The following is a 144179-nucleotide window of genomic DNA, read 5'->3' as shown; positions in this document are numbered from 1 at the left end:
AAAAATGTGCATAAGCTAATAGAGAAAGAAGTGTTGTAATTAATATAGTTTCTGATTGGTTATTTCGAGTCTGAGTGACTGGGAACAAACAAGCAGCTTCTTCCAAAAGATCTGAATAAGGATGACAACAGTAGCCATGCTAACATGAAAAGATTTCACTCTGGTCCTAACTCCACACAAATTTTTTATAGGCACTGAAATAATGCTGAAAGCTGGAAAGAAATATTCTTCTTCCAAAAAGCTCTTTTTGGAGAGAGTTTCCAAATGAATTTTTTAATCAAAGAAAAATAATTATCAGCATGTTAATTAGCTTCATAATAATAAGTTTTCATTATTTAAATTTATCCAAAGACAGGTTTCATATTTTTATATCTAACCATACACTTACTTTTATGTTAATATCTATGCTATTTCAATGTAGAAAGTTACAACATTTTTTTTTGCTTTTTGAAGTATTTTTTTCAAAAAAGTATTTATTTGGTAGATATGAAGTTATAGATTCATTAACACAAACAATGTGCGACTATTTTATATACATTACTGGCATTTAAAATGACTTTAGACACCATGATTTTTATCAAAAGAACTAGAAAATGTAATGGTAAAAATAATATGACTTTGTGTTTTAAGAATTAGAGATCTGATTTTATCTATATTCTTGGTCTTTTTCCTTTGTCTTGAAATTTTTCTAGAAATAGGAATAACAAAGTCAAACATACTTATATTATAAGTATGAAGTGTCTCTTCTGCAATGTATATCCTACCAAAGAAGCATCCTTCAACTTCCTTGATTTTTATTTCGTGTCTTGTTTAGGAAGTGGGAATAGTGTAAATTACTAAAACTGTATGAGGGCTCAGGGACTAATAGCACTTGCTTCTCTTGCAGAGGACCCAGGTTTTATACCCAGCACCCATATGGTGGTTAACAACCATATGTAAGTCAAGTTCCAGGGCATCTGAGACCCTCTGTGTTCTTGTTGGGAACAATGTGCACATGTTTGATCTGAATACATAGTGTATGCAAGCACCAGTAAACATGAAATAAACATAAATAAGTATTTTTAAAAGAAATGAAACCATGCACATTGTATTTGAAAGAAAATGGTTGTTCTATTCAGCAAAAGGGAAGATTCTTTCTAGGGAAAGAACTCTGAATAAGCCTTTTATTTTCTCTTAATTTTCTTCAGTTGACGAAAAACCTCAAACCTGAATTGCAAACGTGTGCCAGATATTTCTACTGTCTCTTTAGTTTCTCTCTGTCTCTCTCTCTCTCTGTGTCTCTCTTTCTCTGTGTCTCTCTTTCTCTCTCTCCGTCTCTGTGTGTCTGTGTGTGTGTGTTTGTACATAAGCATTCCTCGGTAAGCTTTCCTGAGACACTCAATTTGACAATCTGTTTTCAAAAATACCATAACATTAGCTAATCTGCATCTTCTTCTGGTCTCTGCAGAAAGTAAGAGTATCTGATAAATACCCTCCACTCTTCAGTAAGCACAGACACTGTGAAGTTACAACTTTTATAAAAGTTACCTATCTCTTTCATAACATTCAATTTCTCTTTTGTAATATTTTCCTATGGCTTCTCGGTGTACGATATCTGGTACCACCTCTAACATTTCAGTGTTGCAAGGAGGGCTGCTTGTTGTTACCTTGTCACCCAGCTAGCTTAGACCTGAAATAATCATATAGAAACTGCATTAATAAAATCAGTGCTGGGCCCATTATCTCTAGCTTCTTATTGGATAACTCTTACATATTAATTTAACCTATTTCTATTAATCTTTATATCGCCACATGGCAGTGGCTTACCAGCAATGTTCCAGCATGTCTATATCTGGAAAGGGGGAAATTGTGTGGGAGTTCCTTCTGTCTGTGTGTTGCATTTATTGGTTAATGTATAAATCTTTTGTGCCTATAGCAGGGAAAAAATAATGAGGTGGGGAAAGGTAGGCTATATGATGGGAGAAGGAAGGCAGAGTCAGAGGGATGCCATGAAGCCACTGGAAATAGACATGCTGAAACTTTGTTGGTAGGCCACGACATCGTGGTAATATATAGGTCAAGAAAATTGGGTTAAATTAATAACTAAGAGTGATCAATAAGAAGCTAGAGTTAATGGGCCAAGAAGTGATTTAATTAATACACTTTTTGTGTGATTATTTCTGGTATAGATGGCTGGGACCCAACAAAAAGCTCTGCCTTTCAGCAAATTGGTGTCAATGCGGTGGACTAAAATCTAGGTAAAATGTGAGAAAGCTTGAAAAGGAATTCTAGACACAAAAATGCAGAGTTGAACACAGCTTGTTGCTGTTTGCTGGCAGTGTGCTGCAGCTCCCTTAAGAGAGGTTTTTCTGATTCATTTGCGACCATTTTGAAATGCCAGCTTTCTGGCCTTACTTCCAGTACGACCTCTGGCTCTTTTGGGAGACAGAACATTTGGATGGGGTTTGTGAAAAGACTGCTGCAACTTGCTTAATGTCAGCATGGACTGGCTGTATGCCTGACAATGGGTCTGTGGGCATGGCTCTCAGAGGCAGCAAAAAAGCTCTGCCATGCTGGACTGTGTCAAGCAAATAGGAAGTTCCATATACATCATAGTAATTGTGCAGCTTGAATTTTAGCCTGGACATAGAAGTAGGTAGTACCATATATACCATAGGAATCACGCAATTTAAGTTATAAGAAGTGCTTAGCAATTTGATGAGCACTCTTGGACAGTAATGAATTATAGATACAAAAAAAGGACAGATTCAGAAATAAAAATTATCGAAATGGGTCACAGTGTTCAATAAATGCATGTAGCCTTGGGAGAGGAAAAGAAAAGATTATAGAAAGTTGTAAAATAAGGAAATCATATAAAAAACAAAGTCTTTAAAGAGACAGAGTATAGACAATCATAGAATAAAAGGAGTAAAGAAAACATAAGACACGTAATGATAATGGAAAATTCACAGAGTCTGGATTATGTATATTATTGTGTTTTCTTTGAGTTTTTTTTTACTATAGAGCTAAGTACAGAGAGACATTTCATTGTATAGGCTGCTATGTAAACCAGCATGTGTATTATAAAGGTATCATGACTTCCAAATTTGCATTTAAGAATGTGTTGCTTTGGAAAAGAGGTTCTTCTCTTGTTTCCACAGAGGTTGATAACCTGTGGATTTCTTCCAAACTAGTGTGGTTGATGGACCAAGACCCCATAAAAGATTTCCTTGAACACCCGTCAAAAATTATTTAGTCCAATCAACAGTAGGAAGCAGTTTGGGAAAAACCTACACTCAAATTTCTAATTTATTTATAAATGTCTCTCTATATTTAAAAGGGGATATTTAATAGAGATTTGCATTGGTATGGATCTTGTTTTATTGATTCAGATCTAAGGTCAATTGCATTATGTGTATATTTCTGCTCTTGATTAAGGCATTGTGATTGTTCATTGAAAATTTAATGTATGAGTAAGAAATATAAGTTACTTGATAGTCATCTATAATAGTCAAGTTTATAGTCATGTTAGGTATATATATTTCATTTAGGTATTCTTCAAATCTTTCAGAGACATGTATAATATGGCATTTAAATGTTTTTAAAAAGTAAGGACTTTTCATGACAATGAGACACATCTACACCTCGCAGCACAAGCTACTTCAAGAGGAACATGGGCATCAAAGTGGTTCCTTATGAAGTGCGTCAGTCATCTGGGCAAGAAACTGCTCTTCATGGCCATATAAACAGACATATAGGACCTGCAGAGAAATGACTCATGAACTTGACTAAACGTGAGATGGTTCTTCAAAGTTCCTGCTCCATGAAAGAGTCTGTTAGACGTTCTACAGGACACAGAAGAACGTTACTGGCAAAGTGACAATATAGGCAGAAGTATTTTTAAGATTTCCTGCTTCATGAAAACAGTCTGCTGGATATTATGGGCCTGTAGGCCGAAGATGCCCCAACAATACAGAAGAACCTTGGGTGACTATCCAGGCAATGAGATGTCCCTTTCAATTCTACAGTTTTAGAAATTGCTTACATAGTGCCTCCTGTTTACTTATATAATATCATATCCTTCTGGAGACTTTGATGAAGCTGAAGAATTTATACTTATAGTTTTCCTTAGTTATGATAAAAGATAAAATAGATATAAAAATTGTAACTATAATTCTTACTTGAGAACTGTTTTATTGAATGTAATTTTACTATGTTAAAGCCTTCCTTTTTTCTAAACAGAAAAGGGGAAATGGTTGGAGACAGGGTCACTTTTTTCTATCTCGGTCACCCAGCTATCTTACACCTGAAACAATCACAGGGACACTGTATTCATCAAATTAATGATTGGCCCATTAGCTCTAATTTCTAATAGGCTAATTCATACATCTTAATTTAACCCATTTCTTTAATCTGTGTGTTTCCACGTGACTGTGGCTTACTGGGAAGATTCTAACCAGCATTCATCTCAGGCAGGAGATCATGACATCTGCCACTTTGCCCTTCTTCCCAACATTTAGTTCTGTCTTCTCTGCCTACCTAAGATCTGCCCTATTAGGCCAAGAAGTTTCTTTATTGATTAACCAATGAAGCAACACAGAAACACAAGGACCTCCTACACCACTATAATTTTTTCTTGATAACTAGTGTATTAAATGTAATTTTACTATGTTAAAACTTTCCTTTTTGTTTAAACAGAAAATGGAAAATGGTGTTGGAGGTCCTTATGTCTGTGTGTTGCTTTTATTGGTTAATAACTAAAGAACTGGCTTGGCTTATAGCATGGGAGGAAGGAGGCAGAGTCAGAGAAATGATAGGAGCTGACTCTGGAGACAGATGTGCTGAAACTTTGCCTGTAAGCCACTGCTGAGTTGTGATACACAGATTAATAGAAATGGTTTAAATTAAGATGTTAGAGTTAGCCAATAAAATGCTAGAAACAATGGGCCAAGAAGTGATTTAATTAATATAGTTTCTGTGTGATTATTTCTGGTCTGGGTGGTAAAGAACAAATAAATGGCTATTCTATCCAACATTTCCTTTCACGTCACTTATTGGCTATTTAAGTTTTATACTATCTTTAAAACTCTGACCAATTACTTTACTAAAAGAATTTAAAATTAAAATCGTCCAGAGCAGGTAGCATATGTCTGTGGAACATGCTGTTTGGAGGATTAAGTTGTAGAATTACACATTTAGGAAAAGTATGATTTACATAGAAAAGAAATATAAAGCACAACATGGAAATAAATAGTAATAACAAAAAGAGAAAAAAAACTTATGACACTAAATCATACCCTAATTTCTACCTTCCATTATTTTTGCATTTAGGATAATTTTTTTAATTTAATATTTTATTTCAAAATTATTAGGATAATAATTTTACCATTATTTTTGGGCCTTCAGTAAGAATCATAATTAATGATAAACAAATAACATATATATTTTAGAAGATTATACTCACAAAGGATTATCTATGACGGCCTCCAGGGCACTGAGTAAATCTGACCTTGTCATTGTTCTGAAATCTAACGAAACAGCTGCTCCTTTGGCTACCATGTAGGCAATGTTATCATGCTGCTCTCCAAACAAAGGAATGCCAATCATAGGGATTCCAAAATGGATCGCCTCATAGATTCCATTGGCTCCACCATGAGTTACAAAGGCTTTGGTTTTTGGATGACCTAGAATAACATGAATTCAGGTTGACATTAATTAGCAGTCTTAGACATGAAATGAGGAATGTGCACTATCAGAAACTGAATGGAGACTTTCTACATAAAAATTAATTTTACTTAATTCACTTTATTAATTTAGTTTATCACATAACGTCTGTTTCCCCTCACTTCTCATCCCATGAATACCTATGTGAAGATTCTAATACTCATAACCTTGGTGAAATGTTTTTTTTCTCTCAGAGTGAAAAGAAACTAAATTTCCAGAGAGATATTTTGCAGAATTGCTTTGGATTTGAGAGTTGAAATATGAAGTTCTAATTTCCAGTTGAACACATGAGGTATATGGTAGTTAAGAGAAATTGAGTATTAAAAACAACTAACTGCATACCAGAACTTGTTATCTTATATAAATAATACATTCACAAAGTATCATATAAAGGATTTTGAAGTCAACTAGGAGAGTTTTGTTCTGAGAGTCTTACCTAGAAGGTCATTCTGGGGGAGCCATTTGTAAACTCTGGTATTGGATCCTAAGGTGTCTGGTGTTTTGCCCTCAAATCTCCAAAGAACCTGTCAAAGATTAGATCATCTTTATTGCTGGAACCAAATTTAGCATTATAAAGACTAGATAAATTATATTTAGGAATATAAATATATATAATGTGCATGTATGTATGTAACAGCATTCATAAAAATGATACTATGAATTTGAAAGAGAGCTTGCAGAATGGATATGAGAGGGTTTAGAGGAATAACAAAAAGGGAGAAATGATGTAATTGTATTATAATTTCAAAAATAGAAACTGTTAAAAATAGATCTTTATATGTTTAAATATAACATAGGTAAATACCTCCCTTAGGAGGGATGAAGACATCAGAAAGGGTAAATTTTGAGACCTCTAGACATACTGAGAAGAAGATAGTGCCAGCAGATACATTCAGGCAAGGTGAACATATTCATCATTTTTCTAATCAGAGATGTTTAGACAAATGAGATAGCTAGTGATGCACAAAATATTTAATATACTCCCACAGTGATATAATTCAATTTCAGAGAAGGGTGGTACATTATTAATAACTCATTATTTATATGAATATATTTTGACAGTTCTAATAGTCTACCTTTAACACTATTATATTTTAAATGCTTTTGGGGGTTTACTTTTATTCACCCGTTCTATGGTATTTTCATTGAATTTCAAGTTTTTAATCTTTTATTACTGATTCGTGACAAATATTCCTGATCCAAAATTCTCTCTGGTCTGAAGTTCTTCGAAACAATGCCATTGTGTTGACTAATAGATATATGGAATCATCTGGCCAATCCAGGGAATAATTTTGCATAGTGTAGTTTTGTAAAGGATCCAGGAATGGAGTCACATGAACAGATTCTGAGTGCTTAAGAACAACTCTAAGAAAACAAGACATCAGTTTCTTCAAAATGCTAGATTGTTTTGATAAGTGTGTTTCACCCTCCTTCCAGGTATAACAGATATGAGTGGATCTATTTCAGGTTAACCACTACTGCTTGCTATTGTCATCCAGATAAAGTTTAAACTGCCCTTTGTGCGTTTCTGTTGTTTTTTGATAGAAAACGGCCCCCTAAGAGAGTAGCAATATCAGGAGGTGTGGCCTTGCTGGAGAAAGTTTGTCACTGTGGGGTGGGCATTGAGGTTTCTTTGCCCCAAGCTTAATTCAGTGTGACTTTCAGTCAAATTTACAATCAGAATTGCTATTAAAAAATTTTGAGTTTTGAAAATGAAAGGACTAGGAAGAGTTACAAGGCATTATGGAAGCTATATCCCCATGTGGACAAGAATATAAACATGAGTTGGGTTTTTCATAAGAGTCAAAATTATATAAAATCTAGTGACCCTGTCTGGTCTGTTTCTGAAGAAAAGATATGGGCTCTTCACAAGGTTGACAGAGAACAGTGGGGAATAGGCATATAGAGACCTCGTTTTCTCCCTGAAATTCTCCTGGTTTTATAATTAAAAAATAATCAGGCAAATAGATATGATTGAATGACTTGTGAAATGTAATTGCCACCATGTGGCCAATGGGAGCTTTACAGTCTGATTTATCTAGATAGTTATTGTTAAAGATTGCCGTTTAATAGTTTTGCATTTAAAAGATTGCTTTTATACTATACATATACATTCTGATAATAAGGTACATTTTGGTTTTCCTCTGCCTTCATTCAATCATAAGAAGCTTAACTCTGATATCTGTAATTTATTCATTTCAAAGCATGACATAATTCCCTATTATGTGTCTATTCTATGCAGAAAAGGTTTTAGAGCCTGTGAGGGAGGCTTTCCTCAGGCTTCTGTTTGTTAAATTCAAACCTTGGACTTTCTTTTTTCTGCAAGATGTAGCATGTTCAGCTCCAGCATCGTATTTGCCTGCATGGTACCATAATTCCTTTCATGATGATAATGGTTAAATGACCTACAAAATTTAAGTGTATTTTTTTTATTACAGATGTCATGATCATGATGTCTCTTCAGAGCAATGAAAACCTAAGTAAGACTCTATGGAAAAACTTTTTTTTTTTGTTACACATGGCTTTTAGTACTGACCGTATATAACTTCAACTCATGTGATTTTGCTCATATGACCCTTTTAACCCTCAGACTGTACATTGTCTGATTCTGTGCTTAGAGTTAACTGTTGCTTATGATTATTACCCCAAGTTTCCAGGAGACAGTGCTTTAGATGAAGAAGTATCTGGCAGAGTCTGAATGAATATTGGAAAGGCATATAAATAAGGGGAATAAATCCACATTCAATTTGGGTCGCCTAGGAATTGATTTAAACTATTATAAAATACTAAATGAAGATAAGGAGGTTATTCATCATGAGGAAGAAATGACTAATTCCTTGCATGAATATAAACTGGATGACAACAACTTAAAATTAGGAAAGAAAGAAAATCTAGGAAAATTTCCCAGTGTAGGTAAAATCAAAGGAAATACAGCACCACTGTTAATTATGCAGGTGATGGCTCCCTCAGCTCAATTTTTGGAGTCTCCTTAAATAATGTTTTTTGTAGTGCCTAAAGGCATCCCTGAAGCACAAGGTAAGGAATCTGATAATCAACCTAATCTTGCATTCTTTCTAATTATTGACGAGGATTTCAGAGGGCTTATAAAACAGCTAGACAAGGTAGGGCATGAAAGAAAAAGGAATTAATTTACCAATTCCTCCCTGGCCTCATGAGATCAGCTTTGTGTTTCACTGAAAATTTAACAAAATAGAAGTGTTTAGCATGGGTTAGACATGGATAAAATGGTAGATTTTAAGAAGGCTTGTGCTTTCTCTGGATCTACTGTTCCATGTAGTTATGAATCTTTTTGGTTGGAACAATAATGAGCAATGGTTGATGTATGACTTTTATATACTTGCTAAAATGGTGTTTAGCCCTTTCAAACTTCTTCAGTGACAAGTGTGGTTTGCAGAGAAAGCCCCTAAATTATTATAGCGCTAGGACTGAGGTAATCCCAAATATCACATATGAAATGCTGACAGAGAGTGGTAGATTGGTATCAATAGATTATCAACTGCTTAATATACTTTTGACAGCTCTCTCCTTTTGGGAGCAGTGAGACCTCAGATCCTGAATTTCTTGTAATCCCCTGATGTGAGTGCCTGCAGCTGCCCTGAGCACGAGACCTTCAGGAGTTCCTGATGGCAGGAAAATGGTTTCTGGTGGGTTTGGCTGAGGCATGGCTATCTCTATATAATCTGCCCCTGAACACAATAAAGAGGGCATTCTTGGGGAATTCAAGGATGACCCATGTCTCTGTCTCTCTGTCTGTGTGGGTTTGTGTATTTTAACCTCCAGCTTCCTTGCCCGAAGCTTGCCAAGTGGGTAATAGTGCACAGAGCACAGACAAAGGGGCTCGGTGCACGGAATTCGAGGTCTCCACCGAGATATCGGCACTCTCCCACATAAGGGATGTAGCTATGGCTTCCTGGATTTAGCTGATATGGAATATGACTTCAGGTCTAGGAAAGTAGTAAAAATACAAAGTCCCTCTGTGCCTTATCGCTGATTTCATAGAGAAACTTAAAGATGCTTTGGAAAATCAAGAAGAAGACATTATTATTAAAACACTTAGCTTTTGAAAATGTTGATAAAGATTGCCAAGGATTAATCATGCCTCAAAGAAAAATAGAAAATATTCTGGATTTTCCGAAGTTAATTAACTTCAGAATGTAGGGATCTACAAACAAAGAGCAAAATTAGCTGGTATAAAAATCTATGCATTACAAAAATAGATGTTAGCAAAGTGGCCACTTGAAGAAGCAATGTAAATTTCCCCTAAAATTGTATGTTCAGATTCAATGAGTTCCAGGTTATATGCAAGTAAGGAAAACATTGGGTTAAGAAATGTTGAACCAAATTTGATAATGATGGGAATACATTGCCTGGAAACAAAACAATACCAGCTAATAGTAGGAAAATATGTTTAGAGGTCCCCTATGGGACCCACAAAATTAGAGGCTTTTAAGGAAAAATGACAACATTGATGCCAGACTTCAGATTATAATCAAACTAGTCTTTCATTTCAAGATGTCATTCAAGAAATTGCTGCTATTGGTAGTCCTTGCCATTAAGTACTGCCGTTTCCTTTCTTCAACGTCCTTTAAGGTAACACACAGAATATTGGGGACTTATACTGCCTCAAAGAGTTAGACTTTTATTGGGTTGCAGTAGTTTATCCATAATGAAATCATAGTTCACACAGAAATCACTGATGAAGATTTAACAGGGGAAATTACAGTCACGAATACAGTGCCTACTAATTGGTCGTTTAAGCAGAAGGAAAATTGCAATTATTACTATTTTCTATATAGTCTTTCACAAAGGAACATGCTATGTGAGCAAGGACTCAAGACAAGTAAGACTATGTAGATTTAAGAACCTTACTAAAGGAAAATGATAAGCCATCATTAGACTTAAAAGTAAAGGGAAAAATGTTTACAGTATTATTTAGTTATGATGAGACTGATATTTCTATTATAACCATAGAATAATGGCCACCTGGATGGCTTGTTATGGGGGGTAAATTCAACCCTAATAGGGTTGGGAACTATGAGTTCTAAAAGACTAAACAAAATGCTACAAAATGACAAGACATAATGGAAATACTCCAGCACTGTGTTACTCGTATTCTGATTAATTTTGTTAAAGAGGTTTTCTACAAGAGACTCATGCAGAGATCTCTATTCCCACATCTAATGATATCCTTTCTCCACAATCAAAATTCTAATGGAAGTTTGGGTTGTCAAAAATGAAAAAGACTAGGAAAACAGATGCCCGAGATTAATGGGCCCATATTCCCAAGTATAATGTGTCATAAGTATGACTTAGTATTTCATAGGAGTCAAAATTATATAAAAATCACTAGGAAAAGATATAGGATCTTCAGAAGATCATAAGAGAGCAGTGAAAAACGGCACATAGAGTCCCTCATTTCTCCCTGGAATTCTCCTGGTTTTGTATTTAAAAATAATCTACTAAATGAAGATGGTTGATTGACTTATGAAATGTTAATGCCACCATGTGGCCAATGGGAGCTTTACAGCATCGTTTAACTAAAGACAGCTATTGTTGGCCTTCACTAATTTTGTATTTGTAAAAAATAGTTTTTACTATACTTATTCATCCCCATAATAAGGTACATTTTGTTTTCTGTTTCTTCATTCAACCATAAAGGATCTCAGTTTTGATATTAATGGATTGTATTAATCCAAGACATGACAAAATAACCTATTATGTGTTAATACTATGCGACAAATGATTTAGACCCTGTGAGGAAGGCCTTCGCTTGGGTGGGCTTAGATTTGTTAAGTTCAAACTTTGGACAAAATGCTATGATGCTTATTTAATATGGCAAAGTTGACCTGGCTGCCTGGTTTTCCCTTCATCCTTCAGTCCTTACCTGTGGGACCCTCCTGGTTAATATGCCCTGAGTGGTAACGGAAGAATTATAATCTTTGATTTTAAATTAAAAGAGGCATTTGTATATTGTGTAGTGTCATAGACACAAGCTCCCTACTTCTTCCATGTGTCTTAGGACTTTCATTCTGACTTATTAAGAGCAGAGTGGAGAGCATCTTTTATGATGCAGACATCACTGTGAGGGAAGCACCCGTCTCTACGTTTTTCTTAGAGATTTCTCTGACAAATACTGGTAGGCCAAGCAAAAAATAGATTTTTTTCTTTTATTGCATTTTCTTTCAATTAGCCAAACATGTACTTTGATTGACAGTTGGTGAGCCTAGGCTCTTCTCCTATAATGGTCCTTTCAACTGAGAACTGAAGAGGCCTACTTCAAAATTAGGATGCTGAGTCATGCTGCATTTCAAGCTTTTTCAACACTTGCTTACTATTATTCTGATAGAAATAGTAAATACAAATTAACTCACCCCTGAAAATCTAATGTATGCAGGGACTTTAAGTAATCAACAAATAGAACACGTAACTCTGAAGAATTTGGCTATGTCTACGTAGACTTGATAGCAATGTCTTCATCATGCCAGCATTTCAGAATGTTCCCACATTGATCACTGTGTTTATATACAAGTCACTCTCAGTCAAAAACACCTTCCGCACCATTGAAGCATCTGTTGTGAATATCTGTTTGGCTAAGGGAAAGTAAAGCTTTCTTGAAACTTTACTTTTCATGCCATCATTTCTATAATCAGACCTTCCAAGGACGTTCACAGAGTTAGTATATAGTCACCTCCCATGAACTGCTTTCCCTCACCTTTTGTGGAATCTGGGCAAGGGCCCATGCGATTGCATTGGCTTTGTCTTCTGACATGTTGCTGACCATTGACCCCAGAGAAAACACCACGACACCATGCTCTCCAGAGGTCTGGACAAAGTCTTCCATTTCCTGTGAAGAGAATTTGCTTCCTGACAAAATACAGTTGTAGAATAATCACTTATGAAAGAACTAAGAGAATAAACATTGAAGTGTTTATAGGAATATTTAGTATAGTGGTGTTAAAACATACAGAAGACCAACATGACAATATCAAAGATTTTGAACTTCACAGTCATCCACCCAAAACTGTCCAACAGATGTTCTAAATATTTTCCCCTGGTAAAACTAAAACTCAGGAGAGTAAGCATATTCTATAAGCATTCAAAAATTGTTGCTTCATTTACACAGTTTCTACTTACAGAAATGGCTGTTATTTTTTCCCTTGCTATTTTCTTTTTCTCCTATGATGGCTGATTTATTATTATTAACTACTGTTTGATGAAATTATATTTATGTTATAGTATGTACATTGAGGTATTTTTCACAAACTTCTTACTATGGTCAATAAAATGTTTTGATTCTTTGTGAAACAATCAGAACTGCACGATAAAGTAGAAGGTGTTGTGGGTATTTTTGCTTTTTGTCTCTCCCCGACTCACGCACGGCTAGGATAGCCCCAGAATAATTACACAGAGACTTTATTCTTTTAAACACTGCCTGGCCCATTAGTTTCAGCCTCTTATTGGCTAATTCTCACATCTTGATTAACACATTTCTAATAATCTGTGTAGCACAACGAGGTGGTGGCTTAACGGGAAAGATTCTGCATGTCTGACCTGGCAGCTGGCTCCATGGTGGCTGCATCACTGACTTCTTTCTCACAGCATTGTGTTCTGTCTACTCTGCCTATCTAAGCTGCTGTCCTATCAAAAGCCAAGGCAGTTTCTTTATTAACCAATGAAAGTAACACATAGACAAATGATCCTCCTCCATCATGATAAACATATAGTATATAATAATTTTCTGATATTGTGTATGAATAGGGTATCTTCAAAGTTATCCTCCAAAATTTACTGGTTGGAGATAAACTATGTCTGTTCTGTTTGTTCAGATATCAAACAATCCCTTAGGATATATGTTAATCATAACTTTTGGTCATGAGCAGTTTATGATTGATGAATTTAAATAACTTAATTTCTCTGTCTTTTGTCATGTGTTTATATGTGTGTGTGCTTGTTTGCACATGTTTGATTTTACATACTTCTTTATACATGTATGTGTGTGTGCATGTGTGTGTGTGTTTCCATATATATTTATGTGTACTTATGTATCTCTGTCCGTGTGTGTGTTTATATGTGTGGATAGGTATGTGTGTGTGTCAGGTTGCTGGGGAGATTCCTGGCCTTTGTTTAGCACATAGATGCCAAAAGTTAAATTTTGATGTCTTCTTCTACCAGTCTTCAATATAGATTTTGACACTGTCTCACATGGAACACAAATCCTACCATTTTTTTTTTTTAGCAGACTACTGGCCTGCAAGCTCCCAGTATCAACCTGTTTCTACAACCTCAGTGCTAATGCCATTGCACTGTGCTGGGACAACCAGCTTTTTACCTGGGTGTTGTGATTCAAACATATATCATTATAATTGCTTGGTAAGGACTTTACCCAATCGATAACCACCTAAGTACATTAACTGACATAATTTAATTCACTGATAAGAATATTTCCCAGGTCTATCACAATCTTTCCTGAGTTTATTCACCTCCTACTTAGCAGGATGTTTAAGTCCACTTCCTATATATCTCTTTCCCTGGTAGAAAAATCTAATGAAGGCTGTAGAATCATGTTCACCAGAAAGGAAATCAAATGAAAAAGATATCTAAATAATGTATTTACCTTCGGCAAGGGTTTAGCAGGCTTGCAGTGGAGACCTCCTACATAGTCAACATTTGGTAAGGTTGGCCGAGGAAACTCCAAGTCCCAGTAGGATCTAATGAGCCACATTTCTGCTTTACCTATTGTCTCAGTTAAGGTAGTGGGCCTTCCTAGACGGAGAAATGAGCAAGTCAGAAGGAGAAGAGTTGAATGATTGTCATTTGAATATAAAATATATTTCCTCAAAGGATGGAAGAATATATGCTTGATATGGAACATGTGCAATTAAAAACAGTGTTTATTGATATGTAACATAATTTTCAGTGTAATGATTTGTTTCTCATATAATACACATAAATGTCAGTTTGGGTTTTTTTAAGCAAACTGTAAAAATTAACTAATGTTTCTACATTAACTTGAAATAGCTATTGTAATACCCACTTGGCCACTATTTAAAGAGCACACATTTTACTCCTCTCTACATCTTTAAAAGGAACAGTGCAAATATAAACACACATTCTAGGTCTAAAAGTCACATCACACCATGTACCATGGCCAGGCATCCCCTTGGTCCTTGTAGTTTGTAGCTAGTCCTTCTTCCTTGTTTTGCTAAAGAGGCTGTAAGTTTATGAATGGTTGAATTTCTGGTGAGTGCTTCTACCTTTGTTTCATATTAAGACATTTAATAATACTTATCTTACAAAAACTATCACAATACTTTCAGAAATTATGAGAACAGAAATTTTGGCCAGTCTTAACTCTGAAATATTTTTAAGAGGAACAAAAAATAGGACTTCAAAAAATACAGACGTTATCTGTGAGTATTAATGCTTCCATAGTGTTTAAACATGGATGTTAGGAAAGTACAGAATAAAAATGTATGGTCGAAAAATGTGTTGGTCGAAAACCCAGGTCCACTTTTAAGCCTGTGAACTAACATAGTATCTTTCAAGAGTAAAGAAATTCTTTAGGAAATACAGGAAAATATTTTAAAATTTATATTTTTTATTGAGTATATACTAAGTTTATTCAGTAATCGGCAGATACCATAAAAGGGCAGCAGTTTCTCTGAAGTGGAACATACAGGCAGATTTGAAACACTGGACCTGGTTGGGTGCTAGGAGTAGAACTCAGATACTCAAAATGAACAGAAAAAAAATCCCTTAACCTTTTGGTTTTATTTTCAGACCCCAAAGTTTCATTTTAAATAAAGATAGTTGCCTATGCAAGAGAAAATAATTTCTTCAATGTTCTATGCATATTGAAACTGTAAAACATTTCATTTCTTAATATACATTAATTATGATTTGGTTAACTAGCTAGTGACTTATTAGAATAGATTAAAAATTACAGCAAAATGAGTAAAGAACCACTTTAAAAAGTTGACTTGCTTCTCTTTGTGGCTCTGTATCTCAGGAGAATATCCTGTATCAGGTCTGGTATCTGCTTCTCTTTCACCAATAATATGAGCCTTTACAGTGAGTTTGTTAGCTAATATCATATTACATTTGATCACCTATAAAATGCAGCTGCATTTTGCAGTTCTTGTACATGACTATAGATTTAAATACTTGTGAAATTAAGGTCATTGAGTTACTGAGAAGAAACATAACTTACCCAATGTTTCACTGTAAAACTGACTCCATTTCTTCTCGTTAAATGTCTCCAACCAAAAGTCAAAATAAAACACACACATCATATTTTTTACCCTCTCCATGAATGTCATTTGACCACCTAGTCCCGACAGAATTATAGGTACATAAGAGGGAGGCACTAAAAATTTCCCACTGTACTTTTCCATTGTATATCCAGGAGAGAAGCGAAGACTGTACAGAAAAGGGATCTGGAGAAGTTCAGCTATCAACTCTCCACAGGGAGCAGCGGGATCTGAGAAAAGGACATCAAACTTAGATCTGCGTAGTTTTGTCATAAGTTGTTTGTTTGAAACGGTGTCTCTGCAAAGACTCAGATAGCTATCAGAGTATTCATTAAGCACATTTTGTAGCAGAGGAGAGAAGGATAAACACAAATCTCTTGGTATCTCATAAGTAGACACATCCACAAGCATTGTGAAAACCTTGTCCAGATCATCTTTACTGATAGACGTAGAAAAACTCTCAAACTTCAGGCCAGGTGATTTTTGGGGATCAAGAAAGATGGAAGCTGAAGGTCTCAGAACTGTTACTTCATGACCCCTCTGTACAAGTTCATCCAGTATTGTTTTCAGATTCATCCAGTGACTGTATTCCATTGGCCATACCAACACCTTTCCACAGCTCCCAGATCTGAAGTAGCAACTCATCTGCAGAAGCAGCAGAACAGACATCCACTTCACAGTCATCTTGGGACATCAAAGTCTTCTGTTCACAGTGTGTCCCGTGTCATTGCTTAACCTTATATCTAACAAGAAAAAGCCTTTAGTTAAAATATAACCGGAGTTGATTAAGGCAGACACACTAAATGACCACTCTGAACTTCTGATCTAATAGAGATAGTAAAAGCAAATATTAAATATTCATATTTGCATGTCAATGTTTAATGACAAATGTTTTGTAATAAAGCAAATTCAAGAGTCCATGACCTGTTTGCATAACTGTTCTGTTTCTAAGATATTTGAAAGTACTGCAGTAAAAAACAATGACTTTTCGAATTTTGCATGCAAATGAATGGAAATAGAAAACACTATACTAAGTGAGGTAACCCAGACCCAAAAAGATGAACATGGGATGTACTCACTCATAATTGGTTTCTAGCCATAAATAAGGGTCACGGAGTCTACAATTGGTGAACCAAAGAAGCTAAGTAAGAAGGTGAACCCAAGGAAAAATATATAGTTATCCTCTTGGCTATGGGAAGTAGACAAAATTGCCGGGGAGAAAATTGGGATCTTGGGGGTGGGGTGGGATGAGGGTAAGGGGAGATGGGGAGAGAAAAGGGAGAAGGGGAGGATGGGGGAAACTTGGTGAAAAAGGATGATTGGGATAAAGGAAGGTTGGGTAGGAGAGCAGGGAAGCAAAATTCTTAGTTAAGGGAACCACCTTAGGGTTGGCAAGAGACTTGACCCTAGAGTGGCTCCCAGGAGCCCAAGGCGATGTCCCCAGTTAGTTCCTTGGGCAGCTGAGGATAGGGAACCTGAAACGACCCTATCCTATAGCAATACTGACGAATATCTTGCATATCACCATAGAACCTTCATCTGGTGATGGATGGAGATAGAGACAGAGACCCACACTGGAGCACTGGACTGAGCTCCCAAGGTCCCAATGAGGTGCACAAGGAGGGAGAACATGAGCAAAGAAGTCAGAATTGACAGAGTAGGCTGAGTGATATTATCTGCTAAGGCAGTCAGTTGGTTCATCTTAATTGTCCACAGGCCTTTCATAAGCCCGAGAAGTAGTTGAATAGCTTGTTATCAGAATCTAGTCCACAAAGGCTCTAAAAAGTAAATAAGTACGTGCATCTACATTCCTTCCCCTCCAGGAAGCACTACCACCATTCCTGAGGTCATCAATATCTGTAAGATTGCACATACCGGACTCTCTGAACATAGCGGACAATGAGGACTACTGAGAACTCAAGAACAATGGCAATGGGTTTCTGATCCTACTGCACGCACTGGCTTTGTGGGAGCCTAGGCAGTTTGGATGCTCAACTTACTAGACCTGGATGGAGGTGGGGGTTCCTTGGACTTCCCACAGGACAGGGAACCCTGATTGCTTTTCGGGCTGGGGGGGAGACTTAATTGGGGGAGGGGGAGGGAAATGGGAGGCGGTGGCGGGGAAGAGACAGAAATCTTTAATAAATAAATAAATTAAAAAAAAAAAAAAAGATTGCACATGCAGATTCTGGTAACTGTCATGTGATTTTAGTTTTTGGATGACCTAGGATCAGAAGAACAACAGAAAACATACTAGTTAGAGATTTTAAATATAGGTGCAAATCTGTAATCAAGTGATCAAAGCATCAGGGTATTTTAAATATTAAATATTAAATTGAATTATTTAAATTGTTTTAAAGCCTCCCAGCAATAATCATCCAAGACCAAAGTAGTGTACTTGAGAGAGCTGCACCTTCTGTTTTCATTTAAAGGTGATGCTAGGATTTACAGGAGAATTATTTGAGTGGTGGATTAATGACAGATGTGGCATGTGATGACGCTGGAACAATGAGAAGGGGTTTTCAATTGAACACATAGAGTACATTGTGGATGGAAGAAACTGAATATCTAAGAATATCATATGTTTGTTTTAATTATCAAGTTAAAGATAGTGCCATCCATTTCTATCCTGCTTATTTTTTTCCCATTACCCTCTTTCCAAAATAACAAATGGAACCAAAGTCACGCGAGGAATCTGTATAGAAACACTGTCATATAGGCTTGCTTATTAGTACATGCACACTCATGCATACTCATGTGTCCAGTAAGTTGGAAGAGGTTTTCGCAAATGTAGTAATGTTGTTAGCATCAGGAATCCTAGACTGTTATCAAAATATTAAGTGCAGGAATGGAAAACTTCACTTTTAGTTGTTGGTTTGCTGTGGGTGTGGTGCCATTAACTCTTCTGAAACAATATAGACTCTAATCATTTTTCTTGATTGCTTCCCAGAACTTGAAGATAAGATGTCTGAAGACATACATTTCAGATTAGGGCCTGGAGCAATTCAGAAGCAATTGGTCTGGAATCTTCCTCTCTGAGGACTTTCATAGTATTGGAAGAGGCTACACAAAATCTCTAGGGAGAAATGTAATCAATATTCTTATTAACTGTCAGACCTATGGCTTATAACAATGACTGGCATGGCAAGATATCCATAATAGCAAAATTGTGACACTTTTATCTTAGGTGTAATCAAGATAAATCTAAGTCTAATTGGATTTGAGGCCAACTGAGAGGTAAGAAATTCATGTGTGGTACTGTAAAGTGAGTCAGCTGCCCAGGACTGGAGAAATCACAGACCCCAGAAGTAGCGCCTCCTACTGCTGTTTTCGAAAACAAGTATAATTTCCAAATTATTTACTAGCTTATAATCACAGGTGACTGTAGCTCTCACAACTCATCAAAATGTTTTATTGCAGCAAGTGGAGAATATTGCAAAGATCCACAGCTGGTCAAAAAGAACGAGAATAAATGATCATTGGATGCCCAAGGCCAATAAGTACACTTAGAGCAGCACAACTTCTAAATCAAAGGCTATGGAAACATTTTGGAAAATATAGCAGAAGAGCATAAGAGCCAGGGGACCAGCATGCTTGATGGACAATGGTGCTTTATATATTTTATAGGGATCTTGCATCCAAGAAATCTCACCAGTGCTCCAGTGTGAGCACTGGACTGAGCTCCCAAGGTCCCAATGAGGAGCAGAAGGAGGGAGAACATGAGCAAAGAAGTCGGGACCACGAGGGGTGCACCCACCCACTGAGACAGTGGAGCTGATCTACTGGGAGCTCACCAAGGCCAGCTGGACTATTACCAAAAAAAGCATGGGATAAAACTGAACTCTCTGATCATGACGAACAATGAGGGCTGATGAGACGCCAAGGACAATGGCACGCAGTTTTGATCCTACGCAATGTGCTGGCTTGGTGGGAGCCTAGCCAGTCTGGATGTTCACCTTCCTAGATATGGACGGAGGGGGAGGACCTAGGACTTACCACAGGGCAGGGAACCCTGACTGCTCTTTGGACTGGAGAGAGAGGGGGAGAGGAGTGGGGGGAAGGGGAGAGGGGTGGGAGGAGGGGGAGAAGAGTGGGAGGAGAGGGAGAAGAGTGGGAGGAGGGGGAGGGAAAGGGGAGGCTGGGAGGAGGTGGAAATTTGTTTTTTTTTTCTTTATTCTTCTTTTATCAATAAAAAAATGTTAAAAAAAAAAAGAAATCTCACCAATAGGATTGCCTAAAGAAGACCAGTGTAATGACAGCACCATTTGTCCTGTCATCATAGATGGGGAAATTTCAGAGTCCTCTTCCTATCGGGAAAACTGTGAACAATCAATGGCTGCACAATGGGAGTGCCGGGTTTCTGATCTATTATCCCATCCTCCATTGTCAGCCCTAAACATGTGTATTTAACAAGCAACAAAAATTGGACTCAGTGGGAATGTGATATATATGGTAGAGGGCAAAGCAGGAGGTGAAGGAAGAAGAAAGGAGCCTATAAATGATAAAAATATAAGGCCTGCGTATGGTTTCCTCAAAAATGAAGTATTTCACAAAGGAAAATGATAAATAACACATGTACTAAGTCTGACACAAGTCTTTTTATGGCATTTAGGACAACCAGGACAACCTGAGTATTGTGCTAAGACAACCATGACAATCAGAGTGCTGTATTGATCCAGGAATACAATTATAGTGCTGTATTGTTGATGGGAGGTGGTGGCACATACCTTTAATTTCAGCATTTGGGAGGCAGAGGAAGGCAGATCTTTGTGAGTTTGGGTCCAGCCTGGTCTACAAGTGCTACTTCCAGGACTGTCTCCAAAGTTACAGAGAAACCCGGTTGTGAAAAAACAACGAGATGCTGTATTGTTGTATGGTAAACAGTGTGAACTTTTTGTAATGGGCAATATGTCATTGATCATTAATGTTTCTTAGTGGTTTTTAAAAACTTCTGCTTTAGAAAAGGGAACAGGTATAAAATTGAATCTCTAAAAATCGAGGTAAGAACACAATGCTTCCCATAATAGGCAGACACTTTTACAATGCACACTTTGTTCCTGGAATACAAAATTACAATGCCAGCTCATATTTCATTCTCTTTCAAGCAAAAAAAAAATATTTAAAAATTGGCTTAATTTTTGACTTTTCTAAAACAAAATAATTGGCTTCCTATCACTCTTAGCTTGTTACTCATGCTTCAGTTTCCCAGTGTCTCACCCAGAAGGTCCTTTTGGAAGACCCTGGTATTGGGACCTAAAGTATCTGGTTTCATATCCTTAAATCTCTAAAACACCTGTTAGAGGTTAGGCAATAATTTGTATCAGATTTCAAAACTTAAAATCTAGTATTGTACAAATTAGACAATGCATAGCTAAATGCCATTTGATTCCCCAGTGTGTCTACCAGGTAAAGAGACATTAGACCATAAGAACTATCAAAACATAAGACAGAGTATGGCAACACCACCTATGACTTTCTTTATATTTAATCAAGTTATTGTGATTTTTTGTGCAGTTATGTGCAAACACGAGTTAATGAAACATGAATATATTTAAGAAAAGTTTATATGTTCATAAGTTATCTGCAAGGAAGAATGATTACACTTCATGTGTATTTACCATAATACTTCTAATTTTCCATTCTTAATTTCATGCCAATTTAAAATAACCTCATATCTAGGTTAAAATTATATAATTCTTGGTTTATGTATGTGCAGTAGTCCTGTTGACTGCAAGATGCAGGACTCTCAGTTACTTCTCTAGCATGTTTGACTGCATGCCAACTTGTCACACCATTATGTTGATGAACTGAACCACTAAACTGAAAATGAGTGCTTTTCTTTATAAGAGTTGCCGTGGTCACCTTGTCTCCTCACAACAATAGAAATAACAATAGGTTAAGACTGATTCTGAACACATTTTTAGGAGTTATTAGCTTATCATATTAAAGATTTGCCTTTGAAAATCCACTCAACTGCATATTCTCACTTGAGTTCTTGTTCAATATCATCATCTTGGAACTCTACCTAGGAAGGTTCCTGTGAAGCAGTTGACTAACTATATCAGCAGCTTACTTCATTCAATCTTACAATAAGCCAATGTGCTCTGCCACCTCCAGACTGCCATAGGAAGTAAAACTTTGTAACTCAATTGGCTCAAACTGTAGCGATCCTTCAGGAAATAAATGAGTATGACTTTTTCTTCCACTGGTATCAATTTTAAGTTTCTGCATACTTATATACAGACTGATGAAGAAATATGATAGCCTCAACAGCAATAAAATTGTCAGGAATCCTGGCATGAGGGTCTTTTCTTAAAAAAGTCCAAAGGAGCAGAAGGTAGTCCCATCCACCCATTATTTTTCCTAGGTTGCTGTCTCAAATGCTAGCCTGATTGTTTTGACCTCTGTTGAAACTCTTACATTCCTATGAAGCACTCAGCTAGTTTTACTCATTTGGACCCCAAAGAGGTTGAATTGTTCATAATCAGAAACACTTCCTAATGACATGAGAAATAAAGGGTTAGTGTCCATAAATTTACATCTCCAGGAAGCAGAAGGACTACTCACTGATGAGAATGTTTCCACCTTTAAAAAATTGTTACAGACCTTGGATTCTGACTGGAAGCACTCTGGGCCCAAAGGCGTGACTTCACTCATGGGCAATAAACCATCACCCTATATTGCTAGCTGACAATATACAAGGCCCATCATGTGTTATCAGTACAAAGCTCCAATCAATACTTATTCAGGCAGATAATAAATGTTTAAGACTATGGGGGCTGAGAAATGCAGGATCATGTCCTACATTGTCTGGCAGTCAGCGAATCTGAGAGACTAACTGTCAATCTGCACCTCCAGACACAGGATGTTGTCGCCTGGCCTCTTTTGAAGTTGGGTAACTCTGTGGTCAGGCTATGCTAATACGAATCTGCTCCTTCCATTTTAACTATGAGGACACCCAGGAAAGAGGTTTTATTCCGCCTCTTTACCAAGTGGACTTGAGTAAAACATGACTTAAGTCACCTAGCTACCTAGGCAACAAATTTTTAATGAAGTAATACCTGCTCCCCTGCTTTACCTTCATATCAAAGCTGTTGGGAAAATAAACGCGGGTGATTTCTGGATCTGAATAATCACTGAAATTCCCTCCTGGTGCTGTCATGTGAGTTTTGTCTTCCCTTTTCCCACACGTCTACCCTGGAAAGAAGTGGTTTTTGTTAGGGTAGTCCCCTACATAAAACCAAGATAACACGGTGCAACTTGTATTAGAATGCTTATTTATTTTCATCCTACAAATTTTATTTGTGAAATTTGAGAGAAAATGCTATAAAATTTTTCTTTGGCAGTCTATTTTTGACACACTGCTCCTTGTTTGGGTTATGGAGACCTATGGATGCTCTTTGAGAATGTAGTGAATTTATGATAAAAGACATGTGTGACTTAACAGGAGAAAACAGACTTCCAAAGATGGGCCTATATAAGGCTCATCTTCCTGCTTTTTTCCCATGACCATTGACCCTCCCAACCTTTCACTTGTCATTAGGTTTTAATGAGGGATAATTGTGATGCCTTCGTGTGGCAATTTTCTCTGAGATAAAATCTTTCATCTTTTAGGGAAGTTCCTTAAGATTCAGAATATCTTGAGAGAGAAAAAACATTCCATCCTACAGGAAAGCTCTCTAAGACTCAGGATGTTCCGAGGGATACTAAAACATCCTATCCTGTAAGACAGCTTCTTGAGTCTGGAAAGTTAACAACTCAAAAAATTTCAGGAACTCTCTGAGACCAAGTAGATTCACTTGACCCTCTATAACATCTTATAAGCAGTAACAATTGTTATGATATCCTCTCTTACAAGATGAATAACCTGAAGGAGGAAGAGACAATCCAAGCTGTCTGGAAGAGTTTCGGGACAACTGAGCAGCTTTGTAGAGACATTTTCTAACCTGTCAAGCTGCCTTCTATTTGTGCAGTGAGCTCTAGTTTTCAAGATTACATGAGACTGATGATAGGGACTTAACTTGTAGTTGAAAGAGAACAACCACAAAATTGTTCTAGCATAATTAAAATCTTGACAAAAGTATTAAAATACCTACATAGGAGACATATTAATATATGGATACATTAACATATCTAATACGAGCCTATTAGAAAAAGCCACAAAAGAGCGACTGTTCAAAGGATTATTCCTGATATCAAAGATATGTTATAATAAAGAGTTACAGGATGAGACTAGAATACACAAACAGATATAAAATATTTGAAGTTAAATTTCATTTAAGAGTGGCAAATACATTACTCATTTAAAACAAGGAGTTATTTTAAATTTTATTAGTATTCAGAGACATGTTCTCAAGCTCATCCCTATAGCAACTGAGAAAATAATAGAGTTATTTAAATTGTTCTTCAATAAAATTATTTTCACGTTTGGACTAGCTCTTGTGATCTAGCTGCTCCCACTCCCCCTATCAGACAACAGAACTTCCTTGTAGTCTGTAATTGACAAGGATGTTTATGTTTCTGGCCAGTAGTTTTCCCAGAAGCAGTAGAGGTATAAAAGGCTTTAGCTGAGTCAAAATAAAGCTTGCTGTTCTACCACCTGGAAAGGAGCCTTCTTGTCTCAATCCCAGCACCCCCACCATTCTCGGCATCCAGGCTGTGCTTGTGGCAAGGCAACTAGCAAACTCTATTCAAACTGATAATGCACCTCACCTTCCTTTTCTTCCTCCTTCTCCTCTTCTGTACCTCTCCCTTTGAGACAGTATCCCATGTACCCCATCCGAGCTAACCTTATAAACCTTATAAACTTTAAGTGTAAGCATTTGTCTTCCCTTGATGAAACTGAATCATTTTATTGAGGACCCTGCTGGGCTCTGAGGTCTATCGGCCATTGTTAATAAAGTTTTTTGCCTGAAGGATGGTTCAACTTTGAAACTTCTCTTCAACCCATCTTCTCCAGTTCCTCTAGTTATGTAGACATCTGACTTTAAAATTCTGTTTTTCTTGACTATTTCAACCATGTACTGGGCTAATTTGAAAAGGAAACTACTTTCAGTTTTATTTTTTGCTTCTAAAGTCACAAAATGGTGACTTGCAAATAACTTGGAATATGCTGTATAGTAGAAATTTTACTTGATATGAAAAGTGAAAGGATGAACTATGTCCTTTTGTTTTTTGAGGCAAGTGTTTCCTGTGTATCTTTGGAGTCTGGCCTGGAACTTGTTCTGTAGATCAAGCTGTCTGCAAATGTAAAGAGATCTGATTACCTCTGCCTCCCGATTGCTGACATTTAAGTCATGCACGACCACTGCCCTGCATTAAAAGGAATTCTTAATATTGTTGAGAGACCCTATTGCAGTCAGTTAAAGTTTAAATTGTTTCTTTACTCTTCATTAGAGTGTCATTTTATTTCTGCCAATTTTATTTATTTATTTTTTCAATTAATTAATTAATTTATTTGTTTATTATGTATGCAATATTCTGTCTGTGTGTATGTCCGCAGGCCAGAAGAGGGCACCAGACCCCATTATAGATGGTTGTGAGCCACCATGTGGATGCTGGGAATTGAACTCAGGACCTTTGGAAGAGCAGGCAATGCTCTTAACCACTAAGCCATCTCTCCAGCCCCTACTGTGTCATTTTCAACGGACATGTGAGGGTACATAATCACATGAAGACCTAAACCAAGAAGGTTTAAAACAGGATAGTGATCCACATTGTTCTCCTCATTGCTCTGATCCAAGACAACCTGCATTGCAGATTAAAACAAAATAGCCAAATCCATTGGTTAAGGAGTTTCCATAGAAGCCTCATTATATTTCTGTCTCATAGGCCTCATTATAACCATTCCCAATGTACGACCCAAAGAGCAAACTGTACCACGCAGCCTCTGTTAAGTGTCCCTCTCCTCTGACTCTTCCATACTGCACAGGTCACATATTAATAAATCTATTAGCACAAAAACTCCTTCTCATAAACATTGAGGAGTAGATACATCCCTTTGCCTGGTGGGACTGAATCATCTCACTGAAGAGCCCCAACTGTTTTCTGATACTCAACTGTCTGCCAGTTTTTAAGCTCTTGCTGAAGATTATTCAACTTTGGACCTTCTCTTGAATTTCTGTTTTCCCGATCCCTCCATAATAATCTTCAAGACCTAATTGAGCTTCTTGAAGAGGTGTATAAGAGAACCCATCTATCCTGTGTGGCAGCTCGTATCAACCCTTTAGGTCAGAAAATGAAGCTAGGATTATGCAGCACATACAGAAATTGGGTCAGATAATAAACAATTGACATTAGTATTATTTCTTTGATATATATTGTTTACCTTAATTTGTGAATATATTTTGTAAGCTGACAGTCTACAAAAGATCTTACTACAAAGGAATGAAGCCCATTTATTTTTTTATTGAAAAAAAATTTCTGCCTCCTTGCAGCCTCCCATTACCCTCCCCCTCCTGCCACTCCTCTCCCCATCCCCCCACTCCTCTCCCCCTCCCTCTCCAGAGTGAAGAGCAGTCAGGGTTCCCTGCCCTGTGGAAAGTCAAAAGTCCTCCCCCCTCCATCCTGGTCTAGGAAGGTGAACATCCAAACTGGCTAGGCTCCCACAAAGCCATTGGGAGCTCACCAAGGCCAGCTGGACTGTGACTGAAAAAGAATAGGATAAAACCGGACTCTCTGAATATGGTGGACAATGAGGGCTGCTGAGAAGCCAAGGACAATGGCACTGGGTTTTGATCCTACTTCATGTTCTGAAGCTCATTTTTTTTTTTAGTATATATCATGTTCTACAGAGAAGAAAAATGTTACCCTTCCTTTTATTCTATTTCTCATAGCCAACATTGACAGATTTCTGGACTCAGTGTTTAGATATATGGACAAATGTTGCTGTCAGCCTTAATCAGAGAATGCCTCTTTGCAATGAACAACTGTAAATGAAGCATGTCTGCTCAATATGCTGAGAATAAGTGGCACCTGAATGTTCAGCTCAAGACAGTGGATTTATCCAAGCATTTCTGTGGCTGAAGCAATATCACAGAAGAGAAAATCCAAATACTGTGACCATATACATAGGGAGGAAGGCTATAAAATTGCCTCTGGCCCTAACTCAGGGTGCGTAGTCATTACCTCTCAGCAGCTGCAACTGCCTGCAGTAAGCCAGTGCAAGATTTATCTGGTGAACAGAAAGAAGAAAATGACTTTTAACAAACAACAAAGCCAAAGCAACAGTATTCCTACCTCAATTATCCTGATCTAGAAAGTGTTTGGAAGCTTGACTACTAAGCTATTTTAGATCCTGTCAAATAACAGTCAATATTTTCTATTGTATGTGAATCTTTTTCCCACTACCTTGAAACTCTAGCATGTCATTTCCAAGAAAAGAGTTTACTCTTTCATGCCATTGGGTCATAAACTAAAATGCATTCATTCAGACTTTGAAAATTTGCCACAGTTAACAGTCACACCATGTTTAAAAGACCAAAGTTCAAAATGTCTTATGATACTAAAAGTGATCATTTTTTTTCTGTAAGCGTGTATAAAATCAAAGCCAGGTTACAGAATTCTGTCATTCAATGCCTCATGATAAATACTTCCAATTCAAAGCATAGAACTTGAAATTCAAAGCATGAAATTATTGGGCCTGAGCAGAATTTCCACTTATCAAGGAAAACAACAACTTCTGTGGTACCATGTCTTGCAATTTGGCTTGTGATGTAGTCATATGGACTTCAAAGAGATTGGGTAGTCTCTTCACTTTTATTTGGTCATCTGCAACATATAAACCATATGCAACAGCACTGCTACCTTCTAATTTTAATGTTTTGAAATGAAAATGTTTTCCTCTTTTTCTTCCCTTCAACTTCTTCTCTGTAGCCTTTCATTGCTTTCTTTCTCTCTCTCTCTCTCTCTCTCTCTCTCTCTCTCTCTCTCTCTCTCTCTCACACACACACACACACACACACATGCAAGCAGAAACATGCACACAATACACAATAAACAAAAAGAAACAAAGACATTATATACATATGTATATATATATATATTTACATAAATATATAAACACAACCTGTTAATTCCATATAATGTTTGTTGTATGTATTTTATTTCAGTCCATCCCACCTGGAATTTGATGAACAATATGGGGACTGTTCCTTAGGAAAAACTATTTCTCCTACTCTGAGTATTTCTTAGTTGTCTCCAGTTCTTTGTCTAGGATTAGGACCATATTCACTTTCTCCCTTTTGTGTTAGTATGTCTATTAGTCTATTTCTTATTCAGGTCATGTTTAGGCAGCCATGTTGATGAGACTTCATGCATGTGACTTCACTGACATTTCTGGAAGAGAGAATCTCGCACAAGACTTCCTGTTTCTCTGACTCTTAAAATTTTTCTACCCCTTTCTATGTTGTTCCGTGGCCTTAAGCATAGGTGCTGTGTTATAGATATGTAAGTTGGAGCAGGGCACCAGACAATAATGTGTGCTCTGTATTTGATTGGTTGTCATTTTCTGTATAGGCTCCATCTGTTGTACATAGAGATTCAGTTTCTTTTTTATGATGGTGAACACTGCTCTTATCTGTAGGTATAAGAATTAATATTTATAATATAGCTGGAAATTTATGCTGGTTTAGCAAAGTTCATTGTAAGTTTTCCTGGAAGATCAATAATATCACCAGCTCCAGATAGTTAGCTAGATTTTCAGTACTGGGCATAATTTTCCTCCAGTTAAGTGGGTCTTAAATTCAATTATCAAGCTTTTTGTTACCACCAGAATAGGGAGCCACAGTCGTACTCTTAGGTCTAATATGCCAGGCTGGCTATTGTTATAATTCAAAGTCATCATAGCTGGGTAGGACCATTGGTGTCTTCTCCATACCTTGCAAGGTATCTGCTGCTAGCAGGAAAGCTAGTCTTCAGGAAAGTCTTTCAGGTCAGATTGAGCTCAGCTTCTATGGATCCTTTGTCTTAAGTGCAAGGTGTCTTCTGCAATAAGAAATTATTATCCACCTATGGGGAGCAACCAAAATCAATAGCAACAATCTTTAATGTTTTGAGAGTCTTTTGACAACCCTAAGCAACAACTCCAAATGTGACTTCTCATGCAATTTATGACAGTTTTTTTCCCCCAGTCTAGGGTTCTTGCAGGAATTTTTGCAATCTAGGTAGGAAAATTACATAAAAACTGTACATGTATATGCATATGCAGACTTATATGTACTATTTGTATCTTTAGGTAAACATATCCTTACTATTATTTTACTCTCTCCATTTCTCTCTCTTTCTTTCTCTCTCTCGCCTTCAGAAAAGATACAAAGAGTTATTTTAATCTTTCTGAATTAATGAATATTTGTTTTGTGTTTAAGTGTGTTGTCTTTCTTAGAGTAGTTTCCATGGGATGCTCATTTGAATTTTTTTGTGTGTTTCAGGATTATTCTCCAGATATCTCTGAATCCCAAATAATGTATGACGTCATTTTCTTCTGATGTTTCTTCTGCTTAATTTTTGTACAGATAACCAGTCTTTTGCAGAAAGCTGATGACTTAAATCAGCTATTATTAATGTCTTGATGTTAATCTATTTCATTAAATCCAGTGTATATTTTTAATGAAATTGGCACCAGAATTTGGTGAATGTGTGTCTAAGATAGTAATGTTTCCTTTGTTAATTGTTCTTTTTATTAGAATGACTTGTGTGTGTGTGTGTGTGTGATTTCTTCTTGCAGCTTTTAATACCCTTTGTTTCTTTTGTATACTTACATACTCCGTGTTTTATTGTGATAATGCTGTCGGAGTTTTTTTCTTGATGTTATATGTTTTGTGTTGTATGTGCTTCTTCTGTCTATATGGGTGCACCTTTTCTAAGGGGAAATTTTCTTGTTGAAGATATGATCTATGCCATTGATTTGGGATTCTTCTTCCTCAATTATTCCCATAATTCAAAAGATTTGTCTTTCCCTGGTTTGCCACTTAACTTTCATGTTCTTTGCTTTGATTTCAAACTTTACTGTTCTCTGCCTAGGACCTCTAATTTATATTTAAGTCCAGATATTTCATCTGTTGTTGCCTGACTCATTATACTTGTCAGATTTTTTTCCTTTGAATTTTCTAGTTGGCTTCTTGAGATTTTCAGTTTCTTCTCATTTCTCCTTGAGTTCCTTTTAATTTTTCTATCTCTTTCTTTAATTATACCCTCACATTCGTGTTTATCTTCATCATTTCTATCAGTTATTTGTTATTTCTTAGTTATAATCAGATGTTTCTTCTATTTAATTTCATTTTCTTTACATTCATTCAGATGTTTCTTTAGTCTCTGTTCCACTCCTTGAATTATTGGATGAATTTTAAGATGGTTATTTTAAATTCTGTATGCTATTTATGTAATTCTCACTGGAGAACATTTTTATATTTCTGAAGGAGTGGCAGGTTTGTTGCCTAGGGACTTCTTTTGTGAGTTCTATGTCTAATGTGGCCACAGAGTCTGAGACAGACTACAGTATGTTACATTGTGGAGTGGGCGTGAGCATTGGATATAGCTTAAATGGAATGAAGTCCAGTGGACATGGAAGGATGGGTGCTGTGTAAATTCTGTCTTGTGATCAATATTTGGAGTTTAGAGATAGGTTTGAAGGTTTAAGAGGGAACTTGGAGGGAAGGGTCAGACAGACTCACCAAGCTGTACCCCAAAACAGGATGTGCAGACCCAGATGGGGCTAAGGGATTGGATGTGGCAATTGTGTGTGGAAGAAAGATGATGTGGGTCTTGGGTAAAGCCTGGAGACTGAGAGTATGGTAAGCAGGGCTGTCTAGACAAGTTCAGGGCACTGGATGGAGAACCTGGGTTAGATAGGTGGTGCATTGAGAGAAGATCTGGTAAACTTCCAGAGTTAGATTCTGTCACAACATGCATGGCCTGGATGGGTAGAGAGATTATGTACAAAGTACATAAGGACCTTTATGCTCTCTGTACTATACTCTTTACATGTAGATATTACCAGAGAATGTTCCATGGTCCTGGCATCTCCAATAGCCTGGTATCTGCATTCCAACTAAGGCTTCACCTTAATAACTTTATGCAATAGCCTCTCATGACATCCTAGCTTAGGTTCATATGCTACTACTGATATCTTTTCTAAGGCTTCTAAGTTCAGAAATGTCTTCATGTCTACAGTCCCACCTCTCTTCACAGAAAACAAACTGCTCCCACTTCCCTTTCTGTCTCACCTCTCCACCACATATTTGCTTATCATAATGCTGCATGCCCTGAATAATGGCGAGGCCACTCCTTAGTTTTTAAATTTTCATTTTTGTTTGTTTTTTGTTTGATGAAGAAGAGGGTTTATTTCATGCCATAACTCCCTGTCCATTGCTGAGGAAATATAGGCCAGAGGTTCAAGGAAAAACTCAGGATGCAGGACTAAAACAGATACCATAGGGAATATGCTTACTAGGTTGTTCCTTATCATTTGCTCAGCTTTTTTTCATTATGTCTTTTATTTTGTGAGATTATAATATAATTGCATTATTTCTCCCTTCCCCTCTAATGAAGATATGCCTTGATAGAGTGATCAGTGAATATTCAGAAGGCCGTTCATAAACTAGAAAAATGCTGAAATGGTGTTCATGTTCATTCTCAATGAGCTCTACTCTCTCTTCATTTTCTTTCCCGTCGTTACAAACTCTCGATAAATGAATAAGAAGGATTTTATGGCAAGGAAAGCTATGGCTGCCGCACAGGCCAGTAGGAATCCAATCACATCCAGAGAGTGGTACTGGTACCAGGTGAGGTTGTGTGCAAGTGGCCTCAGGTGCTTGGCCCCTTTGTGACGCATGACAAACTCAATCCAGAAGATGACTCTGTCCATCGGTTTCATGGGCTGGTCATGGTGAATGGTTGACAACCACATTGCATTCTTTTTATAGCTGTCAGAAGGAAAACAGACATTAACTTACAGAAATAAAAAATGCACATGTGTAAACTTTTGTGTAAACATTAAAGTTAGTCACACCATATAGAATGAAAATATATTTTGTTTCATGCGCATGACAAGGAAGATCTTCAGGGACATGTCTGAGTTCCCTGAGAATGCGAGATTAAACATTTAAAAAAATAATAAAGATCAAATATCCCTAAAGTAGAGTTTAGAGATAGCTAAGTATTAAATAAAAAATAAATCAAAATGAGATATTATTTGAGTATATAAAGCTTCAGTTACCCATAAGCAATTATTAGTAAAGTTTGTGTGCAAAATGTTTACTAATGTCAGGATGTATAAGTAGAACGCAAATCACTTGAGTCTCATAGTGGTGCATATCTATGTAAATTTGATAAAGATTGAAAAGAGATTTTTATGGTACATCTATCAATGATTAGTAGTTTTAATTACAAATGTGTCCTGGTACTTATTAATTAACTCTAATAGCTTCTTCTCATTGTTTTTACATTTTTCTAATTAAGGTCATCAAATATTTCATAAAATTAATATGAAAAATAATTTTCTTCTGTGTTACTCTATTGAATTTTTTATTACTTTTATGATTCTTATTGTAAAGTATAATCACAATAAATTTTTGCTATTGCTTTTAAATATGTGTGTGAGGGAGTATGTGTGTAAAGTGTGTAAACTGTGTGTGTATATGTTTGTGTGTGTGTGTGTGTGTTTGTGTGTTATGAGAGCTGCTGTAGTTAGAGTTACAGATGTTTGTAACCAACTGATGTAAGTGTTGGGAACAGAACTCTGGTCCTCTGCTAGGGTAGACCTTTGCTTATCTACAAAGCCGTCTTTCAAGCCTAATATTTGCTCTTACTGTTGATATTCATTTTCTGTTAGCATTGTAATTTTAGAAGTATGAGTTGTAAAAATTTCACACTGAAGATCAAACACAAGGTGTACTCGATTATAATGCTGAAATAATTATTGATGAGCATATAAAGAAGACGGTTATAAAGACAAGTCATAACTCTGATGTCAGTTCAAAGAAGGAAAAGTAGCAATTTTAATAATGGTAACTTAGTGTCTTTTTATTTATAAAGCAAAATGAGAGAATTATGTATTTGCTCTCATTAAATAATCATCATTTCTTAGTATACATGTTATATTTATTTAAAATTTCATTTGTAACTTATCTGGTTATGAAATGGGAACAGTGGAAGCTCTTTAGAAAAGGGTGAGGAATGTTATTGCAAAAGAAGGGCTAAGAGTAATAAAGTACCAATAAAAATATCAGAAAAAGCCACGAAGAATTTTACTATTAATAATGTAATCAAATCTCCCATAACACATACAATTTAATGTATAAATATATACATATATAATTTTAATGATCTTTTCCTCTTCTGGACTGATGGTGCTTCATCGAAGAGTCAAAGAGCACCCTACACTAACCTCAATGCCAAACACAAAAATCCTTTTTAAGAGGTTGGCCAAGTCTTTCAAACAAACTCCCTAAACAAAGACCCTATTGATGTTGCAAAGGTGGAAGGTAAGTTTCTATTTTTAATGAGCATTCAATTCGGAAGCAGAGCCCAGAGACCTCTCTGCTGTAGCTGACATGACATCCCTCTACCCGAAAACTAGCTTTTGTGGTATAAAACAGAAGAGAGGATTGAAAGATTTTAAAAGCCAGAGGGAACTGCTGTGAAGTTGTTTCTTTGAAACTACACTCATAAAGTCTCAACAACATGAGTACCTAAACAAGATCTGAATAATGATGACACCTATAGTCATCTTTAAGAACATACATCCGTAACAAAATCAGAATAAGTATGAAACCTAAACTCATTCTCAAAAACATAGGTCCCTAACAAAATCTGAATAAGTATGACATCTATAGTTGTTCTCAAAAACATAGGACCCTAACAAAATCTGAATAAGTAGAACATCTATAGTTGTTCTCAACCAAATAAGTCCCTAAAGAAGTATTTTATGTGGATCTTTTTGTGTAAACGTTAAATATAATTACATAGTATTATCACAGTAATTTGTGTGAATAAGATCGCTTAATAAAGAAGTGACTTGGGTCCAAGACAGGACTGAACAGAGCCAGGCAGGTAAAACTAAGCTGAATTCTGGGAGAAAGAAGGTGGAGTAAGAGAGAAGTTATGCAGCTCCTGGAGGAGATAGTTAGCAGGCGTTTACTGGTAGGCTATAACCACATGGCAATACACAGATTAACAGAAATGTGTTAATTTAAGTTTCAAGAATAACAAAAAATGTGCATAAGCTAATAGAGAAAGAAGTGTTGTAATTAATATAGTTTCTGATTGGTTATTTCGAGTCTGAGTGACTGGGAACAAACAAGCAGCTTCTTCCAAAAGATCTGAATAAGGATGACACCAGTAGCCATGCTAACATGAAAAGAGGTAGATTTCTCTCTGGTCCTAACGCCACAGAAATTTTTTATAGGCACCGAAGTAATGCTGAAAGTTGGAAAGAAATATTCTTCTTCCAAAAAGCTCTTTTTGGAGAGAGTTTCCAAATGAATTTTTTAATCAAAGAAAAATAATTATCAGCATGTTAATTAGCTTCATAATAATAAGTTTTCATTATTTAAATTTATCCAAAGACAGGTTTCATGTTTTTATATCTAACCATACACTTACTTTTATGTTAATATCTATGCTATTTCAATGTAGAAAGTTACAACATTTTTTTTTGCTTTTTGAAGTATCTTTTTAAAAAGTATTTATTTGGTAGATATGAAGTTATAGATTCATTAACACCAACAATGTGCGACTATTTTATATACATTACTGGCATTTAAAATGACTTTAGACACCATGATTTTTATCAAAAAAACTAGAAAATGTAATGGTAAAAATAATATGACTTTGTGTTTTAAGAATTAGAGATCTGATTTTATCTATATTCTTGGTCTTTTTCCTTTGTCTTGAAATTTTTCTAGAAATAGGAATAACAAAGTCAAACATACTTATATTATAAGTATGAAGTGTCTCTTCTGCAATGTATATCCTACCATAGAAGCATCCTTCAACTTCCTTGATTTTTATTTCGTGTCTTGTTTAGGAAGTGGGAATAGTGTAAATTACTAAAACTGTATGAGGGCTCAGGGACTAATAGCACTTGCTTCTCTTGCAGAGGACCCAGGTTTTATACCCAGCACCCATATGGTGGTTACGTCCATATGTAAGTCAAGTTCCAGGGCATCTGAGACCCTCTGTGTTCTTGTTGGGAACAATGTGCACATGTTTGATCTGAATACATAGTGTAGGCAAGCACCAGTAAACATGAAATAAACATAAATAAGTATTTTTAAAAGAAATGAAACCATGCACATTGTATTTGAAAGAAAATGGTTGTTCTATTCAGCAAAAGGGAAGATTCTAGGGAAAGAACTCTGAATAAGCCTTTTATTTTCTCTTAATTTTCTTCAGTTGACGAAAAACCTCAAACCTGAATTGCAAACGTGTGCCAGATATTTCTACTGTCTCTGGAGTTTCTCTCTGTCTCTCTCTCTCTGTGTGTCTCTCTTTCTCTCTGTCTCTCTTTCTCTCTCTCCGTCTCTGTGTATCTGTGTGTGTGTGTTTGTACACAAGCATTCCTCGGTAAGCTTTCCTGAGACACTCAATTTGACAATCTGTTTTCAAAAATACCATAACATTAGCTAATCTGCATCTTCTTCTGGTCTCTGCAGAAAGTAAGAGTATCTGATAAATACCCTCCACCCTTCAGTAAGCACAGACACTGTGAAGTTACAACTTTTATAAAAGTTACCTATCTCTTTCATAACATTCAATTTCTCTTTTGTAGTATTTTCCTATGGCTTCTCGGTGTACGATATCTGGTACCACCTCTAACATTTCAGTGTTGCAAGGAGGGCTGCTTGTTGTTACCTTGTCACCCAGCTAGCTTAGACCTGAAATAATCATATAGAAACTGCATTAATAAAATCAGTGCTGGGCCCATTATCTCTAGCTTCTTATTGGATAACTCTTACATATTAATTTAACCTATTTCTATTAATCTTTATATCGCCACATGGCAGTGGCTTACCAGCAATGTTCCAGCATGTCTATATCTGGAAAGGGGGAAATTGTGTGGGAGTTCCTTCTGTCTGTGTGTTGCATTTATTGGTTAATGTATAAATCTTTTGTGCCTATAGCAGGGAAAAAATAATGAGGTGGGGAAAGGTAGGCTATATGATGGGAGAAGGAAGGCAGAGTCAGAGGGATGCCATGAAGCCACTGGAAATAGACATGCTGAAACTTTGTTGGTAGGCCACGACATCGTGGTAATATATAGGTCAAGAAAATTGGGTTAAATTAATAACTAAGAGTGATCAATAAGAAGCTAGAGTTAATGGGCCAAGAAGTGATTTAATTAATACACTTTTTGTGTGATTATTTCTGGTATAGATGGCTGGGACCCAACAAAAAGCTCTGCCTTTCAGCAAATTGGTGTCAATGCGGTGGACTAAAATCTAGGTAAAATGTGAGAAAGCTTGAAAAGGAATTCTAGACACAAAAATGCAGAGTTGAACACAGCTTGTTGCTGTTTGCTGGCAGTGTGCTGCAGCTCCCTTAAATGAGGTTTTTCTGATTCATTTGCGACCATTTTGAAATGCCAGCTTTCTGGCCTTACTTCCAGTACGACCTCTGGCTCTTTTGGGAGACAGAACATTTGGATGGGGTTTGTGAAAAGACTGCTGCAACTTGCTTAATGTCAGCATGGACTGGCTGTATGCCTGACAATGGGTCTGTGGGCATGGCTCTCAGAGGCAGCAAAAAAGCTCTGCCATGCTGGACTGTGTCAAGCAAATAGGAAGTTCCATATACATCATAGTAATTGTGCAGCTTGAATTTTAGCCTGCACATAGAAGTAGGTAGTACCATATATACCATAGGAATCACGCAATTTAAGTTATAAGAAGTGCTTAGCAATTTGATGAGCACTCTTGGACAGTAATGAATTATAGATACAAAAAAAGGACAGATTCAGAAATAAAAATTATCGAAATGGGTCACAGTGTTCAATAAATGCATATAGCCTTGGGAGAGGAAAAGAAAAGATTATAGAAAGTTGTAAAATAAGGAAATCATATAAAAAACAAAGTCTTCAAAGAGACAGAGTATAGACAATCATAGAATAAAAGGAGTAAAGAAAACATAAGACACGTAATGATAATGGAAAATTCACAGAGTCTGGATTATGTATATTATTGTGTTTTCTTTGAGTTTTTTTTTTTACTATAAAGAGCTAAGTACAGAGAGACATTTCATTGTATAGGCTGCTATGTAAACCAGCATGTGTATTATAAAGGTATCATGACTTCCAAATTTGCGTTTAAGAATGTGTTGCTTTGGAAAAGAGGTTCTTCTCTTGTTTCCACAGAGGTTGATAACCTGTGGATTTCTTCCAAACTAGTGTGGTTGATGGACCAAGACCCCATAAATGATTTCCTTGAACACTCGTCAAAAATTATTTAGTCCAATAAACAGTAGGAAGCAGTTTGGGAAAAACCTACACTCAAATTTCTAATTTATTTATAAATGTCTCTCTATATTTAAAAGGGGATATTTAATAGAGATTTGCATTGGTATGGATCTTGTTTTATTGATTCAAATCTAAGGTAAATTGCATTATGTGTATATTTCTGCTCTTGATTAAGGCATTGTGATTGTTGTTCATTGAAAATTTAATGTATGAGTAAGAAATATAAGTTACTTGATAGTCATCTATAATAGTCAAGTTTATAGTCATGTTAGGTACATATATTTCATTTAGGTATTCTTCAAATCTTTCAGAGACATGTATAATATGGCATTTAAATGTTTTTAAAAAGTAAGGACTTTTCATGACAATGAGACACATCTACACCTCGCAGCACAAGCTACTTCAAGAGGAACACGGGCATCAAAGAGGTTCCTTATGAAGTGTGTCAGTCATTTGGGCAAGAAACTGCTCTTCATGGCCATATAAACAGACATATGGGACCTGCAGAGAAATGACTCATGAACTTGACTAAACGTGAGATGGTTCTTCAAAGTTCCTGCTCCATGAAAGAGTCTGTTAGACGTTCTACAGGACACAGAAGAACGTTACTGGCAAAGTGACAATATAGGCAGAAGTATTTTTAAGATTTCCTGCTTCATGAAAACAGTCTGCTGGATATTATGGGCCTGTAGGCCGAAGATGCCCCAACAATACAGAAGAACCTTGGGTGACTATCCAGGCAATGAGATGTCCCTTTCAATTCTACAGTTTTAGAAATTGCTTACATAGTGCCTCCTGTTTACTTATATAATATCATATCCTTCTGGAGACTTTGATGAAGCTGAAGAATTTATACTTATAGTTTTCCTTAGTTATGATAAAAGATAAAGTAGATATAAAAATTGTAACTATAATTCTTACTTGAGAACTGTTTTATTGAATGTAATTTTACTATGTTAAAGCCTTCCTTTTTTCTAAACAGAAAAGGGGAAAAGGTTGGAGACAGGGTCACTTTTTTCTATCTCGGTCACCCAGCTATCTTACACCTGAAACAATCACAGGGACACTGTATTCATCAAATTAATGATTGGCCCATTAGCTCTAATTTCTAATAGGCTAATTCATACATCTTAATTTAACCCATTTCTTTAATCTGTGTGTTTCCACGTGACTGTGGCTTACTGGGAAGATTCTAACCAGCATTCATCTCAGGCAGGAGATCATGACATCTGCCACTTTGCCCTTCTTCCCAACATTTAGTTCTGTCTTCTCTGCCTACCTAAGATCTGCCCTATTAGGCCAAGAAGTTTCTTTATTGATTAACCAATGAAGCAACACAGAAACACAAGGACCTCCTACACCACTATAATTTTTTCTTGATAACTAGTGTCTTAAATGTAATTTTACTATGTTAAAACTTTTCTTTTTGTTTAAACAGAAAATGGAAAATGGTGTTGGAGGTCCTTATGTCTGTGTGTTGCTTTTATTGGTTAATAACTAAAGAACTGGCTTGGCTTATAGCATGGGAGGAAGGAGGCAGAGTCAGAGAAATGATAGGAGCTGACTCTGGAGACAGATGTGCTGAAACTTTGCCTGTAAGCCACTGCTGAGTTGTGATACACAGATTAATAGAAATGGGTTAAATTAAGATGTTAGAGTTAGCCAATAAAATGCTAGAAACAATGGGCCAAGAAGTGATTTAATTAATATAGTTTCTGTGTGATTATTTCTGGTCTGGGTGGTAAAGAACAAATAAATGGCTATTCTATCCAACATTTGCTTTCACGTCACTTATTGGCTATTTAAGTTTTATACTATCCTTAAAACTCTGACCAATTACTTTACTAAAAGAATTTAAAATTAAAATCGTCCAGAGCAGGTAGCATATGTCTGTGGAACAAGCTGTTTGGAGGATTAAGTTGTAGAATTACACATTTAGGAAAAGTATGATTTACATAGAAAAGAAATATAAAGCACAACATGGAAATAAATAGTAATAACAAAAAGAGAAAAAAAAACTTATGACACTAAATCATACCCTAATTTTTTTTCCTTCCATTATTTTTGCCTTTAGGATAATTTTTTTAATTTAATATTTTATTTCAAAATTATTAGGATAATAATTTTACCATTATTTTTGGGCCTTCAGTAAGAATCATAATTAATGATAAACAAATAACATATATATTTTAAAAGATTATACTCACAAAGGATTATCTATGACGGCCTCCAGGGCACTGAGTAAATCTGACCTTGTCATTGTTCTGAAATCTAACGAAACAGCTGCTCCTTTGGCTACCATGTAGGCAATGTTATCATGCTGCTCTCCAAACAAAGGAATGCCAATCATAGGGATTCCAAAATGGATCGCCTCATAGATTCCATTGGCTCCACCATGAGTTACAAAGGCTTTGGTTTTTGGATGACCTAGAATAACATGAATTCAGGTTGACATTAATTAGCAGTCTTAGACATGAAATGAGGAATGTGCACTATCAGAAACTGAATGGAGACTTTCTACATAGAAATTAATTTTACTTAATTCACTTTATTAATTTAGTTTATCACATAACGTCTGTTTCCCCTCACGTCTCATCCCATGAATACCTATGTGAAGATTCTAATACTCATAACATTGGTGAAATGTTTTTTTTTCTCTCAGAGTGAAAAGAAACTAAATTTCCAGAGAGATATTTTGCAGAATTGCTTTGGATTTGAGAGTTGAAATATGAAGTTCTAATTTCCAGTTGAACACATGAGGTATATGGTAGTTAAGAGAAATTGAGTATTAAAAACAACTAACTGCATACCAGAACTTGTTATCTTATATAAATAATACATTCACAAAGTATCATATAAAGGATTTTGAAGTCAACTAGGAGAGTTTTGTTCTGAGAGTCTTACCTAGAAGGTCATTCTGGGGGAGCCATTTGTAAACTCTGGTATTGGATCCTAAGGTGTCTGGTGTTTTGCCCTCAAATCTCCAAAGAACCTGTCAAAGATTAGATCATCTTTATTGCTGGAACCAAATTTAGCATTATAAAGACTAGATAAATTATATTTAGGAATATAAATATATATAATGTGCATGTATGTATGTAACAGCATTCATAAAAATGATACTATGAATTTGAAAGAGAGCTTGCAGAATGGATATGAGAGGGTTTAGAGGAATAACAAAAAGGGAGAAATGATGTAATTGTATTATAATTTCAAAAATAGAAACTGTTAAAAATAGATCTTTATATGTTTAAATATAACATAGGTAAATACCTCCCTTAGGAGGGATGAAGACATCAGAAAGGGTAAATTTTGAGACCTCTAGACATACTGAGAAGAAGATAGTGCCAGCAGATACATTCAGGCAAGGTGAACATAATCATCATTTTTCTAATCAGAGATGTTTAGACAAATGAGATAGCTAGTGATGCACAAAATATTTAATATACTCCCACAGTGATATAATTCAATTTCAGAGAAGGGTGGTACATTATTAATAACTCATTATTTATATGAATATATTTTGACAGTTCTAATAGTCTACCTTTAACACTATTATATTTTAAATGCTTTTGGGGGTTTACTTTTATTCACCCGTTCTATGGTATTTTCATTGAATTTCAAGTTTTTAATCTTTTATTACTGATTCGTGACAAATATTCCTGATCCAAAATTCTCTCTGGTCTGAAGTTCTTCGAAACAATGCCATTGTGTTGACCAATAGATATATGGAATCATCTGGCCAATCCAGGGAATAATTTTGCATAGTGTAGTTTTGGAACATGATCCAGGAATGGAGTCACATGAACAAATTCTGAGTGCTTAAGAACAACTCTAAGAAAACAAGACATCAGTTTCTTCAAAATGCTAGATTGTTTTGATAAGTGTGTTTCACCCTCCTTCCAGGTATAACAGATATGAGTGGATCTATTTCAGGTTAACCACTACTGCTTGCTATTGTCATCCAGATAAAGTTTAAACTGCCCTTTGTGCGTTTCTGTTGTTTTTTGATAGAAAACGTCCCCCTAAGAGAGTAGCAATATCAGGAGGTGTGGTCTTGCTGGAGAAAGTTTGTCACTGTGGGGTGGGCATTGAGGTTTCTTTGCCCCAAGCTTAATTCAGTGTGACTTTCAGTCAAATTTACAATCAGAATTGCTATTAAAAAATTTTGAGTTTTGAAAATGAAAGGACTAGGAAGAGTTACAAGGCATTATGGAAGCTATATCCCCATGTGGACAAGAATATAAACATGAGTTGGGTTTTTCATAAGAGTCAAAATTATATAAAATCTAGTGACCCTGTCTGGTCTGTTTCTGAAGAAAAGATATGGGCTCTTCACAAGGTTGACAGAGAACAGTGGAGAATAGGCACATAGAGACCTCGTTTTCTCCCTGAAATTCTCCTGGTTTTATAATTAAAAAATAATCAGGCAAATAGATATGATTGAATGACTTGTGAAATGTAATTGCCACCATGTGGCCAATGGGAGCTTTACAGTCTGATTTATCTAGATAGTTATTGTTAAAGATTGCCGTTTAATAGTTTTGCATTTAAAAGATTGCTTTTATACTATACATATACATTCTGATAATAAGGTACATTTTGGTTTTCCTCTGCCTTCATTCAATCATAAGAAGCTTAACTCTGATATCTGTAATTTATTCATTTCAAAGCATGACATAATTCCCTATTATGTGTCTATTCTATGCAGAAAAGGTTTTAGAGCCTGTGAGGGAGGCTTTCCTCAGGCTTCTGCTTGTTAAATTCAAACCTTGGACTTTCTTTTTTCTGCAAGACGTAGCATGTTCAGCTCCAGCATCGTATTTGCCTGCATGGTACCATAATTACTTTCATGATGATAATGGTTAAATGACCTACAATATTTAAGTGTATTTTTTTTATTACAGATGTCATGATCATGATGTCTCTTCAGAGCAATGAAAACCTAAGTAAGACTCTATGGAAAAACTTTTTTTTTTTTGTTACACATGGCTTTTAGTACTGACCGTATATAACTTCAACTCATGTGATTTTGCTCATATGACCCTTTTAACCCTCAGACTGTACATTGTCTGATTCTCTGCTTAGAGTTAACTGTTGCTTATGATTATTACCCCAAGTTTCCAGGAGACAGTGCTTTAGATGAAGAAGTATCTGGCAGAGTCTGAATGAATATTGGAAAGGCATATAAATAAGGGGAATAAATCCCCATTCAATTTGGGTCGCCTAGGAATTGATTTAAACTATTATAAAATACTAAATGAAGATAAGGAGGTTATTCATCATGAGGAAGAAATGATTAATTCCTTGCATGAATATAAACTGGATGACAACAACTTAAAATTAGGAAAGAAAGAAAATCTAGGAAAATTTCCCAGTGTAGGTAACATCAAAGGAAATACAGCACCACTGTTAATTATGCAGGTGATGGCTCCCTCAGCTCAATTTTTGGAGTCTCCTTAAATAATGTTTCTTGTAGTGCCTAAAGGCATCCCTGAAGCACAAGGTAAGGAATCTGATAATCAACCTAATCTTGCATTCTTTCTAATTATTGATGAGGATTTTAGAGGGCTTATAAAAAAGCTAGACAAGGCAGGGCATGAAAGAAAAAGGAATTAATTTACCAATTCCTCCCTGGCCTCATGAGATCAGCTTTGTGTTTCACTGAAAATTCAACAAAATAGAAGTGTTTAGCATGGGTTAGACATGGATAAAATGGAAGATTTTAAGAAGGCTTGTGCTTTCTCTGGATCTACTGTTCCATGTAGTTATGAATCTTTTTGGTTGGAACAATAATGAGCAATGGTTGATGTATGACTTTTATATACTTGCTAAAATGGTTTTTAGCCCTTTCAAACTTCTTCAGTGACAAGTGTGGTTTGCAGAGAAAGCCCCTAAATTATTATATCGCTAGGACTGAGGTAATCCCAAATATCACATATGAAATGCTGACAGAGAGTGGTAGATTGGTATCAATAGATTATCAACTGCTTAATATACTTTTGACAGCTCTCTCCTTTTGGGAGCAGTGAGACCTCAGATCCTGAATTTCTTGTAATCCCCTGATGTGAGTGCCTGCAGCTGCCCTGAGCACAAGACCTTCAGGAGTTCCTGATGGCTGGAGAATGGTTTCTGGTGGGTTTGGCTGAGGCATGGCTATCTGTATATAATCTGCCCATGAACACAATAAAGGGGGCATTCTTGAGGAATTCAAGGATGACCCATGTCTCTGTCTCTCTGTCTGTGTGGGTTTGTGTATTTTAACCTCCAGCTTCCTTGCCCGAAGCTTGCCAAGTGGGTAACAGCGCACAGAGCACAGACAAAGGGGCTCGGTGCACGGAATTCGAGGTCTCCACCGAGATATCGGCACTCTCCCACATAAGGGATGTAGCTATGGCTTCCTGGATTTAGCTGATATGGAATATGACTTCAGGTCTAGGAAAGTAGTAAAAATACAAAGTCCCTCTGTGCCTTATGGCTGATTTCATAGAGAAACTTAAAGATGCTTTGGAAAATCAAGAAGAAGACATTATTATTAAAACACTTAGCTTTTGAAAATGTTGATAAAGATTGCCAAGGATTAATCATGCCTCAAAGAAAAATAGAAAATATTCTGGATTTTCCGAAGTTAATTAACTTCAGAATGTAGGGATCTACAAACAAAGAGCAAAATTAGCTGGTATAAAAATCTATGCATTACAAAAATAGATGTTAGCAAAGTGGCCACTTGAAGAAGCAATGTAAATTTCCCCTAAAATTGTATGTTCAGATTCAATGAGTTCCAGGTTATATGCAAGTAAGGAAAACATTGGGTTAAGAAATGTTGAACCAAATTTGATAATGATGGGAATACATTGCCTGGAAACAAAACAATACCAGCTAATAGTAGGAAAATATGTTTAGAGGTCCCCTATGGGACCCACAAAATTAGAGGCTTTTAAGGAAAAATGACAACATTGATGCCAGACTTCAGATTATAATCAAACTAGTCTTTCATTTCAAGATGTCATTCAAGAAATTGCTGCTATTGGTAGTCCTTGCCATTAAGTACTGCCGTTTCCTTTCTTCAACGTCCTTTAAGGTAACACACAGAATATTGGGGACTTATACTGCCTCAAAGAGTTAGACTTTTATTGGGTTGCAGTAGTTTATCCATAATGAAATCATAGTTCACACAGAAATCACTGATGAAGATTTAACAGGGGAAATTACAGTCACGAATACAGTGCCTACTAATTGGTCGTTTAAGCAGAAGGAAAATTGCAATTATTACTATTTTCTATATAGTCTTTCACAAATGAACATGGTATGTGAGCAAGGACTCAAGACAAGTAAGACTATGTAGATTTAAGAACCTTACTAAAGGAAAATGATAAGCCATCATTAGACTTAAAAGTAAAGGGAAAAATGTTTACAGTATTATTTAGTTATGATGAGACTGATATTTCTATTATAACCATAGAATAATGGCCACCTGGATGGCTTGTTATGGGGGGTAAATTCAACCCTAATAGGGTTGGGAACTATGAGTTCTAAAAGACTAAACAAAATGCTACAAAATGACAAGACATAATGGAAATACTCCAGCACTGTGTTACTCGTATTCTGATTAATTTTGTTAAAGAGGCTTTCTACAAGAGACTCATGCAGAGATCTCTATTCCCACATCTAATGATACCCTTTCTCCACAATCAAAATTCTAATGGAAGTTTGGGTTGTCAAAAATGAAAAGGACTAGGAAAACAGATGCCCGAGATTAATGGGCCCATATTCCCAAGTATAATGTGTCATAAGTATGACTTAGTATTTCATAGGAGTCAAAATTATATAAAAATCACTAGGAAAAGATATAGGATCTTCAGAAGATCATAAGAGAGCAGTGAAAAACGGCACATAGAGTCCCTCATTTCTCCCTGGAATTCTCCTGGTTTTGTATTTAAAAATAATCTACTAAATGAAGATGGTTGATTGACTTATGAAATGTTAATGCCACCATGTGGCCAATGGGAGCTTTACAGCATCGTTTAACTAAAGACAGCTATTGTTGGCCTTCACTAATTTTGTATTTGTAAAAAATAGTTTTTACTATACTTATTCATCCCCATAATAAGGTACATTTTGTTTTCTGTTTCTTCATTCAACCATAAAGGATCTCAGTTTTGATATTAATGGATTGTATTAATCCAAGACATGACAAAATCCCCTATTATGTGTTAATACTATGCGACAAATGATTTAGACCCTGTGAGGAAGGCCTTTGCTTGGGTGGGCTTAGATTTGTTAGGTTCAAACTTTGGACAAAATGCTATGATGCTTATTTAATATGGCAAAGTTGACCTGGCTGCCTGGTTTTCCCTTCATCCTTCAGTCCTTACCTGTGGGACCCTCCTGGTTAATATGCCCTGAGTGGTAACGGAAGAATTATAATCTTTGATTTTAAATTAAAAGAGGCATTTGTATATTGGGTAGTGTCATAGACACAAGCTCCCTACTTCTTCCATGTGTCTTAGGACTTTCATTCTGACTTATTAAGAGCAGAGTGGAGAGCATCTTTTATGATGCAGACATCACTGTGAGGGAAGCACCCGTCTCTACGTTTTCCTTAGAGATTTCTCCGACAAATACTGGTAGGCCAACCAAAAAATAGATTTTTTTCTTTTATTGCATTTTCTTTCAATTAGCCAAACATGTACTTTGATTGACAGTTGGTGAGCCTAGGCTCCTCTCCTATAATGGTCCTTTCAACTGAGAACTGAAGAGGCCTACTTCAAAATTAGGATGCTGAGTCATGCTGCATTTCAAGCTTTTTCAACACTTGCTTACTGTTATTCTGATAGAAATAGTAAATACAAATTAACTCACCCCTGAAAATCTAATGTATGCAGGGACTTTAAGTAATCAACAAATAGATCAAGTGACTCTGAAGAATTTGGCTATGTCTACGTAGACTTGATAGCAATGTCATCATCATGCCAGCATTTAAGAATGTTCCCACATTGATCACTGTGTTTATATCAAGTCACTCTCATTCAAAAACACCTTCTGCACCATTGAAGCATCTGTTGTGAATATCTGTTTGGCTAAGGGAAAGTAAAGCTTTCTTAAAACTTTACCTTTCATGCCATCATTTCTATAATCAGACCTTCCAAGGACGTTCACAGAGTTAGTATACAGTCACCTCCCATGAACTGCTTTCCCTCACCTTTTGTGGAATCTGGGCAAGGGCCCATGCGATGGCATTGGCTTTGTCTTCTGACATGTTGCTGACCATTGACCCCAGAGAAAACACCACGACACCATGCTCTCCAGAGGTCTGGACAAAGTCTTCCATTTCCTGTGAAGAGAATTTGCTTCCTGACAAAATACAGTTGTAGAATAATCACTTATGAAAGAACTAAGAGAATAAATATTGAAGTGTTTATAGGAATATTTAGTATAGTGGTGTTAAAACATACAGAAGACCAACATGACAATATCAAAGATTTTGAACTTCACAGTCATCCACCCAAACTATAATCACACACTGTCCAACAGATATTCTAAATATTTTCCCCTGGTAAAACTAAAACTCAGGAGAGTAAGCATATTCTATAAGCATTCAAAAATTGTTGCTTCATTTACACAGTTTCTGCTTACAGAAATGGTTGTTATTTTTTCCCTTGCTATTTTCTTTTTCTCCTATGATGGCTGATTTATTATTATTAACTACTGTTTGATGAAATTATATTTATGTTATAGTATGTACATTGAGGTATTTTTCACAAACTTCTTACTATGGTCAATAAAATGTTTTGATTCTTTGTGAAACAATCAGAACTGCACGATAAAGTAGAAGGTGTTGTGGGTATTTTTGCTTTTTGTCTCTCCCCGACTCACGCACGGCTAGGATAGCCCCAGAATAATTACACAGAGACTTTATTCTTTTAAACACTGCCTGGCCCATTAGTTTCAGCCTCTTATTGGCTAATTCTCACATCTTGATTAACACATTTCTAATAATCTGTGTAGCACAACGAGGTGGTGGCTTAACGGGAAAGATTCTGCATGTCTGACCTGGCAGCTGGCTCCATGGTGGCTGCATCACTGACTTCTTTCTCACAGCATTGTGTTCTGTCTACTCTGCCTATCTAAGCTGCTGTCCTATCAAAAGCCAAGGCAGTTTCTTTATTAACCAATGAAAGTAACACATAGACAAATGATCCTCCTCCATCATGATAAACATATAGTATATAATAATTTTCTGATATTGTGTATGAATAGGGTATCTTCAAAGTTATCCTCCAAAATTTACTGGTTGGAGATAAACTATGTCTGTTCTGTTTGTTCAGATATCAAACAATCCCTTAGGATATATGTTAATCATAACTTTTGGTCATGAGCAGTTTATGATTGATGAATTTAAATAACTTAATTTCTCTGTCTTTTGTCATGTGTTTATATGTGTGTGTGCTTGTTTGCACATGTTTGATTTTACATACTTCTTTATACATGTATGTGTGTGTGCATGTGTGTGTGTGTTTCCATATATATTTATGTGTACTTATGTATCTCTGTCCGTGTGTGTGTTTATATGTGTGGATAGGTATGTGTGTGTGTCAGGTTGCTGGGGAGATTCCTGGCCTTTGTTTAGCACATAGATGCCAAAAGTTAAATTTTGATGTCTTCTTCTACCAGTCTTCAATATAGATTTTGACACTGTCTCACATGGAACACAAATCCTACCATTTTTTTTTTTTAGCAGACTACTGGCCTGCAAGCTCCCAGTATCAACCTGTTTCTACAACCTCAGTGCTAATGCCATTGCACTGTGCTGGGACAACCAGCTTTTTACCTGGGTGTTGTGATTCAAACATATATCATTATAATTGCTTGGTAAGGACTTTACCCAATCGATAACCACCTAAGTACATTAACTGACATAATTTAATTCACTGATAAGAATATTTCCCAGGTCTATCACAATCTTTCCTGAGTTTATTCACCTCCTACTTAGCAGGATGTTTAAGTCCACTTCCTATATATCTCTTTCCCTGGTAGAAAAATCTAATGAAGGCTGTAGAATCATGTTCACCAGAAAGGAAATCAAATGAAAAAGATATCTAAATAATGTATTTACCTTCGGCAAGGGTTTAGCAGGCTTGCAGTGGAGACCTCCTACATAGTCAACATTTGGTAAGGTTGGCCGAGGAAACTCCAAGTCCCAGTAGGATCTAATGAGCCACATTTCTGCTTTACCTATTGTCTCAGTTAAGGTAGTGGGCCTTCCTAGAAGGAGAAATGAGCAAGTGAGTAGGAGAATAGTTGAATGATTGTCATTTGAATATAAAATATATTTCCTTAAATGATGTAAGAATATATGCTTGATATGGAACTTGTGCAATTAAAAACAGTGTTTATTGATATGTAACATAATTTTCAGTGTAATGATTTGTTTCTCATATAATACACATAAATGTCAATTTGGGTTTTTTTTTAAGCAAACTGTAAAAATTAACTAATGTTTCTAAATTAACTTGAAATAGTTATTGTAATACCCACTTGGCCACTATTTAAAGAGCACACATTTTACTCCTCTACATCTTTAAAAGGAACAGTGCAAATATAAACACACATTCTAGGTCTAAAAGTCACATCACACCATGTACCATGGCCAGGCCTCCCCTTGGTCCTTGTAGTTTGTAGCTAGTCCTTTTTCCTTGTTTTGCTAAAGAGGCTGTAAATTTATGAATGGTTGAATTTCTGGTTAGTGCTTCTACCTTTGTTTCATATTAAGACATTTAATAATACTTAACTTACAAAAACTATCACAATATTTTCAGTAATTATGAGAACAGAAATTTTGGCCAGTCTTACCTTTGAAATATTTTTTAAGAGGAATAAAAAACAGGACTTCAAAAAATACAGACCTTTTCTGTGAGTATTCATGCTTCCATAGTGTTTAACATGGATGTTAGGAAAGTACACAATAAAAATGTATGGTGTTGGTAGAAAACCCAGGTCCACTTTTAAGCCTGTGAACTAATATAGTATCTTTCAAGAGTAAAGAAATTCTTTAGGAAATACAGGAAAATATTTTAAAATTTATATTTTTTATTGAATATATACTAAGTTTATTCAGTAATCGGCAGATACCATAAAAGGGCAGCAGTTCCTATGAAGTGGAACATACAGGCAGATTTGAAACACTGGACCTGGTTGGGTGCTAGGAGTAGAACTCAGATACTCAAAATGAACAGAAAAAATCCCTTAACCTTTTGGTTTTATTTTCAGACCCCAAAGTTTTTTTTTAAATAAAAATAGTTGCCTATGCAAGAGATAATAATTTCTTCAATGTTCTATACATATTGAAACTGTAAAACATTTCATTTCTTAATATACATTAATTATGATTTGGTTAACTAGCCAGTGACTTATTAGAATAGATTAAAAATTACAGCAAAATGAGTAAAGAAACACTTTAAAAAGTTGACTTGCTTTTCTTTGTGGCTCTGTATCTCAGCAGAATATCCTGTATCAGGTCTGGTATCTGCTTCTCTTTCACCAATAATATGAGCCTTTACAGTGAGTTTGTTAGCTAATATCATATTACATTTGATCACCTATAAAATGTAGCTGCATTTTGCAGTTCTTGTACATGACTATAGATTTAAATACTTGTGAAATTAAGGTCATTGAGCTACTGAGAAGAAACATAACTTACCCAATGTTTCACTGTAAAACTGACTCCATTTCTTCTCATTAAATGTCTCCAACCAAAAGTCAAAATAAAACACACACATCATATTTTTTACCCTCTCCATGAATGTCATTTGACCACCTAGTCCCGACAGAATTATAGGTACATAAGAGGGAGGCACTAAAAATTTCCCACTGTACTTTTCCATTGTATATCCAGGAGAGAAGCGAAGACTGTACAGAAAAGGGATCTGGAGAAGTTCAGCTATCAACTCTCCACAGGGAGCAGCGGGATCTGAGAAAAGGACATCAAACTTAGATCTGCGTAGTTTTGTCATAAGTTGTTTGTTTGAAACGGTGTCTCTGCAAAGACTCAGATAGCTATCAGAGTATTCATTAAGCACATTTTGTAGCAGAGGAGAGAAGGATAAACACAAATCTCTTGGTATCTCATAAGTAGACACATCCACAAGCATTGAGAAAACCTTGTCCAGATCATCTTTACTGATAGACGTAGAAAAACTCTCAAACTTCAGGCCAGGTGATTTTTGGGGATCAAGAAAGATGGAAGCTGAAGGTCTCAGAACTGTTACTTCATGACCCCTCTGTACAAGTTCATCCAGTATTGTTTTTAGATTCATCCAGTGACTGTATTCCATTGGCCATACCAACACCTTTCCACAGCTCCCAGATCTGAAGTAGCAACTCAACTGCAGGAGCAGCAGAACAGACATCCACTTCACAGTCATCTTGGGACATCAAAGTCTTCTGTTCACAGTGTGTCCCGTGTCATTGCTTAACCTTATATCTAACAAGAAAAAGCCTTGAGTTAAAATATAACCGGAGTTGATTAAGGCAGACGCACTAAATGACCACTCTGAACTTCTGATCTAATAGAGATAGTAAAAGCAAATATTAAATATTCATATATGCATGTCAATGTTTAATGACAAATGTTTTGTAATAAAGCAAATTCAAGAGTCCATGACCTGTTTGCATAACTGTTCTGTTTCTAAGATATTTGAAAGTACTGCAGTAAAAAACAATGACTTTTCAAATTTTGCATGCAAATGGATAGAAATAGAAAACACTATACTAAGTGAGGTAACCCAGACCCAAAAAGATGAACATGGGATGTACTCACTCATAATTGGTTTCTAGCCATAAATAAGGGTCACGGAGTCTACAATTGGTGAACCAAAGAAGCTAAGTAAGAAGGTGAACCCAAGGAAAAATATATAGTTATCCTCTTGGCTATGGGAAGTAGACAAAATTGCCGGGGAGAAAATTGGGATCTTGGGGGTGGGGTGGGATGAGGGTAAGGGGAGATGGGGAGAGAAAAGGGAGAAGGGGAGGATGGGGGGAACTTGGTGAAAAAGGATGATTGGGATAAAGGAAGGTTGGATAGGAGATCAGGGAAGCAAAATTCTTAGTTAAGGGAACCACCTTAGGGTTGGCAAGAGACTTGACCCTAGAGTGGCTCCCAGGAGCCCAAGGTGATGTCCCCAGTTAGTTCCTTGGGCAGCTGAGGATAGGGAACCTGAAATGACCCTATCCTCTAGCAATACTGACAAATATCTTGCATATCACCATAGAACCTTCATCTGGTGATGGATGGAGATAGAGACAGAGACCCACACTGGAGCACTGGACTGAGCTCCCAAGGTCCCAATGAAAAGCACAAGGAGGGAGAACATGAGCAAAGAAGTCAGGACCACGAGGGGTGCACCCACCCACTGAGACAGTGGGGCTGATCTATTGGGAGCTCACCAAGGCCAGCTGGACTGTGATTGAAAAAGCATGGGATAAAACCGGACTCTCTGAACATGGCGAACAATGAGGGCTGATGAGAAGCCAAGGACAATGGCATGGGGTTTTGATCCTACTTAATGTGCTGGCTTTGTGGGAGCCTAGCCAGTTTGGATGTTCACCTTCCTAGATATGGACGGAGGGGGGGGGGGGAAGAAATTGGACTTTCCACAGGGCAGGGAACCCTGACTGCTCTTTGGACTGGAGAGGGAGGGGGAGAGGAGTAGTGGGAGGGGAAGAAGGATGGGAGGAGGGGGAGGGAAATGGGAGGCTGGGAGGAGGTGTGAACTTGTTTTTTTTTTCTTTTCTCAATAAAAAAAAAAAGAAAAAAAAGAACATTGGTTAGCGAGAGGTTAGTCAGAATTTTCTTCACAACAAAGAAGCCAATACAAGTACTTGGACAGCTTATAAATATTTTTTGATATCATTTAAGGAAAAATTTTTAAAGAATGTTGATAAACATATTCACATGCATTTAATTTTTTAAATAGCTCGGTAGTGCACCTAACAAACTCTACTGACCGGAGCCCTGGGAAGCAGATAGACAAGACCCTCCTCCTACACATGTCCCTAGGAAAATAGAAGATTAGCAAATGAGTTGTTAGACTCAGAATTGACAGAGTAACCTGAGTGATATTATCTGCTAAGGCAGTCAGTTGGTTCATCTTAATTGTCCACAGGCCTTTCATAAGCACGAGAAGTAGTTGAATAGCTTGTTATCAGAATCTAGTCCACAAAGGCTCTAAAATGTAGATAAGTACATGCATCTACATTCCTTCCTCTCAAGGAAGCACTATGACCACCATTCCTGAGGTCATCAATATCTGTAAGATTTCACATGCAGATTCTGGAAACTGTCATGTGATTTTAGTTTTTGGATGACCTAGAATCAGAAGAACAATAGCAGACATACTAATTAGAGATTTTAAATATAGGTACAAATCTGTAATCAAGTGATCAAAGCATCAGGGTATTTTAAATATTAAATATTAAATTGAATTATTTAAATTGTTTTAAAGCCTCCCAGCAATAATCATCCAAGACCAAAGTAGTGTACCTGAGAGAGCTGCACCTTCTGTTTTCATTTAAAGGTGATGCTAGGAATTACAGGAGAATTATTTGAGTGGTGGATGAATGACAGATGTGGCATGTGATGACGCTGGGACAATGAGAAGGGGTTTTCAATTGAACACATAGAGTACATTGTGGATGGAAGAAACTGAATATCTAAGAATATCATATGTTTGTTTTAATTATCAAGTTAAAGATAGTGCCATCCATTACTTTCCTACTTTTTTTTCCCATTACCCTCTTTCCAAAATAACAAATGGAACCAAAGTCACTCGAGGAATCTGTATAGAAACACTGTCATATAGGATTGCTTATTAGTACATGCACACTCATGCATACTCATGTGTCCAGTAAGTTGGAAGAGGTTTTCGCAAATGTAGTAATGTTGTTAGCATCAGGAATCCTAGACTGTTATCAAAATATTAAGTGCAGGAATGGAAAACTTCACTTTTAGTTGTTGGTTTGCTGTGGGTGTGGTGCCATTAACTCTTCTCAAACAATATAGACTCTAATCATTTTTCTTGATTGCTTCCCAGAACTTGAAGATAAGGTGTCTGAAGACATACATTTCAGATTAGGGCCTGGAGCAATTCAGAAGCAATTGGTCTGGAATCTTCCTCTCTGAGGACTTTCATAGTATTGGAAGAGGCTACACAAAATCTCTAGGGAGAAATGTAATCAATATTCCTATTAACTGTCAGACCTATGGCTTATTTTTTTTTTGTTTTTTGTTTTTTTTTTAAGTCTGTTAGTATTTTATTTTTATTTTTTTTAATTTATTTATTTATTAAAGATTTCTGTCTCTTCCCCGCCACCGCCTCCCATTTCCCTCCCCCTCCCCCAATTAAGTCTCCCCCCAGCCCGAAAAGCAATCAGGGTTCCCTGTCCTGTGGGAAGTCCAAGGAACCCCCACCTCCATCCAGGTCTAGTAAGTTGAGCATCCAACCTGCCTAGGCTCCCACAAAGCCAGTGCGTGCAGTAGGATCAGAAACCCATTGCCATTGTTCTTGAGTTCTCAGTAGTCCTCATTGTCCGCTATGTTCAGAGAGTCCGGTTTTATCCCAGGCTTTTCCAGACCCAGGCCAGCTGGCCTTGGTGAGTTCCCAATAGAACATTCCCCATTGTCTCAGTGTGTGGGTGCACCCCTCGCGGTCCTGAGTTCCATGCTCGTGCTCTCTCTCCTTCTGCTCCTGATTTGGACCTTGAGATTTCAGTCCTGTACTCCAATTTGGGTCTCTGTCTCTGTCTCCTTTCATCGCTTGCTGAAGGTTAATATTCAGGAGGATGCCTATATGTTTTTCTTTGGGTTCTCCTTATTTAGCTTCTCTAGGATCACTAATTATAATCTCAATGTCCTTGGTTTATAGCTAGAAACCAAATATGAGTGAGTACATCCCATGTTCCTCTTTTTGGGTCTGGCTTACCTCACTCAGGATAGTGTTTTCTATTTCCATCCATTTGTATGCAAAATTCAAGAAGTCCTTGTTTTTTATTGCTGAGTAGTACTCTAATATGTATAAATTCCATACTTTCTTCATCCATTCTTCCATTGAAGGGCATCTAGGTTGTTTCCAGGTTCTGGCTATCACAAACAATGCTGCTATGAACATTGTAGAGCATATACTTTTGTTGTATGATAAGGCCTCTCTTGGGTATATTCCCAAGAGTGGTATTGCTGGGTCCAGGGGTAAGTTGATCCCGAATTTCCTGAGAAACCGCCATACTGCCTTCCAAAGTGGTTGCACAAGTTTGCATTCCCACCAGCAATGGATGAGTGTACCCCTTTCTCCACAACCTCTCCAACAAAGGCTATCATTGGTATTTTTGATTTTAGCCATTCTGACAGGTGTAAGATGGTATCTTAAAGTTGTCTTGATTTGCATTTCCCTGATTGCTAAGGAAGTTGAGCATGACCTTAAGAGAGCATTGCCTGCTCTTCCAAAGGTCCTGAGTTCAATTCCCAGCAACCACATGGTGGCTCACAACCATCTGTAAAGAGGTCTGGCGCCCTCTTCTGGCCTTCAGGCACACAGACAGGATATTGTATACATAATAAATAAATAAATAAATAAATATTTAAAAAAATAAAATTGAATTTTCAGTTACTTTTTGCCGGTTGTGGTGGCGCACGCCGGTAGGATTTGCTGAAGGAGGCAGAGGCAGGAGGATCACGAGTTCGAGGCCAGCCTAGACCTATGGCTTATAACAATGACTGGCATGGCAAGATATCCATAATAGCAAAATTGTGACACTTTTATCTTAGGTGTAATCAAGATAAATCTAAGTCTAATTGGATTTGAGGCCAACTGAGAGGTAAGAAATTCATGTGTGGTACTGTAAAGTGAGTCAGCTGCCCAGGACTGGAGAAAAAAAACAGACCCCAGAAGTAGCGCCTCCTACTGCTGTTTTCGAAAACAAGTATAATTTCTAAATTATTTACTAGCTTATAATCACAGGTGACTGTAGCTCTCACAACTCATCAAAATGTTTTATTGCAGCAAGTGGAGAATATTGCAAAGATCCACAGCTTGTCAAAAAGAACGAGAATAAATGATCATTGGAGGCCCAAGGCCAATAAGTAGACTTAGAGCAGCACAACTTCTAAATCAAAGGCTATGGATACATTTTGGAAAATATATCAGAGGAGCATAAGAGCCAGGGGACCAGCATGCTTGATGGACAATGGTGCTTTATATATTTTATAGGGATCTTGCATCCATGAAATCTCACCAATAGGATTGCCTAAATAAGACCAGTGTAATGACAGCACCATTTGTCCTGTCATCATAGATGGGAAAATTTCAGAGTCCTCTTCCTATCGAGAAAACTGTGAACAATCAATGGCTATCACAATGGGAGTGCCAGGTTTCTCCAGGAAGACCTTTCTGATCTATTATCCAATCCTCCATTGTCAGCCCTAAACATGTGTATTTAACAAACAACAAAAATTGGACTCAGTGGGAATGTGATATATATGGTAGAGGGCAAAGCAGGAGGTGAAGGAAGAAGAAAGGAGCCTGTAAATGATGAAAATATAAGGCCTGCATATGGTTTCCTCAAAAATGAAGTATTTCAGAAAGGAAAATGATAAATAACACATGTACTAAGTCTGACACAAGTCTTTTTATGACATTTAGGACAACCAGGACAACCTGAGTATTGTGCTAAGACAACCATGACAATCAGAGTGCTGTATTGATCCAGGAATACAATTATAGTGCTGTATTGTTGATGGGAGGTGGTGGCACATACCTTTAATTTCAGCATTTGGGAGGCAGAGGCAGGCAGATCTTTGTGAGTTTGGGTCCAGCCTGGTCTACAAGCGCTACTTCCAGGACTGTCTCCAAAGTTACAGAGAAACCCGGTTGTGAAAAAACAACGAGATGCTGTATTGTTGTATGATAAACAGTGTGAACTTTTTTTAATGGGCAATATGTCATTGATCATTAATGTTTCTTAGTGGTTTTTAAAAACTTCTGCTTTAGAAAAGGGAACAGGTATAAAATTGAATCTCTAAAAATCGAGGTAAGAACACATGCTTCCCATAATAGGTAGATACTTTTACAATGCACACTTTGTTCCTGGAATACAAAATTACAATGCCAGCTCATATTTCATTCTCTTTCAAGCAAAAAAAAATATTTAAAAATTGGCTTTATTTTTGACTTTTCTAAAATGAAATAATTGCCTTCCTATCACTCTTACCTTGTTACTCATGCTTCAGTTTCCCAGTGTCTTACCCAGAAGGTCCTTTTGGAAGACCCTGGTATTGGGACCTAAAATATTTGGTTTCATATCCTTAAATCTCTAAAACACCTGTTAGAGGTTAGACAATAATTTGTATCAGATTTCAAAACTTAAAATCTAATATTGTACAAATTAGACAATGCATAGCTAAATGCCATTTGATTCCCCAGTGTGGAAACCAGGTAAAGAGACATTAGACCATAAGAACTATCAAAACATAAGGCAGAGTATGGCAACACCACCTATGACTTTCTTTATATTTAATCAGGTCTAATGTCATTGTGATTAATTATGTGCAGTTATGTGCATACATGAGAGAGTTAATGAAACATGAATATATTAAAGAAAAGTTTATATGTTCATAAGTCATCTGCAAGGAAGAATGATTACACTTCATGTGTATTTAACATAATACTTCTAATTTTCCATTCTTAATATCATGACAATTTAAAATAACCTCATATCTAGGATAATATGATATAATTCTTGGTTTATGTATGTGCAGTAGTCTTGTTGACTGCAAGATGCAGGACTCTCAGTTACTTCTCTAGCATGTTTGACTGCATGCCAACTTGTCACACCGTTATGTTGATGAACTGAACCACTAAACTGAAAATGAGTGTTTTTCTTTATAAGAGTTGCCATGGTCATGGTGTCTCCTCACAATAATAGCAATAACAATAGGTTAAGACGGATTCTGAACCCATTTTTAGGAGTTATTAGCTTATCACATTAAAGATTTGCCTTTGAAAATCCACTCAACTGCATATTCTCACTTGAGTTCCTGTTCAATATCATCATCTTGGAACTCTACCTAGGAAGGTTCCTGTGAAGTAGTTGGCTAAGTATATCAGCAGCTTACTTCATTCATTCTTACAATAAGCCAATGTTTTCTATTTCTATCCATTTGCATACAAAATTCGAGAAGTCATTGTTTTTTACCGCAGCGTAGTACTCTAATGTGTAGATATTCCATACTTTCTTCATCCATTCTTTTTTTGAGGTTCATCTAGGTGTTTCCAGGTTCTGGCTATTACAAATAATACTGCTATGAACATGGTTGAACAAATGCTATTGTCATATGATAGGGCATCTCTTGGGTATATTCCCAGGAGTGGTATTGCTGGGTCCAGGCGTAGGTTGATCCCGAATTTCCTGAGAAACCGAAACACTGATTTCCAAAACACTATTCTGAGTGAGAACCTTCATCTGGTGATGGATGGAGATAGAGACAGAGACCCACACTGGAGCACTGGACTGAGCTGCCAAGGTTCCAATGAGGAGCAGAAGGAGGGAGAACATGAGCAAAGAAGTCGGGACCATGAGGGGTACACCCACGCACTGAGACAGTGGAGGTGATCTGCTGGGAGCTCACCAAGGCCAGCTGGACTGTGACTGAAAAAGCATGGGTTAAAACTGGACTCTGAACATGGCGAATAATAAGGGCTGATGAGAAGCCAAGGACAATGGCATGGGGTTTTGATCCTACTTAATGTGCTAGCTTTGTGGGAGCCTAGCCAGTTTAGATGTTCACCTTCCTAGATATGGACAGAGACGGGAGGACCTAGGACGTACGACAGGGCAGGGAACCCTGACTGCACTTTGGACTGGAGAGGGAGGGGGAGAGGAATGGGAGGAGGGGGAGAAGGGTGGGAGGAGGGGGAGAAGGGTGGGAGGAGGGGGAGGGAAACTGGAGGCTGGGAGGAGGTGGAAACTTGTTTTTTTTTCTTCCTTCTCTCAATTAAAAAAAAAAAAGAAAAAGAAAAAAAAAAACAAACAATAAGCCAATGTGCTCTGCCACCTCCAGACTGCCATAGGAAGTAAAACTTTGTAACCCAATTGGCTCAAACTGTAGCGATCCTTCAGGAAATAAATGAGTAAATGACATTTTCTTCCACTGGTATCAATTTTAAGTTTCTGCATACTTATATGCAGACTGATGAAGAAATACGATAGCCTCAACAGCAATAAAATTGTCAGGAATCCTGGCATGAGGGTCTTTTCTTAAAATAGTTCAAAGATCAGAAGGTAGTCCCATCCACCCATTATTTTTCCTAGGTTGCTGTCTCAAATGCTAGCCTGATTGTTTTGACCTCTGTTGAAACTCTTACATTCCTATGAAGCACTCAGCTAGTTTTACTCATTTGGACCCCAATGAGGTTGAATAGTTCATATTCAGAAACACTTCCTAATGACATGAGAAATAAAGTGTTAGTGTCCATAAATTTACATCTCCAGGAAGCAGAAGGACTACTCACTGATGAGAATGTATCCACCTTTAAAAAACTGATACAGACCTTGGATTCTGACTGGAAGCACTCTGGGCCCAAAGGCGTGACTTCACTCATGAGCAATAAACCATCACCCTATATTGCTAGCTGACAATATATAAGGCCCATCATGTGTTATCAGTACAAAGCTCCAATCAATACTTATTCAGGCAGATAATAAATGTTTAAGACTATGGGGGCTGAGAAATGCAGGATCATGTCCTACATTGTCTGGCAGTCAGCGAATCTGAGAGACTAACTGTCAATCTGCACCTCCAGACACAGGATGTTGTCGCCTGGCCTCTTTTGAAGTTGGGTAACTCTGTGGTCAGGCTATGCTAATACGAATCTGCTCCTTCCATTTTAACTATGAGGACACCCAGGAAAGAGGTTTTATTCCTCCTCTTTACCAAGTGGACTTGAGTAAAACATGACTTAAGTCACCTAGCTACCTAGGCAACAGATTTTTAACGAAGTAATACCTGCTCCCCTGCTTTACCTTCATATCAAAGCTGTTGGGAAAATAAACGAGGGTGATTTCTGGAACTGAATAATCACTGAAATTCCCTCCTGGTGCTGTCATGTGAGTTTTGTCTTCCCTTTTCCCACACGTCTACCCTGGAAAGAAGTGGTTTTTGTTAGGGTAGTCCCCTACATAAAACCAAGATAACAAGGTGCAACTTGTATTAGAATGCTTATTTATTTTCATCCTACAAATTTTATTTATGAAATTTGAGAGAAAATGCTATAAATTTTTTCTTTGGCAGTCTATTTTTGACACACTGCTCCTTGTTTGGGTTATGGAGACCTATGGATACTCTTTGAGAATGTAGTGAATTTATGATAAAAGACATGTGTGACGTAACAGGAGAAAACAGACTTCCAAAGATGGGCCTATATAAGGCTCATCTTCCTGCTTTTTTCCCATGACCATTGACCCTCCCAACCTTTCACTTGTCATTAGGTTTTAATGAGGGATAGTTGTGATGCCTTCGTGTGGCAATTTTCTCTGAGATAAAATCTTTCATCTTTTAGGGAAGTTCCTTAAGATTCAGAATATCTTGAGAGAGTAAAAACATTCCATCCTACAGGAAAGCTCTCTAAGACTCAGGATGTTCGAGGGATACTAAAACATTCTCCTGTAAGACTGCTTCTTGAGTCTGGAAAGTACAACTCAAAAAATTTCAGGAACTCTCTGAGACCAAGTAGATTCACTTGACCCTCTATAACATCTTATAAGCAGTAACAATTGTTATGATATCCTCTCTTACAAGATGAATAACCTGAAGGAAGAAGAGACAATCCAAGCTGTCTGGAAGAGTTTCGGGACAACTGAGCAACTTTATAGAGACATTTTCTAACCTGTCAAGCTGCCTTCTATTTGTGCAGTGAGCTCTAGTTTTCAAGATTACATAGACTGATGATAGGGACTTTAACTTGTAGTTGAAACAGAACAACCACAAAATTGTTCTAGCATAGTAAAATCTTGACAAAAGTATTAAAATACCTACATAGGAGACATATTAATATATGGATACATTAACATATCTAATATGGGCCTATTAGAAAAAGCCACAAAGGATCGACTGTTCAAAGGATTATGCCTGATATCAAAGATATGTGATAATAAAGAGTTACAGGATGAGACTAGAATGCACAAACAGATATAAAATATTTGAAATTTAAGAGTGGCAAATAAATTACTCATTTAAAACAAGGAGTTATTTTAAATTTTATTAGTATTCAGAGACATGTTCTCAAGCTCATCCCTATAGCAACTGAGAAAATAATAGAGTTATTTAAATTGTTCTTCAATAAAATTATTTTCACGTTTGGACTAGCTCTTGTGATCTAGCTGCTCCCACTCCCCCTATCAGACAACAGAACTTCCTTGTAGTCTGTAATTGACAAGGATGTTTATGTTTCTGGCCAGTAGTTTTCTCAGAAGTAGTAGAGGTATAAAAGGCTTTAGCTGAGTCAAAATAAAGCTTGCTGTTCTACCACCTGAAAAGGAGCCTTCTTGTCTCAATCCCAGCACCCCCACCATTCTCGGCATCCAGGCTGTGCTTGTGGCAAGGCAACTAGCAAACTCTATTCAAACTGATAATGCACCTCACCTTCCTTTTCTTCCTCCTTCTCCTCTTCTGTACCTCTCCCTTTGAGACAGTATCCCATGTACCCCATCCGAGCTAACCTTATAAACCTTATAAACTTTAAGTGTAAGCATTTGTCTTCCCTTGATGAAACTGAATCATTTTATTGAGGACCCTGCTGGGCTCTGAGGTCCATCGGCCATTGTTAATAAAGTTTTTTGCCTGAAGGATGGTTCAACTTTGAAACTTCTCTTCAACCCATCTTCTCCAGTTCCTCTAGTTATGTAGACATCTGACTTTAAAATTCTGTTTTTCTTGACTATATCAACCATGTACTGGGCTAATTTGAAAAGGAAACTACTTTCAGTTTTATTTTTTGCTTCTAAAGTCACAAAATGGTGAATGAAGCGTTGCAAATAACTTGGAATATGCTGTATAGTAGAAATTTTACTTGATATGAAAAGTGAAAAGATGAACTATGTCCTTTTGTTTTTTGAGGCAAGTGTTTCCTGTGTATCTTTGGAGTCTGGCCTGGAACTTGTTCTGTAGACCAAGCTGTCTGCAAATGTAAAGAGATCTGATTACCTCTGCCTCCCGATTGCTGACATTTAAGTCATGCACGACCACTGCCCTGCATTAAAAGGAATTCTTAATATTGTTGAGAGACCCTATTGCAGTCAGTTAAAGTTTAAATTGTTTCTTTACTCTTAATTAGAGTGTCATTTTATTTCTGCCAATTTTATTTATTTATTTTTTTAATTAATTAATTAATTTATTTGTTTATTATGTATGCAATATTCTGTCTGTGTGTATGTCTGCAGGCCAGAAGAGGGCACCAGACCCCATTATAGATGGTTGTGATCCACCATGTGGATGCTGGGAATTGAACTCAGGACCTTTGGAAGAGCAGGCAATGCTCTTAACCACTAAGCCATCTCTCCAGCCCCTAGAGTGTCATTTTCAACGGACATGTGAGGGTACATAATCACATGAAGACCTAAACCAAGAAGGTTTAAAACAGGATAGTGATCCACATTGTTCTCCTCATTGCTCAGATCCAAGACAACCTGCATTGCAGATTAAAACAAAATAGCCAAATCCATTTGTTGAAGGAGTTTCCATAGAAGCCTCATTATATTTCTGTCTCATAGGCCTCACTATAACCATTCCCAATGTACGACCCAAAGAGCAAACTGCCACGCAGCCTCCGTTAAGTGTCCCTCTCCGCTGACTCTTCCATACTGCACAGGTCACATATTAATAAATCTGTTAGCACAAAAACTCCTTCTCATAAACATTGAGGAGTAGATACATCCCTTTGCCTGGTGGGACTGAATCATCTCACTGAAGAGCCCCAATTGTTTTCTGATATTCAACTGTCTACCAGTTTTAAAGCTCTTGCTGAAGATTATTCAACTTTGGACCTTCTCTTGAATTTCTGTTTTCCCGATCCCTCCATAATAATCTTCAAGACCTAATTGAGCTTCTTGAAGTAGTGTATAAGAGAACCCATCTATCCCATGTGGCAGCTCGTATCAACCCTTTAGGTCAGAAAATGAAGCTAGGATTATGCAGCACATACAGAAATTGGGTCTGATAATAAACAATTGACATTAGTATTATTTCTTTGATATATATTGTATACCTTAATTTGTGAATATATTTTGTAAGCTGACAGTCTACAAAAGATCTTACTACAAAGGAATGAAGCCCATTTACTTTTTTATTGAAAAAAAATTTCTGCCTCCTCCCAGCCTCCCATTACCCTCCCCCTCCTTCCACTCCTCTCCCCGTCCCCCCACTCCTCTTCCCCTCCCTCTCTAGTCTGAAGAGCAGTCAGGGTTCCCTGCCAAGTGGAAAGTCCAAAGTCCTCCCCCCTCCATCCTGGTCTAGGAAGGTGAACATCCAAACTGGCTAGGCTCCCACAAAGCCATTGGGAACTCACCAAGGCCAGCTGGACTGTGACTGAAAAAGCATGGGATAAAACCGGACTCTCTGAATATGGTGGACAATGAGGGCTGCTGAGAAGCCAAGTGCGGCGGACTTCTTTGCCGGTGACGGAAGAACGACCACCACAGCAGGATTCCACTCAGATCACGCTTTACTGGAGTGCCCTTGATTGATGGGGGCAAGGAACAAGGGGGCAGGAAAATGAGGGACAGGGAGCAAAGGGGCAGGGAGCACTGGGGAGAGGCAGCAGGAAGCGAAGGGGAGAGACAGTAGGAAGCGAAGGGGAGCAGGAAGCGAAGGGGAGCAGGAAGCAAAGGGAAGGGGCACACTTAGGCAGCCGCTTAAATAGGGAATTGGCACAGGGGTCTCCCTGTGATTGGCTGCCACCAACAGCTGACACCAGACCGCACTGGGATAGGCTCAAGAATCTACATCCACCACGCATGCTGGAAGCGGGGAGCGCAGCTCTCAAAGCCATAGCCAAATATGGAGTTGTTTGTAACAAACAAGACAGGATGTCGGCACCATCTTGTAATGGCGATCCTGTCCGGCTCACTACAGCCAAGGACAATGGCACTGGGTTTTGATCCTACTTCATGTTCTGAAGCTCATTTTTTTTTTTTTTAGCATATATCATGTTCTACAGAGAAGAAAAATGTTACCCTTCCTTTTATTCTATTTCTCATAGCCAACATTGACAGATTTATGGACTCAGTGTTTACATATATGGACAATGTTGCTGTCAGCCTTAATCAGAGAAGGCCTCTTTGCAATGAACAACTGTAAATGAAGCATGTCTGCTCAATATGCTGAGAATGAGTGGCACCTGAATGTTCAGCTCAAGACAGTGGATTTATCCAACCATTTCTGTGGCTGAAGTAATATCATAGAAGAGAAAATCCAAATACTGTGACCATATACATAGGGAGGAAGGCTATAAAATTGCCTCTGGCCCTAACTCAGCCTGCGTAATCATTACGTCTCAGCAGCTGCAACTGCCTGCAGTAAGCCAGTGCAAGATTTATCTGGTGAACAGAAAGAAGAAAATGACTTTTAACAAACAACAAAGCCAAAGCAACAGTATTCCTACCTCAATTATCCTGATCTAGAAAGTGTTTGGAAGCTTGACTACTAAGCTATTTTAGATCCTGTCAAATAACAGTCAATATTTTCTATTGTATGTGAATCTTTTTCCCACTACCTTGAAACTCTAGCATGTCATTTCCAAGAAAAGAGTTTACTCTTTCATGCCATTGGGTCATAAACTAAAATGCATTCATTCAGATTTTGAAAATTTGCCACAGTTAACAATCGCACCATGTTTAAAAGACCAAAGTTCAAAATGTCTTATGATACTAAAAGTGATCATTTTTTTCTGTAAGCTTGTATAAAATCAAAGCCAGGTTACAAAATTCTGTCAATCAATGCCTCATGATAAATACTTCCAATTCAAAGCATAGAACTTGGAGTACAGCATGAAATTATTGGGCCTGAGCAGGATTTCCACTTAGCAAGGAAAACACCAACTTCTGTGGTACCATGTCTTGCAATTTGGCTTGTGATGTAGTCATATGGGCTTCAAAGAGATTGGGTAGTCTCTTCACTTTTATTTGGTCATCTGCAACATATAAACCATATGCAACAGCACTGCTACCTTCTAATTTTAAAGTTTTGAAATGAAAATGTGTTCCTCTTTTTCTTCCCTGAAACTTCTTCTCTGTAGCCTTTCCTTGCTCTCTCTCTCTGTGTCTCTGTGTCTCTGTGTCTCTGTGTCTCTCTCTCTCTCTCTCTCTCTCTCTCTCTCACACACACACACACACACACAGATACACATACACATGCACATACACACATGCAAGCAGAAACATGCACACAATACACAAAAAGAAACAAAGACATTATATATATTAATGTATATATATATATATATATTTACCTAAATATATAAATACAACCTGCTAATTCCATATAATGTTTGTTGTATGTATTTTATTTCAGTCCGTCCCACCGGCAATTTGATGAACAATATGGGGACTGTTCCTTAGGAAAAACTACTTCTCCTACTCTGAGTATTTCTTAGTTGTCTCCAGTTCTTTGTCTAGGATTAGGACCATATTCACTTTCTCCCTTTTGTGTTAGTATGTCTATTAGTCTATTTCTTATTCAGGTCATGTTTAGGCAGCCATGTTGATGAGACTTCATGCATGTGACTTCACTGACATTTCTGGAAGAGAGAATCTCGCACAAGACTTCCTGTTTCTCTGACTCTTAAAATTTTTCTACCCCTTTCTATGTTGTTCCATTGCCTTAATAATAGGTGCTGTGTTATAGATATGTAAGTTGGAGCAGGGCACCAGACAATAATGTGTGCTCTGTATTTGATTGGTTGTCATTTTCTGTATAGGCTCCATCTGTTGTACATAGAGATTCAGTTTCTTTTTTATGATGGTGAACACTGCTCTTATCTGTAGGTATAAGAATTAATATTTATAATATAGCTGGAAATTATGCTGGTTTAGCAAAGTTCATTGTAAGTTTTCCTGGAAGATCAATAATATCACCAGCTCCAGATAGTTAGCTAGATTTTCAGTACTAGGCATAATTTTCCTCCAGTTAAGTGGGTCTTAAATTCAATTATCAAGCTTTCTGTTACCACCAGAATAGGGAGCCACAGTCGTACTCTTAGGTCTATTATGCCAAGCTGGCTATTGTTATAATTCAAAGTCATCATAGCTGGGTAGGACCATTGGTGTCTTCTCTATACCTTGCAAGGTATCTGCTGCTAGCAGGAAAGCTAGTCTTCAGGAAAGTCTTTCAGGTCAGATTGAGCTCAGCTTCTATGGATCCTTTGTCTTAAGCGCAAGGTGTCTTCTGCAATAAGAACTTATTATCCACCTATAAGGAGCAACCAAAATCAATAGCAACAATCTTTAATGTTTTGAGAGTCTTTTGACAACCCTAAGCAACAACTCCAAATGTGACTTCTCATGCAATTTATGACAGTTTTTTTCCCCCAGTCTAGGGTTCTTGCAGGAATTTTGCAATCTAGGTAGGAAAATTACATAAAAACTGTACATGTATATGCATATGCAGACTTATATGTACTATTTGTATCTTTAGGTAAACATATCCTTACTATTATTTTACTCTCTCCATTTCTCTCTCTTTCTTTCTCTCTCTCACCTTCAGAAAAGATACAAAGAGTTATTTTAATCTTTCTGAATTAATGAATATTTATTTTGTGTTTAAGTGTGTTGTCGTTCTTAGAGTAGTTACCATGGGATGCTCATTTGAATTTTTTTGTGTGTTTCGGGATTATTCTCCAGATATCTCTGAATCGCATTAATGTATGACGTCATTTTCTTCTGATGTTTCTTCTGCTTAATTTTTGTACCGATAACCAGTCTTTTGCAGAAAGCTGATGACTTAAATCAGCTATTATTAATGTCTTGATGTTAATCTATTTCATTAAATCCAGTGTATATTGTTAATGAAATTAGTACCAGAATTTGGTGAATGTGTGTCTAAGATAGTAATGTTTCCTTTGTTAATTGTTCTTTTTATTAGAATGACTTGTGTGTGTGTTTTCTTCTTGCAGCTTTTAATACCCTTTGTTTCTTTTGTATACTTACATACTCCGTGTTTTATTGTGATAATGCTGTCGGAGTTTTTTTCTTGATGTTATATGTTTTGTGTTGTATGTGCTTCTTCTGTCTATATGGGTGCACCTTTTCTAAGGGGAAATTTTCTTGTTGAAGATATGACCTATGCCATTGATTTGGGATTCTTCTTCCTCAATTATTCCCATAATTCAAAAGATTTGTCTTTCCCTGGTTTGCCACTTAACTTTCATGTTCCTTTTCTTTGATTTCAAACTTTACTGTTCTCTGCCTAGGACCTCTAATTTATATTTAAGTCCAGATATTTCATCTGTTGTTGCCTGACTCATTATACTTGTCAGATTTTTTTCCTTTGAATTTTCTAGTTGGCTTCTTGAGATTTTCAGTTTCTTCTCATTTCAGCCTGAGTTCCTTTTAATTTTTCTATCTCTTTCTTTAATCATACTGTCAAATTCGTGGTTATCTTCATCATTTCCATCAGTTTTATGTTTGTTATTTCTTAGTTATAATCAGATGTTTCTTATATTTAATTTCATTTTCTTTACATTCATTCAGATGTTTCTTTGGTCTCTGTTCCACTCCTTGAATTATTGGATGAATTTTAAGATGGTTTTTTTAAATTCTGTATGCTATTTATGTAATTCTCACTGGAGAACATTTTTATATTTCTGAAGGAGTGGCAGGTTTGTTGCCTAGGGACTTCTTTTGTGAGTTCTATGTCTAATGTGGCCACAGAGTCTGAGACAGTCTACAGTATGTTACATTGTGGAGTGGGCGTGAGCATTGGATATAGCTTACATGGAATGAAGTCCAGTGGACATGGAAGGATGGGTGCTGTGTAAATTCTGTCTTGTGATCAATATTTGGAGTTTAGAGATAGGTCTGGTGGTTTAAGAGGGAACTTGGAGGGAAGGGTCAGACAGACTCACCAAGCTGTACCCAAAACAGGATGTGCAGACCCAGATGGGGCTAGGGGATTGGATGTGGCAATTGTGTGTGGAAGAAAGATGATGTGGGTCTTGGGTAAAGCCTGGAGACTGAGAGTATGCTAAGCAGGGCTGTCTAGACAAGTTCAGGGCACTGGATGGAGAACCTGGGTTAGACAGGTGGTGCATTGAAGAAGATCTGGTAAACTTCCAGAGTTAGATTCTGTCACAACATGCATGGCCTGGATGGGTAGAGAGATTATGTACAAAGTACATTAGGACCTTTATGCTCTCTGTACTATACTCTTCACATGTAGATATTACCAGAGAATGTTCCATGGTCCTGGCATCTCCAATAGCCTGGTATCTGCATTCCAACTAAGTCTTCACCTTAATAACTTTATGCAATAGTCTCTCATGATATCCTAGCTTACGTTCATATGCTACTACTGATATCTTTTCTAAGGCTTCTAAGTTCAGAAATGTCTTCATGTCTACAGTCCCACCACTCTTCACAGAAAACAAACTGCTCCCACTTCCCTTTCTGTTTCACCTCTCCACCACATATTTGCTTATCATAATGCTGCATGCCCTGAATAATGGCGAGGCCACTCCTTAGTTTTTAAATTTTCATTTTTGTTTGTTTTTTGTTTGATGAAGAAGAGGGTTTATTTCATGTCATAGCTCCCTGTCCATTGCTGAGGAAATATAGGCCAGAGGTTCAAGGAAAAACTCTGGATGCAGGACTGAAACAGATACTATAGAGGAAATATGCTTACTAGGTTGTTCCTTATCATTTGCTCAGCTTTTTTTCATTATGTCTTTTATTTTGTGAGATTATAATATAATTGCATTATATCTCCCTTCCCCTCTAGTGAAGATATGCCTTGATAGAGTGATCAGTGAATGTTCAGAAGGCCGTTCATAAACTAGAAAAATGCTGAAATGGAGATCATGTGCATTCTCAATGAGCTCTACTCTTTCTTCATTTTCTTTCCCGTCGTTACAAACTTTCGATAAATGAATAAGAAGGATTTTATGGAAAGGAAAGCTATGGCTGCCACACAGGCCAGTAGGAATCCAATCACATCCAGAGAGTGGTACTGGTACCAGGTGAGGTTGTGTGCAAGTGGCCTCAGGTGCTTGGCCCCTTTGTGACGCATGACAAACTCAATCCAGAAGATGACTCTGTCCATCGGTTTCATGGGCTGGTCATGGTGAATGGTTGACAACCACATTGCATTCTTTTTATAGCTGTCAGAAGGAAAACAGACATTAACTTACAGAAATAAAAAATGCACATGTGTAAACTTTTGTGTAAACATTAAAGTTAGTCACACCATATAGAATGAAAATATATTTTGTTTCATGTGCATGACAAGGAAGATCTTCAGGGACATGTCTGAGTTCCTTGAGCATGCGAGATTAAACATTTAAAAAAATAATAAAGATCAAATATCCTTAAAGTAGAGTTTAGAGGTAGCTAAATATTAAATACAAAATAAATCAAAATAAGATATTATTTGAGTATATAAAGCTTCAGTTACCCATAATCAATTATTAGTAAATTTTGTGTGCAAAATGTTTACTAATGTCAGGATGTATAAGTAGAAGGCAAATCACTTGAGTCCTCATAGTGGTGCATATCTTTGTAAATTTGATAAAGATTGAAAAGAGATTTTTATGGTAATCTATCAATGATTAGTGGTTTTAATTACAAATGTACCTGATTCTTATTAATTAACTCTAATAGCTTCTTCTCATTGTTTTTACATTTTTCTAATTAAGGTCATCAAATATTTCATAAAATTAATATGAAAAATAATTTTCTTCTCTGTTACTCTATTGAATTTTTTATTACTTTTATGATTCTTATTGTAAAGTATAATCACAATAAATTTTGGCTATTACTTTTAAATATGTGTATGACGGAATATGTGTGTAGGGTGTGTAAACTGTGTGTGTATGTGTGTATTTGTGTGCTATGAGATCTGCTGGAGTTAGAGTTACAGATGTTTGTAACCAACTGATGTAAGTGTTGGGAACAGAACTCTGGTCCTCTGCTAGGGTAGACCTTTGCTTATCTACAAAGCCGTCTTTCAAGCCTAATATTTGCTCTTATTGTTGATATTCATTTTCTGTTAGCATTGTAATTTTAGAAGTATGAGTTGTAAAAATTTCACACTGAAGATCAAACACAAGGTGTACTCGATTATAATGCTGAAATAATTATTGATAAGCATATAAAGAAGAAGGGTTATAAAGACAAGTCATAACTCTGATGTCAGTTCAAAGAAGTAAAAGTAGCAATTGTAATAATGGTAACTTACTGTCTTTTTATTTATAAAGCAGAATGAGAGAATTATGTATTTGTTCTCATTAAATAATCATCATTTCTTAGTATGCATGTTATATTTATTTAAAATTTCATTTGTAACTTATCTGGTTATGAAATGGGAACAGTGGAAGCTCTTTAGAAAAGGGTGAGGAAGGTTAATGCAAAAGATGGCTGACAGTAATAAAGTACCAATAAAAATATCAGAAAAAGCCATGAAGAATTTTACTATTAATAATGTAATCAAATCTCCCATAACACATACAATTTAATGTATAAATATACATATATAATTTTAATGATCTTTTCCTCTTCTGGACTGATGGTGCTCAATCGAAGAGTCAAAGAGCACCTTACACTAACTTCAATGCCAAACACAAAAATCCTTTTTAAGAGGTTGGCCAAGTATTTCAAAGAAACTCGCTAGACATAGAGCCTATTGATCTTGCAAAGGTGGTAGGTAAGTTTCTATTTCTGAATGAGCATTCAATTCTGAAGCAGAGCCCAGAGACCTCTCTGCTGTAGCTGACATGACATCCCTCTACCCGAAAACTAGCTTTTGTGGTATAAAACAGAAGAGAGGATTGAAAGATTTTAAAAGCCAGAGGGAACTGCTGTGAAGTTGTTTCTTTGAAACTACACTCATAAAGTCTCAACAACATGAGTACCTAAACAAGATCTGAATAATGATGACACCTATAGTCATCTTTAACAACACACGTCCGTAACAAAATCAGAATAAGTATGAAACCTAAACTCATTCTCAAAAACATAGGTCCCTAACAAAATCTGAATAAGTTTGACATCTATAGTTGTTCTCAATAACATAGGACCCTAACAAAATCTGAATAAGTAGAACATCTATAGTTGTTCTCAACCAAATAAGTCCCTAAAGAAGTATTTTATGTGGATCTTTTTGTGTAAACGTTAAATATAATTACATAGTATTATCACAGTAATTTGTGTGAATAAGATCGCTTAATAAAGAAGTGACTTGCGTCCAAGACAGGACTGAACAGAGCCAGGCAGGTAAAACTAAGCTGAATTCTGGGAGAAAGAAGGTGGAGTAAGAGAGAAGTTATGCAGCCCCTGGAGGAGATAGTTAGCAGCCGTTTACTGGTAGGCAATAACCACATGGCAATACATAGATTAACAGAAATGTGTTCATTTAAGTTACAAGAATAACAAAAAATATGCATAAGCTAATAGAGAAAGAAGTGTTGTAATTAATATAGTTTCTGATTGGTTATTTCGAGTCTGAGTGACTGGGAACAAACAAGCAGCTTCTTCCAAAAGATCTGAATAAGGATGACACCAGTGGCCATGCTAACATGAAAAGAGGTAGATTTCGCTCTGGTCCTAACGCCACAGAAATTTTTTATAGGCACCGAAGTAATGCTGAAAGTTGGAAAGAAATATTCTTCTTCCAAAAAGCTCTTTTTGGAGAGAGTTTCCAAATGAATTTTTTAATCAAAGAAAAATAATTATCAGCATGTTAATTAGCTTCATAATAATAAGTTTTCATTATTTAAATTTATCCAAAGACAGGTTTCATATTTTAATATCTAACCATACACTTACATTTATGTTAATATCTATGCTATTTCATTGTAGAAAGTTACAACATTTTTTTTGCTTTTTGAAGTATTTTTTTCAAAAAGTATTTATTTGGTAGATATGAAGTTTTAGATTCATTAACACCAACAATGTGCGACTATTTTTTTTACATTACTGACATTTAAAATGACTTTAGACACCATGATTTTTATCAAAAGAACTAGAAAATGTAATGGTAAAAATAATATGACTTTGTGTTTTAAGAATTAGAGATCTGATTTTATCTATATTCTTGGTCTTTTTCCTTTGTCTTGAAATTTTTCTAGAAATAGGAATAACAAAGTCAAACATACTTATATTATAAGTATGAAGTGTCTCTTCAGCAATGTATATCCTACCAAAGAAGCATCCTTCAACTTCCTTGATTTTTATTTCGTGTCTTGTTTAGGAAGTGGGAATAGTGTAAATTACTAAAACTGTATGATATAGTCCTCAAGAAAATCATGTAAGTGCTGGAGAGAGGGCTCAGGGACTCAGAGCACTTGCTGCTCTTGCAGAGGACCCAGGTTTTATACCCAGCACCCATATGGTGGTTAACAACCATATGTAAGTCAAGTTCCAGGGCATCTGAGACCCTCTGTGTTCTTGTTGGGAACAATGTGCACATGTTTGATCTGAATACATAGTGTAGGCAAGCACCTGCAAACATGAAATAAACATAAACAAGTATTTTTAAAAGAAATGAAACCATGCACATTGTATTTGAAAGAAAATGGTTGTTCTATTCAGCAAAAGGGAAGATTCTTTCTAGGGAAAGAACTCTGAATAAGCCTTTTATTTTCTCTTAATTTTCTTCAGTTGACGAAAAACCTCAAACCTGAATTGCAAACGTGTGCCAGTTATTTCTACTGTCTCTGGAGTTTCTCTCTGTCTCTCTCTCTCTGTGTCTCTCTTTCTCTGTGTCTCTCTTTCTCTCTCTCTGTCTCTGTGTGTCTGTGTGTGTGTGTTTGTACACAAACATTCCTCGGTAAGCCTTCCTGAGACACTCAATTTGACAATCTGTTTTCAAAAATACCATAACATTAGCTAATCCGCATCTTCTGCTGGTCTCTGCAGAAAGTAAGAGTATCTGATAAATACCCTCCACCCTTCAGTAAGCACAGACACTGTGAAGTTACAACTTTTATAAAAGTTACCTATCTCTTTCATAACATTCAATTTCTCTTTTGTAATATTTTCCTATGGCTTCTAGGTGTACGATATCTGGTACCACCTCTAACATTTCAGTGTTGCAAGGAGGGCTGCTTGTTGTTACCTTGTCACCCAGCTAGCTTAGACCTGAAATAATCATATAGAAACTGCATTAATTAAATCACTGCTGGGCCCATTATCTCTAGCTTCTTTATTAGATAACTCTTACATATTAATTTAACCTATTTCTATTAATCTTTATATCACCACGTGGCAGTGGCTTACCAGCAATGTTCCAGCATGTCTATATGTGGAAAAGGGGAAATTGTGTGGGAGTTCCTTCTGTCTATGTGTTGCATTTATTGGTTAATGTATAAATCTTTTGTGCCTATAGCAGGGAAAAAATAATGAGGTGGGGAAAGGTAGGCTATATGATGGGAGAAGGAAGGCAGAGTCAGAGGGATGCCATGAAGCCACTGGAAATAGACATGCTGAAACTTTGTTGGTAGGCCACGACCTCGTGGTAATATATAGGTCAAGAGAAATGGGTTAAATTAATAACTAAGAGTGATCAATAAGAAGCTAGAGTTAATGGGCCAAGAAGTGATTTAATTAATACACTTTTTGTGTGATTATTTCTGGTATAGATGGCTGGGAACCAACAAAAAGCTCTCCCTTTCAGCAAATTGGTGTCAATGCGGTGGACTAAAATCTAGGTAAAATGTGAGAAAGCTTGAAAGGGAATTCTAGACACAAAAATGCAGAGTTTAACACAGCTTGTTGCTGTTTGCTGGCAGTGTGCTGCAGCTCCCTTAAGAGAGGTTTTTCTGATTCATTTGCGACCATTTTGAAATGCCAGCTTTCGGGCCTTACTTCCAGTACGACCTCTGGCTCTTTTGGGAGATAGAACATTTGAATGGGGTTTGTGAAAAGACTGCTGCAATTTGCTTAATGTCAGCATAGACTGGCTGTATGCCTGACAATGGGTCTGTGGGCATGGCTCTCAGAGGCAGCAAAAAAGCTCTGCCATGCTGGACTGTGCCAAGAAAATAGGAAGTTCCATATACATCATAGTAATTGTGTAGCTTGAATTTTAGCCTTGACATAGAAGTAGGTATTACCATATATAATATAGTAATCGCACAATTTAAGTTATAAGAAGTGCTTAGCAATTTGAGAAGCACTCCTGGACAGTATAGAATTATAGATACAAAAAAAGGACAGATTCAGAAATAAAAGATATCGAAATGGGTCACAGTGTTCAATAAATGCATATAGCCTTGGGAGAGGAAAAGAAAAGATTATAGAAAGTTGTAAAATAAGGAAATCATATAAAAAACAAAGTCTTTAAAGAGACAGAGTATAGACAATATAGAATAAAAGGAGTAAAGAAAAAATAAGACACGTAATGATAATGGAAAATTCACAGAATCTGGATTATGTATATTATTGTGTTTTCTTTGAGTTTTTTTTTTACTATAAAGAGCTAAGTACAGAGAGACATTTCATTGTATAGGCTGCTATGTAAACCAACATGTGTATTATAATGGTATCATGACTTCCAAATTTGCGTTTAAGGATGTGTTGCTTTGGAAAAGGGGTTTTTCTCTTGTTTCCACAGAGTTTGATAACCTGTGGATTACTTCCAGACTAGTGTGGTTGATGGACCAAGACCCCATAAAAGATTTCCTTGAACACCCATCAAAAATTATTTAGTCCAATAAACAGCAGGAAGCAGTTTGGAGAAAACCTACACTCAAATTTCGAAATATTATTTATAAATGTCTCTCTATATTTAAAAGGGGATATTTAATAGAGATTTGCATTGGTGTGGATCTTATTTTATTGATTCAAATCTAAGGTCAATTGCATTATGTGTATATTTCTGCTCTTGATTAAGGCATTGTGATTGATGTTCATTGAAAATTGAATGTATGAGTAAGAAATATAAGTTACTTGAGAGTCATCTATAATAGTCAAGTTTATAGTCATGTTATGTATATATATATATATATATATATATTTCATTTAGGTATTCTTCAAATCTTTCAGAGACATGTATAATATGGCATTTAAATGTTTTTAAAAAGTAAGGACTTTTCATGACAATGAGACACATCTACACCTCGCAGCACAAGCTACTTCAAGAGGAACATGGGCATCAAAGAGGTTCCTTATGAAGTGTGTCAGTCATCTGGGCAAGAAACTGCTCTTCATGGCCATATAAAATAGACATATAGGACCCGTAGAGAAATGACTGATGAACTTGACTAAACGTGAGATGGTTCTTCAAAGTTCCTGCTCCATGAAAGAGTCTCTTAGACGTTCTACAGGACACAGAAGAACGTTACTGGCAAAGTGACAATATAGGCAGAAGTATTTTTAAGATTTCCTGCTTCATGAAAAAGTCTGCTGGATATTATGGGCCTGTAGGCCGAAGATGCCCCAACAATACAGAAGAACCTTGGGTGACTATCCAGGCAATGAGATGTCCCTTTCAATTCTACAGTTTTAGAAATTGCTTACATAGTGCCTCCTGTTTACTTATATAATGTCATATCCTTCTGGAGTCTTTGATGGAGCTGAAGAATTTATACTTAAAATTTCCTTAGTTATGATAAAAGATAAAGTAGATATAAAAATTGTAACTATAATTCTTACTTGAGAACTGTTTTATTGAATGTAATTTTACTATGTTAAAGCCTTCCTTTTTTCTAAACAGAAAAGGGGAAATGGTTGGAGAGAGGGTCACTTTTTTCTGTCTCGGTCACCCAGCTAGCTTACACCTGAAATAATCACAGGGACACTGTATTCATCAAATTAATGATTGGCCCATTAGCTCTAATTTCTAATAGGCTAATTCATACATCTTAATTTAACCCATTTCTATTCATCTGTGTGTTTCCACGTGACTGTGGCTTACTGGGAAGATTCTAACCAGCATTCATCTCAGGCAGGAGATCATAACATCTGCCACTATGCCCTTCTTCCCAACATTCAGTTCTGTCTTCTCTGCCTACCTAAGATCTGCCCTATTAGGCCAAGAAGTTTCTTTATTGATTAACCAATGAAAGCAACACAGAAACACAAGGACCTCCTACACCACTATAATTTTTTCTTGATAACTAGTGTCTTAAATGTAATTTTACTATGTTAAAACTTTCCTTTTTGTTTAAACAGAAAATGGAAAATGGTGTTGGAGGTCCTTATGTCTGTGTGTTGCTTTTATTGGTTAATAACTAAAGAACTGGCTTGGCTTATAGCATGGGAGGAAGAAGGCAGAGTCAGAGAAATGATAGGAGCTGACTCTGGAGACAGATGTGCTGAAACTTTGCCTGTAAGCCACTGCTGAGTTGTGATACACAGATTAATAGAAATGGTTTAAATTAAGATGTTAGAGTTAGCCAATATAATGCTAGAGACAATGGGCCAAGAAGTGATTTAATTAATATAGTTTCTGTGTGATTATTTCTGGTCTGGGTGGTAAAGAACAAATAAATGGCTATTCTATCCAACATTTGCTTTCACGTCACTTATTGGCTATTTAAGTTTTATACTATCCTTTAAACTCTGACCAATTACTTTACTAAATAATTGAAAATTAAAATCGTCCAGAGCAGGTAGCATATGTCTGTGGAACATGCTGTTTGGAGGATTAAGTTGTAGAATTACACATTTAGGAAAAGTATGATTTACATAGAAAAGAAATATAAAGCACAACATGGAAATAAAGAGTAATAACAAAAAGAGAAAAAAAAACTTATGACACTAAATCTTACCCTAATTTGTACCTTCCATTATTTTTCCCTTAGGATAATTTTTTTAATTTAATATTTTATTTCAAAATTATTAGGATAATAATTTTACCATTATTTTTGGGCCTTCAGTAAGAATCATAATTAATGATAAACAAATAACAACATATATATTTTAAAAGATTATACTCACAAAGGATTATCTATGACGGTCTCCAGGGCACTGAGCAAATCTGCCCTTGTCATTGTTCTGAAATCTAATGAAACAGCTGCTCCTTTGGCTACCATGTAGGCAATGTTATCATGCTGCTCTCCAAACAAGGGAATGCCAATCATAGGGATTCCAAAATGGATCGCCTCATAGATTCCATTGGCTCCACCATGAGTTACAAAGGCTTTGGTTTTTGGATGACCTAGAATAACATGAATTCAGGTTGACATTAATTAGCAGTCTTAGACATGAAATGAGGAATGTGCACTATCAGAAACTGAATGGAGACTTTCTACATAAAAATTAATTTTACTTAATTCACTTTATTAATTTAGTTTATCACATAACGTCTGTTTCCCCTCACTTCTCATCCCATGAATACCTATGTGAAGATTCTAATACTTATAACCTTGGTGAAATGTTTTTTTTTCTCTCAGAGTGAAAAGAAACTAAATTTCCAGAGAGATATTTTGCAGAATTGCTTTGGACTTGAGAGTTGAAATATGAAGTTCTAATTTCCAGTTGAACTCATGAGGTATATGGTAGTTAAGAGAAATTGAGTATTAAAAACAACTAACTGCATACCAGAACTTGTTATCTTATATAAATAATACATTCACCAAGTATCATATAAAGGATTTTGAAGTCAACCAGGAGAGTTTTGTTCTGAGAGTCTTACCTAGAAGGTCATTCTGGGGGAGCCATTTGTAAACTCTGGTATTGGATCCTAAGGTGTCTGGTGTTTTGCCCTCAAATCTCCAAAGAACCTGTCAAAGATTAGATCATCTTTATTGCTGGAACCACATTTAGCATTATAAAGACTAGATAAATTATATTTAGGAATATAAATATATATAATGTGCATGTGTGTATGTAAGAGCTTTCATAAAAATGATACTATGAATTTGAAAGAGAGCTTGGAGACTGGATATGAGAGGGTTTAGAGGAATAACAAAAAGGGAGAAATGATGTAATTGTATTATAATTTCAAAAATAGAAACTGTTAAAAATAGATCTTTATATGTTTAAATATAACATAGGTAAATACCTCCCTTAGGAGGGATGAAGACATCAGAAAGGGTAAATTTTGAGACCTCTAGACATACTGAGAAGAAGATAGTGCCAGCAGATACATTCAGGCAAGGTGAACATAATCATCATTTTTCTAATCAGAGATGTTTAGACAAATGAGATATCTAGTGATGCACAAAATATTTAATATACTCCCACAGTGATATAATTCAATTACAGAGAAGGGTGGTACATTATTAATAACTCATTATTTATATGAATACATTTTGACAGTTCTAATAGTCTACTTTTAACACTATTATATTTTAAATGCTCTTGGGGGTTTACTTTTATTCACCCGTTCTATGTTATTTTCATTGAATTTCAAGTTTTTAATCTTTTATTACTTATTCGTGACAAATATTCCTGATCCAAAATTCTCTCTGGTCTGAAGTTCTTCGAAACAATGCCATTGTGTTGACCAATAGATATATGGAATCATGTGGCCAATCCAGGGAATAATTTTGCATAGTGTAGTTTTGTAAAGGATCCAGGAATGGAGTCACATGAACAGATTCTGAGTGCTTAAGAACAACTCTAAGAAAACAAGACATCAGTTTCTTCAAAATGCTAGATTGTTTTGATAAGTGTGTTTCACCCTCCTTCCAGGTATAACAGATATGAGTGGGTCTATTTCAGGTTAACCACTACCGCTTGCTATTGTCATCCAGATAAAGTTTAAACTGCCCTTTGTGCGTTTTTGTTGTTTTTTTGATAGAAAAAGGCCCCCTAAGAGAGTGGCAATATCAGGAGGTGTGGCCTTGCTGGAGAAAGTTTGTCACTGTGGGGTGGGCATTGAGGTTTCTTTGCCCCAAGCTTAATTCAGTGTGACTTTCAGTCAAATTTACAATCAGAATTGCTATTAAAAAATTTTGAGTTTTGAAAATGAAAGGACTAGGAAGAGTTACAAGGCATTATGGAAGCTATATCCCCATGTGGACAAGAATATAAACATGAGTTGGGTTTTTCATAAGAGTCAAAATTATATAAAATCTAGTGACCCTGTCTGGTCTGTTTCTGAAGTAAAGATACGGGCTCTTCACAAGGTTGACAGAGAACAGTGGGGAATAGGCACATAGAGACCTCGTTTTCTCCCTGAAATTCTCCTGGTTTTATAATTAAAAAATAATCAGGCAAATAGATATGATTGAATGACTTGTGAAATGTAATTGCCACCATGTGGCCAATGGGAGCTTTACAGACTGATTTATCTAGAGATAGTTATTGTTAAAGATTCCCGTTTAATAGTTTTGCATTTAAAAGATTGCTTTTATACTATACATATACATTCTGAAAATAAGGTACACTTTGGTTTTCCTCTATCTTCATTCAATCATAAGAAGCTTAACTCTGTTATCTGTAATTTATTCATTTCAAAGCATGACATAATTCCCTATTATGTGTCTATTCTATGCAGAAAAGGTTTTAGAGCCTATGAGGGAGGCTTTCCTCAGGCTTCTGTTTGTTAAATTCAATCCTTGGACTTTCTTTTTTCTGCAAGATGTAGCATGTTCAGCTCCAGCATTGTATTTGCCTGCATGGTACCATAATTCCTTTCATGATGATAATGGTTAAATGACCTACAATATTTAAGTGTATTTTTTTATTACAGATGTCATGATCATGATGTCTCTTCAGAGCAATGAAAACCTAAGTAAGACTCTATGGAAAAACTTTTTTTTGGTCACACATGGCTTGTAGTACTGACCGTATATAACTTCAACTCATGTGATTTTGCTCATATGACCCTTTTAACCCTCAGACTGTACATTGTCTGATTCTCTGCTTAGAGTTAACTGTTGCTTATGATTATTACCCCAAGTTTCCAGGAGACAGTGCTTTAGATGAAGAAGTATCTGGCAGAGTCTGAATGAATATTGGAAAGGCATATAAATAAGGGGAATAAATCCACATTCAATTTGGGTCGCCTAGGAATTGATTTAAACTATTATAAAATACTAAATGAAGATAAGGAGGTTATTCATCATGAGGAAGAAATGATTAATTCCTTGCATGAATATAAACTGGATGACAACAACTTAAAATTAGGAAAGAAAGAAAATCTAGGAAAATTTCCCAGTGTAGGTAAAATCAAAGGAAATACAGCACCACTGTTAATTATGCAGGTGATGGCTCCCTCAGCTCAATTTTTGGAGTCTCCTTAAATAATGTTTCTTGTAGTGCCTAAAGGCATCCCTGAAGCACAAGGTAAGGAATCTGATAATCAACCTAATCTTGCATTCTTTCTAATTATTGACGAGGATTTTAGAGGGCTTATAAAAAAAGCTAGACAAGGCAGGGCATGAAAGAAAAAGGAATTAATTTACCAATTCCTCCCTGGCCTCATGAGATCAGCTTTGTGTTTCACTGAAAATTCAACAAAATAGAAGTGTTTAGCATGGGTTAGACATGGATAAAATGGAAGATTTTAAGAAGGCTTGTGCTTTCTCTGGATCTATTGTTCCATGTAGTTTTGAATCTTTTTGGTTGGAACAATAATGCACAATGGTTGCTGTATGACTTTTATATACTTGCTAAAATGGTTTTTAGCCCTTTCAAACTTCTTCAGTGACAAGTGTGGTTTGCAGAGAAAGCCCCTAAATTATTATAGCGCTAGGACTGAGGTAATCCCAAATATCACATATGAAATGCTGACAGAGAGTGGTAGATTGGTATCAATAGATTATCAACTGCTTAATATACTTTTGACAGCTCTCTCCTTTTGGGAGCAGTGAGACCTCAGATCCTGAATTTCTTGTAATCCCCTGATCTGAGTGCCTGCAGCTGCCCTGAGCAGGAGACCTTCAGGAGTTGCTGATGGCAGGAGAATGGTTTCTGGTGGGTTTGGCCGAGGCATGGCTATCTCTATATAATCTGCCCCTGAACACAATAAAGAGGGCATTCTTTGGGAATTCAAGGATGACCCATGTGTCTGTCTCTCTGTCTGTGTGGGTTTGTGTATTTTAACCTCCAGCTTCCTTGCCCGAAGCTTGCAAAGGGGGTAATAGCGCACAGAGCACAGACACAGGGGCTCGGTGCTCGGAATTCGAGGTCCCCACCGAGATATCGGCACTCTCCCACATAAGGGATGTAGCTATGGCTTCCTGGATTTAGCTGATATGGAATATGATTTCAGGTCTAGGAAAGTAGTAAAAATACAAAGTCCCTCTGTGCCTTATGGCTGATTTCATAGAGAAACTTAAAGATGCTTTGGAAAATCAAGAAAAAGACATTATTATTAAAACACTTAGCTTTTGAAAATGTTGATAAAGATTGCCAAGGATTAATCATGCCTCAAAGAAAAATAGAAAATATTCTGGATTTTCCGAAGTTAATTAACTTCAGAATGTAGGGATCTACAAACAAAGAGCAAGATTAGCTGGTATAAAAATCTATGCATTACAAAAATAGATGTTAGCAAAGTGGCCACTTGAAGAAGCAATGTAAATTTCCCCTAAAATTGTATGTTCAGATTCAATGAGTTCCAGGTTATATGCAAGTAAGGAAAACATTGGGTTAAGAAATGTTGAACCAAATTTGATAATGATGGGAATACATTGCCTGGAAACAAAACAATACCAGCTAATAGTAGGAAAATATGTTTAGAGGTCCCCTATGGGACCCACAAAATTAGAGGCTTTTAAGGAAAAATGACAACATTGATGCCAGACTTCAGATTATAATCAAACTAGTCTTTCATTTCAAGATGTCATTCAAGAAATTGCTGCTATTGGTAGTCCTTGCCATTAAGTACTGCCGTTTCCTTTCTTCAACGTCCTTTAAGGTAACACACAGAATATTGGGGACTTATACTGCCTCAAAGAGTTAGACTTTTATTGGGTTGCAGTAGTTTATCCATAATGCATTCATAGTTCACACAGAAATCACTGATAAAGATTTAACAGGGGAAATTACAGTCATGAATACAGTGCCTACTAATTGGTCGTTTAAGCAGAAGGAAAATTGCAATTATTACTATTTCTATATAGTCTTTCACAAAGGAACATGCTATGTGAGCAAGGACTCAAGACAAGTAAGACTATGTAGATTTAAGAACCTTACTAAAGGAAAATGATAAGTCATCATTAGACTTAAAAGTAAAGGGAAAAATGTTTACAGTATTATTTAGTTTGATGAGACTGATATTTCTATTATAACCATAGAATAATGGCCACCTGGATGGCTTGTTATGGGGGGTAAATTCAACCCTAATAGAGTTGGGAACTATGAGTTCTAAAAGACTAAACAAAATGCTACAAAATGACAAGACATAATGGAAATACTCCAGCACTGTGTTACTCGTATTCTGATTAATTTTGTTAAAGAGGCTTTCTACAAGAGACTCATGCAGAGATCTCTATTCCCACATCTAATGATACCCTTTCTCCACAATCAAAATTCTAATGCAAGTTTGGGTTGTCAAAAATGAAAAAGACTAGGAAAACAGATGCCCGATATTAATGGGCTCATATTCCCAAGTATAATGTGTCATAAGTATGACTTAGTATTTCATAGGAGTCAAAATTATATAAAAATCACTAGGAAAAGATATAGGATCTTCACAAGACCATAAGAGAGCAGTGAAAAACGGCACATAGAGTCCCCAATTTCTCCCTGGAATTCTCCTGATTTTGTATTTAAAAATAATCTGCAAAATGAAGATGGTTGATTGACTTATGAAATGTTAATGCCACCATGTGGGCAATGGGAGCTTTACAGCATCGTTTAACTAAAGACAGCTATTGTTGGCCTTCACTAATTTTGTATTTGTAAAAAATAGTTTTTACTATACTTATTCATCCCCATAATAAGGTACATTTTATTTTCTGTTTCTTCAGTCAACCATAAAGGATCTCAGTTTTGATATTAATGGATTGTATTAACCCAAGACATGACAAAATCCCCTATTATGTGTTAATACTATGCAGTAAATGATTTAGACCCTGTGAGGAAGGCCTTCGCTTGGGTGGGCTTAGATTTGTTAGGTTCAAACTTTGGACAAATTGCTAAGATGCTTATGTAATATGGCAAAGTTGACCTGGCTGCCTGGTTTTCCCTTCATCCTTCAGTGTACCTGTGGGACCCTCCTGGTTAACATGCCCTGAGTGGTAACGGAAGAATTATAATCTTTGATTTTAAATTAAAAAGGCATTTGTATATTGGGTAGTGTCATAGACACAAGCTCCCTACTTCTTCCTTGTGTCTTAGGACTTTCATTCTGACTGAGTAAGAGCAGAGTGGAGAGCATCTTTTATGATGCAGACATCACTGTGAGGGAAGCACCCGTCTCTACGTTTTCCTTAGAGATTTCTCCGACAAAAACTGGTAGGCCAACCAAAAAATAGATTTTTTTCTTTTATTGCAATTTCTTTCAATTAGCCAAACATGTACTTTGATTGACAGTTGGTGAGCCTAGTCTCCCCTCCTATAATGGCCCTTTCAACTGAGAACTGAAGAGGCCTACTTCAAAATTAGGATGCAGAGTCATGCTACATTTCAAGCTTTTTCAACACTTGCTTACTATTATTCTGATAGAAATAGTAAATACAAATTAACTCACCCCTGAAAATCTAATGTATGAAGGGACTTTAAGTAATCAACAAATAGAACAGGTAACTCTGAAGAATTTGGCTATGTCTACGTAGACTTGATAGCAATGTCGTCATCATGCCAGCATTTCAGAATGTGCCCACATTGATCACTGTGTTTATATCAAGTCACTCTCAGTCAAAAACACCTTCCGCACCATTGAAGCATCTGTTGTGAATATCTGTTTGGCTAAGGGAAAGTAAAGCTTTCTTAAAACTTTACCTTTCATGCCATCATTTCTATAATCAGACCTTCCAAGGACGTTCACAGAGTTAGTATATAGTCACCTCCCATGAACTGCTTTCCCTCACCTTTTGTGGAATCTGGGCAAGGGCCCATGCGATGGCATTGGCTTTGTCTTCTGACATGTTGCTGACCATTGACCCCAGAGAAAACACCACGACACCATGCTCTCCAGAGGTCTGGACAAAGTCTTCCATTTCCTGTGAAGAGAATTTGCTTCATGACAAAATACAGTTATAGAATAATCACTTATGAAAGAACTAAGAGAATAAATATTGAAGTGTTTATAGGAATATTTAGTATAGTGGTGTTAAAACATACAGAAGACCAACATGACAATATCAAAGATTTTGTACTTCACAGTCATCCACCCAAACTATAATCAATTCTAAATATTTTCCCCTGGTAAAACTAAAACTCAGGAGAGTAAGCATATTCTATAAGCATTCAAAAATTCTTGCTTCATTTACAGTTTCTACTTACAGAAATGGTTGTTATTTTTTCCCTTGCTATTTTCTTTTTCTCCTATAATGGCTGATTTAATATTATTAACTACTGTTTGATGAAATAATATTTATGTTATAGTATGTACATTGAGGTATTTTTCACAAACTTCTTACTATGGTCAATAAAATGTTTTGATTCTTTGTGAAACAATCAGAACTGCACGATAAAGTAGAAGGTGTTGTGGGTATTCCTGCTTTTTGTCTCTCCCTGACTCCCGCACGGCTAGGATAGCCCCAGAATAATTACACGGAGACTTTATTCTTTTAAACACTGCCTGGCCCATTAGTTTCAGCCTCTTATTGGCTAATTCTCACATCTTGATTAACCCATTTCTAATAATCTGTGTAGCACAACGAGGTGGTGGCTTAACGGGAAAGATTCTGCATGTCTGACCTGGCAGCTGGCTCCATGGTGGCTGCATCACTGACTTCTTTCTCACAGCATTGTGTTCTGTCTACTCTGCCTATCTAAGCTGCTGTCCTATCAAAAGCCAAGGCAGTTTCTTTATTAACCAATGAAAGTAACACATAGACAAATGACCCTCTTCTATCATGATAAACATATAGTATATAATAATTTTCTGATATTGTGTATGAATAGGGTATCTTCAAAGTTAACATCCAAAATTTACTGGTCGGAGAGAAACTATGTCTGTTCTGTTTGTTCAGATATCAAACAATTCCTTAGGATATATGTTAATCATAACTTTTGGTCATGAGCAGTTTATGATTGATGAATTTAAATAACTTAATTTCTCTGTCTTTTTTCATGTGTTTATATGTGTGTGTGCTTGTTTGCACATGTTTGATTGTACATACTTCTTTATACATGTATGTGTGTGTGTATGTGTTTGTGTGTTTGGGTATATATTTATGTGTATTTATGTATCTCTGCCCGTGTGTGTGTTTATATGTGTGGATAGGTATGTGTGTGTGTCAGGTTGCTGGGGAGATTCCTGGCCTTTGTTTAGCACATAGATGCCAAAAGTTAAATTTTGATGTCTTCTTCCACCAGTCTTCAATATAGGTTTTGACACTGTCTCACATGGAAGACAAATCCTAGCATTTTTTTTAGCAGACTACTGGCCTGCAAGCTCCCAGTATCAACCTGTTTCTACAACCTCAGTGCTAATGCCATTACACTGTGCTGGGACAACCAGCTTTTTACCTGGGTGGTGTGATTCAAACATATATCCTTATAATTGCTTGGTAAGGACTTTACCCAATCGACAACCACCTAAGTACATTAACTGACATAATTTAATTCACTGATAAGAATATTTCCCAGGTCTATCACAATCTTTCCTTAGTTTATTCACCTCCTACTTAGCAGGATGTTTAAGTCCACTTCCTGTATATTTCTATCCCTGGTAGAAAAATCTAATGAAGGCTGTAGAATTATGTTCACCAGAAAGGAAATCAAATGAAAAAGATATCTAAATAATGTATTTACCTTCGGCAAGGGTTTAGCAGGCTTGCAGTGGAGACCTCCTACATAGTCAACATTTGGTAAGGTTGGGCGAGGAAACTCCAAGTCCCAGTAGGATCTAATGAGCCACATTTCTGCTTTACCTATTGTCTCAGTTAAGGTAGTGGGCCTTCCTAGAAGGAGAAATGAGCAAGTGAGAAGGAGAATAGTTGAATGATTGTCATTTGAATATAAAATATATTTCCTTAAATGATGTAAGAAATATGCTTGATATGGAACATGTGCAATTAAAAACTAGTGTTTATTGATATGTAACATAATTTTCAGTCTAATGATTTGTTTCTCATATAATACACATAAATGTCAGTTTGGGTTTTTTTTTAAGCAAACTGTAAAAATTAACTAATGTTTCTACATTAACTTGAAATAGTTATTGTAATACCCACTTGGCCACTATTTAAAGAGCACACATTATACTCCTCTCTACATCTTTAAAAGGAACAGTGCAAATATAAACACACATTCTAGGTCTAAAAGTCACATCACACCATGTACCATGGCCAAGCATCCCCTGGGTCCTTGTAGTTTGTAGCTAGTCCTTCTTCCTTGTTTTGCTAAAGAGGCTGTAAGTTTATAAATGGTTGAATTTCTGGTTAGTGCTTCTACCTTTGTTTCATATTAAGACATTTAATAATACTTATCTTACAAAATCTATCACAATATTTTCAGAAATTATGAGAACAGAAATTTTGGCCAGTCTTACCTTTGAAATATTTTTTAAGAGGAATAAAAAACAGGACTTCAAAAAATACAGACCTTTTCTGTGAGTATCCATGCTTCCATAGTGTTTAAACATGGATGTTAGGAAAGTTCACAATAAAAATGTATGGTGTTGGTAGAAAACCCAGGTCCACTTTTAAGCCTGTGAACTAATATAGTATCTTTCAAGAGTAAAGAAATTCTAGGAAATACAGGAAAACATTTTAAAATTTATATTTTTTATTGAATATATAGTAAGTTTATTCAGTAATCGGCAGATACCATAAAGGGGCAGCAGTTCCTATGAAGTGGAACATACAGGCAGATTTGAAACACTGGACCTGGTTGGGTGCTAGGAGTAGAACTCAGATACTCAAAATGAACAGAAAAAAAATCCCTTAAACTTTTGGTTTTATTTTCAGACCCCAAAGTTTCATTTTAAATAAAGATAGTTGCCTATGCAAGAGATAATAATTTCTTCAATGTTCTATACATATTGAAACTGTAAAACATTTCATTTCTTAATATTCATTAATTATGATTTGGTTAACTAGCCAGTGACTTATTAGAATAGATTAAAAATTACAGCAAAATGAGTAAAGAAACACTTGAAAAAGTTGACTTGCTTCTCTTTGTGGCTCTGTATCTCAGCAGAATATCCTGTATCAGGTCTGGTATCTGCTTCTCTTTCACCAATAATATGAGCCTTTACAGTGAGTTTGTTAGGTAATATCATATTACATTTGATCACCTAAAAAATGCAGCTGCATTTTGCAGTTCTTGTACATGACTATAGATTTAAATACTTGTGAAATTAAGGTCATTGAGCTACTGAGAAGAAACATAACTTACCCAATGTTTCACTGTAAAACTGACTCCATTTCTTCTCATTAAATGTCTCGAACCAAAAGTCAAAATAAAACATACACATCATATTTTTTACCCTCTCCATGAATGTCATTTGACCACCTAGTCCCGACAGAATTATAGGTACATAAGAGGGAGGGACTGAAAATTTCCCACTGTACTTTTCCATTGTATATCCAGGAGAGAAGCGAAGACTGTACAGAAAAGGGATCTGGAGAAGTTCAGCTATCAACTCTCCACAGGGAGCAACGGCATCCGAGAAAAGGACATCAAACTTAGATCTGCGTAGTTTTGTCATAAGTTGTTTGTTTGAAACGGTGTCTCTGCAAAGACTCAGATAGCTATCAGAGTATTCATTAAGCACATTTTGTAGCAGAGGAGAGAAGGATAAACACAAATCTCTTGGTATCTCATAAGTCCACACATCCACAAGCATTGTGAAAACCTTGTCCAGATCATCTTTACTGATAGACGTAGAAAAACTCTCAAACTTCAGGCCAGGTGATTTTTGGGGATCAAGAAAGATGGAAGCTGAAGGTCTCAGAACTGTTACTTCATGACCCCTCTGTACAAGTTCATCCAGTATTGTTTTTAGATTCATCCAGTGACTGTATTCCATTGGCCATACCAACACCTTTCCACAGCTCCCAGATCTGAAGTAGCAACTCATCTGCAGGAGCAGCAGAACAGACATCCACTTCACAGTCATCTTGGGACATCAAAGTCTTCTGTTCACAGTGTGTCCCATGTCATCGCTTAACCTTTTATCTAAGAAGAAAATGCCTTGAGTTAAAATATAACCGGAGTTGATCAAGGCAGATGCACTAAATGACCACTCTGAACTTCTGATCTAATAGAGATAGTAAAAGCAAATATTAAATATTCATATTTGCATGTCAATGTTTAATGACAAATGTTTTGTAATAAAGCAAATTCTAGAGTCCATGTCCTGTTTGCATAACTGTTCTGTTTCTAAGGTATTTGAAAGTACTACGTTAAAAAACAATGACTTCTCGAATTTTGCATGCAAATGGTTGGAAATAGAAAACACTATACTGAGTTAGGTAACCCAGACCCAAAAAGATGAACATGGGATGTACTCACTCATAATTGGTTTCTAGCCATAAATAAGGGTCACGGAGTCTACAATTGGTGAACCTAAAGAAGCTAAGTAAGAAGGTGAACCCAAGGAAAAACATATAGTTATCCTCTTGGCTATGGGAAGTAGACAAAATTGCCCGGGATAAAATTGGGATCTTGGGGGTGGGGTGGGATGGGGGTAAGGGGAGATGGGGAGAGAAAAGGGAGAAGGGGAGGATGGGGGGAACTTGGGGAAAAAGGAGCATTGGGATAAAAGAAGTTTGGATAGGGGAGCAGGGAAGCACAATTCTTAGTTAAGGGAGCCACCTTAGGGTTGGCAAGAGACTTGAACCTAGAGTGGCTCCCAGGAGCCCAAGGCGATGTCCCCAGTTAGTTCCTTGGGCACCTGAGGATAGGGAACCTGAAACGACCCTATCCTATAGCAATACTGACGAATATCTTGCATATCACCATAGAACCTTCATTTGGTGATGGATGGAGATAGAGACAGAGACCCACACTTGAGCACAGGACTGAGCGCCCAAGGTCCCAATGAGGAGCACAAGGAGGGAGAACATGAGCAAAGAAGTCAGGATCACGAGGGGTGCACCCACCCACTGAGACAGTGGAGCTGATCTATTGGGAGCTCACCAAGGCCAGCTGTACTGTGACTGAAAAAGCATGGGATAAAACTGGACTCTCTGAACATGGCAAACAATGAGAGCTGATGAGACGGCAAGGACAATGGCATGGGGTTTTGATCCTACTTAATGTGCTCTCTTTGTGGGAGCCTATCCAGTTTGGATGTTCACCTTCCTAGATATGGACGGAGGTGGTAGGACCTTGGACTTTCCACAGGGCAGGGAACCCTGACTGCCCTTTGGACTTGAGAGGGAGGAGGAGAGGAGTAGGGGGAGGGGAGAAGAGTGGCGGGCGGGGGAGGGAAATGGGAGGCTGGGAGGAGGCAGGAACTTGTTTTTTTTTTTCCTTTTCTCAATAAAAAAAAAAGAAAAAAAATGGTTAGCGAGAGGTTAGTCAGAATTTTCTTCACAACAAAGAATCCAAAACAAGTACTTGGACAGCTTATAAATATTTTTTGATATCATTTAAGAAAAAATTTTTAAAGAATGTTGATAAACATATTCACATGCATTTAATTTTTTATTTTTTTTAATCTTTTTTTTATTGAGAAAATGAGAAAAAAAAAAACAAGTTTCCACCTCCTCCCAGCCTCCCATTTGCCTCCCCCTCCTCCCACCCTTCCCCCCCTCCTCCCACCCTTCTCCACCCCCACTCCTTTCCCCCTCCCTCTCCATTCCAAAGAGCAGTCAGGGTTCCCTGCCCTGTGGTAAGTCCTAGGTCCTCCCCCCTCCGTCCATATCTAGGAAGGTGAACATCCAAACTGGCTAGGCTCCCACAAAGCCAGCACTTTACGTAGCATCAAAATTGGGATAAAGGAAGGTTGGATAGGGGAGCACGGAAGCACAATTCTTAGTTAAGGGAGGCACCTTAGGGTTGGCAAGAGATGTGACCTAGAGTGGCTCCCAGGTGCCCAAGCCGAGGTCCCCAGTTAATTTCTTGGGCAACTGGGGATAGGGAACCCGAAATGACCCTATCCTATAGCAATACTGAAAGATATCTTGCATATCATCATAGAACCTTCATCTGGTGATGGATGGAGATAGAGACAGAGACCCATACTTGAGCACTGGACTGAGCTCCTAAGGTCCCAATGAGGAGCACAAGGAGGGAGAACAAGAGCAAAGAAGTCGGGACCATGAGTGGTGCACCCACCCACTGAGACAGTGGGGCTGATCTATTGGGAGCTCACCAAGGCCAGCTGGACTGTGACTGAAAAAGCATGGGATAAAACTGGACTCTCTGAACATGGCGAACAATGAGAGCTGATGAGACGTCAAGGACAATGGCAAGGGGTTTTAATTTTTTAAATAGCTTGGTAGTGCACCTAACAAACTCTACTGACCGGAGCCCTGGGAAGCAGATAGACAAGAGCCTCCTCCTACACATGTCCCTAGGAAAATAGAACACTAGCAATTGAGTGTTAGACTCAGAATTGACAGAGTAAGCTGAGTGATATTATCTGCTAAGGCAGTCAGTTGGTTCATCTTAATTGTCCACAGGCCTTTCATAAGCTCGAGAAGTAGTTGAATAGCGTGTTATCAGAATCTAGTCCACAAAGGCTCTAAAAAGTAGATAAATACATGCATATACATTCCTTCCCCTCCAGGAAGCACTATGACCACCATTCCTGAGGTCATCAATATCTGTAAGATTGCACATGCAGATTCTGGAAACTGACATGTGATTTTAGTTTTTGGATGACCTAGTATCAGAAGAACAACAGAAAACATACTAGTTAGAGATTTTAAATATAGGTACAATTCTGTAATCAAGTGATCAAAGCATCAGGGTATTTTAAATATTAAATTGAATTATTTAAATTGTTTTAAAGCCTCCCAGCAATAATCATCCAAGACCAAAGTAGTGTACCTGAGAGAGCTGCACCTTCTGTTGTCATTTAAAGGTGATGCTAGGATTTACAGGAGAATTATTTGAGTGGTGGATGAATGACAGATGTGGCATGTGATGACGCTGGAACAATGAGAAGGGGTTTTCAATTGAACACATAGAGTACATTGTGGATGGAAGAAACTGAATATCTAAGAATATCATATGTTTGTTTTAATTATCAAGTTAAAGATAGTGCCATCCATTTCTATCCTGCTTCTTTTTTTCCCATTACTCTCTTTCCAAAATAACAAATGGAACCAAAGTCACTCGAGGAATCTGTATAGAAACACTGTCATATAGGCTTGCTTATTAGTACATGCACACTCATGCATACTCATGTGTCCAGTAAGTTGGAAGAGGTTTTCGCAAATGTACTAATGTTGTTAGCATCAGGAATCCTAGACTGTTATCAAAATATTAAGTGCAGGAATGGAAAACTTCACTTTAGGTTGTTGGTTTGCTGTGGGTGTGGTGCCATTAACTCTTCTCAAACAATATAGACTCTAATCATTTTTCTTGATTGCTTCCCAGAACTTGAAGATAAGGTGTCTGAAGACATACATTTCAGATTAGGGCCTGGAGCAATTCAGAAGCAATTGGTCTGGAATCTTCCTCTCTGAGGACTTTCATAGTATTGGAAGAGGCTACACAAAATCTCTAGGGAGAAATGTAATCAATATTCCTATTAACTGTCAGACCTATGGCTTATAACAATGACTGGCATGGCAAGATATCCATAATAGCAAAATTGTGACACTTTTATCGTAGGTGTAATCAAGATAAATCTAAGTCTAATTGGATTTGAGGCCAACTGAGAGGTAAGAAATTCATGTGTGGTACTGTAAAGTGAGTCAGCTGCCCAGGACTGGAGAAATCACAGACCCCAGAAGTAGCGCCTCCTACTGCTGTTTTCGAAAACAAGTATAATTTCTAAATTATTTACTAGCTTATAATCACAGGTGACTGTAGCTCTCACAACTCATCAAAATGTTTTATTGCAGCAAGTGGAGAATATTGCAAAGATCCACAGCTTGTCAAAAAGAACGAGAATAAATGATCATTGGAGGCCCAAGGTCAATAAGTACACTCAGAGCAGCACAACTTCTAAATCAAAGGCTATGGATACATTTTGGAAAATATATCAGAGGAGCATAAGAGCCAGGGGACCAGCATGCTTGATGGACAATGGTGCTTTATATATTTTATAGGGATCTGGCATCCAAGAAATCTCACCAATAGGATTGCCTAAATAAGACCAGTGTAATGACAGCACCATTTGTCCTGTCATCATAGATGGGAAAATTTCAGAGTCCTCTTCCTATCGGGAAAACTGTGAACAATCAATGGCTATCACAATGGGAGTGCCAGGTTTCTCCAGGAAGACCTTTCTGATCTATTATCAAATCCTCCATTGTCAGCCCTAAACATGTGTATTTAACAAGCAACAAAAATTGGACTCAGTGGGAATGTGATATATATGGTAGAGGGCAAAGCAGGAGGTGAAGGAAGAAGAAAGGAGCCTGTAAATGATGAAAATATAATGCCTGCATATGGTTTCCTCAAAAATGAAGTATTTCACAAAGGAAAATGATAAATAACACATGTACTAAGTCTGACACAAGTCTTTTTATGGCATTTAGGACAACCAGGACAACCAGAGTGTTGTGCTAAGACAACCATGACAATCAGAGTGCTGTATTGATCCAGGAGTACAGTTATAGTGCTGTATTGTTGATGGGAGGTGGTGGCACATACCTTTAATTCCAGCATTTGGGAGGCAGAGGCAGGCAGATCTTTGTGAGTTTGGGGCCAGCCTGGTCTACAAGAGCTACTTCCAGGACTGTCTCCAAAGTTACAGAGAAACCCGGTTGTGAAAAAACAACGAGATGCTGTATTGTTGTATGATAAACAGTGTGAACTTTTTGTAATGGGCAATATATCATTGATCATTAATGTTTCTTAGTGGTTTTTAAAAACTTCTGCTTTAGAAAAGGGAACAGGTATAAAATTGAATCTCTAAAAATCGAGGTAAGAACACAATGCTTCCCATAATAGGCAGACACTTTTACAATGCACACTTTGTTCCTGGAATACAAAATTACAATGCCAGCTCATATTTCATTCTCTTTCAAGCAAAAAAAATATTTAAAAATTGGCTTAATTTTTGACTTTTCTAAAACAAAATAATTGGCTTCCTATCACTCTTAGCTTGTTACTTATGCTTCAGTTTCCCAGTGTCTTACCCAGAAGGTCCTTTTGGAAGACCCTGGTATTGGGACCTAAAGTATCTGGTTTCATATCCTTAAATCTCTAAAACACCTGTTAGAGGTTAGGCAATAATTTGTATCAGATTTCAAAACTTAAAATCTAGTATTGTACAAATTAGACAATGCATAGCTAAATGCCATTTGATTCCCCAGTGTGTCTACCAGGTAAAGAGACATTAGACCATAAGAACTATCAAAACATAAGGCAGAGTATGGCAACACCACCTATGACTTTCTTTATATTTAATCAGGTTATTGTGATTTTTTGTGCAGTTATGTGCAAACACGAGTTAATGAAACATGAATATATTTAAGAAAAGTTTATATGTTCATAAGTTATCTGCAAGGAAGAATGATTAAACTTCTTGTGTATTTAATATTTTCCATGCTTAGTTTCATTCCAATTTAAAATAACCACAGTTCTCTACTTATATTCATTTGTCCTGTTATTTTAGTAGGTTTTGACACAGGTTTTTTTGTTATTCATTACTTATTTTTGGCAAATATTCCATATATTTACATTTTTTTTGCCTTTACAAGTTCTTTAGGAAAGGTACCACCTTGGATAATCAGAGAACAGAGTTTTTGTCTATGCTATCCTAGCCATAATCTCACTGAGTGTGTGTTTATGCTGCCCACTAACTACTAGAAACTTAGTTCCTGGCAGAGAGTTACCACTGTGCATAAAATTCCCCAGGCTTGCTTTCACCTGTTGAGAAGGTGCTGCTTCCACCATGGATATAGCAACCACAGGGAGTGACTGACATAATTTATTTTAACCAATACAAATTAATTCTAATATTACTCATCTTTGATTGAGGCACTGGTTTTACTAAGGAATCACAAGAAGTACAGACCATTCTTCACACAAGTCATAGCATTGTCGCTTATTCTGGATATTCCTTTCATGCGGGAAAGGAACCTGCTGTGCTGCTCATAAGTGCTAGTAGCTGTAGAAAGCATTCAATATCCTAATGGTGCTGCATCTGACCCATATGATAGATGGCAAAGCACTTCAGGGTTAACGCACTTTGTGAAATGCCAAGCAGTTCCACGGGCACAGCACAAAATGGTGCTCATGTTAGAAATCCTAAACCACCCTTGTAAATGAGAGCTTCACCTACATGTTCAATAGCTGTTTGCCACAATAAATTTAAACTTTTCTTCAGGATCTCAGGGAAAACCAGCATGAATTATTACAGGGAGATTTCATGGGATAGGAAACTAAAATATAGTTTCTATATACTCCAGATTAAAGTTCAGATGTGGTAAATTATCTTCATATGCCCTATGAAGAGAGTCAGCTGGACCTTTTCTGGCATCAATCCTGTTTCTACTGGACTGTCTCTTAGTTCCCATTTCTTCCTAAATGAAACACACTTTACTCTTCTGGGTTAGAGACAAAGTGCCATAGACAATGTTTGACTGTGTGTGGTTCACCATAGGACAGGGACCATTCCACCCTCTCATTTACATCGTCCTGTTTTAGGTTTGGCAGATCCTAGAGTGGCCGATTCTTCCTTCTTTTTTTTTTTTTCTCAATGAACATGGTGCAAAAGGACTGAGATGGTGAACTGTTTTCTCCCGTTCTCTGAGAAGTCTTCTGAGTGGTAACTAAGCAATCCTAGGTCAGCATTCTCATAAAGAGGGGTGGGAAACGTGGGAAGTCTTGATGCTACTGCAGGCCTGGAAATCTATTAATGCTATACTACAGACATTTTTTCAATATCTGTTTTCAAAGTTTTTAAATAAACTTTCGTTTTTCCCTGAATGTCTAAATTCAAACAAGGCTCAAAAAAAAAAAAGGTTTAAGTGACCACTGAGAATTTAGTTATTCTTGTGTAGTTTTGCTCCCATTATCATCAGACTAGAGAAGTTTAGATTGCACTCACTCACCACGCTTCCCTGCTATCACTATATTTAGGTCACGGTTATTGTCATCAAAAACACATTCTGTAGAATCTGCTATCTTTATCTTTGTTTATAAACTGACTAAGGGCGATCATAATACTTGGTTTTACATAAAGGGATCTTCCAGTGTCACCCCTTTCCAGACTTTAGTAAAAGAAGTAGATAATTGCCTTCCATGGGGACCTCATTTTACCTTTTGTGCAAAGGCTGATGCAATTGTGTTGACCCTTTATTGTGTTGTATTATTGATCATTGACCCCAAAGAAAACACTACAACACCATCTTCCCCAGAGTTCTGTGTAAACTCTTCCTTTTCCTGTGGATACAGAAATTGTTTTATTATTGAATATGAATAGCAAATAAAATGCTGTTCAAATCACTACTAATTTAGGAGAAAAAAATGAAGCCTTATTGGAGAGATAAGCACCACTGAGCAAGCACAGAGATGATAATCATTGTTGTCATAATCACTTTGTACTCATGGGTATCAGCACTGTGTATATTCGTATCTTTGAGCAACACATATTCCAAGTATCTTCTGAAAAAATTTAAATTGAGTTATGTACATTTGAAGAGAGGATCAGAATGTTGTGATCCTCATTTACATTTATTTCTTAACCTATAGAAAATGGGATTTTCCCCTTTCTTCATTTCCATCTAGACTTTTTATGATTGGTCACTTAACATAAATAAAGAGAGTATTATATAACAATCTATTACTCTGACATATAAGTATGTAAGTCACCTAGTATAAATCTTTCACTCTTGGATGTAGGGTTTTAGTCTGGTAAGGCAATTAAAAGGTAATATTTAAATATGCAATTTATATAATTATTTTCTGAAGCTATATTTGTAGAGGGTATTTTTATTGTCTATAAAACTATGATGCATATTGATTATACACAGATTGGTTTTTACTTAGTATATATAGTTAAGATACAAATCTGTGTAGTATTCATATATAAATATTGTTAAGACACTTAATTCATTTCACAAGGTTTTGATTTTTTTTTGACGAAGGAAATCGCAAGAGCCTTTGATAACTGATGGAAAGGCAGGAAATTTTGAAAGATGAGAATGAGAATTTTAACATTTATTTTTATTGTGTGTATGTGTGTGTATGCAACATTAACTATAAAAAGGGCAGAAGACAAGAAACAATCTTCAGAAATATTCCCCTTCCACCATTTGTGTTTATTAACATGAATGAAACTCAAGTGATAGGCCTTTAGTCTAATCTTTTTCCTACTGAGCAGCCTTTCCAGACTAAATTCAGAATTTTAAACCTGAATAAGACAAACTTTGTAATACATAACTAAGGTTAAATTCTGGTTGTGAAATATAATAACAACAGTTGCTATAACCAATTATGATCATTTCAGTGGTGCAAATTGTTTGTATTGCCTTTTTTCCTTTTCTTTTAACTGAAATTAAGGAATTCTTCAAGTACTCTATAAAATGGGTAAAAACTACACGTGTATGGAATCAGCCTCTGATCATGGATAATTACTGGGTGTAGTCTAAATGATTAACTTTCAAAATCAGTGTTGGGTATTGGTAACCATTTTAAACTATTTCAGGGATCAGTGAGATGGTTCGGTTGGAAGGATTCCTGTAACGAAGCCTGATGACCTTAATTTGATTCCTGTAATCCACATGCTGCAAGGAAAAACAGACTCATAGAATGTGGCTCTAACGTTCATACATATGCCATGATATTCCTTTCCCCACACGCACTCATAGTAGTTTATATGCACACACATACATCACACAAATTAAAAACAAATGAAAAATATTTTAGTCTTATGTGGTTGTTAGTGATTTAAAACCCACAAATTCTTTCAATATAATATTATATGTCATCAAAGAGAACTTACTCTTTACAACTATCTTAAAACTGTGATGTTCATTTCATAACAGATATTATGGCATAATTATTGGGTAATTTAAATCTAGTTTTTCATAAGCAAGTGAATATGATAATTAGTTTTTCATGTGCATATATTATATATAATATTGTATACATATAGTTATAGTTATTCTGGCAAGCAACTATGGTACCCTGACCCCTGTTCCCCAATGAAACATTAGTGGTCTCCCGTAGTCTGGCATAAGACAGAAAAAACATGATCTGCCTTCTCAAAGGATGAGTGGCAAACTTGTTATCCATTTCCAAGAGATCTACCCCACAAATGTGTGTATGTGAGCCACACTCAATAGACTCGAACATTGTGTTATTTATTTTTCAGTATACGTGTGTGTGATGACAACAATTAAAGAAAGACCTTCGTGTCAAGAGTAAACTACCTCTTTTATACTCTAAGCTACAAAACTCTGAGAGACCAAGTGAGGAGCATATTAACTCATAGACAGAAAACAGGGCAATGTGGAGTTTTTCTGTAAGTGTCGTGGAAGCCAAACCTTCACAATACTGAGGAATTGTTTTCTGCTAAAGTTAGAATATTGTTGAAGAATCTTTACATCTTAGGTTTACATTATCTTCATCCTGTTTCCAAAATGTATATATTTACTTTCATACTATGTATGGTATATGTCTCCTCAGGACACTACCTAAGAATGTGTTAAAATTCTCATTATCATTGAGCTAGAGGAATTTGCAGTTTCTTCAACTATAAAATAATTACTAGTTTCAGTAAATCATTATACTTAGAATGCAAATGTCCCCCTGCAGGCTCACTGGTAAATTCTTTGACAGCTGGTCATGGCACCTTTTGGAAACTTTAAGAAGTGTAGCCTACTTGACCACATAAATATTTGTTTTCTTGTGTTTGGGTCATTCTCTACCAAGGCTCTCAAAAGGCAATTAGCTGACTTGTGTATTCTTCTATACATCTAACTAACATGTTTTGATAATTGATTAGCTTGTTATCAGAATCTCAGAGTCTCACAAAGACATGGAGAAGTTTTAAATGATTGTATATATATATATATATATATATATATATATATATATATATATATATATAAACATTCACTCCTGGAAGCAGTATATCTGCCATTCCCGAGAGAGTCAACTCCTACGAATGTACCCATGCAGCCCTTGGATACTGACATATGTTCTAAATCAGGCTCTTGATGTGGTCCAGCAATCCCATAAGCTTTCATCTTGGCATCCTATCTATTATATTACATTCATGAATAAAACTTCCTGGACTCAACATGGTGATCCCATGCTATATAACCTGTAGAAAATGACCATTCTCACATATCCAGAACTGATTATGCCTTGAGAAGACTAGTAGTGTTAGAAAGTTGAATAGTAGCTTACAATATAAGTGCACAACCCATTCATCGTAGGACAGAGAAAGAGAAACATTCACCAATGTCAATACTTATTGCAGCTGAATATGCTATACAGACACTTCTAAAACACTCCCATAGAATGATGGTCATACAGTTACCTAAACACAATAAAAGGCAATATTGAGAAGTCTCTATTATTTAAAAATAAGATCCACTCATTACTCTACTTGTGTCGTCATTAGGTTAATCTGACAAAAAAGGAAGTTATAGGAGGAATGGTTTTTGTTGGAGCATATTTTGAGCTTTTGGTGCCCAGCATGTCATTAAATCCATAAAAATGTTCATAGTGATAAGAACCTTAACAGGTAGCTATTCCTTTTATATTGTGAAACTAAAAGGAGAATATTTTTTGGAAATGCCTATACAAGTAAACACTTTGTCTCCTAAGTTGACTTTTTGTAGGCTATTTGGTTATGATAATGAAAATAGTAGCCAATACAGGAAATTAATGATGATAAATGAGCTCATTACCTTAAAAGCTTTGCTTTAAGGTACATAGGTCTTTGTTTAATGATTTTTTTAAGAAATATGGAAAAATCTGGACATATGAAAATGGAAGAATCTAGAATTCTGTTAGCGAATTCTGTGTGACATTTAGATTGGAGTCCAAAAGACCAGAAATTGAAAAAACAAAGTGTGAAGAGTCAAGGCTAGGTTCATGGAATTTTGGTAGATGATAATGATTTTATCAGGGTCTGTGTTAGTGGCCTTTATGTTCTATTCTTGTGAAGAATTTGATTGTGTTCTGAGAACTTGAGTAATACTAAATTAAAAAGAAATTGAATATGTTGTTTTGTACAAGAAATTTAGAGAATGATTCACATCTGACCTACTTTTAAAGGCAAATATGATATCTGAACTTTGATATCTTATTTGTTTGAATGGCACCCAATGTCAGTGAACACAAAGAATGTGGTAGTTCCAAGGAACAGAGACACTCCTGCCATACATATTTTGTAAGGGTAATTGGTGTGGGAGAATTGTCTGTATTATAATATAAATAATTACATATATATTATAATATAATATAAAAAAATAATCATGTTTTATTTAAGAGGTGATTGGCCAGCTAGGAAGTATAGGCAGGAAACCAGACAGGAAGTAGAAATGATGCAATGAGAACAGGAGAATTTTGGGAAGGAGGAAGCTGATTCCTCCAACTCCTGCCTAGATCACCAAAGCAGTAGGATGTGATCTACCCCACTGAAAAAGGTACTGAGCCACATGGCTAACATAGATCAGAAAAATGGGCTAATCAAGATGTGAGAGTTAGCCAGTGAGAGGCTGGAGCTCATGGGCCAATCAGCTTATAATTTATGGAGACCGATGTGTGATTTTTCTTTGGGGCTAAACAGTTGTGGGGTACAGGGCGGGACAGAAACCCCAACAAACAAGCAGGCCTCTTCGTGTTACAGAGTGTTGCCCATGTGGATAACTGCATCCATAGAAAGCCTGAGAAAGCTTGGGAAAGACTAGAGTAAAACATTTCAGTTTTCAGCCATAGCAGGAAAAAAGCTGCACTGTTTTAAAATGCTGGCTTTCTGGGCCTTGCTGCCAGGGAAAACTGACTCTTTCAAGCAGGCAGTCCTGATGGATACACTGTTGTAGCTTGCTTCCTGGCAAGGACCTTGAAAGACCATAGAATTGTGGCAAAAACCTTCTCCATATTCCTTAGCAAATTAAAGACCCATGTGGTCAGAAAGAGAGAGATACACAGTAAAGAGAGATTCAGAGAGTAAGAAAACTTCTAAATGGTGTAGAGTGTGTTAAAAATATATACAGGCTAAAGGTTAAAGTTCTCAGAGGTAAAAAAAAAAAGAGAGAGAGAGTAGCCAGTTGTGGTGGCACACACCGGTAGGATTTGCCTAGGAGGCAGAGACAGAAGGATCTCTGTGAGATCAAGGATAGCCTGGTTTACAGAGGGAATTTCAGGACAAAGATATACAGAGAATCTGTCTCAAAAAGCCAAAAGTTAAAGTAAAAATAAAAGAAATAGAGTTTAAAATAAAGTCATATAAAGATGGAAAACACAGAGAATCTTGATACCGTATGGTATTATGTTCTCTTTAAATTGTTGAATGCTAAAGAAGGAGCAACAACTGCTAAAAGATATTTGCTTATAAATGTTGCAAAATTAATCCTAGATAGGTATTTTGAAATTACCTTGACTTCAAAATTGAAGTCAAAAGGTATGTTACTTTGGAGAAGAGATTTTACTTTTGTTTCCACAGAAAACAAGAGGCTCTAGATTTATTCAGAGTTAATATTATCTTTGATCAAGGTAGACACCTGAGAAATCTCCAGCAGGAATAGATGGCCCAGATATTTGAGTTCTTCATCTAGAACAGGTTCAAGACTGCTTCCTGAGATGATCAAGACTCATAGGATACTTCAGTCAGGATTTGATCAGAACTCTAAATTTTCTTTAGGTCCCCATAAGATTATCAGCACTCCCAACCAGCTGGAAGTAGTCTGAAATACTATGCCCACATTCCCAAAAAATGGACTATGGATATTTTCCTTTTTTAAAAAAAAAAGAGGGGGAAGTGGTGCAGGAGAATTGTCTGTATTCTGTCAATCATGCTTTAAATAAATGCTGATTGGCCAGGCAGGAAATATAGGTGGAAAAAAACAGAAAGGAAGTAGAAATGATGTAATGAGAACAGGAGAATTCTGGGTAGGAGGAAGTTGATTCCTCCCAACCCTACCCAAACCACCAAAGCAGCAGGATGTGATCTGCCCCTCTGAAAAAAGGTATGAAGGCATAAGTCACAAACAATCTCACACCAGTTTGGAACTATGATTAATAGAATGGTTATTTATTTAAAGGGGAAAATTTACAGATCACTGTCCCAGACAACAGCCCTCTGCACAGTCAGGTAAGGAGCCTAGAAGCCAGAGAGAGAGGAGAGGGAAGTGGCCACTTTTTTAAAGGGAGAGAGACCACACCCCAATGGGCTGGTATCTCAGTGGCTATTGGCTGAAGGAGCAGAAGGAGCTCCCGCAACAAAGGTACTGAGCCACATGGCTAACAGATCAGAAAAGTGGGTTAATCAAGATGTGAAAGTTAGCCAGTGAGAGGCTAGAGCTAATGGGCCAATCAGCTTATAATTTATGGAGACCTATGTGTGATTTTTCTTTGGGGCTAAACAGTTGTGGGGTACTGGGCAGGACAAAAACCTCAACAACAAGCAGGCCTGGCCCCTCCGTGTTACAGGGGACCTGGTGGGAGGACAGAAACCACAACAGAGCAAAGCATAATTTAGAGAACAACATTCAAACTTAACCCTAAACTTTAATCTTTGAAAAAAAATGCTAACAGGAGAAACATTTTTTTTTGCCAAAGAGTGTATTTCCAAATTAATAAAATATAGAACTTTCTTTGTCTCATTCAACATTTTCATAGGAAACAGCAGGATCAAGATCATTATGGGGAACCCACATAACAGCAGACCTGAGCTAGTGGGAGCTCATGACTCTGGACCAACAGGTATGGAGCCTGCATGGGACAAATCTAGGCCCTCTGCATGTGGGTGACAGTTGTAAAGTTTGGTCTGTTTGTGGGGTTCCTAGTAGTGGGACCAGGACCTATCACTGACACATGATTTAGCTCCTTGGAACCTGTTCCTTTGTTGCCCAGCTTTGATGGAGGGGAAGGATCCTGGTTCTGTCTCAACTTTATAGGCCATGCTATGCTGACTCCCATGCGGGACCTCCCCCTTTCAAAATGGAGGAGGCACAGATAGAAGACAGTATGGAGGTGAATGGAGTGGAGGAAACTGTGGTGTGTATGGAAAATAAATGAAAAATAATAATAAAAGCAAACAAAACATTAAATTAAAATTAAAAAATAAAAGAAGACGAAAAGACTACATTTACATATTTTCCCATCATTTACAATACAATATCATTGTTTTCTTCAAGTCTTCTTAACATTGTTTTTTCTGTTCTGAAGCAGTCATCAGTAGGATATTATGATAAGATGTAGGAATTTTGTCAGTTACAGTTTTCTGAGTTAATTGTTGAACTAACTCCCTCATATACATGTAATTTCACAACACCCAGCTGTATTGACAACTCAAATGAATACAAAAAGGGCTTTGAAGATAAGATCCATGCTTTTTAAAAAAATTTTGACACTATTATTTCATAACAGCGTAGGGGATATTTCCTTGTTTAAATTTTTCCCACAATTTTTTATTGATTCTTTGAATTTCATATCATACACCACAGCCACACTCATTTCTCAGGCCTTTCAGATCTCCTTCCAATCTTGTAACTTCACTCCCCAAAAGACAATAGAAAATTAAAATTACAAAAAAGTCTCATGGTAGAATGTGTAGTGTCTCACAGTGTGTCACACGGTGTACTCTTTAAACAAACAGCTTTACTTGTGAATGTTTGCTGCAATGAGTCATTGGACTGGTTCAAGAGCTCTGGGCTCTGCTACACTACCAATGCTGGATCCTTCCTGAGACTCCTCTGGGCTCTCCTGTGGCTGCACTGTATCATGAAATCCTGCAACTTTGGTTCTGCAGGACCTGCCCCATGAACTCCAGTAGCTCATAGATGGGGTAGGTGTTGGGTAGGCCAACTCAAAACCCGGGATCTGGGCTGAGTGATAGCTGAGATAGTCACCAATGCTAGCTCCCCCATGATGCCCAGGGGAGGGGTGAGGCTGGCTTTTCCATATCCACACAATCAGGATTAGCTGTTCCTCACCCATGTCACCAGGGCCAACTGTCTGACAATGGCAAGATACGCAATGAGGGGTAAGGATCAGCTTTCCCACACTAATGACGCCATCATCATTCACACCTTCGTTTAGGGCCAGTTCTTCCTAGCTGCTCAGATAAGTTGCAGGGCTAGCTCACCCTAGTCCTGTGGCCAGCAATTGGTGGGTTTAGTTCTCCCATGCCCACACCATTGGGGCCATCTCTCTCCCCCACAATGCCAAGGCAAGGGACAGGGCCATCTTTTTTTGCACGTGTATCACTGCTGGTGCTACTGTGTGATGGCTGGATCAGCTCAGCACCATACTCTGAAAACATCATGGCTTCAAATGGGAGCCCAGACCAAGGAGGTCCACATTTCATGGATGTTGTCACAGACCCCTGCTACAGAAGAGTCATGGCCCTCTCCAGCAGCACAGGTTTAGATAACACCATGGCCTCCAATAGCAGTTCAGACCTTTCACATCAGGCCGTTCTTTGCTGCCTTCACATCTACAGTCCCACCTGTCTTCACAGAGAACAAACTGTTCCCACTTCCCTTTCTGTCTCACCTCTCCACCAAATATTTGCTCATCATAATGCTGCATGCCCTGAATCATGCCAAGGCCTCTTAGTTTTTAAATTTTCATTTTTGTTTGATACAGAAGAGGGTTTATTTCATCTCATACCTTCCTTTTCATTGCTGAAGAAAGTAGACAAGAAGTTCAAGGCAGGACTCAGGAGGCAGAACTGAAGCTGATACCATGGAGCAACTCTGCTTACTTGGTTATTCCTTATCTTTTGCTCAGCCTTTTGTATTATGTCATTCATTTTGTAAAATTATAATATAATTGCATTATTTCTCCCTTCTGGTCTAATGAAGTTATGTCTTGATAGAGTAATCAATGAATGCTCAGAAGGTTGTTCATAAACCATAACGATGCTGAAATGTAGTTCATGTGCATTCTTAATGAACTCTACTCTCTCTTCATTTTCTTTCCTGTCTTTACAAACATTTGATAAATGAATAAGAAGGATTTTATGGAAAGGAAAGCTATGGCTGCCACACAGGCCAGTAGGAATCCAATCACATCCAGAGAGTGGTACTGGTACCAGGTGAGGTTGTGTGCAAGTGGCCTCAGGTGCTTGGCCCCTTTGTGACGCATGACAAACTCAATCCAGAAGATGACTCTGTCCAGGGGTTTCATGGGCTGGTCATGGTGAATGGTTGACAACCACATAGCATTCTTTTTATAGCTGATAGAAGGAGAACAGACATCAACTTACATAAGAAATGAAAAATATGCATATGTAAATTCTTGTGTAAACATTAAAGAGAATCACACTATAGAATGAAAATATATTTTGTTTTATGTTCATGACTAGTAAGATCTTCAGGAGCATGTCTGAGTTCCTTGAGCATACAAGATTAAGCATGTCACAATAATAATAAAGATCAAGTTATTACTAAAGTTGAATTTAAAGACTGCTAAGTCTTAAATACAAAATAAATCAAAATGAGATATTATTTGAGCATATAAAGCTTCAGTTACCCATAATCAATTATTAGTAAATTTTGTGTACAAAATTTGTAATAGTGTCAGCATTTATAATTAGAAGGTAAATTGCTCTCAATTCCTCACGGTGGTGCATATCTGTGTAAAGTTGATAAAGATTGAAATGACATTTTTATGGTACAGTTATCAATGATTAGTGGTTTTAATTGCAAATGTGTCTTGGTTTTTATTAATTAGCTGTAATAGCTGCTTTCTCAACGGTTTTACGTTTTTCTAATTAAGGTTATCAAATATTTGATAAAATTAATAGGAAGAATATTATTATTTTCATTATTATTATTGTAAAGTATAATCACAGTAAATTTTTGATATTACTTTTAAATATGTGCATGAGAGAGTTTGTGTGTAAAGTATGTAAATTGTGTGTTATGTTTGTGTGTGTGTGTATGTGTGTTATGAGATCTACTGGAGTTAGAGTTACCAACTGATGTAAGTGTTAGGAACAGAACTTTGATCCTCTGTTAGGGTAGACCTTTGCTTATCCACAGAGCCATCTTTCAAGTCTAATTTTTTAAGAGGTTGGCCAGGTCTGTCAAAGAAACTCCCTAAACATTGAGCCTTTGATGTTGCTTATTCTCCAAAGGTGGAAAGTAAGTTTATACTGCTCAATGAGCATTCCATTCAGAAGCAGAGCTCAGAGATCCTTCAGCTAGAACTGACTTGACATCCCTTTACCCGAAAACTAGCTTTTGTGGTATAAAAGAGTAGAGAGGACTAAAAGACTTTAAAAGCCAGAGGGTACTGTTGTAAAGTTGTTTCTTTGATAAACTGCACTCATGAAGTCTCAACAACATAGGTACCTAAACAAGATCTTCTCATGGATTTTTTTGTGTAAATATTAAAAATAATTAAACAGTATTATCATAGCATTCTGTAAATAAGATTGGCATATGAAGAAGTGACTTGGGCCCAAGAGAGAGAGTGCTTAACAGAGCTAGGCAGGGAAAACTAAACTGACTTCTGGGAGAAAGAAGCAAAGTCATGCCTCTCCCTGAAGAGACAGATTACAGGCACCTATTGGTAGGCCAAAACCACGTGGTGATACATAGATTAATACAAATGGGTTGATTTAAGATATAAGAGGTAGCAAGAAATATGCATATGCAAATAGGCCAACCAGTGTTGTAATTAATGTAGTTTCTGATTGGTTATTTTGAGGCTGAGTGACTGGAAACAAAAAAGTAGCTTCTTCCAAAAGTTTTGAATAAGGATAATACCAGTAAGCCATGCTAACATGAAAACTCCAAATGGAGTTTTTCAATCAAAGAAAAATAATTATCAACATGTTAATTTGCTTTACAGTAATAGGTTTTCATTATTTAAATTTATCCTAAGATAGGTTGCATAAATATCTAACCATTCCCTTACTTTTATGTTAATATCTGTGCTATTTTGATGTAGAAAGTTACAACTTTCATAAATGATACCTATCTCTTTTATAACATTCAACTTCTCTGTTGTAATATTTTCCTATGGCTTCTAGGTATACTATATCTGGTTCCACATCTAACATTTCATTCTTGCAAGGAGGGCCGCATGTTGGTTCCTGGCCACCCAGCTAGCTTAGACCTGAAATAATCACAAAAAACTGTATTAATTAAATCACTGCTTGGCCCATTAGCTCTAGCTTCTTATTGGAAAACATTTACATATTAATTTATCCCATTTCTAATAATCTGTATATCACCACATGGCAGTAGCTTACCAGCAAATTTCCCATCACGTCTAGCTAGGGAAAGGTGGAAATGGTTTGGGAAGTCCTTCAGTCTATGTGTTGTTTTTATTGCTTAATGAATATATCTATGGAGCCTATAGCAGGGAAGAATATAATTAGCTGGGGAAAGCTAGGTTGTATGATGGGAGAAGGACGGGGGAGTCAGAGAGATGCCATGGAGTTGCCACTGAAGACAGATGTGCTGAAACTTTGCTTGTAATCCACTGCAATATGATGATATAAAGAATAATAGAAATGGGTTTAATTATTATGTAAGAATTAGCAAATAAGAAGTTAGAGCTAATGGGCCAAGCAGTGATTTAATTAATACAGTTTCGGTTTGATTATTTTGGTCTGGACAGCCAGGAACCAACAGGTGGCTCTCCCTTCCAACAAATTGTTGCCAATATTGTAGACTAAAATCCACGTAAAAGCTGAGAAAGCTTGAAAAGGAATTCTAGACTCAAAAATACAGAGATTAACACAGCTTCTTGCTGTTTGCTGGCAGTTTACTGCAGCTCCCTTAAGAGAGGTTTTTCTGATTCAGTTGCGACCACTTTGAAATGCCAGCTTTCAGGCCTTGCTGCCAGTGTCACCTCTGGCTCTTTCAGGAGACAAAGTATTTGGATGGGATCTGTAAAAAGACTGCTGCAGTTTGCTTAATGGTGGCATTGACTAGCTGTATGCCTGAGAATGAGGCATTGGGCATGGCTCTCAGAGGCAGCAAACAGCTCTGCCATGTTGGACTGTGCCAAGAAAGCAGATAGTACCATGTATACCATAAAATGGCACGGATTAAGTTTTAAGAAGCACTCCTGGACAGTTAAGAATTACAGATACACAATAGGACAGATTCAGAAAGAAAAGATCTCTAAGTGAGACACAAAGTTGGATAAATGTACATAGCCTTGGGAGAGAGAAAGAAAAGAGTATAGAGAGTTGTAAATTAAGTAAATCATATAAAAAACAAAGTCTTTAAAGAGACAGAGTAAGACAGTCATAGAATATAAATGTAAAAAAAAAAAATAAGCCACATAAAGACAATGGAAAATTCACAGAGTCTGGATTAGGTATACTATTTATTTCTTTGATTTTTTTGACTGTGAAGGAGCTAAGTACAAGGAGACATTTTATTGTATGGACTGCTAAGCTAAACTAGCATGTATATTATAAAGGTATCTTGAATTCCAAATTTGAGTCTAAGGATATGTTGCTTTGGAAAAGGGTTCTTCTCTTGTTTCCACAGAGGTTGAGAACCTGTGGATTGCTTCCAGACTGGTTGATAGGCCAAGATCCCCTGAAAGGTTGCCTTGAACACCCCTCAAAAGATTACTTTTACCAATAAACAGCAAGAAGCAGTTTGGAGAAAACAACACCAATATTTCTAAATATTATTTATAAATATCTCTTTATATTTAAAGGGGGATATGTTATAGGGACAAGCATTTGTATGGATCTAGGTTTATTGATGCAAATCTAAGGTCAATCTTATATGTATTTTTCTGGTCATGATTAGGGTATTGTTATTATGTAGTTCATTTAAAAATGTAATTTATAACTAAGAAGTATAGGTTAATACATAGTCTATAATAGTCAAGCTTGTAATCATGTTAGGTTTTATAGATATAGAGAGAGATATTTCATTTAGATATTCTTAAAATCTTTCAGAGACCTGCAGAATATGTCATTTAAATTTTTTAAGAAAATAGGACTTTTCATGACAATGAGACACTTCTGCACCTGGCAGCACAATCTACTTCATGAAGAAGATGGGCATCGAAGAGGCTCCTTCTGGTGTTTGTTAGCCATTTGGGCAAGAAACTGCTCTTGCATAGCTGCATAAACTGGACATGCAGGACCCACAGAGAAATGACTGCTGAACTTGTCTAAAGGCAAAATGTTTTTTTGTGGGGGGGTTCCTGCTACATGAAAGAGTCTGCCAGACATTCTGTAGGACACAGAAGAAAGTGACTGGCAAACAGCCAATATAGGCAGAAGTGTCTTTAAGGTTTCCTGCTACATCAAAACGTCTGCTGGATACTATTGGACTGTAGGCTGAAGATGGATGCCCCTACAATACAGAAGAACTTTGGGTGACTGTCCATGAAGTGAGATGTCTTTTTCAATTCTACAGTTTCAGAAGTTGCTTGCAGTGTGCCTCCTGTTTACTTAGGTAATGTCATATCCTTCTGGAGTCTTTGATGGAATTGAAGAATGTATACCTATAGTTTTACTTAGTTATGATAAAAGATATAAATATTGTAGCTGTAATTCTTGCTTCATAACTGTTTTATTAAATGTAATTTACTATGTAAAAGCCTTCCTTTTACTTTAAACAGAAAAGGGGAAATGGTGTAGGAGGCCCTCTGTCTGTGTGTTGCTTTTATTGGTTAATGAATAAAGAACTGGCTTGGCCTATAGCATGGGATGAGGAAGTCGGAGTCAGAGAGATGCCATGGAGCTGCTGCTGGTGACAGATGTGCTGAAAATTTGCCTGTAAGCCACTGCCATATGGTTATATACAGATTAATAGAAATGGATAAAATTAATATTTAAGCGTTAGACAATTCGAAGCTAGACCTAATGAGCAAAACAGTGATTTGATTAATATAGTTTAGGTGTGATTATTTTGGGTCTGGGCAGCAAGGAACAAATAAATAGCTCTCTGCTCCAACATTTCATTTCACTTCACTTATTGGCTATTTAAGATTTATACTATCCTTAAAACTCTGACCAATTACTTTACTAAAAGAATTAAAAATAAAAATTATCCAGAGCTGGTGCCAAATGCCTGCTGGACAAGCTGTTTGGAGGAATAAGTAGAAGAATTACGCTTTTAGGAGCAGTATGATTTACATAGGAAAGATATATATGGCACAACATGGAAATAAAAGTAATAACAAAAAAGGGAAAAACCTATGGCACTGAATTATTCCCTATTTGGTCTCTCTTCTTTCCAATAATTTTGCTTTCAGAATAATTCCTGCACCTTTGGCCTTCAGTAAGAAACATGATTAATGATAAACAAATAAAAACATTTATTTTTTATAGTTTATACTCACAAAGGATTATCTATCACAGCCTCCAGTGCATTGAGAAAATCCGTCCTTGTCATTGTTCTGAAATCTAGTGAAACAGCTGCTCCTTTGGCTACCATGTAGGCAATATTATCATACTGATCTACAAACAAAGGAATGCCAATCATAGGGATTCCAAAATGGATCGCCTCATAGATTCCATTGGCTCCACCATGAGTTACAAAGGCTTTGGTTTTTGGATGACCTAGAATAACATGAATTCAGGTTGACATTACTTAGCAGTCTTAGACATGAAATGAGAAATGTGCACTATCAGGAACTGAAAGATTTTCTACAAGAAGATGAATTTTACTTAATTTGATTTATTAATGTAGTTTACCACACAACTTCTGTTTCCCCTCACTTCTCATCCCATGAATACCTATGTGAAGAGTCTAATATGCATTACCTTGGTGAAATGTTTTCTACTCTCAGAGTGAGAAGAAACTAAATTTACAGAGAGATATTATGGAGAATTGCTTGGACTTGAGAGTTCAACTATGAAATTCTGATTCCCAGTTGAGCATATGGGGTTCATGGTAGTTAAGAGAAAATGAGTACTAAAAAAGAAAAACTGCATACCAGAAATTATTTTCTTTAAATAAATAATAGATTCACCAAGTATCATATAAAGGATTTTGAAGTCAACTAGGCTAGGTTTGTTCCTAGAGTCTTACCTAGAAGGTCATTCTGGGGGAGCCATTTGTAAACTCTGGTATTGGATCCTAAGGTGTCTGGTGTTTTGCCCTCAAATCTCCAAAGAACCTGTTAAAGAGTAAATAATCTTTATCTATGGAGCAAAATTTAGCATTATACAATATACAGACTGAATAAGTTATATTTGGGAGTATAAACATAAATACATATGCATATATGTATGGAATAGCATTAATAAAAATGATGCTATGAATTTGAAAGAGAGCAAGGAGAATGGATATGAGAAAATTTGGAGGAATAATGAAAAGGGAGATATAATGCAATTGGATTATAATTTCAAAAACAAATTATAAAAATAGATCTTTTTATGTTTAATTATAACATAGGTAAATACCTCCCATAGGAGGAATGATGATATCAGAAAGGGTAAATATTGCAAATTATAGAGTGACTGAGAAGAAGATTGTGCCAGCAAAATCTATGCTTATGTTTACATTCAGGCAAGTTGAACATCACCATCATTTTTCTAAGCAGAGATGTTTACACAAATGAGATAGATAATAATGCAAGAAAATATTTAATACACTCCCATGGTGATATAATTCAATCACAGAGAAGTATGGCACATTGCTAATAATTAATATTTTATATAAACATATTTTGACAGTTCTAATAGTCTACTTTAAACACTGTTATATTTTAAATGCTTTGGGGCAATTACTTTTATTCACCTGTTCTTTGTTATTTTCATTGAATTTCAAGTTTGTATCTTTGATTATTTATTCATGACAAATATTCCTGATCCACAATTCTCTCTGGTCTAAAGTTCTTTGAAACAATGCCATTGTGTTGACCAATTGGAATATGGAGTCATCTGGCCCATCCAGGGAGTAATTTTGCATATTGTAGTTTTGGAACATGATCCAGGAATGGAGTCACATGAGCAGATTTCTGAGTGCTTGAGAGAGCACTCTAAGAAAACAAAACAAGAGTCTTGGGACCTAAATTTCTTCAAAATGCTAGATTGTTTGTGGTAAGTGTGTTTCACCCTCCTTCCAGGTATAGCAAATATGAGTGGATCTGTTTCAGGTTTACCACAACCACTTGCTATTGACATCCAGATAAAGTTTACACTGCCCTTTGTGCATCTCTGTTGTGGTTTGATAGACAATGGCCCCCTAAGGGAGTGGCAATATCAAGAGATGTGGCCTTGCTGGACGAAATATGTCACACTGGAGTGAGCTTTGAGGTCTCTTTGCCTCAAGCTTACCTCAGTGTGATGTTCAGTTGATTTCACAATCAGAATGGTTGATGAAAATATTGAGTTATTAAAAAATAGGACTAGGAAAAGAGTTACAAGTGGTTATGGAGCCTATATTCCTATGTGAACAAGAATATAAACATGACTTGAGTTTTTCAAAGGAGTCAAAATTCGATAAAATCTAGTGACCCTGTCTGGTATGTTTCTACAGGAAATATATGGGCTCTTCCACAGGTTGTCAGAGAACAGTGGAGAATAGGCACATAGAGACCCTTTTTTCTCCCTAGAATTCTCCTGGTTTTATAATTTAAAAATAATTTGGCAAATGGACATGATTGAATGACTTATGAAATGTTAATGCCACCATGTGACCAATGGTAGTTTTACAGTCTGTTTTACCTAGCGACAGTTATTTTTAGAATGGCCTTTAGTAGTTTTGCATTTATTTAAGATTGCTTTTATACTATACATATTCATCCTGATGATAAGGTGTGGTTTGGCTTTTGTCTTCCTTCATTCAATCATAAAGGAACTCAGCTCTGATATGTGTACTTTATTACCTTAAGGCAGGACACAAATCCCTATTATGTGTCTATTCTATGCAGAAAAGGTTTTAGAGCCTGTGATGGAGGCTTTTCCTCAGGCTTATCTTTGTTAAATTCAAACCTGGCACTCCCTGTTTCCTGCAAGATGTAGCATGCTCACCTCGAGCACCATGTTTGCCTGCATGGTGCCATTCTTCCCTTCATGATGATAATGGTTAAATGAGCTACCACATTTAAGTGTATTTTTCATTACAGATGCCATGGTCATGATGTCTCTTCTGAGCAATGAAAACTTAAGTAACACTCTATGAAAATTTTTTTTGTGACACATGGCTTATCATACTGATCATATACAGCTTCAACTCATGTGACCTTTACTTATATGACCTTTCTAAACCCTCAGTGTATACATTGTCTGATTCTCTGAATAGAGTTCACTATTCCTCATCATTATAACACCAAGTTTTCAAGAGAAGGTGGTTTAGATGAAGAAGTATCTGACAGAATATTGGAAAGGCATATAAATAAGGGGAAGAGATTCCCATTCAATTTGGGGTGACTTAGTCATAGATTTGAACTATTATGAATTTAAATACTAAAGAAAGATAAGGAGGTTTTTAAGTATGAGGAAGAAAAGACTAATATTTTGCATGAATATAAACTGGATGACACCATCTTAAAATCAGGAAAGAAGGAAAATTTCCCAGTGTAGGTAAAATCAAAGTAAATACAGCACCACTGTCAACTATGCAGGTGATGGCTACCTCAGCTCAACTTTTGGAGTCTCCTTTAAAAATGTTTCTTGTATTACCTAAAGGCACTTCTGAAGCATGGGGTAAGGAATCTGATAATCAATATAATTTTGCATTCTTTCTAATTTTGATGAAGATTTTGGAGAGCCTATAAAAAAGCTAAGCTTACAACCTAGACAACGTCGAGCATGGCGGGAAAAAAGAATTAATTTACCAATTCCTCCCTGGCCTCATGAGCTCAGTTTTGTGTTTCCAGGATAATTTCAACAAAATCAAAGTGCTTATCATGAATTACATACACATGGATAAAATAAAAGATTTTAAGAAGGCTTGTGCTTCCTGTGGGTCTACTGCTCCATGTGGTTATGAATCGGTTTGGTTTGAAATATAATGCACAATGGTTGCTGTATGATTTTTATATAATTGCTAAAATGGTTCTTAGCCCTTTAGGACTTCTTCAGTGGCAAGTGTGGTTTGCAGGTAAAGCCCATAAAAAGTTCTAGAACTAAGATTGGGGTAATCCTAAATGTCACACATGAAATGCTCACGGGGTGTGGTATATTTGTATCAACAGATTATCAGCTGCATAATATGCTTCCGACAGCTCTCTCCCACATTAGGGATGTAGCTATGGCTTCCTGGATTTAGCTGATATGGAATCTGACATCAGGTCTAAGAATGTAGTAGATATACAAAGTCCTTCTGAGCCTAATGGTTGATTTCATAGAAAAACTCAAAGATACTATTGAAAATCAAGCAAAGGGGGAACAAATTCAAGTGTTATTATTAAAACACTTATCTTTTGATAATGTTAATAAAGATTTTCAAGGATTAATCATGCCTCAAAGAGAGATAGAAAATGGTCTGGATTTTCCAAAGTAAATTAACGTCAGAATGTAAGGATCTACAAACATAAAGCAAAATTACCTGGTATAAAACTCTATGCAGTACTAAAATAGATGCTAGGAAAGTGGCCACTTGAAGAAGCAAAGTAAATTGCTCCTACAATAGTAAGTTCAGAAGCAATGAGTTCTAGATTTTACCCTATATGCAAGGAAGGAAAACACTGGGTTAAGAAATATTGAACCAAATTTGGTAAGGATGGGAATACATAGCCTGACAACAAAAACAATACCAGCTAATAGTAGGAAAACATGTTTAGAGTTTGTCTAAAAGCCCCACAAAATTAGAGGCTTTTAAGGCAAAAATAACAACATTGTACCAGACTTCAGATTATAATCAAACTAGTCTTTCCTTTTAAGATGTCATTCAAGGAAGTGCTGTTATTGGTAGTCCTAGCCCTTAATTATTGCCGTTTCCCCCTTCAATGTCTTTTAAGCTTACACACAGAATACTGGGGACTTATACTGCCTCAAAGGGTTAGACTTTTATTGGGTTGCAGTAGTTTATCCATGAATCCAATCATAGTTCATACAGGAATCATTGGTGAAGATTTAACAGGGGAAACTGCAGTCACGAATACAGTGCCTACTAATTGGTCATTTAAGGCAGAAGGAAAATTGCAGTTATTACTATTGTCTATATAACCCTTCACAAAGAAACGTGTTTTGTGAGCAAGTTCTCAGGACAAGTAAGACTATGTAGATTTAAGAACCTTACCAAAGGAAAAAGGATAAACTATTATTGGACTTAAAATGAAAGGGAATAATGTTTACAGTATTATTTAGTTATGATGAGACTGAGGTTTCTAGTATAACCATGGAATAATGGCCACCTGGATGGCTTGTTTCAGGGGATAAATTCAACCCTAATAGGTTTGGGAACTATGAGTTCTAAAAGATTAAACAGAATGTTACAAAATTACAAGACATAATGGAAATCCTCAAGCCTCGTATTATTCATATTCTGATTAATTTTGGTAAAGAGGCTTTCTCCAACAGTCTCATGCAGAGATCTCTATTTCCACATCTAATTCTCCACATTCGAAATTCTAATGAAAGTTTGAGTTGTCAAAAATGAAAAAGACTAGGAAAACAGGTGCAAGATATTATAGGGCCTATATTCCCAAGTAGATGGGAACATAAGTATGACTTAGTATTTTCATAGAAGTCAAAAATTATATAAAAACCTAGTGACTCTGTCTGGACATCTCGATGGCCCGTTTCTGAGGAAAAGATATTGGCTCGTCACAAGGTTGTCAGAGAACAGTGAAAAATGGGCACATAAAGTGCCCCATTTCTCCCTGGAATTCTTTTTTTTTTTTAATTAATTACTAATATGAGAAATGGAGATGGAAATTGTGAAATATTACTGCCACCATGTGGCCAATAGAAGCTTTACAGCCTGGTTTACCTAAAGACAGCTATTGTTGGCCTTTAATAGTTTTTCATTTGTAAAAAATGTTTTTTTTACTATACATATTCATTCTCATAATAAGGTACATATTGGCTTTTCTATTCCTTCCATCAACCGTAAAGGATCTCAGTTATGATATTAATGGACTGTATTAACCCAAGACATGACAAAATCCCCTATTATGTGTCAATAATATGCACCAATGATTTAGAGCCTGTGAGTGAGGTCTTCCCTTGGGTGGGCTTAGATTTGTTAGGTTTAAATATTGGACAAATTGCTAAGGTGCTTATTTAATATTGCAAAATTGACCTGGCTGCCTGGTTTTTCCTGTACCCTCCAGTCCCTATCTGTGAGACCCTCCTGGCTGACTACCCTGCCCCCTATCTTGAACTATCCAGCTCAAAGGTGCTGGGTTGTTCTTCCCTACATAACCCAACCATTATGATTACCTGTTCTTTTGCATGCTTTTGGTCTCCAGGCTGCTTCACCTGATTCCCCTCTCTCCTGTCTCTCCTTTTCTCTCACCTCTCCACATCTGGCCCAGCTCATTCTGCTCATGACCTCTCTGGACTCTTCAACTTGTCACTGTCCCTGCCTCTGGCTATTATATCTATAATAAATATTCTTCTCCAGCATAACTTAGAAAAGTTATATCCTTTCCTTATCTTTTTATTTTCAATATTATTAATTATGTGGATGATGTCCTGTTAGTGTTCCCCAAAGAGAAAGAGCTACAATCCATATAGGACATAAGTCAGGATGTACTACATAAATATGTGCTTATTATTACACATGAAAAAGTACAGCAATGAGACACTATGTAATACCTGCGATAACTAGTTACTAGAACAACTGCTAAGCAACACCCCCCGCTCTCGCCCACAAATGTCCATTAGAAAATTTAAAAATATTCAATGCTTTTCAAAAACCATTAGGGTATGTTAATTTTCTGTATACCATTTTATGAATGCCTAATTATGACCTAGCCAATCTATCTAAAACTCTGAAAAGAGAGAAAGCATTGTAGAGTTGTTAGCTTTATCTTGAGTGGTAATGAAAGAATGATAAGTATTTCTTTTTAAATTAAAAGAGGCATTGTATATTGTGTAGCGTCATAGCCACAAGTTGGAGTCACATCTTATGGGGTGACATCTGTCAGGGTTCAGCCTTGACAGGTTTTGCACATTCCACAGTAGCAGCACATGGATTAGAAAACTTAGGTAGGAAGAACAGAGATATGAAAGACGTACAGAGACATTAGGATAGCAGCAGGAATACCGAATACTGAATTTGCCCATCTTTGTTTTTCATATGCTTATATAACCCAATCCAACAAAGGGGGAAGAAGGCAAAAGACTGATTTAACATGGCACAAAGGAAAAATAGGACAATTGTTTGCTTCAATTCTTCAGATGTCAACTCACTATTTACTGAGTTAAGTACTCTGATGTTTTAGGCAGGACATTCAGTGGCTACGCTACACCATAGACCAAGTATGCTCTTGGTGGTCAATCCCTGGCCCAAACCTATCTTATCCTTAAAGAAACAGAAATAGGCTTGAGTTCTCTGACGTTTGCTCAATGGGCCCCCACAGTGTGCATCTTTTGCTGTCTTTAAACTTATTTTCACTACTCAATTGTCTCCTAGAGGAAGTGTAGCACAAAAGAATAAACCTTTAGATTAGATTTATTTACACCATAAGGTCCATACAACACTACTTTCTTACTTTCCTTTTCTTGTTCAATCAGTAAATCAGGGGAGGACCCAATGTCAACAATCATATGGCTTTGATCCTTGCTGTACTATATTATGTCTGACTTACAATCAGTTTTAAAGATAGTTACAGAAATACACGGGTTTTGAAATTTTATTTAAACATTACTATGAATGATAGAACAGTATTTTACATTTATCTTCTTATCCTATTATTTCTTGGACTGTGTTTTTGCCCTTCTCCCAGATGTAGTAGAAAGGAGTGGATCTACTTCAGGGTAACCACTACTGCTTGCTGCTGTTATCCAGATAATGTGTAGCCTGCTCTTTGTGTGCCTCTGTGGAAAAACATGTTTTTGCCGCACAGGGTTTCTCATTATGATTGTATACAGCTTTAACTCATGTATGTTTTGCTCATAAGACCTTTCTTAACCTTCAGGGTATACGTTGCCTGATTCTCTGAATAAAGTTGTCAACTGTCTAAGACTTTATTCTGCTTCATTTTCAGTCCCATTCTCCCAGGTCTCAGTACTCCTGGAGCAGGGACAGTTTAGGTTTTAAAATAAAACATTCAACTTGCTGTGCTACCTTCTCCCCCAAAGACTTTTGTTCTTTGTAAAGTTATTTATGCAGACCAATAGGCTGAGAACATGCCTGCACATTGTGTCTCGATCTGCCATGTATACGATGAAGATGACCACAGAAAGTGAAACTGACATTTCCTTTTTCTTCACTTCTTTGGGAGGTCACATTCATCCCCCTACATGGATCTTCCCTAAATCATCCCTTCTCTAGCCTTTCTACTTGGTACCCCTAAAAAGGTCCTTTCAAGAACAGATGTGTACCCCAAATACTCATGGGTACTCTGTGGCAGAAAAACCAGTCTCAAGCTGAAGCCTACAATACATGCTAATGTTGAAATTCTCAGACAGATCTCATACAATCAAGCTTTAGCCACATAGCTAACATGAATTTGCGATGTGACTGATAAAATCAACTACAGGATGACATCAAAAAAATTAATTCAGGTGAATAAACAGAAGCTCTTCCACTACAACACTTAAAAACATTGATAAACATTCAAATTTAATCCATAGAAAATTACTTTGTAGTATGCTTTATGAAGTGACTCATCTGAAACTTTATTTTTTCCCTTATGTTCCTTCGGTTCCTTTCTTATTTTCCTATATCTTCCTTGACTTATAGAACTTTCACTCTGCCTGGTTAAGAGCAGAGTGGAGAGTTTCATCTTTTATGATGCAGACATCACTGTGAGAGAAGCACCTGTCTCTACCTTTCCCTTGGATATTTTTCCTACAAAAACTGGCAGGTCAACCAAAAATTAGATTTTTTTTATTGCATTTCCTCTCAATTAGCCAAAAATGTACTTTGATTGACAGGTGATGAGCCCCAGACAACCTTCTTTAATTGTTCCTCTCAACAGCACACTGAACAGGTCTACTCCAAAATTAGGATGCTGAGTCATGCTGCATTTCAAGCTTTTTCAACACATTCTTATCGTTATCCTGGTAGAAATACTAGATACAAATTAACTCACCCCTGAAAATCTAATAAATGCAGGAGCTTTAAGGAATCAACAAATAGAACAAGTGACTCTGAAGAGTTTGGCTATGTCTACATACTCTTGATAGCAATGTCATCATCATCATGCCAGCATTTCAGAATGTTTCCACATTGATCACTGTGTTTATATACAAGTCACTCTCGGTCAAGAACACCTTCTGCACTGTTAAAACATCTGTTGTGAATATAAATTTCTAACTTTGGCTAAGGGAAATTAGAGCTTCCTTAAAACTTTACCTTTCACAGAATCATTTCTATAATCAGACCTTTCAAAGACGTTCACAGACTTAGTATATGGTCACATCCCATGAAATACTTTCCCTCACCTTTTGTGGAATCTTGGCAAGGGCCCATGCAATTGCGTTGGCTTTGTCTTCTGATATGTGACTGACCATTGACCCCAGAGAAAACACCACGACACCATGCTCTCCAGAGGACTGGACAAAGTCTTCCATTTCCTGTGAAGAGAGTTTATTTCATGAAAAAAATACAGTTGTAGAATAACCACTTATAAAACCTTTATAAAAAAAAGCAATGAGAATAAACATTGAAATGTTTATAGAACTATATACTATAGTGGTGTTAAAACATACAGAAGACAAGCATGGAAATGTCAAAGACTTTGTACTTTGCAGGCATCTACACAAACTGTACTCACACATTGTCCAACAGGTATTCTAAATATTTGCTTCAGGCAAAATTAAAATTCAAAAGTGCAAGCATATTCTATGAAGCATTTGTCCCTTCATTTACAAACTTTCTTCCTACAGAAATTTTAATTTTCTTCTATAATGGCTGATTTAATATTATTAACTAATATTTGATGAAATAATATTTATGTAATAGTATGTACATATGTGGTAGCTTTCACAAATATCCTACTATGATTAATAAAATGTTTTGATTCTTTGTGAAACAAACATAACTGCAAGATAAACACAGAGTATATTATAATTTTCTGATATTGTGTATGAATAGGATATTTTCAGAGCTGATATCCAAAATTTACTGGTTGGAGAAAATCTATGTCTATGTCGTTTGTTCAGATATCAAACAATTACTTCAGATATATGATTATCATAGCTTTTGTTGATGAGCAGTTTATGACTGATGAGTTTAACTGACTTAATTTCTCTGTCTTTTGTCATGTGTTTATATGTGTGTGCATGTGTGCACGTTTGTTTGTGTATACATGTGTTTACATGTATGTGCGCTTGTGCGTGTGTCTGTGCATGTGTATATGTGCTTATGTGTCAGTTCCTATGTGTACACGTATCTGTGTGTGTAGGTATGTGTGTGTGTCGGGATGCTGGGCAGGCTCCTTGACTTTGTTTAGCACATAGATGACAAAAGTTAAAATCTCTATCAATCTTCAACATAGGTTTTGAGACTGTCTCACACTGAACACAAATCCTACCATCTTTTAACAGAGTAGTGGCCAGCAAGCTCCCAGTATCAACCTGTTTCTACAACAACAGTGCTAATGTCATTGCACTGTGCTGGGACACCCAGCTTTTTTGTGGGTGTTGTGATTCAAACATATATCCTCATAATTGCTTGGTAAGGACTTTACCCAATTGCTAACCACCTAAGTACATTAACTGACCTAATTGAATTCACTGATAAGAATATTTCCCAAGTCTATCACATTCTATCTTAAGTTTACTGACCTCCTACTTAGCAGGATGCTTAAGTCAACTTCCTATAACTCTATCCCTGGTAGAAAAATCTGATGAAAGCTGTAGAATCATGTTGACCAGTAAGAAAATCAAATAAAAAGATTAGATATAAAAATTAAAAAAATCAGATAAAAAGAATGTATTTACCTTTGGCAATGGTTTAGCAGGTTTGCAGTGGAGACCTCCTACATAGTCAACATTTGGTAAGGTTGGGCGAGGAAACTCCAAATCCCAGTAGGATCTAATGAGCCACATTTCTGCTTTGCCTATTGTCTCAGTTAAGGTAGTGGGCCTTCCTAGAAAGAGAAATGAGCAAGTGAGAAGGGGAGAACTTGAATGTTTGTCATTCAATTATAAAATATATTTCGTTTAATGATTGAAGAATATATGCTTGATATGAAACATGTGCTTTTAAAAACCAGTGTTTATTGATATGTAACATAATTTGCAGTGTAATTGACTTGTTGCCCACATAATATGCATAAATGTCAGTTTGGGTATATTTTCAAAGCAACCTGTAAGAATTAACTAATGTTTCCACACTAATTTGAAATAATAAATATTTATTGAAATAGCCCTCTAAGCCACTATTCAAAGAGCACACATTTTACTCCTCTCTCCAGTTTTAAAAGGAATAGGGCAAATATAAACACACATTCCAGGTCCAAAAGTCACTTCACGCCGTGTACCATGGCCAAACTTCCCCAGGGTCATTGTAGTTTGTAGCTTGTCCTTCTTTCCCCTTTTGCTAAAGGAGCTGTGTAGTTTATGAGTGGTTGAGTTTCTGGTAAGTGCTTCTACCTTTGTTTCATATTAAGAAATTTAATAGTACTTATCTTACAAACACCATCAAAATATTTTCAGAAATTATGAGAATAGAAATTTTGGCCAGTCTTACCTTTGAAATATTTTTTAAGAGGAATAAAAAACAGGACTTCAAAAAAATATAGACTAGGTACATGTGTATCGATGCTTCCATAGTGTTTAAACAATGGATGTTAGAGAAGTACACAATAAAAAAGTATGGTATTGGTAGATACCCCAGTTCCACTTTTAAGTCTGTGAACTAACATAGTATCTTACAAGAGTAAAGGAATTCTTTATGATATACAGAGAAAATATTTTATAATTTATATTTTTATTTATGTATATGTGTGTCTGTGTGAATGTATACTAAGTTTATTCAGGAATTGGCCGATACTATAAAAGGGCAGCAGGTCCCCTGAAGCAGAACTTACAGTCAACTTTGAGACACTGGACCTGGGTTGGTGCTAGAAACAGAACTCAGGTACTCAAAATGAACAGAAAAAAAGTTTAACCCTTTGAGCATGTTCTCATATCCCAAAGTTTAGTTTAAATAAATATAGTTTCCTAGGCAAGAGAAAACAATTTCTGTAATGTTATATGCATAGGAAAACAGTAAAATATCTCATTTCATAATATATATTAATTATGATTTTTTAATTAGCTAGTGACTTATTAAAATAGATTAAAAACTACAGAAAAATGAGTAAAGAATCACTTAAGAAAAGTCTACTTGCTTTTCTTTGTGGCTCTGTATCTCAGCAGAATTCCTGTATCAGGTCTGATTACAGCTTCTCTTTGATCAGTAATATAAACTTTTACAATGCATTTCACAGGTAATAACATATTACATTTGATCACCTATAAAAGGCAACGTCACTTTGAATTTCATGAACATAAGTATAGATTTAAATAACTGCGAAATTTAGGTCATATAGCTACTGATAATAATCATAACTTACTCAACGTTTCACTGTAAAACTGACTCCATTTCTTTTCATTAAATGTCTGGAACCAAAAGTCAAAATACAACATACACATCATATTTTTTACCCTCTCCATGAATGTCATTTGACCACCTAGTCCAGAAAAAAGTAAAGGTACATAAGAGGGAGGGACTAGAAATCTCCCACTGTATTTTTCCATTGTATAGCCAGGAGAGGCACGAAGACTGTACAGAAAAGGGATCTGGAGAAGTTCAGCTATCAACTCCCCACAGGGAGCAACAGCATCTGAGAAAAGGACATCAAACTTGGATCCCTGTAATTTTGTCATAAGTTGTTTGTTTGAAACTGTGTCTCTGCAAAGCCTTAGATAGCTATCAGATAATTCATCAGCCACGTTTTGTAGCAAAGGAGAAAACGATAAACACAAATCTCTTGGTATCTCATGAATCCATACATCCACAAGCCTTGTGAAAGCCTTTTCCAGATCATCTTTACCAACAGACGTAGAAACACTCTCAAACTTCAGGCCAGGTGATTTGCTAGGATCAAGAACGATGGAAGCTGAAGTTCTCAGAACTGTCACTTCATGACCCCTCTGTACGAGTTCATCCAGTATTGTCTTTAGATTCATCCAGTGACTGAAATCCATTGGCCATACTAACACTTTACCACAATTCCCAGGTATAAAGTAGCAACTCATCTGCAGGAGCAGCAGACCAGACATCCACTTCACAGTCATCTTGGGACATCAAAGTCTTCTGTTCACAGTGTGTCTCCTGTGTCATTGCTTATCCTTATGTCTAGGAAGAAAAAGCCATGAGTTAAAATATAACTGGAGTCGATCAATGCAAATGCACTAAATGGCCACCCTGAACTTCTGATCTAATGGAGATAGTAAAAGCAAATATGAATTATTCATAGTTGCATGTTAATGTTTAATACAAATGTTTTGTAATGAAGCAAATTCAGGAGTCAATGTCATTTTTGCATAACTGTTCTGTTTCTAAGATACTTGAATAGTAGCATGAACATCGGTTAGTGAGAGGTTAGTCATAAATTTCTTCTCAACACAGAACCCAAGATGCATTAATTGCACAGCTTATAAATGTTTTATTGATATCATTTTTAAAAAATTTGCATAAGTATATTGATTAACATATTTGCATACATACAATTTCTTAAATAGCTTGGGAATGAACCTAACAAACTCTATTGACTGAAGCCCTGGAAAGCAGATAGACAATAGCCTCCTCCTACACATGACCCTAGGGAAATAGAACACTAGCAATTGGGTTGTTAGACTCACAGTTAATAGACTAATCTGATTGATATTATCTGCTAAAGCAGTCAGTTGGTTCATCTTCCCTGTCCAGTGGTCTTTCATAAGCCCAAGAAGTAGTTGAATAGCTTGTTATCAGAATCTAGTCCACAAAGGCTCTAAAACGTTCTTGAGTGCATGCATCTACATTCCCTCCTCTCAAGGAAGCACTATGACGACCATTCCTGAGGTCATCAATTTCTGTAAGATTGCACATGAAGATTCTGGAAATTGAGATGTGACTTTAGTTTTAGATGACCTAGGATCAGAAGAACAACAGAAAACATACTAATTTGAGCTCTTAGATACAAGTAAAGATCTGTAATCAAGTGATGAAAGGGTCAGGGTATTTTTAACATTAAATTTAAGTTGAATTATTTACATTGTTTTAAAGCCTCACAGCACAAATCATCCAAGTCCAAAGTAGTGTAACTGAGAGAGCTGCATCTTTTGTTTTCTTTTAAAGGTGACGCTAGGGTTTACAGGAGAATTAATTGAGTGATGGAAGAATGAGAGATGTGCCAGGTGATGATGCTGGAACAATGAGAAGAGGTTTTCAATTGAATACATAGAGTACATTGTGGATAGAAGAATTTGAATGTCTAAGAATATCATGTGTTTGTTTTAACTTATCAACTTAAAGAGTTCATATGTTAATACCATCCATTTCTTCCTTTTCTTTCTTTTTTTTTCCATTACAATCTACCCCAGCGTGACAAATAGAACCCAAGTCACTTTAGGAATCAATAGGAAAAAATATCATATGAGCTTGCTTATAAGTACATGCATACTCATGCATACACATGTGTCTATTGGATTGGAAAAGGTTTTATCAAATGTACTGATGTCGTTAGCCTAAGGAATCATAGACTATTATCAAAATATCCAGTGCAGATATGGAATATTTCACTCTCATTTGTTGGTTTTGTGGGGGTGGGGTGCCCTGGAATCTTTCCAAAAATATAGATTCTAGTCATTGTCCTTATTGATTCCCAGATCTTGAAGATAAGATGTCTGAAAGCATTATACACTTCAGACTTAGAACTTGGAGCCATTGAGAAGCAATTGATTTGGAATCTTCCTCTCTGAGGATATTAATAGTATTGGGAGTAGCTACATAAGATCTCTAGGGAAAAATGTAATCAATAGTCCTATTAGCTGTCAGACCTATGACTTATAACAATGACTGGCATGGTAAGATATCCATAATGGCAAAATTGTGACACTTTTATCTTAGGTGTAATGAAGATAAATCTAACTCTAATTGGATTTAAGGCTAGTGAGTGGTAAGAAATTCATGAGTGGTACTGTAAAGTGAGTCAGCTGCCCATGACTGGAGACATCCCAGACCTCAGATGTAGAGTTCGCCTATTGCTGTTTTCCAAAGCAAGTATAATTTCCTTTTTTTAAAAATTTATTTATTTATTAAAGATTTCTGTCTCTTCCCCGCCACCGCCTCCCGTTTCCCTCCCTTTCCCCCAGCTAAGTCCCTCCCCCAGCCCAAAAAGCAATCAGGGTTCCCTGCCCTGTGGGAAGTCCAAGGAACCCCCACCTCTATCCAGGTCTAGTAAGTTGAGCATCCAAACTGCCTAGGCTCCCACAAAGCCAGTGCATGCAGTAGGATCAGAAACCCATTGCCATTGTTCTTGAGTTCTCAGTAGTCCTCATTGTCCGCTATGTTCAGAGTCTGGTTTTATCCCAGGCTTTTCCAGACCCAGGCCAGCTGGTCTTGGTGAGTTCCCAGTAGAACATCCCCATTGTCTCAGTGTGTGGGTGCACCCCTCGCGGCACTGAGTTCCTTGCTCGTGCTCTCTCTCCTTCTGCTACTGATTTGGACCTTGAGATTTCAGTCCTGTGCTCCAATGTGGGTCTCTGTCTCTGTCTCCTTTCATCGCTTGCTGAAGGATCATATTCAGGAGGATGCCTATATGTTTTTCTTTGGGTTCTCCTTATTTTGCTTCTCTAGGATCACTAATTATAGGCTCAATGTCCTTTGTTTATGGCTAGAAACCAAATATGAGTGAGTACATCCCATGTTCCTCTTTTGGGGTCTGCCTTATCATACAACAAAAGTATATGCTCTGCGATGTTCATAGCAGCATTGTTTGTGATAGCCAGAACCTGGAAACAACCTAGATGCCCTTCAATGGAAGAATGGATGAAGAAAGTATGGAATATATACATATTAGAGTACTACTCAGCAATAAAAAACAAGGACTTCTTGAATTTTGCATGCAAATGGATGGAAATAGAAAACACTATCCTGAGTGAGGTAAGCCAGACCCAAAAAGAGCAAGTATAATTTCTAACTGTATTACTAGCTTTATCCTTATAATCACAGGTAACTGTAGCTCTCACAACTCATCAAAAATATTTTATTGCAGCAAGTGGAGAATATTGCAGATATCTACAGCTGGTCAAAAAGGAAGAGAATAATTGATCATTGGATTCCCAAAGCTAGTAAGTACAATTAAAGCAGCACAACTTCTAAATCAAAGGCAATGGAAACATTTTGGAAAAGATATCAGAAGAACATAAGAGCCAGGAGACCAGGATGCCTAATGGAAGATTGGGATACATACACACACACACACACACACACACACACACACACACACACACACACATATATATATATATATATATATATATATATTTGTGTGTATGCATGTATGTATGTATTATAGGGATATTGCATCCATGAACTATTACAAGTGTGGTTGCCTAAATAAGACCTGTGTAATGACAGTACCATTGAATTGCCAACATAGATGGGGAAAATTTCACAAAGTCCTATTGCTATAGGGAAAACGGTGGGCAATCAATGGCTGTCGAGAATGGAGTTCCAGTGTTCTCCAGTATGACCTCCCTGATCTATTATCCAATAATCCATTGTTAGCCCTAAACATGTGTATATAACCAGCATCAAAAATAGGACTCAGTGTGATGGTGATATGGTAGAGGGCAAAGCAGGAGTTGATGGAAGCAGAAATGAGCCTAAAAATGATGAAAATATAGTACCTGTGCATGGTTTCCTCAAAAATGAAGTATTTCACAATGGAAAATGATTAATAACACATGTACCAAGTCTGACATAGGTCTTTTTAGGGCATTCAGGACAACCATGACAGAGTGCTGTATTGATCCAGGAATACCATGGCAAACATAGTGCTGCATTGTAGATGGGAAGTGGTACACACCTTTAATCCCTGCAGTCAGGAGGCAGAGACTGGCAGATCTCTGTGAGTTTAACACCAGCCTGGTCCATAAGAGCTACTTCCAGAACTAGCTTCACAGCTACCGGAAACTCAGCAATGAAAAGAACAACAGTGTTCTGTATTGTTGTATGTTAAACAGTGTGAACTTCTTGTGAAGGGCAATATGTCAATGATCATTAATGTTTCTTTGTCGTTTTTGAAATATTCCTGCTTTAAAAAAAAGGAACAGGTATAAAATTGAATATGTAAAAGCCAAGGTAAGAACACAATGCTCCCTTTAATAGGCAGCGTCTTTTACCATGCACACTCTGTTCCTGGAATACAAACATACAACGCCAGCTCACATTTCATTCTCTTTCAAGCAAAAATATTTAAAAATCGGTTTTATTTTTGACTTTTATGAAACACATAAGTTTGCTTCCTATCACTCTTTAGCTTGTTACTCATGCTACAGTTTCCCAGAGTCTTACCCAGAAAGTCCTTCTGGGGGACACTCTGGAATATCCTGGTATTGGGACCTAATGTATCTGGTTTCATGTCCTTAAATTTCCAAAGCACCAGTTAGAAGTTAGACAATAATTTGTATCAGATTTCAAAACTTAAAATATAGTATTATAGGAATTAAACAATGCATAGCTAAATGCGATTTGAATCCCCAGTGTGTAAACAGGTAAAGAAATTTTATACTATAAGAACCATAAAAACATAATGCAGAGTATGGCAACACCGTCTATGTTTTTCTAAGCATTTAATCAGGTTGAAGGTCATCTGAATTTTTGTGTGCAGTTATGTGCACACATGAGAGAGTTAATGAAACATGAATATATTTTAAAAAGTTTATATGTTCACAAATCATCTGCAAAGAATAATATTTAAACTCTATGTTTATTTATTACAATTCTTCCAATTTTCCATTATTAAATTCATGTCAGTTTAAAAAAACACAGATCTTACTTATATACATTTGCCCTACTAGAAGGGTTTGACACTTGTTTTTTGTTATTCATTATTTATTTTTGGCAAATATTCCGAATTTACAATTTTTCTGCATTTACAAGTTCTTTGGAAAAGGGGCCACCATGGATAATCAGAGAATGGAGTTTCTGTCTATCCTACCCCTGCCATAACCTCATAGAGTATATGTGTTTATGTTGGCCACTAAATACCGGTGAATTAGATGGTGGCATGAAATTCCCCTTGCTTGTTTGTGCCCTTCCGCATATTGAGGAGATTTTACCTCCAGCAAAAAATAACCACAAAGAGTGACTGACATAATTTTTTAACATATAAAAAAAAGTCTAATATTACTCGTCGTTGTTTGAGGCACTGGTTTTACTTAGGAATTACTGGAAGTGCAGAGCACTTCATCACACGAGTCATATCACTGTCGCTTATTCTGGATATTCCTTTCATGTGGGAAAGGAACCTGCTGTGCTGCTCATAAGTGCCAGTAGCTGTAGAAAGCATTCAGTATCTTAATGGTGCTGCATCCGACCCATACGATAGATGGCAAAGCACTTCAGGGTTAATGCACTGTGTGAAATGCCAAGCAGTTCCATAGGCAGAGCACAAAATGGTGCTCATGTTAAAAATCCCAAAACACCCTTGTAAATGCGAGCTTCACCTACATGTTCAATATCTGTTTGAAACAAAAATTTAAACTTTTCTTCAGGATCTCAGGGAAAACCAGTATGAGTTATTACAGGGAGACTTCATGGGATAGAAACTTAAAATCTAGTTCCTACATACTCCAGGTTAAAGTTCAGATGTGGTAAATTATGTTCATGTGCCTCATGAGGAGAGTCAGCTGAACTTTTCCTGGTATCAATCCTAATTCTACTGGATTATCTCTTAGTTCCCATTTCTTCCTAAATGAAACACACTTTACTCTTCTGGGTTAGAGAAAAAGTGCCATAGGCAATGTTTGACTGTTTGTGGTTCACCAGAAGGACAGGGACCATTCCACCTTCTCGTTTACATCGTCCTGTTTTAGGTTTGGCAGATTCTAGAATGGCCGACTCTTCCTTATTTTTCCCCCTAATAAACAAAGTCCAAAGGGACTGAGATGGTGTACTGTTTCTTTTCCATTCTCTGAGACGTCTTCTGAGTGATAACTAAGCAATCCTAGTTCAGCATTCTCATGAAGAGGGGAGGGAAAATTAGGAAGTCTCTATGCTACTGCTGACCTGGAAGACTATTAAGGCTATACTACAGATATTTTTCTATATCTGCTAACAAAGTTTTAAATAAACTTTCATTTTCCCTGAATATCTGGATTCAAACAAGGCTCAAGGAAAAGGTTTAAGTGACCACCAAGAATTTAATTATTTTGGGGAAGTTTTGCTCCCAGTATCATCAGACTAGAGAAGTTTAGATTGCACTCACTCACCACGCTTCCCTGCGATCACGATGTTTAGGTCATGGTTATTGTCATCAAAAACACATTCTGTAGAATGTAGTAGAATCCAGTAGAAATAGGATTGATAACAGGAAAGGTCCAGCTGACTCTCTTCATCTTTATCTTTGTTTCTAACCTGACTAAGAGCAATCATAATACTTAATTTTACATAAAGGAACCTTCCAGTGTCACCCCTTTCCAGACTTGAGTAAACTGAATAGACAATTGCCTTCCATGAGGACCTCATTTCACCTTTTGTGGAATCTGTGCAAGGGCTGATGCAATTGTGTTGGCCCTTTTTTGTGTTGTGATCATTGACCCCAGAGAAAACATCACGACATCCTGTTTGCCAGAACTCTGTCCAAACTCTTCTATTTCCTGTGGATACAGAAATTGTTTTATTATTGAATATCAATAGCAGATAACCTTGGACTTTCCACATGGCAGGCAACCCTTACTGCTGTTTGGACTAGAGAGGGAGGGCAAAGTAGTGGGTGGAGGGGGAGAAGGGTGGGAGGATGGGGAGGGAAATAGGAGGCTGGGAGTAGGCAGAAACTTTTTTTCTTTTTCTCAATAAAAAATTTAAAAAATGCTGTTCAAATCATTACTAATCTAGGAGAAAAATGAAGCATTATTGGAGAAATAAGCACCACTGATCAAGCACAGACTATAATCATTGCTGTAATAATCACCCCGTACTCATGGGCATCAGCACTGTGTATATTCTTATCTTTGAGCAACAAATATTCCAAGTGTTCTCTTCTAAAAAATATTAAATTGCATTATGTTCTACCTTAGGCTCCTGGTGTGACCCAGCAATCCCGTAAACTTTCAGTTTGGCATCCTATTTATTATATTACATTTGTGAAGGAAACTCCCTGGACTCAACATGGTAACTCCATGCTATATAACCTGTAGAAAATGACAATTTTCACATATCCAGAACTGGTTAAGCCTTGCTAAGACTAGTAGTGTTATAAAGTTGAATAGTAGCTTACAATAGAAGTGCACAATCCATTCAGGCTAGGATAGCCTGAATCACCAATATCCATACTTACTACAGCCAAAGATGCTGTATAGATACTTCTAAAATACTCTCTTAGAATGATGGTCATACAGTTACCTAAACACAATAAAAGACAATATTGATAAGTGTCTATTATTTAAAAACAAGATCCACTCATTCCTTACTTTTGTCATCATTAGGTTAGTGCCTAACAAAAAAGGAAGTTATAGGAGGAATGGTTTTTGTTGGAGCATATTTTGAGCTTTTGAGGTCCATCATGTCATTGAATCCATGAGAATACTCATGTTGGTGAGAGCCTTAACAGCTATTCCTTTTATATTGTGGAACTAAAAGGTAAATATTCTTTCAAAATGCCTCTACAAGTAAATACTTCCTCTTCTAAGTTGACTTTTTGTAGGCTGTAAGTTTATGATAATGAGAATAGTAGCCAATATAGGAAATTAATGATAAGTGGCCTTTTTACTTTGATAGCCTCTCTTTAAGGTACACAAATCTTTGTCTAATGATCTTTTAAAAAGAAATTTGGAAAAATTTGGACATATGATATTGCAAGACTCTAGAATTATGTAATCAAATTCTGTGGGACATAGATTGCAATCCAGAAGACCAGAAATTGAAAAAACAAGCTGTGAAGTGTAGGCTGGGTTCATAGAGTTTTGATAGATGATAATGATTTCATCAGGGTCTGTGTTAGTGACATTTATGTTCCATTCTTATGAAGAATCTGATTGTGTTTTATCTATGTTCTGAGAAATTGAGTAACACTAAATTCAAAGCAATGAAATATGTTGTTTATTAGAAGAAATTTAGAGAATGTTTCACATCTGACCTACTTTTAAATGCAAATACGGAATCTGAACTCTGAAATCTTATTTGTTTGAATGGCACCAATGTCAGTGACCACAAAGAATGTGGCAGTTCCTGTACTAGGGAGGAGCAGGCCCTGAGACTCTCCTGACATACTTATTTTGTAGGGGAATTGTTTATCCATTGTCTTTAGAGGATATATTTTGCCTAGACAATAAACATTAAGTGTTTTTCAGAGGCTAAAATTAGTGACAATCCAAATCTTCTTTCTAATGGTTCTACAGTAGTCAGAGATTCAATCCAAGTGCACTTCAAGATTTGGCACTAAAAGAAGAATAGGAATAGAATTTTATTTAAAAGCTACTGTGATATTTTTGAGGCCTGTGTGACACATACAATGAGAAATCATTCACTGTTGGTGCTATGTATGCCTCAACAGTGTATCTCTCCAACCTGTCGGTAAGCACTGTAAGAAATAGATGTCAAGATTAAAAGGAGAAAAGAAGGAAGAAAGGACAGAAGGAGTGAGGGAGGGAATGAAGGAAGAAACCAAGACTCGTTAATATGCAATTTTAGCTAGTTATACAGATCAGTAAAAGATGGTCTGTTTTCACTACTCTTCCAAAGATTACATGGCTGCCTAATGTTAAACATGTATCCACATACTATATAAAATGAGAAGAGGTAGGTGAGGAAAGAAAATGAATTTTATATGGAGAAATATTCATAAATTGAGTTGCTACCAAAGAAAAGACAATGTGCTGGGAGACCAGAAACAATGGAAATGAACTCAAGCTACAACAGAGGTTAAAAGTCAAAGACCTGAACACAAACTTCTGATATTTGCTTGAGAAGCTATAGAGCCTGTATGGGATCAGTCGAGACCACATTGAACACTTCCACCTCACAAGGTTCTGGTTTCATCTATCACTTTCTTCTGGCTTTCAAACTGCCAAGGTACTGGACAAAAATGTGAGAGTGGCCATTTGGTTGAAATTGTAAAAGATTGTACATAGTGAGAGACTGAATGTTTAGGTTTCTTAGAACTTGCTGAGGATTGTTTTGTGAGCCTAATTTATGATTGATAGATTCTGGAGAATGTATCATGTTCTGATGGTAGAATATATATCCTACAACTATATTGTGAAATCTGTTAACAGCATTGGGTAAGTCCCCAAGGTGCGCTTACCAGGAAGATTCTAGCCTACGTGCTTCCTGGGTTGGTGCTTCATCACGTCTGCCCCAGAGAGGATAGGAAATGGTGTCTTACATCACTTCCTCTTCCTCCCAGCATTCTGTTCATTTACTCAACCTACCTAGGTTCTAACCTATCAGGGACAAGCAGTTTCTTTATTAATTAACCAATGACCTTCCTCCATCATTTCCCCCTTTTCTGTTTAAACAAAAAAAGGAAGGCTTTAATTTTAACATAGCAAAATTATATATAACAAAACAGTTATCAAGTAAAAATTACAATATTTACATCTATTTTATCTTTATCAACACTAAGGAAACCAACAGAAGGGCAGACCTGAGCTAGTGGGAGCTCATGACTCTGGACCAACAGGTACGGAGCCTCCATGGAACAAACTTAGGCCCTTGTATGTGGGTGACACTAATAAAGCTTGGTCTGTTAGTGGGGTCCGTAGTAGTGGAACCAGCATTTACCTGTGATGCATGACCTGGCTCAATGGAACCTATTTCCTGCATTGGGATGCCTTGCCCAGCTTTGATGGAGGGGAGGAACCTTATCCTGTCTCAACTTGGCCTGCCTTGGTTTGCTGACTCCCATGGGGGACCTGCCCCTTTTAATGGAGGAGGCACTGATGGAGGGTAGTAAGGAGGTGAAAGGAGGGAGGGAAAATTGAGGTTTGTGTGGAAAATAAATGAAAAATAATAATAAAAGCAAACAAAACATTAAAGTAAACAAATAAAACAAAAAGAAAGACTACATTTACATTTTTTCCCATCGTTTACATTACAATATCATTCTTTTTTTCAAGTCTTCTTAACCTTGTCTTTCCTGTTCTGAGATCATAAGTAGAATATTATGATGAGATGTAGGAATTTTGTCAGTTATTGTTTTTTGAATTGATTGTTGAACTATCTCCCTCATACACATGTAATCATTCAACACCCAGCTGTAATAACAACTCGTATGAATATGAAAAGGGCTTTGCGGATGAGATCCATACTTGCTTAAATTTTTTTCACACTATTATTTCATAAAAGAATAAGGGTTATTTCCTTGTTTAAATTTTTCCAACAATTTTTTATTGATTCTTTGAATTGCATATCATACACCACAGCCACAAATATTTCTCAGGCCTTTCAGATCTCCTTCCAATCTTGTATCTGCCCCCACAAAAAGACAATAGAAAATTAAAATTACAAAAAAGTCTCATGGTAGAATGTGCAGTGTTTCACAGTGTGTCACACGGTGTACTCTTTAAACAAACAGCTTTACTTGTGAATGTTTGCTGCAATGAGTCATCGGACTGGTTCAAGAGCTCTGGGCTCTACTACACTACCAATGCTGGATCCTCTCTGACACTCCTCTGGGCTGTCCTGTTGCTGCACTGTGTCATGAGGTCCTGCAACTCTGGTTCTGCAGGACCTGCCCCATGAACTCCAGTCGCTCATAGATGGGGTAGGTGTTGGGTAGGCTAACTCCAAACCCGGGATCTGGGCTGACTGATAGCAGAGATAATCACCAATGCTAGCTCCACCATGATGCCCAGGGGAGGGGTGAGGCTGGCTTTTCCATATCCACACAATCAGGATTAGCTGTTCCTCACCCACGTCACCAGGGCCAACTGTCTGACAATGGCAAGATACACGATGAGTGGTAAGGACCAACTTTCCCACACTAACGACACCATCATCATTCACACCTTCGTTTAGGGCCAGTTCTTCCTAGCTGCTCAGGTAAGTTGCAGGGCTAGCTCACCCTAGTCCTGTGGCCAGCAATTGGGTTTAGTTCTCCCATGTACACACCATTGGGGCCATGTCTCTCCCCCACAATACCAAGGCAAGGGACAGGGCCATCTTTTTTGCACTTGTATCACTGCTCATGCTACTGTGTGATGGCTGGATCAGCTCAGCACCATACTCTGACAACATCATGGCTTCAAATGGGAGCCCAGACCAAGGAGGTCCACATTTCATGGACGTTGTCACAGAACCCTGCTACAGAAGATCATGGCCTACTCTAGCAGCACAGGTTTAGATAACACCATGGCCTCCAATAGCAGTTCAGACCTTTCACATCAGGCCGTTCTTTGCTGCCTTCACACCTACAGTCCCACCTGTCTTCACAGAGAACAAACTGCTCCCACTTCCCTTTCTGTCTCACCTCTCCACCAAATATTTGCTCATCATAATGCTGCATGCCCTGAATCATGCCAAGGCCTCTCCTTAGTTTTTAAATTTTCATTTTTGTTTGATACAGAAGAGGGTTTATTTCATCTCATAGATTCCTTTTCATTGCTGAAGAAAGTAGATGAGAAGTTCAAGGCAGGACTCAGGAGGCAGAACTGAAGCTGATACCATGGAGGAACTCTGCTTACTTGGTTATTCCTTATCATTTGCTCAGCCTTTTTTATTATGTCATTCATTTTGTAAAATTATAATATAATTGCATTATTTACCCCTTTCAGTCTAATGAAGTTATGCCTTGATAGAGTAATCAATGAATGCTCAGAAGGTTGTTCATAAACTAGAACGATGCTGAAATGTAGTTCTTATGCCTTCTCAATGAACTCTACTCTCTCTTCATTTTCTTTCCTGTCTTTACAAACATTTGATAAATGAATAAGAAGGATTTTATGGCAAGGAAAGCTATGGCTGCCACACAGGCCAGTAGGAATCCAATCACATCCAGAGAGTGGTACTGGTACCAGGTGAGGTTGTGTGCAAGTGGCCTCAGGTGCTTGGCCCCTTTGTGGCGCATGACAAACTCAATCCAGAAGATGACTCTGTCTAGGGGTTTCATGGGCTGGTCATGGTGAATGGTCGACAGCCACATAGCATTCTCTTTATAGCTGAAAGAAGGAAAACAGACATCAACTTACATAAGAAATGAAAAATATACATATGTAAATTTTTGTGTAAACATTAAAGATCATTACACTATAGAATGAAAATATATTTTGTTTCATGTTCATGACTAGAAAGATCTTCCGGAGCATGTCTGAGTTCCTTGAGCATACAAGATTAAGCATGTCACAATAATAATAAAGATCAAGTTATTACTAAAGTTGAATTTAAAAACTGCTAAGTCTTAAATACAAAATAAATCAAAATGAGATATTATTTGAGCATATAAAGCTTCAGTTACCCATAAGCAATTATTAGTAAATTTTGTGTGCAAAATTTGTAATAGTGTCAGCATTTATAATTAGAAGGTAAATTGCTCTCAATTCCTCATGGTGGTGCATATGTGTGTAAAGTTGATAAAGATTGAAATGACATTTTTATGGTACAGCTATCAATGATTAGTGGTTTTAATTGCAAATGTGTCTTGGTTTTTATTAATTAGCTGTAATAACTGCTTTCTCAATGGTTTTATGTTTTTCTTAATTAAGGTTATCAAATATTTAACAAATTAATAGGAAGAATATTATTACTTTCATTACTCTTATTGTAAAGAATAATCACAGTAAATTTTTGATATTACTTTTAAATATGTGCGTGGGAGAATATGTGTGTAAAGTATGTAAACTGTGTGTTATGTTTGTATGTGTGTGTGTGTTTGTGTGTGTGTGTGTGTTATGGGATCTACTGTCGTTAGAGTTACCAACTGATGTAAGTGTTAGGAACAGAAATTTTATCCTCTGTTAGGGTAGACCTTTGCTTATCAAGAGTGTCATCTTTCAAGCCTAATTTTTTAAGAGGTTGGCCAGGTCTGTCAAAGAAACTCCCTAAACATTGAGCCTTTGATGTTGCTTATTCTCCAAAGGTGGAAAGTAAGTTTCTACTGCTCAATGAGCATTCCATTCAGAAGCAGAGCTCAGAGATCCTTCAGCTAGAACTGACTTGACATCCCTTTACCCGAAAACTAGCTTTTGTGGTATAAAACAGTAGAGAGGACTAAAAGACTTTAAAAGCCAGAGGGTACTGCTGTAAAGTTGTTTTTTTTGATAAAATGCACTCATGAAGTCTCAACAACGAAGGTACCTAAACAAGATCTTCTCATGGATTTTTTTGTGTAAATATTAAAAATAATTAAGCAGTATTATCATAGCATTCTGTAAATAAGATAGGCATACGAAGAAGTGACTTGGGCCCAAGAGAGGGCTTAACAGAGCTAGGCAGGGAAATCTAAACTGACTTCTGGGAGAAAGAAGAGAAGTCATGCCTCCCCCTGAAGAGACAGATTACAGACACCTATTGATAGGCCAAAACCAAGTGGTGATATATAGATTAATAAAAGTGGGTTGATTTAAGATATAAGAGCTAGCAAGAAATATGCATATGCAAATAGGCCAACTAGTGTTGTAATTAATATAGTTTCTGATTGGTTATTTTGAGGCTGAGTGACTGGAAACAAAAAAGTAGCTTCTTCCAAATTTTTGAATAAGGATGATACCAGTAAGCCATGCTAACATGAAAACTCCAAATGGAGTTTTCAATCAAAGAAAAATAATTATCAACATGTTAATTTGCTTTACAGTAATAGGTTTTCATTATTTAAATTTATCCTAAGATAGGTTGTATATTTAAATATCTAACCATCCCTTACTTTAAGGGTTAATATCTGTGGTATTTTGATGTAGAAAGTTACAACTTTCATAAATGATACCTATCTCTTTTATAACATTCAACTTCTCTGTTGTAATATTTTCCTATGGCTTCTAGGTATACTATATCTGGTACCACATCTATTTTTCTGCTCATGATTAAGGTATTGTGATTATGTAGTTCATTTAAAAATGTAATGTATAACTAAGAAATATAGGTTAATAGATAGTCATCTATAATAGTCAAGCTTGTAATCATGTTAGGTTTTATAGATATATAGAGAGATATTTCATTTAGGTATTCTTGAAATCTTTCAGAGACCTGCAGAATATGTCATTTAAATTTTTTAAGAAAATAGGACTTTTCATGACAATGAGACACATCTGCACCTGGCAGCACAATCTACTTCACGAAGAAGATGGGCGTCGAAGAGGCTCCTTCTGGTGTTTGTTAGCCATTTGGGCAAGAAACTGCTCTTGCATAGCTGCATAAACTGGACATGCAGGACCCACAGAGAAATGACTGCTGAACTTGTCTAAAGGCAAAATATTTTTGGGGGGGGGGGGTTCCTGCTACATGAAAGAGTCTGCCAGACATTCTGTAGGACACAGAAGAAAGTGACTGGCAAACAGCCAATATAGGCAGAAGTGTCTTTAAGATTTCCTGCTTCATCAAAAAGTCTGCTGGATACTATTGGACTGTAGGCTGAAGATGGATGCCCCTACAATACAGAAGAACTTTGGGTGACTGTCCATGCAGTGAGATGTCTTTTTCAATTCTACAGTTTCAGAAGTTGCTTACAGTGTGCCTCCTGTTTACTTAGGTAATGTCATATCCTTCTGGAGTCTTTGATGGAATTGAAGAATGTATACCTATAGTTTTACTTAGTTATGATAAAAGATATAAATATTGTAGCTGTAATTCTTGCTTCATAACTGTTTTATTAAATGTAATTTACTATGTTAAAGCCTTCCTTTTAGTTTAAACAGAAAAGGGGAAATGGTGTAGGAGGTCCTCTGTCTGTGTGTTGCTTTTATTGGTTAACAAATAAAGAACTGGCTTGGCCTATAGCATGGGATGAGGAAGTCGGAGTCAAAGAGATGCCATGGAGCTGCTGCTGGTGACAGATGTGCTGAAAATTTGCCTGTAAGCCACTGCCATATGGTTATATACAGATTAATAGAAATGGATAAAATTAATATTTAAGCGTTAGACAATTAGAAGCTAGACCTAATGAGCAAAACAGTGATTTGATTAATATAGTGTATGTGTGATTATTTTGGGTCTGGGCAGCAAATAATAAATAAATAAATAGTTCTTTGCTCCAACATTTCATTTCACTTCACTTATTGGCTATTTAAGATTTATACTATCCTTAAAACTCTGACCAATTACTTTACTAAAAGAATTAAAAATAAAAATTATCCAGAGCTGGTGCCAAATGCCTGCTGGACAAGCTGTTTGGAGGAATAAGTAGAAGAATTACACATTTAGGAGCAGTATGATTTACATAGGAAAGATATATATGGCACAACATGGAAATAAAAAGTAATAACAAAAAAGGGAAAAACCTCTGACACTGAATTATTCCCTAATATGTCTTTCTTCTTTCCAATATTTTTGCTTTCAGGGTAATTTCTGCACCTTTGGCCTTCAGTAAGAATCATGATTAATGATAAACAAATAAAAACATTTATTTTTTATAGTTTATACTCACAAAGCATTATCTATCACAGTCTCCAGTGCATTGAGAAAATCCGTCCTTGTCATTGTTCTGAAATCTAATGAAACAGCTGCTCCTTTGGCTACCATGTAGGCAATATTATCATACTGCTCTGCAAACAAAGGAATGCCAATCATAGGGATTCCAAAATGGATCGCCTCATAGATTCCATTGGCTCCACCATGAGTTACAAAGGCTTTGGTTTTTGGATGACCTAGAATAACATGAATTAAGGTTGACATTAATTAGCAGTCTTAGACATGAAATGAGAAATGTGCACTATCAGGAACTGAAAGATTTTCTACATGAAGATTAATTTTACTTAATTCACTTTATTAATTTATTTTACCACACAACTTTTGTTTCCCCTCACTTCTCATCTCAAGAAAACCTATGTGAAGAGTCAAATATGCATTACCTTGGTAAAATGTTTTCTTCTCTCAGAGTGAGAAGAAACTAAATTTACAGAGAGATATTTTGGAGAATTGCTTCGACTTGAGAGTTCAACTATGAAATTTTGATTCCCAGTTGAGCATATGGGGTGCATGGTAGTTAAGAGAAAATGAGTATTAAAAAAGACCAACTGCATACCAGAACTTATTATCTTAAATAAATAATACGTTCACCAAGTGTCATATAAAGGATTTTGAAGTCAACTAGGATAGGTTTGTTCCTAGAGTCTTACCTAGAAGGTCATTCTGGGGGAGCCATTTGTAAACTCTGGTATTGGATCCTAAGGTGTCTGGTGTTTTGCCCTCAAATCTCCAAAGAACCTGTTAAAGAGTAAATAATCTTTATCTATGGAGCAAAATTTAGCATTATACAATATACAGACTGAATAATTTATATTTGGGAGTATAGACATATGTACATATGCATATATATATGGAATAGCATTAATAAAAATGATGCTATGAATTTGAAAGAGAGCAAGGAGAATGGATATGAGAAAATTTGGAGGAATAATGAAAAGGGAGATATAATGCAATTGGATTATAATTTCAAAAACAAATTATAAAAATAGATCTTTTTATGTTTAATTATAACATAGGTAAATACCTCCCATAGGAGGAATGATGATATCAGAAAGGGTAAATATTGCAAACTATAGAGTGACTGAGAAGAAGATTGTGACAGCAAAATCTGTTCTTATGTTTACATTCAGGCAAGTTGAACATCACCATCATTTTTCTAAGCAGAGATGTTTACACAAATGAGATAGATAATAATGCATGAAAATATTTAATACACTCTCATGGTGATATAATTCAATCACAGAGAAGAATGGCACATTGCTAATAATTGATATTTTATATAAACATATTTTGACTGTTCTAATAGTCTACTTTAAACACCGTTATATTTTAAATGCTTTGGGGCAATTACTTTTATTCACCTGTTCTTTGTTATTTTCATTGAATTTCAAGTTTGTATCTTTGATTATTTATTCATGACAAATATTTCTGATCCACAATTCTCTCTGGTCTGAAGTTCTTTGAAACAGTGCCATTGTGTTGACCAATTGGAATATGGAGTCATCTGGCCCATCCAGGGAGTAATTTTACATAGTGTAGTTTTGGAACATGATCCAGGAATGGAGTCACATGAGCAGAATTCTGAGTGCTTGCGAGAGCACTCTAAGAAAACAAAACAATAGTCTTGTGACCTCAATTTCTTCAAAATGCTAGATTGTTTTTGGTAAGTGTGTTTCACCCTCCTTCCAGGTATAGCAAATATGAGTGGATCTGTTTCAGGTTAACCACAACCACTTGATATTGACATCCAGATAAAGTTTACACTGCCCTTTGTGCATCTCTGTTGTGGTTTATTAGAAAATGGCCCCCTATGGGAGTGGCAATATCAAGAGATGTGGCCTTGCTGGATGAAGTATGTCACACTGGAATGAGCTTTGAGGTCTCTTTGCCTCAAGCTTACCTCCCTGTGATTTTCAGTTGACTTCACAATCAGAGTGGTTGATGAAAATATTGAGTTATTAAAAATGAAAAGACTAGGAAAAGAGTTATAAGTGGTCATGGAGCCTATATGGACAAGAATATAAACATGACTTGAGTTTTTCAAAGGAGTCAAAATTACATAAAATCTAGTGACCCTGTCTGGTATGTTTCTACAGGAAATATATGGGCTCTTCCACAGGTTGTCAGAGAACAGTGGAGAATAGGCACATAGAGACCTTTTTTTCTCCCTAGAATTCTCCTGGTTTTATAATTTAAAAATAATGTGGCAAATGGACATGATTGAATGACTTATGAAATGTTAATGCCACCATGTGACCAATGGTAGTTTTACAGTCTGTTTTACATAGCGACAGTTATGGTTAGATTGGCCTTTAGTAGTTTTGCATTTATTTAAGATTGCTTTTATACTATACATATTCATCCTGATGATAAGGTGCGGTTTGGCTTTTGTCTTCCTTCATTCAATCATAAAGGAACTCAGCTCTGATATCTGTACTTTATTACTTTAAGGCAGGACACAAATCCCTATTATGTGTCTATTCTATGCAGAAAAGGTTTTAGAGCCTGTGATGGAGGCTTTTCCTCAGGCTTATCTTTGTTAAATTCACACCTGGCACTTCCTGTTTCCTGCAAGATGTAGCATGCTCACCTCGAGCACCATGTTTGCCTGCATGGTGCCATTCTTCCCTTCATGATGATAATGGTTAAATGAGCTACCACATTTAAGTGTATTTTTTCATTACAGATGCCATGGTCATGATGTCTCTTCAGAGCAATGAAAACTTAAGTAACACTCTATGGAAAATTCTTTTGTGACACATGGCTTATCATACTGATCATATACAGCTTCAACTCATGTGACCTTTACTTATATGACCTTTCTAAACCCTCAGTGTATACACTTTCTGATTCTCTGAATAGAGTTCACTATTCCTCATCATTATAACACCAAGTTTTCAAGAGAAGGTGGTTTAGATGAAGAAGTATCTGACAGAATATTGTAAAGGCATATAAATAAGGGGAAGAGATTCCCATTCAATTTGGGGTGACTTAGTCATAGATTTGAACTATTATGAATTTAAATACTAAAGAAAGATAAGGAGGTTTTTAAGCATGAGGAAGAAATGACTAATTTCTTGCATGAATATAAACTGGATGACACCATATTAAAATTAGGAAAGAAGGAAAATTTCCCAGTGTAGGTAAAATCAAAGTAAATACAGCACCACTGTCAACTATGCAGGTGATGGCTACCTCAGCTCAACTTTTGGAGTCTCCTTTAAAAATGTTTTCTGTATTGCCTAAAGGCACTTCTGAAGCATGGGGTAAGGAATCTGATAATCAATATAATTTTGCATTCTTTCTAATTTTGATGAAGATTTTGGAGAGCCTATAAAATAGCTAAGCTTACAACCTAGACAAGGTCGAGCATGGCGGGAAAAAGGAATTAATTTACCAATTCCTCCCTGGTCATGAGCTCAGTTTTGTGTTTCCAGGATAATTTCAACAAAATCAAAGTGCTTATCATGAATTACATACATATGGATAAAATAAAAGATTTTAAGAAGGCTTGTGCTTCCTGTGGGTTTACTGCTCCATGTGGTTATGAATTGTTTTGGTTTGAACTATAATGCACAATGGTTGCTGTATGGTTTTTATATAATTGCTAAACGGTTTTTAGCCCTTTAAGACTTCTTCAGTGGCAAGTGTGGTTTGCAGGTAAAGCCCATAAAAAGTTCTAGAACTAAGATTGGGGTAATCCTAAATGTCATACATGAAATGCTGACAGGGTGTGGTATATTTGTATCAACAGATTATCAGCTGCATAATATGCTTCCGACAGCTCTCTCCCACATTAGAGATGTAGCTATGGCTTCCTGGATTTAGCTGATATGGAATCTGACATCAGGTATAAGAATGTAGTAGATATACAAAGTCCTTCTGAGCCTTATGGTTGATTTCATAGAGAAACTCAAAGATACTATTGAAAATATAGCAAAGGGGGAACAAATTCAAGTGTTATTATTAAAACACTTATCTTTTGATAATGTTGATAAAGGTTTTCAAGGATTAATTATGCCTCAAAGAGAGATAGAAAATGGTCTGGATTTTCCAAAGTAAATTAACTTCAGAATGTAAAGATCTACAAACATAAAGCAAAATTACCTGGTATAAAACTCTATGCAGTACTAAAATAGATGCTAGGAAAGTGGCCACTTGAAGAAGCAAAGTAAATTGCTCCTACAATAGTAAGTTCAGAATCAATGAGTTCTAGATTTTACCCTATATGCAAGGAAGAAAAACACTGGTTTAAGACATATGGAACCAAATTTGGTAAGGATGGGAATACACAGCCTGACAACAAAAACAATACCAGCTAATAGTAGGAAAACATGTTTAGAGTTTGTCTAAAAGCCCCACAAAATTAGAGGCTTTTAAGGCAAAAATAACAACATTGTACCAGACTTCAGATTATAATCAAACTAGTCTTTCGTTTTAAGGGTCATTCAAGGAGGTGCTGTTATTGGTAGTCCTAGCCCTTAATTATTGCCGTTTCCCCCTTCAATGTCCTTTAAGCTTACACACAGAATATTGGGGACTTATACTGCCTCAAAGGGTTAGACTTTTATTGGGTTGCAGTAGTTTATCCATGAATCCAATCATAGTTCATACAGGAATCACTGGTGAAGATTTAACAGGGGAAACTGCAGTCACGAATACAGTGCCTACTAATTGGTCATTTAAGGCAGAAGGAAAATTGCAGTTATTACTATTGTCTATATAACCCTTCACAAAGAAACGTGTTTTGTGAGCAAGTTCTCAGGACAAGTAAGACTATGTAGATTTAAGAACCTTACCAAAGGAAAAATGATAAACTATTATTGGACTTAAAATGAAAGGGAATAATGTTTACAGTATTATTTAGTTATGATCAGACTGAGGTTTCTAGTATAACCATGGAATAATGGCCACCTGGATGGCTTGTTTCAGGGGATAAATTCAACCCTAATAGGTTTGGGAACTATGAGTTCTAAGAGATTAAACAGAATGTTACAAAATTACAAGACATAATGGAAATCCTCAAGCCTCGTATTATTCATATTCTGATTAATTTTGGTAAAGAGGCTTTCTCCAACAGTCTCATGCAGAGATCTCTATTTCCACATCTAATTCTCCACATTTGAAATTCTAATGAAAGTTTGAGTTGTCAAAAATGAAAAATACTAGGAAAACAGATGCAAGATATTATGGGGCCTATATTCCCAAGTAGATTGGAACATAAGTATGACTTAGTATTTCATAGGAGTCAAAAATTATATAAAAGCCTAGTGGCCCTATCTGGACATCTCGATGTCCCGTTTCTGAGGAAAAGATATTGGCTCGTCACAAGGTTGTCAGAGAACAGTGAAAAATGGGCACAAAAAGTCCCCAATTTCTTCCTGGAATGCTTTTTCTTTTAATTAAATACTAATCTGAGAAATGGAGATGGATGATTGACTTGTGAAATGTTAATGCTACCATGTGGCCAATAGAATCTTTACAGCCTGGTTTACCTAAAGACAGCTATTGTTGGCCTTTAATAGTTTTTCATTTGTAAAAAATGTGTTTTTTTTTACTATACATATTCATTCTCATAATAAGGTACATATTGGCTTTTCTATTCCTTCAATCAACCATAAAGGATCTCAGTTATGCTATTAATGGACTGTATTAACCCAAGACATGACAAAATCCCCTATTATGTGTCAACAATATACACCAATGATTTAGAGCCTGTGAGGGAGGTCTTCCCTTGGGTGGGCTTAGATTTGTTAGCTTCAAATTTTGGACAAATTGCTAACGTGCTTATCTAATATTGCAAAATTGACCTGGCTGCCTGTTTTCCCTGTATCCTCCAGTCCCTATCTGTGAGACCCTCCTGGCTGACTACCCTGCCCCCTATCTTGAACTCTCCACCTCAAGGTGCTGGGTTGTTCTTCCCTACATAACCCAACCATTATGATTACCTGTTCTTTTGCATGCTTTTGGTCTCCAGGCTGCTTCACCTAATTCCCCTCTCTCCTGTCTCCGCTTTCCTCTCCCCTCTCCACATTTGGCCCAGCTCATTCTGGTCATGACCTCTCTGGACTCTTCAAGATGTCACTGTCCCTGCCTCTGGCTATTATATCTATAATAAATATTCTTCTCCAGCATAACTTAGAAAAGTTATATCCTTTCCTTATCTTTTTATTTTCAATATTATTAATTATGTGGATGATGTCCTGTTAGTCTTCCCCAAAGAGAAAGAGCTACAATCCATATAGGACATAAGTCAGGATATACTACATAAATATGTGCTTATTATTACACATGAAAAAGTACAGCAATGAGACACTATGTAATACCTGAGATAACTAGTTACTAGAACAACTGCTAAGC

General features: G+C 36.7%; 5 protein-coding genes across 8 annotated transcripts in view; all 5 read right to left on the bottom strand.

Moving 5' to 3' along the window:
* Positions 1 to 16671, bottom strand: part of LOC142832272 (UDP-glucuronosyltransferase 2B17-like) — a 19258-nt gene extending 2587 nt beyond the window's left edge. The window contains exons 1-5 of the mRNA XM_075942639.1: positions 15935 to 16671; positions 14339 to 14487; positions 12437 to 12568; positions 6140 to 6227; positions 5444 to 5663 (exon numbers count right to left, since the gene is read on the bottom strand). Coding sequence (XP_075798754.1) covers positions 5444 to 5663; positions 6140 to 6227; positions 12437 to 12568; positions 14339 to 14487; positions 15935 to 16658 — 1313 coding nt within the window. The 5' untranslated portion in view covers positions 16659 to 16671. The remainder of the gene's footprint in view (positions 1 to 5443; positions 5664 to 6139; positions 6228 to 12436; positions 12569 to 14338; positions 14488 to 15934) is intronic.
* An 11328-nt stretch (positions 16672 to 27999) lies between these two features.
* Positions 28000 to 50856, bottom strand: LOC142832658 (UDP-glucuronosyltransferase 2B17-like). The gene is made up of 6 exons (XM_075943317.1): positions 50126 to 50856; positions 48542 to 48690; positions 46628 to 46759; positions 40330 to 40417; positions 39633 to 39852; positions 28000 to 31894 (listed from the first exon to the last, which is right to left on the bottom strand). The coding sequence occupies exons 1-6, from the start codon at positions 50847 to 50849 to the stop codon at positions 31615 to 31617; spliced, it is 1593 nt and encodes a 530-aa protein (XP_075799432.1). The 5' UTR covers positions 50850 to 50856; the 3' UTR covers positions 28000 to 31614.
* Positions 50857 to 68139: 17283 nt separating this feature from the next.
* On the bottom strand, positions 68140 to 87822 carry LOC142832471 (UDP-glucuronosyltransferase 2B17-like). The gene is made up of 6 exons (XM_075942913.1): positions 87085 to 87822; positions 85498 to 85646; positions 83607 to 83738; positions 77315 to 77402; positions 76618 to 76837; positions 68140 to 68840 (listed from the first exon to the last, which is right to left on the bottom strand). Exons 1-6 carry the CDS (start codon positions 87806 to 87808, stop codon positions 68561 to 68563), a joined length of 1593 nt encoding a protein of 530 aa, XP_075799028.1. The 5' UTR covers positions 87809 to 87822; the 3' UTR covers positions 68140 to 68560.
* Positions 87823 to 103901: 16079 nt separating this feature from the next.
* On the bottom strand, positions 103902 to 122290 carry LOC142832470 (UDP-glucuronosyltransferase 2B17-like). Of its 3 annotated transcripts, none has more exons than XM_075942909.1 (6): positions 121567 to 122290; positions 119948 to 120096; positions 118448 to 118579; positions 109971 to 110058; positions 109279 to 109498; positions 103902 to 104182 (listed from the first exon to the last, which is right to left on the bottom strand). In XM_075942909.1, the coding sequence occupies exons 1-6, from the start codon at positions 122288 to 122290 to the stop codon at positions 103903 to 103905; spliced, it is 1593 nt and encodes a 530-aa protein (XP_075799024.1). In that variant the 3' UTR covers position 103902. The 3 variants fall into 3 exon arrangements, with proteins under 3 accessions (XP_075799024.1, XP_075799025.1, XP_075799026.1); XM_075942910.1 differs by having other exon boundaries at positions 119948 to 120092; positions 121815 to 122290; XM_075942911.1 differs by lacking the exons at positions 109279 to 109498; positions 109971 to 110058 and having other exon boundaries at positions 104052 to 104182.
* Positions 122291 to 134081: 11791 nt separating this feature from the next.
* Positions 134082 to 144179, bottom strand: part of LOC142832472 (UDP-glucuronosyltransferase 2B17-like) — a 16704-nt gene continuing 6606 nt past the window's right edge. The window contains exons 4-6 of one of the 2 annotated variants that reach the window (XM_075942914.1): positions 138470 to 138557; positions 137779 to 137998; positions 134082 to 134362 (exon numbers count right to left, since the gene is read on the bottom strand). In XM_075942914.1, the coding sequence (XP_075799029.1) occupies positions 134083 to 134362; positions 137779 to 137998; positions 138470 to 138557 (588 nt within the window). In that variant the 3' untranslated portion in view covers position 134082. The remainder of the gene's footprint in view (positions 134363 to 137778; positions 137999 to 138469; positions 138558 to 144179) is intronic. The other variant, XM_075942915.1, reaches the window with a different exon arrangement.

Source organism: Microtus pennsylvanicus, chromosome 12 (genome assembly GCF_037038515.1).
Source record: "Microtus pennsylvanicus isolate mMicPen1 chromosome 12, mMicPen1.hap1, whole genome shotgun sequence".
Taxonomy (NCBI): Eukaryota; Metazoa; Chordata; class Mammalia; order Rodentia; family Cricetidae; genus Microtus; species Microtus pennsylvanicus.
This window is presented reverse-complemented; position numbering and strand designations above follow the sequence as displayed.

Excerpts from the sequence above, each read along its gene's own strand:
- LOC142832658 (XM_075943317.1), bottom strand. The coding sequence starts at position 50,849 with ATGACTGTGAAGTGGATGTCTGTTCTGCTGCTCCTGCAGTTGAGTTGC. Across the intron at positions 48,691-50,125 it reads GTTTTACAGTGAAACATTGG|GAAGGCCCACTACCTTAACT; the intron begins GTAAGTTATGTT and ends TTCTCCTTCTAG. Across the intron at positions 31,895-39,632 it reads GCCGTCATAGATAATCCTTT|CTATAAAAAGAATGCAATGT; the intron begins GTGAGTATAATC and ends TCCTTCTGACAG.
- LOC142832471 (XM_075942913.1), bottom strand. The coding sequence starts at position 87,808 with ATGACTGTGAAGTGGATGTCTGTTCTGCTGCTCCTGCAGATGAGTTGC. Across the intron at positions 85,647-87,084 it reads GTTTTACAGTGAAACATTGG|GAAGGCCCACTACCTTAACT; the intron begins GTAAGTTATGTT and ends TTCTCCTTCTAG. Across the intron at positions 68,841-76,617 it reads ACCGTCATAGATAATCCTTT|CTATAAAAAGAATGCAATGT; the intron begins GTGAGTATAATC and ends TCCTTCTGACAG.
- LOC142832470 (XM_075942909.1), bottom strand. The coding sequence starts at position 122,290 with ATGACTGTGAAGTGGATGTCTGGTCTGCTGCTCCTGCAGATGAGTTGC. Across the intron at positions 118,580-119,947 it reads CTGCTAAACCATTGCCAAAG|GAAATGGAAGACTTTGTCCA; the intron begins GTAAATACATTC and ends CTCTCTTCACAG. Across the intron at positions 110,059-118,447 it reads TTGCCAAGATTCCACAAAAG|GTTCTTTGGAGATTTGAGGG; the intron begins GTGAGGGAAAGT and ends ACTCTTTAACAG.